This window comes from Gambusia affinis, linkage group LG14 (assembly GCF_019740435.1).
Source record: "Gambusia affinis linkage group LG14, SWU_Gaff_1.0, whole genome shotgun sequence".
Classification (NCBI taxonomy): domain Eukaryota; kingdom Metazoa; phylum Chordata; class Actinopteri; order Cyprinodontiformes; family Poeciliidae; genus Gambusia; species Gambusia affinis.
The window spans coordinates 27,279,542-27,423,720 of NC_057881.1; the positions used below are offsets into that span (position 1 = coordinate 27,279,542).

Genomic DNA, 144,179 nt, shown 5'->3' on the forward strand with positions numbered 1-144,179 from the left:
CAGCAAGTCTGTGTTCTCTTCCTCACTACATATCTGCCATCGGTGCTACTCATTATCAACAACCTACTGATCTTAGGCAGGTGTGTTCACCCAACAAAAGAAAATGGACCGTGTTACCACTTAGTCACGACATGCTGTCTATCTAGAGAAAAAGTATATATTTATAAACCTATCCATCATAGACTAGATAAGACAGACAGTTGGATGACTGGATGGATGCAGCAAGCAAGCAGGTTTCTACTACAGTAGCCACACATAAACATAAATTCATATCTAAGGCCCCACAGGCACCCAGTATAACACTTTCATTCTATTGGCCGAGAGGTTGCCAGGCGACGTACTTTTTTGTTTCCAGCGCGAGCTGAGAGGTTAGACCCTAGCAGAGAAAATTTCCCCCAAAGTCAAACAGACTATGCAGAAGAATAACTCACTCACTTAGCTCGCTAGCGTGTGTTGACAGGTTCATAATTAAACGGATTAGCAATAATAATCATAACAAGGGGATAAAGTAGCTAAATATGTTAAGATAGATATTTTACTTACCGCTCCTCTGTCGCTGCCAAAAGCCAGGCTGAGGGCTAAATAGGCTGTACTTCAACATCGGTACGGCGCTGTTGTAGCCCTATGATTGGCTTATCAGGTTTAACCCCCACGTGGGGTCCGTTCATACGATTGGCTGCAACAAGGAAGATATCTGATTGGTTGCTGATCATTCTGTAAAAAAAAAAGATATTATTTTGACGAGTCTCAAAATTCACACACAAAAGCTCTAGGTTTATATTTGACCTATAGGTCCGTAATAGGTTTCTCACTGTTCTTTAGGCTGATGAGAAAGCTTTGAGGACTGAGAATCTTTATGAATAAGTGCCCAGATTTACAGAGTATAATATATAAACAAATTTTATGTAAACTTACAAATAGACACAAATTGAATTAAGGATTTTATTTCAGAAAATTTTACATATAAAATAAAACCGCAGTGATATCAGAACATCATGTTTCTCTTCAAAAACAAACCAGCAACTCAAGAATAAAATAAATCCCACCTAATAAAGTACAGAATGTAAATCCACTGTAGGAAAATGAGTGTGAAACATGAAAAAAGTCAAACATCATTAAAATCTAAACTTGCCAGCTGTAAAAATATGAAAAACTGGAATATGGTTTAGACTGAAATTTTGCATCTGAGCAATAGGATGACTGCAGCTTTCTTATCTCACATATTTAATCATAAGTTACTGATCTGCTTATTGGTGTATTGTGTTTACATTGTAAGTGTGAATGTGGTTCTACTGTAAAGTGCTTTGAGTTCTCAGTATAACTGGATGCTAATGTTTCATTTTGGTTTTCTTATGCTAAGTAGGATGTAGAAACTATGGTCATTTCTAATCACTATGGAAAAGATGTCTTTTCAAGTTCAAAAACGTGCAGCTAACTGGAGTCATGCTAATAATATTTATGGAAGGTTGAATTACAGGTTAGTTACTTAGAATGTCAACTATAATTGTTCTATATTTTTTGATTTGAAGATTTTATCAAAAATAATTTTTATTGTTGGCTACCAAATCCAAATAATCTACAAATACTTATGTTTTGTACTGAACTTTTTTAGGTATTCTTCAACCTAAATTATATGAATTTGTATCTTGTCAACCATTTTTATATTCCAACATACAATTAGAATTTATGATGAAATTTTTTCTTGGTTTCACTTTGCATCCATTCACCAGAGAACAAAAATCTATGATTATAAAAGGAACTCTATAAGAAAGTAATTTAGCGAAAAGTAAATTTTTGTAAAATTAAGAGATATAACATTTGTAATGACATTATTTATTTGCCCATATAAATTTGTTTTCATGTGATTTAACCAGGAGTTTCTCAAGAGAAGCTTTGTCAGTTCATATTTGTCAGTAAATTCCAAATATGAAGATTTCTGAAAACATTTATATCTATATCAAATCAAACAAAATCAAATCAAACTTTATTTGTATAGCACATTTCAGCAGCAAGGCATTTCAAAGTGCTTTACATCAACTCAAACACAAAAACACAATGCAACATAGAATCAACAATAAAAACACAACATCAAGTCAGAAATTTGCAATTTATTACGTTTCAAATACAACTCTAAACAAGTTGGTTTTTAGTTGAGATTTAAAGGAAGTCAGTGTTTCAGCTGTTTTACAGTTTTCTGGATGTTTGTTCCAGATTTTTGGTGCATAGATGCTGAATGCCGCTTCTCCTCGTTTGGTTCTGGTTCTGGGGATGCAGAGCAGACCAGAACCAGAAGACCTGAGAGGTTCTGGAAGGTTGATACAACAGCAGCAGATCTTTAATGTATTGTGGTGCTAAACCATTCAGTGATTTATAAACTAACAACAGTATTTTAAAGTCTATTCTTTGAGCTACAGGGAGCCAGTGGAGAGACTTTAAAACTGGTGTTATGTGCTCTATCTTCCTGGTTTTAGTGAGAACACGAGCAGCAGCATTCTGGATCAGCTGTAGCTGTTTGATTGATTTGTTGGACAGACCCGTGAAGACGCCGTTACAATAATCAATACGACTGAAGATAAACGCATGGATGAGTTTCTCTAGATCTGGCTGAGAAATTAGTCCTTTAATCCTGGAGATGTTCTTCAGGTGATAAAAGGCCGACTTTGTAACTGTCTTTATGTGGCTCTGAATGTTCAGGTCAGAGTCCATCACTACTCCCAGGTTTCGGGCCTGATCGCTGATTTTTAGTTGTAATAACTGAAGCTGTGCACTGACTCTAGATCGTTCCTCTTTAGGTCCAAAAATAATAACTTCAGTTTTGCTTTTGTTCAGCTGGAGGAAGTTTTGGCACATCCACACATTTATCTGTTCTAAGCATCTGTTCAGTGATTGGATGGGTTCTGAGTCTCCTGGTGACGTCGTAATGTAGAGCTGTGTGTCATCTGCATAGTTATGGTAGCTGATATTATTTCCTGTTATAACCTGAGCTAGTGGGAGCATATAGATATTGAATAAGAGGGGTCCTAGGATTGAACCTTGGGGTACCCCACATGTAACCTTTGACCTCTTTGATGAGAAGTTTCCAATATATGATCTATTATCATACATATGACTAGTTTCTCCTTAATAATGAAAAATAAAATCCAAAATGCTTAGATTAAATAAACAAACACTTTTGGGTAATTTAGCTATAAAGTCACTTAGTTAACATTTGAAACTGCCTTCATGTTCTTCAGGATAAAGGAAACATCTGTTGAACATCAGGGTTGAGGTTAAGGTTAGGGTTAGGGTTACAGCTGATCAAGCAAACACACACTGCTGTTACAATTCTGCTTTTGAGGGAATGAGAGTAGCAAATATATAATTCCTTTGTGAGCTAGTTCAGATTAAATAATATAGAATAGAAACAAATTTTACTTACGAGATGGAGGTCGTTTAGCTGGAATTAAAATAATATACAATATTACTTTATACAGCTAAAATTTTCTTGGATTTTATTTGTATGTGTTACAGTTTGTGGAAAATTATTGAAAAAAATTTTGCAAAGCATCAAAGCACTGCATCAGCGTTAGGTTATAAAAGAAAATAATAATGTTTAGGTCTCACCATTTTTTTTGTAAAGAATGAATCCAATCACAGCAATGGAAGCAACAACAACAACAACAACATCAACGATGTTTGGGATGATCATGAAATTGGAAATTGCTGAGGTGATAAAAAGAAAAAAGAAATGTAAATATGATTAGTAAAAAAAAAAAGGTCACTGCCTCAGTAAATGTATGAGACAGTTTCAGTGTGTTTTACTGCAAAATATTAGAAAAACATGTATGAGATAACATTGGTAAAAGTGTAATTATTAAACAATTATTAAGTCTTACTTTCTTTTTGCTTTGGGTTAAAAGCAAACAGACCCCAGATAGTGAGATCTCTGTCCAGTTATTAAAAAGAACATTATTTTTACATCTCAACAAGAAAATTTTGCATTCCTGTGTTTTTTTCTCTTAATTTATCTTAACATATTTACTAGTTTCCAACCATTTAGCTGGAGCCTGAAATCTGATGTAATAATGCTACAGCTCTGAATAAATATGAAGAAAATCAAACTGACAAACATGTGAGTTTCATTCTTTGTTTTACATATGAGAAATAAAACTCTGTTTCTGTGAAATCCTGTTGTTAATTACAACTTTGAATTTAGTCCAACTCCTTGATTATTTTGGTTTTTATCTTATAGACCCTGGTGAAAAAATATATATTAGAATATTTCAAATATATTTACATTTGTGTAAGCAGATTTTAAATATATTAAGTATTAAGTGTACTACCTTTAGATAAATACATAGTATACTAAAAGTATGCTTGGACCAATTTTGACATTATAACTTTAAACACACTTAAATATAATTGCACCAAAATACACTTTTAAAAAATATATTAAATAAAAATACATTTTAAGTGAACAAAATATGTATTTGTATTTGTAAATATACATTTGCTCAAGTGTATATTTAAAATATATTTTAAATATCTTTAAAATATCTATCAAAGATATTTTGTGTTCATTTTAAAATATATGTTCAAAATATAAGTTTTTTAAATTCACTTATCGCTTACTTTGAATTATTAAAATCAGTATGTTTGAAATTACATCTGTGTGTATATTTTAGGCTAATAAAGTTTGTCTTTTTAGATGCCTTTATAATCTTTTACTATTTTTGTTGAAATGGCAAAGAATAAAAAAATATCTGTCCTTATAGTGGATTTGAATATAATGTTGTTTAACAAAGTGAATAATGTGTTCATACCTGAAAATATCAAATGTTAACAGTTTAGTGACAGCGGTGCTACAACAAAAACATTAGTTGTCCTTAACACTAAATGTTGCAGATATCTTCAGTTTTTCATCTCTCTGAATAAGATCTGTTGTTTTCAGTTTTTAACTAAAACAAGGAAATAAACTTTATTTACATATAAAGAATATACAATTGCAGACAGTAGTATTATGCTTGAGGTGCTGGTTGTAACAAATCCACAAGATTCCATGAGAAAAAATTTAAAATAACAGTTTACAAATCAAATTTATCACTTAAGGTTATAAGTTTCATAGCTTTAGAGTTGGTGCACATTTTTAAAGAGTCTATAAAACATCTTACATGCTCTAAAAACAGTGAGGTTAAGTTTGTTTTTAGCAAATTTACAGGCATGTATGTGGAACTCAGCCAATAGAATAAGAAAGTTTATAATATATTCTTTCCCAGACACATTATTATTGGAAATACCAAAGAAAACATGTTTAACATTCAAAGGAATAAGTATATCACATTTCAGACTAAAGAAAATATTGAAGTCATGGGAGGGGAGAGCGGCTGGTGGGAGGGGAGGGGCGCCTAATCAGTGCTGATCCTCTTTTATTGATCATTTCATGCACAAAATGAAATGCTCATTTCATCATTTAATTTTTTATGTACTTAGAAATGCTGTTAAGTACATACAATGCTAACTAGAAAACAAATTCCCCACATCGTTTTTGCGCCCCCTCTAGTGCAGCGCCCCTATGCGTTGCATGCATTGCATGCCCACTTTCTGCTGTTCCAGACTGCCCACTACTCCCAGCTCAGTGTCCCAGTCACAACGAATATTTACAAGCCATCATCTTTTTATGTCAGGATCGCTTGGAATTCCATGAAAACTTAAACGACCGTTACATTTGGAAGATGCTGTGGACCGTGGAACACAACAGTGTTCATGGTGTTGCTTTTGAAATACGATCTTGTCTTTCCTTGCGGTCATGGTCACTTAAAGCAAAAAATCAGTGCTTTTTCTACTACTAAGTGTTGTAGTAGAAGTGCTACTACAACACTTAATAGCATTTCTTTTTTTTTTAAGATATATAACTCAATGCTCGAGGGTTAAAAACAACACTAAAAGAAAGGCAACTTTTTTATATATTAAAAATTTTAAAGCAGATTTCTGTTGTATCCAAGAAACTCATTCAACTGCAAATGATACCAAATTCCAGAATTTGGTATCATTTCCAGTATGATACCAAATTCTGGTATTATTTCCAGATTACAAATCCAAACACAGTTCTAGAAAACTTTATATCAACCTTTGGCCTGATTGATGTATGGAGACAAAAAAAAAAAATAGCTCCAAATTTGAATTTACATGGCAAAACAAAACAGGCTCCTTTAAATCAAGAATTGATTTCTGGTATCTGATTTAATAGCTGATGAAATTAAGTCGGAGATTCTTCCAGCTCCTATATCAGACCACAAGCTTATTTTAATTGAAAAAACTAAATTAAACCGGTACAGAAAAAATAGCGTAGTGCAGAGTTGAGTTTCCACCTTACTGGAAACTCAACTCTGCACTGTTAGAAAATAAAACAGTAGAAGAAAACATTAAACAAATAATTATAAAGTATTGGATTACAGCTTGCAGTCAAAGAATTTAGTAAAAATTGGGAAATCCTAAAATATGAACTTTGAAAAATGTTTATAAAAACTGGAGCTGAGATTGCTAAAATAAAAAGGAAAATAGAATCAGAAGTAATAAAATAAATTATCTTATTGAACAATGTTCTGCCAGAAAATATATCTGAAGAACAAAAGATTAGATTAAACCATTTACAACTGAACCTGGACAATATTTACATTTCTAAAGCTAAAGGAGCGTACATCAGATCGAGACAGAAATGGTTAGAAGGAGAAAAAAACTCTTATTTTTTTAAGATTAGAAAAAACCCACCAAAAATCTAACAGTATTATGAAACTTCAAATCAATGATAATATCTGTGAAGATCCTGTTCAAATCTCTTCTTATTGTGAAACGTTTTTCCAAGAACTTTATCAATCAAGATGTTCTGATGAGACTGTCACACAATTTTTCAACTCTCTGAATAAAATGCAACAAATTTGTGAAAATAGTAAAGAAGAATGTGATTCTGTGATTCCACTTGAAAACACCCAAAAGTCCATCAATAAATTAAAACTAAATAAATCACCAGGGACTGATGGCCTCAATGCAGAATTTTATCAAAAGTTTTCAGATCAACTTTCGACATTTTTACATCAAGTTTATTTTGAAAGTTTGAATTCTGGATCACTTCCACCAACAACGACCCAAAGTCTGATTACACTAATCCCTAAACCACAAAAAGAAAAACTTCTTCTGGATAACTGGCGACCAATTACATTACTACAAAATGACTATAACATTATTGCAGGTTGTATTGCTACAAAAATTAAGAATACTCTTGAAGAAGTGGTTGATGAAACTCAGTCTGGATTCATACCAGGTTGACTTATAACTAATAATATCTGGCTTATCTTGGATCTGCTAGATTACTCAGATTTAATAGAGGGGGATGGTCTCATATTATTTCTAGATTTATTTTTAAGCCTTTTACACAGTTGAACATACATTTTTGTTTAAAGCATTAGAAGTATTTGGACAAATCTTAATTAAAAGTTGTCAAATGTTATATCAGATTTGTAATGCATCTGTAAAATTGTCACATGGCTGCTCTATAAGATTTTATTTGAAAAAAGGTCTCGGACAAGGCTGTCCAGTCTCCCCATATCTATTCATTCTGGCACCAGCTTGTTCTAATCAGACGGCTGCTCAGCAGAAGGACATCCTGTTCTTCATGTTTATAATATGATAGTGTATAGAGTAATGGTGCTGATACAGTCATACTGTTCGTAGAAACTGTATGTTTATCATATGAAACTGTGAATCACGTTGCAACTGCATATGTTTTGATAAGAGCTGAAACGTGTTTTGTAACTAGGGATGATTTTCAATAAAAAGAGAGGTGTGGTAAAATGTGTTTTCAGAGGAGATTGTAACTGGAAGCACATCTCTGTTCGTTCTCCTCGCGAGTGAAAAGAATCTAACTCTTTTGTCTTTCCTGTTTCTTGCATTTTCAATGTTCTAGGTGCGTAAACCTGACAAAAACCTAACTGAAAAAGTACACATCATTTTATTTACAAATGTATATATAGTTATTTAACTTTTGTCTTTCTAGACCTTAACATCAACAATGTATGTAATTAATCTTTATTTGTTTTTATTATAATATTTTAATATTTGTGTTTGAGTTCCCATCTGTATGTATTTTCATGTTATTTGTTTGAAATAAAGTAAAATAAAAAAAAGATATCCCAGCGCTTTCTCCCTCCCCACCTCTGTTCCCCCACCCGTTCAATCATTAGTCAGAATTTGAAGTAGCAAGGGTCGCCATCGTGAGTGTTGATCAAAAGTGTTACTCAGCTTGACATAATGTGTGAATTATTTGTAAAGTGGACAAAGTGAAATGAGTTTGCTCTGCTCTCACTATTTGGTAACGGGATGGTGTTGTACAGATGACGTGTCACACTGGCTGCAGTTGCCACCTTTCAGACGTTAAGGGACGCCCACCAGGCCTGTTGTCCTAATCTCATGGGGTTGGATGGCTGCTGCAATGATGGACAATATTTTATAGGAGTGTTTGTTAGAAAAAAGTGATTCATAGAACAATCGTTCATACGTAAAGGTTGGCTAGAGTACCCCAAAATTGTATTCAAATCAGAGTAGCATACCTTCAACACATTTTTACTAAAGTAGATAACTGATCATAACACCTGATTTTATATTTAAATCACCTGTCACCAGACAGCCAAAAATATAAGTTATGTGAACATTCTGGTATTTTAAAGAGTTTATATTTCATCATTTGTTGGTTATCAACTATGCCTGATGGGTGTAGTTGATACCCATCAGGCATCAACTATAGGCCTGTGAGAACATGATGATCTCACATCACGAAGCTCCTGGAGAGACTCCTGTTTACCAACCCGAATAAGCAGACAAGCACATCAAGACCCCCTGCAGTTTGCTTATCGCCCTGGAGACGGAGACTCCATCCTGCATAGGGATGCTCTGTCCGTTAGCAGAGCTCTGTCAGGCACCCCAGTTAAACACAGAGCTCCACCAGACTCCCTGCAGCAGCAATTAGAAACACCTGGAGGAACTGTGTGTTTGCTGAATTATCATGCAAACTACCTCTCAGTCCAAGGCTCATAGAAATGGTTGTAAATGGCATATTGAGAAGCATTGTTGTGAAGATGTGCTGAAGGCAGAATATCTGAAAGAGTAGGAACTTTTTAAAGACACAGGCCCAAATTCAGCACTATGCCAATTTTCTTTTAAATGAAGTGATATATATAAAATATTTAGATTTTTTCTTAACTGTGCAAAACAATGGCGCTATATGTCCGAAAAAAACAATACCTGTCACTAAAGTGAACAAAAAACACAGAAAAATGTAAAATAAGAACATATTATACTGTGCTAATTGTGAAGTTTACTGTTTAAAAAAATCACAAAGGTATCTTTAGGCCTGGTTCACTGGGTCATAAATACAACTGATAAACAGTTTTTGAAACTCTTGCCTCTGATGTACACACTGAAACTCAATTATATCTAATAATATAAAAGACAAAGAAAGGTTGGGCTATATGGAAGTTTATTTAAAATCAAACCAAATTTACAAGAATAGATTCAACTGAACACCAACTTATTAAACTCAACATAAGAAGTTAAACCCCAGATCAGATCTATAAAAAAATTCCTTACTCAGTATTTTATTGTCTACATTATATAGAAATGACCGAAAAGCAGTTTTTAAAGTTATTTCAATTAAAAGAAAAACTTAAACAGTCAAATAAACAATAGAAACTTAACTAAAAGTAATGAAAGAAAAAAAAATGATTAACCCCAAATATTTATGAGAATCAGGTGATTATTGTCACATTTAGAAATCAAATCTACATGTTTATCATCACTGTGATGCAAAACTTAACCCTGTTACTATATTACAGCTAGAAGTCTTAATGTTCTGGTAATTGATTGGATCAGAAAAGTTTAAACACGCATAAACAAAACATAATATATTAAATTATCTGGCACAGAACCCAAATCTCCAGAGATAAAATGTTTGATTTTTACAGATATGAGCTTTAGTTGTTAGAGTTACTGTTTGGATGAAAAGCTCAGATTTATTGCTAATAAAACAATGTCAACATTTTTCCAGACCATAAAAAATAAAATGATAATCCCATTTGATTTAACAGCATTTAAACCAGTTAATGTGTGGCTGTCCAACATGACAAGAAATACAATTTAACAATAATAGAGAAAGTGGAGCCATTTCTTGGTCACTGCAAATTTCATTGATGAACCTAAAAAGACAAAAAGACAAAAGATTTAGTCAAAGAGAAAGAACTGAAATTTTACCTGTTTAATTAATCAAATTATATCTTTTGAAACCAAAAAACCCAAAACTGTGATAAAGTCTAAGTTTCTCTGTTTAACAGTAAATTACTAATGAGACAAAAATAAATTCAAAGACAGAATTAAATAATAATGATAGTATTAATCTTTATGGTCAACAAATGCATGAGGAATTTTGCATTTAGCTTTGCATAGTGGATAAAAACAACACATAATAAAAACGACAGCAACAGAATCACAAACTTTCAAACCAGCAACAGGCTCAATTTCAAACCTGAATAACGGTAAACAATTAAGTAACATTATTACATTTGGGATAAATAAACATATTTATGTTCTTACTGCGATCAGCTGCCTTATTTTCCCAACAGTGATGAGTTTTAGAATCTGTTCAATTGTTTTAACTGATTATAAATAGGATAATTTAACCAGATCTAACAGTTTGCTAAGAAATGCAATCTCTCTCTTTTAACTTCAGAATAATTTCCATAATAACAGAATAATTACACTACTCAATAGTTTACTTTGGCAATAGAAATTACAAATCAATCCAATATTTTTTTTAAATATTGAATTATTCCATAAAATGTTCTACCAATAACAACAAGAAGTGTCTTTTTGGTAACACTTTATTTGACAAGGTGTGCAAAAGACTGACATGATGCCGTCATAAACATGAAGTAACACATGTGATGAACATGAACGAGTCTTCATGAATGTTTATGACTGAAGTTTCCGTCGGTAATTAAAGACACTTTTAACACAAAGTTGCATTAAAAGTCCATTAAAAATGGTCAACTTTGCATTAAAAATGTCGTTATTTACCGAATGACACGTCATGACAACAGTCCTAAATATTAATGAAAACTCCTTTATGACAGATGTTACGTCATGTTTATAGCAGTGTCATGTGAGTCTTATGCACACCCCGTCAAATAAAGTGTTACCGTCTTTTTCATGTACTGTTTACAAAGTCAAAATGTTCAGTTAGTAAGTAGAATAGCCGGGTTATATCCAGAATATTTTCCAAAGAGTAAAACTGATTAACCATCTTCCAAAAGTAGTGATTTTAGAGAAGAGTTTATGAAATTATCACATTTTTTAAAAATGTTGCATGATAATAAAACTATCAAACAATTTCCTTTTTGAAACATGCCTCCAAAATTTACAGGTACCAAAACATTTTTCCATACATGTTCTATATTCCATAAAATTTATTTAATAAAATTCAGCAACTCACTTGTTTGTGTTGGTCTGTTTCTGCATTTTCATGCTTGTGGAAGAAACTTGGTTTCCTCTGGAGCCTGACCGTTTACCACAGCTGTAACAACAAGAAATGTGTGAATAAATATTCTTTTATAAACTGATGTAAAAGTACAAAAACATCCTGAGGAAACCTCCAGCAATATAAAATAGATAAACTAAAATTGAAGAGCTAAAGATAAAAACAGATTAAATAGTGAGAGGCTTTACTTACGAGATGGTGGACGCTTGGCTGAAACAAATAGAAAAAACAACTTTAGATTTTGCCTGAAAAAAAAGTTCTTTCATTTCTGCTGTTCTCTACAGAGACAACAACCCAGTTAATAATATGCATCCAAATAATTCATATTTCTTCCAAACATAAGCTAGATTTCATAAATATTTAGTTGAAATTTATACTTTTTGAGATCCATAATTGGTTTTAGCTGAAATCATCAGATTTTATCATAACTAAAGACAAAAAATCAACTCACTATTCCTCATCTACACTGTAAAACATTTGGGCCACATGTAATTGTGCCAACTATCTTCTACTCTTTAAATAAAATAAATCTCGTGAGTTTGAGATTGAACCAAAATGTGAGTTTGTGAAAAATAAACTTAAAGTAGTAAGTTGTGTCAACTTTTTATTAATTTCGTCATACTTTCACTAGTTAAATAAACTGGACTTTCAATTTTAAAAGAAAAAGAAGGAGTGGGAACTATTTCCCAGTGTGCTTAGCAGCATGTTTTTGTATCCTGTGTGGCACCATGAGTGAGATGTAAATGTACCGACTGTTGTGTTATTAGGACAAATGTTCATTTTAATGCAATTCTCAGTTTCCAAACCTTAAATGTTTTTGATCAGAAATCTAAACTACTAAACTGTATAATAAGTAATTATTTTAGCTTGATCATGTGAGTGAAATAATAGAAAAATTTGTGTTCCTTCAACTTGGTGAGGGAAGTTTCTTCTTGCATATTGTAAAATAATTACTTGGTTTAAATTCAGTATAAAGTTAAAACTCACAATTCAAGATTAATGTGTTATCAGAACAGGAGACAACTTGTTAAATCAACTTCATAAACTTTAATTTTTGAGTCAAACCCAAAACAGTTTTCTTGTTGACTTTAATTGCATTTTCAAGGCAGCAGGTAGACTTTAATTTTCAAGTTAAACCATCTTCAAATGTTTTACAGTGTTCTGTCTCCTACCAGTAATGCCAAAGAATATCATTAATTGGATTAGTAATCTATTAGCTCAGCAGATTTAACGGCTCTGATTTTATTGTGGGTGAATTGAGGATATTTTTTTAGAATTAGAAATAATCTGTTTTGTTAAGGAAATAAATTAATTAATCTTATTTTGATATGAGATACTGTTTCAATTAACAACCGAATTAAGAAATAGACAGAATGCATTCTGTCATTATTTATATTCAATGGCTAGAGAGAAAGAAAATGACCAATTGTGACTCTTGCTAATCAAGAGTTATGATTAGTGGGAAAATCTAAATCTAAAATTAGATTTAGGCTGTAGGCTAGAAAGTCTTGCTTGGTTTAAACCTGTGCTAATTACCTGGATCTAAATAATGACACATCACCATATTAGCATGTCAGTGTCTCAGGTTGACGCATAGCTTTAATGTCTGTTTCTCACTTGGTAAAGCTCAACAATTAAAGTATCCATTTCTCACCGTTTCTCTTCTTGTAAATAATGAATCCAATCACAGCAATGAGACCAAGAACAGCCGCAGCAACAACAACAGGGATGATCAAATTGATGGTATTTGCTGTTGAGAAAACAAAACAGTCACAATCATGTAAAAGTTTCTTTATGCTATTTCATCTAAACACCATGACCAGGTTTTTGTTTTGGTCATTTTTTGTTTGTTCTGGTTTCTGGACTTCAATGTATTTCCCTTTAATAACTATAATTGTAAAATATCATTTCATTAATAATTTATAGAAATTTTCAAATGTCAAAAAGTTGTTATGAAATTTAATGTAACCTAAAACCAGAATATTAACTAACTAAAGGTTTAGTTGAATTTGATATTGTTTAATAAAACAAAGATGCATAAACAACTGGAGAATATTGTATTAGTAGGAAATTACTTGTTTTATATTCATCTTATGATACATTTATATAGAACAATCCTAAAAAAAAAAAAAATGTTTCTGATTCTACGCCCTAAAACTGAAAGTAAATCTAAAAACACAAACAAGGAAAATGTAATTTTGTAATTAGCAAGAATCTGTCTATAAATAAAATGTGTCATTTTATTTACTTACATTCATTGATCAAGATTCTTGTTTTCTCCAGTCTTGTGGTGATGTCTTCATCGACTCCAGAGAGCTGAAACACACATTCATACTTGTTCCAGTCTCCAGTTGGGACAGATGACAGATCGATGTTAACATTCGTCTGGAAGGTCCCATCATTGTTGGGCTTGATCTCTCCTTTCTCCACACCATCATGAATCTCCTCTCCATCTTTCCTCCAGAACATTTCAGCTCTGTTAGGATAGAAACCTGAAGCGAAGCAGCTGACTGGAGAGGAGGACGACTTCTGGAGGAGAGAAACTGATGGACGATCTAGAGAAAGAGAAACATGATCAAATATTATCTGTTAATTATGACTCACGTTTAATTAAAAGTATATTTTTTTAAATCTGTTGAGCTGAAGAAAACCCTCAGAATATCGTCCTACAGACAAAATGTTGTCAATAAATTGATATATATATATATATATATATATATATATATATATATATATATATATATATATATATATATATATATATATATATATATATATATATATATATATATATGAGGATTATAAAATTTCTGTTGGTTATAAAACTAGGTTTTTAAATGATCAGATCATACAATAAAAAAGTTGGGACGTGTGACCTCACCTGTTCTCATCAGAGAGTTTCTCCCATAGTTGACATATTTCTTCAGCGACTCAGGACATTCCTGGTTGAAGTAATTATTTTTGTACTCCAGCAGAGCTTTGTCACGGTTCCATTTGTTTTGAGTAATTACAGCCTGTTGTTTTGGAGCAATAAATGTGTTTGTCTCCATGTCCAATGATAGGAAGTCTTCCCCATCGTAGCCATATTGTTCATAGCCAGTGACCTTTTGAGTCTCATCATCAAACTCACAGCTGTACATCCACTGGACAATGTGAACACCTGAAATACAGAGATTCAGAAATCCTGATTAAAATTTTACATTTTATTCTTTAACAGGTGATTTTATGACCACAAAGCAACAATCACAGAAATACTGCAGACATTTCAGAGAAAAGCAGAAACTGGTGAGGAAAAAAGTTTCTAATTTGTAAATATTTATTTAGGTTGAAGATGTTTGAACATTTAAATTTCATCATTTATTTTGTTTTAAATGCAGTGAGTTGATATTTCTGAAGAAATGTTTCTATGTGAAAGTTTACAGAAAAACTGTGAGGTTTCTGTTTAAATCTAATTAGTGAAGAAACCCAGAACCAAACTGGGAACAAACACTAATACCAGTAACTCAAACTGGGCCGACTGGTGTGTGGAGAGGAGAACCAGCTGGTCCAGTTCCTCTCCCAGTCTGGATCAGGGTGAGTCCAGCAGCAGAACCTCAGTCTGTGGAGTGAGGAGAACCTGAGAGGAACCAGAGAGGCTGACAGGACAGAACCACTGAACTGATCGGTTCTGGTGGGACCCATATCTTCCTTTTTCAGAGTTTCTTCCCTGTAAATCATTCATATCTCTGTGGATTGAGACGCTGCGAACCTTCAGCAAAAAGTCCATGTTTTTAGTCAGTAAAGATTTAAACAAACCAAAACTGTCTAAAATCTTAGAAAACTTAGAATATTTATTTCTATTTACAGTATTTCATCAGTTTAAATTAAATGAACGAAACATCAAGCTTCCTCTGATGTTTCTCTTCTTTCTCTCTGCAGCTCCAGTCTCTCTCTCCGTCTCTCTCTACTGTGCATGTCTGAGCGTTTGCTGCATGTGGGGAGTGGACGGAGAACGAGGTTTTCTAAAGGTTTAAACTTCACTTTTCACGGTGGTGTTTCTTTTGTTTTGCACTTTAATATATTCTGTTTTCACTGGTGTTTAATAAGTTTGTTTATTTTTTCCCGGCAGCACCAAGTTTTTTAGCTTGGTGTGATGGCCGGGAAAAGTTACTGTGCTGCAGGTTTTAAGAGCCTTTCACGTCGACATGGTATTAAAATACCAGTTGGCGTGGACTTTTCGGTAGAGGAGTGTTTGGCTGTTGGGGAACTTGTTGTGTGTGAAAGTGTGAAGGCAGCAGATGAACAATGCAGTGGTTCTGTTTTCGGACTCGATTGACAAGGTGAACAGTTGAGAGGGGAATTGTTTTGAGAAGTACGCAAACTACTGTTTTTCCTTTAATGAACCCTGCTAAGAAGATCATTTTGTCTAATTTGCCACCTTTCATCAGCGATGATGTGTTGCTGATGGTCGTGTCGACGATGAAAATGCTCCCGTCGGGTTGCAAATCATCAAAGTTGAAACACGTTGTTTCTTTTAGAAGACAAATGTTTATGATTCTTAAAAATGATATTGAAGAACTGAGCATAGTGATGAAATTTAAAGTTGACGGCTTTGATTAAACTATTTGTTGCGACAACGGAAACTATGAGATGTTTTGGATGCAACCAGGAGGGCCATTCAGTTGGTAATTGTCCTGAAAATATTCAAAAAGAGACTCTTCAGGTTAACGAGGATCCAGAACCAGAGACGTCAGCGGATACTGTGAATGGATCTACATACTGAGGAGGGAGACTGGGTGGCTGCTGCTAAGGAAGGAGCTCCAGAAATTAATGTTGAGGAAGGAGTTTCAACAGGAGAGTAAAAACAGTTCGATGTTTCAGAATGTGACATTGACGATGTTAATACTTCTGGTGAAGGGAGTAAAGGGAGTCAAACGACGACACAAGAAGGATTACAAGAAGAAATGGATGTTGATGACTTGGTTCATAGTGGAGGAAATTTGATCAGGGATGATGAAAGTGTTTTTAAAATACCAAACACTAAAAGAAAATGTAAAGAATCTAAAGGGGTAAAACCTAAAAAGAAAGTGATTCAGAGGTTTTATCTGATTCTGACAGCGATAGAGAAACTTCTGATTCCTCCGTTCCTGATGGTCGGAGTATTAATGGTTACAGTCTGGAACAAATCAGAAGGTTTTTGGAAGTGACAAAAGGAAAACGGGATGTGGTCACAGACGACTTTTTCCCAAATAGAAAATTGTTTGTAGACTCAGTTAAATGGTTAATGAGACAAAGAACATCTGATGGGTTAAAGGACACTGAAGTATACAGACTTTGAAAACTGGTGCAAAAAGTCAGAGCTTGAATTAAGTGAGTCACATGAAAGTTAAAAACAGCTGATGAAACGCTGTACTTTCTTTTTTCTTTGGATCTTTTTTTGTGTCATTATGAGCTGTTTTAAAATCTCATCTTTAAACTTAAACGGTACAAGAGATGGTAAAAAAAAGGGCTGGTTTTTTTTTTAACTATTAAAATCTAAAGGTATTGACAGCCTTTGCTCAAGAAACTCACAGTGATGTTGACAATGAGGTTGATTGGAAGAAAGAATGGGATGGAAATCATAAAACTTCACCAAGTGCAGGAGTTGCTTTTCTTTTCTCAAGAAATTTTCTTCCAGTTTCTATAGAAATTGAAAATGTTATATCTGGAAGATTGTTAAAGGTTACTGTTAAGTATGAAAATATAACATTTATTTTACTGAATGTATATGCTCCTGTGAATTCAGGTGAACGTTGTGTTTTCTTAGAAAAGTTAGCAAATACACTATTAAATTGCGTGTCAACAGATTATTTATTTTTAGGAGGGATTTTAATTGTACAATAGATGATTTTGATAGAAATCATTTGGAGCCACATATATATTCAAGGAAAATTTTGAAATGTTTTATTGAAACTTATGATTTAGCTGATGTGTGGCGTCTTAAAAATGGAAATATAAGGCAATATTCCTGGGCTCATTGTAAAGAGAATTATGTTACTTTGGCAAGATTAGATTTATTGTTTTGGGCATCATTTACAAATATTTAGATCAGGCACTTTGTGTCCAGTGGGCTTTTCTGATCATGGTATGGTCATAGGAAATGTGTTTATAAATAATTTAAGACCTAAAAGTGCATATTGGCATTTCAATACTGTCTTGTTAAATGATGGTTGTTTTAAAAAAGGATTTTCTTTTTTTTTGGAAACAGTGGAGACTTTTAAAATGTCAGTTTACATCTGTACAGCAGTGGTGGGATATTGGTAAAATTAAAATTCAGCAATTTTGTAATCAATACACATACAATGTTACAAGAGAAATGGTAAAATCTATTGAAGAACTAGAGACTGAAATTGTGGATCTCCAGAGTTTTTGCGAGTCGACAGGAAATCGAGGCCAAATTCAGGCGATCAAACGGAAAAAAGCTGCTCTGACTGACCTGCTGGGGCTCAGAGTGCAGGGAGCTCTGGTACGTTCACGTTCTCAAAATGTTTCTGAAATGGATGCTCCCTCAAAATTCTTCTTCAGTTTGGAAAAGAAAAATGGACAGAATCGTCTCATTCACTGCCTTCGTTCTGAAGAGGGAAAAGAGTTGACAGATCCCACTGAACTGCGGAAAAGAGCTGTGGACTTTTTTTCAACGTTATATGCCAGTGAGTTTAGAGAAAACTCTGTGATGACGGAAGAGTTTCTTAATGAATTACCAAAAGTGTCGGATCAAGACAATGTCATTTTGGAGCATGCTCTAACGTTGGAAGAACTGCAGGAGGCGCTGCTGAGCATGGAAAATGGCAAAGCTCCAGGAATGGATGGCCTGCCTGTGGAGTTTTATAAATGGTGTTGGCTGAAGATCTGTTGGAAATCCTTAATAACAGAGTGGCAAGAGGAATGTTACCTTTTAGTGTCGAAGAGCCGTTCTCACTCTTATCCCTAAGCAGGGTGAACTTTACGAAATAAGGAACTGGAGACCTGTTAGTCTGTTGTGCACTGACTACAAGATTTTCTCAAAGGTTCTGGCATGCAGATTGAGAAGAGTGATTGATCAAGTTATAAATGTTGATCAGTCTTATTGCATCCCTGGCAGATCAATAAGAGATAACATAACATTAATTCGAGATTATTTGGACGTCTCTAATTTATTGGGTTTAAACTTTGGTCTGATTTCTATTGACCAAGAAAAGGCTTTTGATGGAGTGGAGCACCAATATTTATGGAATAGTTTGAAAGCTTTTGGTTTCTCCTCTGGGTTCGTTGCCATGATTAAAACCCTTTATTGTGACATTGAAGGTGTCTTGAAAGTCAATGGTGGTTTAAGTCACTTTTTAATGTAAAGAGAGGAATTCGCCAAGGTTGTGCGATGTCAGGAATGTTGTTGTCAGGAATGTTGTTGTCAGGAATATTGTTGTCAGGAATGTTGTTGTCAGGAATATTGTTGTCAGGAATGTTGTTTTCTTTGAGTATTGAATCTTTATTATGTCAAATCAGGAAAAGATTGCAGGGTGTAAAGTTAAGTGAAGTTTCTTTACCTTTTCAACTTTCTGCATATGCAGATGATATTATTGTGACAATCACAAAAGAGTCAGATGTTTTTACTTTAATTAAAATTATTGAGTGTTTTGGTAAAATTTCTTCATCCAAAGTTAATTGGAGCAAAAGTAAAGCTTTGTCAGTGGGTAAGTGGACAAAGCAAAAACCAAAATTACCTGATGAATTAAAGTGGTCGAAAAACGGATTTAAATATTTGGGTGTTTATTTGGGGGATCAAGTAGAGGTCATAAAAAATTGGGAAGGTTTAATTGAACTGATGGAGGGTAGATTAAAGAAATGGCTTTTGCCACGCTGTTCTTACAGAGGCCGAACACTAATTATTAATAATCTGGTTGCTTCAACTTTGTGGCATCGCTTATCTGTTCTGGAACCTCCACAAGGTCTTTTGGTAAAATTAAAACAGTTTTTACAGAGTTTTTTGTATGGTGATCAAAATGTTTTGTGGAGACAAATTACAGAATGTTTTTTTTTTTTTTCAAAAGTTGGCAATTTAGGTTTTGGTAAAACTTTGTTTATTGTTGACCTTTCAAAATATAATGTAAAGTGTTTGTCATCTTTTTATGTTATTGTGTTAAAATCTTGGAACCTCATGGAAACGAAGAGAGTTGGAACATCTACATCTTTAAACTGGTTATTACTGGAACCGGTTCTTATGGGATCTGGTTTGGGTTCAGCTTGGGACAACATGGCTATGATTTCTGAACTGTTGGTGCAAAGGGGGGTTTTTACGCTGAAACATCTGCTGTAACTCGTTGGATCTGAAATGGATGATGTTGTTCCTTTGGCTCGATGATTGGAGATTCACTCTTTAAGAACTGTAGGCGTTATGATGACAGCGTTTAAACGAATGTTGTCAGAAGATGAAAAAAGACTCATAAAGGGACGGTTTGATTTAACACCTGATAAAACAAATCCCTTCTTTAAGCTGTTTTAAGATACAAATGAAAAACCTTGAATGCCCTGGAATTTTTTTAGAGGAAGGAAAAAGTGAATGGACACTTTTGGATTCTGTGAATGGAAAGATAATTTATATGAAATGAAATGAAATGAAATGAAATGAAATGAAATGAAATGAAATGAAATTTATTCGAACATGATGCAAATATAAAAATAAAATAGTGCACAGTAACAAGAAGTGCATAAGAAAGAAGAGAAAATACAGATTTTTAGTTTCAGTTAACATATCATGCTCAAAATGGGGTAGGAAGAAGTGAGAACTTATAAACTCCTACCCCTAAACACTTGAGACTTTAGAGTCCTACTGTCATTAAAAAAAAATCAAAGTGGCAGTCAGAAGTAACAGTTACTAATATTTACCTATACATTTTCCCATTTTATGCTGGTTTATCTTTCTAAACCCTTACACCAAGTTGTTATCTTCAATACACACCTTATTGCTTTCTGTCCCCATGTGTGTATCTATTGAAAATTACCTCTTTGTACTTTCTTTTGAATTGTGTTAAACTATTGCTTTGTTTTAAATCTTCATGTAACTTATTCCATAACTTTACACCTTTAATTGAAATACAGAAGCTTTTTCTTGTTGTTCTAAAGTTGCGGATCTTGAAGTTTGAGTGACCCCTTAAGTTATACCCCCCTTCTCTTTCAGAAAACGTGCTCTGTATGTGCTCAGGTAACAACTTTTTAGATACCTTGAACATAAATTGAGCCATTTTAAATTCTACAAGCTCGTCAAATTTGAGAATTCTGGATATTATGAAGAGCGGGTTTGTATGCTCATAATAACCGACATTGTGGATGATTCTAATGGCTCGTTTCTGTAGGACGGTTATCGGATGTAAAGAGCTCTTGTAATTAACTCCCCACACTTCACAGCAATATGATAGATATGGTAAAATCAGAGAGTTATATAGAATATGAAGTGATTTAGCATTCAATACATGTCTAGCTCTAGCCAATATGGATATACTTCTACTGAGTTTACTCTGTAAATGTTGAATATGAGGTTTCCAACTGATTTTGTCATCTATTATTAAACCGAGGAACTTATTAGCAAAAACCCTTTCTAGAGATACATCCTCTATTTGAACTTGGATTTCAGTATTTTTATAACAGTTCCCAAAGACCATGAATTTCGTCTTGTCCAAATTTAGGGATAATTTGTTATGGTCAAACCATATCTTTAACTTACTAATCTCTGAAGTGACTGTTGAGAGAAGATGCTCTAAATTGTCTCCTGAGGCTAGAATATTTGTGTCATCAGCGAATAAGATAAATTTTAATACATTGGACACTTTACTGATATCATTTATATAAAGATTAAATAAAACTGGTCCCAATACTGATCCTTGTGGTACTCCACAGACAGTCTCCTGCCAATCAGATTCCACATCTCCCAATTTCACAAATTGTTTCCGGCTCTTTAAATAACTCCTCATCCAGTCAGAAACTACTCCCTTAATTCCGTAGCGTTCTAATTTTTTAAGTAGGATTTCATGATTTATTGTATCAAAGGCTTTCTTTAAATAAATAAATATCGCTACTGCCAGTTTCTTACTATCTGTTGCGGTTATTTCTTCTATTAAGTCAGTTACTGACCAGCGATGTTCACCGGTTTGCTCTGAATCCATATTGACTGCTGATAAGTAGCGAATGTTTTTCTATGAATTGTTCCAGTCTTTTCTTAAAGAGTTTTTCCAGGATTTTAGAAAATTGTGGGAGAAGAGAAACAGGCCTGTAGTTAGTGAAGAGGTGTTTGTTGCCAGTTTTATACATTGGTTTGACCTTCGCTATTTTCATTTTGTTGGGAAATGATCCTGTTTGAAATGATAAATTGCAAATATAAGTTAGTGGTTTAGAGATTCCTTTAATTACTATTTTAATAGTTTTCATGTCCAGATCATCACAGTCAGTGGAAGTCTTATTTTTACAGTTATTCACAATGTTTATGATTTCTTCTTCTAGTACAGGGTTGAGATATAAGGAGCTGGGATTATTCTCAATTAGATATTGCTGAGTTGCAGTTTTTGTAGTCGGTATTTTTTCTGCTAATTGAGGTCCTATATTAACAAAAAATCTATTGAATTTATTGACGACGCTTTTCAAATCAGTAATATTCTGTTCATTATCTATAAAATAGTCTGGATATTTGTTATTGTTAGCTTTTCTAATAACTCTATTTAAAATATTCCATGTTTCCTTAATGTTGTTTTTATTCCTATCCAGTAATTTATGATAATAGTCCTTTTTACATGTTTTTATAATATTAGTTAACTTATTTTTATATTTCTTATATTTGTTTTCTGATTCAGACGTTCTATGTTTTAGAAATTCTCTATAAAGTTTGTTTTTCTTTTTAACAAACTTTATGTGTTAAAGCTTTGAACAAAGTAAAGTTAAAAGATAAAAAAGAAACTCTTTGGAGAGATTATTTTAAAGTTGGTTTAGAGGTGAAGCCTGTATGGGATTAATTTATGAGCCTCCATTGATTAAAAATGTTGGCGATTTACAATGGAGAATTTTGCATGGGATTATTGCGGTTAATGCTTTTATTTCTATTATTAATCCTGTTTCAGATAAATGTCCCTTTTGTTTATTAAGAGAAACTATCTTTCATTGTTTTGTACAATGTTTTAGAATAATGGATTTATTTTCATTACTAGGAGATATTTGGAAATTATTTGGTGAAAGTTTTACAGAACAGTTTTATATTTTTAGGTTTTTATGGCAAAAGAAAGAAGAAAATTGGACGGTTGTTACATTTTTTTCTCGGTCAAGCAAAGCTTGCAACATATTTGAGTAGAAAATTTAAAATTAACAATGAACAGAATATTGATTGTGTAAAACTTTTTAAGAGTTTGGTTGGAGCAAGAGTGATGTTAGAATATAAATATTATTTAAAGATGGACGAACTGAATATTTTTCAGAATATTTGGGATTATGAAGGTGTTTTATTTACTCTAAAGGATTCTGAACTTTCATTTATGAATGTTTTAATTTGACGTTGTGTTGAATGTTCCTATATATCACCACTGAGTGAATAAATGAGTTTTTAAAAAATCAAAATCTCTCTCTCTCTCTATCTCTCTCTCTGTTTCTCCTCCTTCAGTTTGGTTCTGTCTCCTCTGACGTTCTGGAGAGACTCCACCCATGGAAACAAACACACCTGCCCACAGAACTCCTCACTCCGACCAGAACCACTGACCCAGCAGCTCCTTCTCTAGAAAGCAGCTCAATCAGAACCAGCTGATGAACATGAAGGTTTTCCTGCTGATCAGAGGAAACCTGATCAGATAAAACCTGTTAGTGATCAATCTGACAGTCTGAGCTGCTTCAAGCTGCTGTCAGTCTGAATAATCCGACCCGGTCCAGCTGATCTCGGGTCAGTATTTCTGATTCCTGCAGACAAACTGTTTCTGCTCTGAGCTGCTGTTTGTTAAATGAGTCTGGAGGAGATGAAGGTCGTGGTTCCTAGAAAAGCAGCTTCATCCCAGCAGCTGCTGACAGATAAAGAGTCAGAGAGAAGCTGCAGTAAAACCCTCAGCGCCGTCTGACCCGGTTCACTGGATTCTGCCAGAGTTTCATCCGACCCACCGGACCCGGAGGAGAAGCTGCTTCCAGCGGCTCAAAGTTCTGCTTCCCTCTGAAAGCAAAGATTGTTTCAGACACACTGGATGGAGGAGGACGTCTTCTGTCTGCTGGACCCGGTTCCTCCCGTCTTCTGCCTGCTGGACCCGGTTCCTCCCGTCTTCTGCCTGCTGGACCCGGTTCCTCCCGTCTTCTGCCTGCTGGACCCGGTTCCTCCCGTCTTCTGCCTGCTGGACCCGGTTCCTCCCGTCTTCTGCCTGCTGGACCCGGTTCCTCCCGTCTTCCTGGGTTTCACAGCGACTGAGAGGAGAACCGGGCCTGGGTTTGACCTTCCTCTCTGGTTCCTGTCATGTGTCTTCTGTCTGCTGGACCCGGTTCCTCCCGTCTTCTGGACCCGGTTCCTCCCGTCTTCTGGCTGCTGGACCCGGTTCCTCCCGTCTTCTGGACCCGGTTCCTCCCGTCTTCTGGCTGCTGGACCCGGTTCCTCCCGTCTTCTGGCTGCTGGACCTGGTTCCTCCCATCTTCTGCCTGCTGGACCCGGTTCCTCCCGTCTTCCTGGGTTTCACAGCGACTGAGAGGAGAACCGGGCCTGGGTTTGACCTTCCTCTCTGGGTCCTGTCATGTGACCTGCTGGTTCTGCTGCGGCACCAGAAGGTCCGACTCTTCTCTCCCAGCGTGGAGGAGACGGGCCGTCCTGAACCCGTCTCGTTTCTGTCCGTCTCTGGACAGACGGAGGAAAAACGCTGCGTCTTTAACGGATGTTCTGGTTCTGCTGCTTCACCGGTCGGTTCTGATCCACAATAAACCAGCAGCAGGAATGAGAGACTGAACCGGGCTTTAACCGGGTCATGTTGCCTCTCAGCTGCAGTTTCTACATCTCTGAACTGAACCAGAACCAGAACAGATTTGGACCTTTCTTTCCACCAATGAGGTTTTTTTCCCCCCCAGTTTGGTTAAAGGTTGCCATGGAAACCCATGAGGGTCGGCAGCGTTTCCAGGTTGGAGCGGCCGCAGCAGGAAGCGGGCCAGCAGGTCCGTTTCGCTGCTCACATTAAGAACAGCAGAACTTTTTCCTGAAACTTTCTGATGTCTGAAAGTTTTCAGGAAATCAAATAAAAATCAGATTTTAGGTTTTATTTGGATCTTTAATGGATTTATCTGATCATTGTTTTAATCTTCTAAACAAATATTTAAACAATTCAGGAAGTTTTATTGATTAGAGTAAAGATTATATTTCTATTGATGTTAACTATAAATATTTAATGATCAATAATTCACCACTAATCAGATAATTGATATTCCTGACAGCCATCAACTATTTTAATCTGATTTAATCTAATCTGTAGTTTTACTTTTTATTTATGGTCCAAACAAACTGGGTTCTGTTCAGTACGGTTCTGCTCGGTCCGATTGGGACGGTTTTACTGGTGTTCTGTCTGTTAATTGGTTTAAACTGGTTTTCTCTGAGAACACACAGCTGATGGTGCAGAGTCTCCATCCTGCTGGGCTCGGCTCGGTCCAGAACCCGGTTCTGATGAAGCGGGTTCCTGCGGACGGGGCGGTTCTGTTAAAGTTCTGGTGGAAAAGTGTTCCTACTCTCTGCCTCAGCGGTTCTGATCCCAGGGCGTCTTCAGCTGGGGGAGGTTCTGTTCTCCAACAATAGGACCGGGTTCTGTCTGGTACCTGGTCAGACTGAAGGTCACATGTTCCCCTCACAGCCAATCAGAGGCTCTGAATGTGTTTCCATGCCAACATGTGGAGACCTCAGAGACAGCTGTCCTAACAGCGTCCGTCTCCTCTCTGATGAAGATGAAGGAGCAGAAACACTGAGGAAGACTCCGGACCTGCTGACCCGGAACAGACCCGGTTCTTCCTCCAGCATCACGACAACTGGAGCTCCTCAGAACCTTCATCGGGTCAGAACCGTCCTCTTCCTCTGAGGCTTTTCTAGAAGTTTCCTCTGAAGCCGAGTTCAGCTGCAGGTTTGGATCTCTGCAGGAACGTCGACTCAGAAACAGGTGGGGGTCACTCTGACGCTCCGGCTGAGATGATTCTCCTCTCTGGTTGGTTCTGGAGGATCATCACTGCTGCTGCTCTGATCTGATCGTCTCTCTGCTGCTTTACGGACAAAACAGCCCAGAATAACCTTCACTGTTAAACATCCTGCAGCTCTGGTACCAGCAGAACCAGAACCAAACTGGGAACAAACACTAATACCAGTAACTCAATCTGGGCCGACTGGTGTGTGGAGAGGAGAACCAGCTGGTCCAGTTCCTCTCCCAGTCTGGATCAGGGTGAGTCCAGCAGCAGAACCTCAGTCTGTGGAGTGAGAAGAACCTGAGAGGAACCAGAACATCTACTGGAGGAACCAGAGAGGCTTACAGGACAGAACCACTGATCTGATCGGTTCTGGTTCTGTTGGGACCCAGAACTTCCTTTTTCAGAGTTCCTTCCCTGTTTCTCATTCATATTACTGTTAATGGAGATGTTGAGAGATCTTCAACAAAAACTACTTCAATGTTTCTTTTCTGTTAAGATTTAAAATATCTGAAAGTGTCTAAGAGTTGTGAAAACTTGGAATATTTTCGCAAATTTATATCAGTTTAATTTAAATGAAGAAAAGATTAAACTTCCTCTGATGTTTCTCTGCTCCCTGCAGCTTCAGTCTTCCTGCTTCTTTAGCTCCTCTCAATCAGTAAAATTGCAGATGATCTTCATTCACTCACACACACAAAAATAATGTTTCCTCTTAGTGTATATACTTATAATTTCAATAACATGACTTTTCCTGTACATGGTTTTGGAGCTACCTCACAAGGAAATAGATGCTAAGCAGCTGAAAAATGGCTGGGGAAAAAAGTTTAGAAATTGCAGTTGAAAAAAAATGAACATGTTTGTTTTTGTTTTGTTGCCTGTTTATGCAAAAGGTTATTATAAATATTTTGTACAAGCTCCTATCATGTTCTTTGAAGTTCTTTATAAATTGAACATAAAACAGACCCCAGGTTGGAACAGGGTATTAAACACACAACTAGAATAACCCCCTCACTGGAAAATCACTTCACTGACTGATTCCACCCTTCAAGTAGCAGAGTCACAGCAAGGTTAAGCTACCTGGGTAAAAGTTTTGGTGGAGAATTGTTAATTATTATACAGTATAATTTAATGTTTCTATCCATAGTCTGGGAGAAAAATTTTGGACAGAGCCATTAATGTGCTTCAAACTCTGACATTTAGAAGGTATTTTGAACCCCAATAAATCTGTGGAAATATTAAAAATATTATATAACAGTAAATTTACAACTGATACCAAACAGTAACTTCTTCATCTAAATCACACATCAACAGTAATTATTCAGTTACAAAAATAGAAAGTGGTAATACATTAAAAATAATGTTTCAGTGGGTTTTCCAGAAGAAATTGTGATGGTCCCCTGTATGTTGCTTTACTATAATTACAATAATCTAATATCAGAATTGTGCAATGAAAACATTTCACAAAGTAAGCAAATAAATACAATAGCACTTCACAGCACTTTAGCTGCTCTGACCTAACAAAATGCTAATTGTCAGCATTTCTCTAAACATAATGGAGAGGCTGTACAATCATGAAGGTTCATCCATCCATCCATCCATCCATTTTCTACACACCGTTTTCCCTAATGGGGTCAGGAGGGTTGCTGGTTCCTCCCCAGCTACGTTCCAGGCGAGAGGCGGGGTCACCCTGGACAGGTCGCCAGTCTGTCGCAGGGCAACACAGAGACATACAGGACACACAACCATTCACACACACACTCACGCCTAGGGAGAATTTAGAGAGACCAATTAACCTGACAGTCATGTTTTTGGACTGTGGGAGGAAGCCAGAGAACCCAGAGAGAACCCACCATGCACAGGGAGAACATGCAAACTCCATGCAGAAAGACCCCGGGCCGGGAATCGAACCCAGGACCTTCTTGCTGCAAGGCAACAGCTCTACCAACTGCGCCACTGTGCAGCCCCATAAAAGTTCATGTGTAACATAATAAAATTAAAGTGGATACACAACCACAGTACCAGTGCATGTAATCATAATTTCAAAATGATACATTTCTTAAATTCTAATACCCATCTGAGATATCTTACCTGCTGTTTGATTGAACCGCTGCATTACCACTCCAACATTGGCCTTAAAGGATTGCTGAAGTCCTTTTCTAATATCTGTGATTGTCTTCTCATCTCGAACTCCTTCCATCCATGTCTGCTTCAACACGTTCTTCTCAGACACACTGTCGTAATAATCAATCTGCTGACCATCCACTATACCCACTGCAACAAATTGTGGGAATTGTTCCATGCCAGTAGATGCCGTGTAAAAATACTGCAGCGAGTGGGTCACTAAGAGATAAAACATAGAGAAACAAGTAGTCTTGTGTTAAGTGACTAAGGCTATAACTCAGATTTTTAATTTGTGCAGAAAAGGCTGTATGACAGATTCAGCAACACCATGAGGTTTTAACAAACTACCTTTGAATTCCAACACTTTTTTAAATTTGTTTTTTCTAGAGTAAAAACAAATAAAGTCTTATGTTCTTTAGAACAAGATAAATTCAGTTCTGAATAAACATGCAGAAGAAATATAGATTGTAGCTACCATTGTGGTAGCTACATTTTATCTTCAGTTTGAAGATAAATATCTTATTTTTTCCATTCAATTATGCTTTTAAGTTTATCTAGTCTTCATTTTGAAAGATGCTTATTCCTACTTTACTAAGATTTTTCTAAATAACTTTAAAATAAGTAGGAGAATCAAATTGATTCACATTTGCAAAATTTCACACCATGGAGGGTGCTATTAAAACATGTTGCTGGTTATAACTTCCAAAATTGTGTAATAGATTAGCTATATGATCATATGAGTAGTTTGACACTTCAGCAGGCCCATGCAGAAACCTATATAGGGGCAGGGGCTCAAAGTTAAAAAAGGGGCACGTAGAGCACAATCTTAAAACACTATACAGCAACATAGAAACAACCCACATTAATCAAGAATCTAATATTTAATTGGATTATACTATATATACATATATATATATATATATATATATATATATATATATATATAAATCGACTTTCAATCAGTTTTTTGCACCAAAGACTTAAGAATAATAATAAACACGTTTTATTATTAAAAACACAGCAAACTAATGGTGGTTGTAAGAGCCATATGATTGAAATAAGCAATTACTGATGTGGCAAGACCATATGGCTTTGACACTTGGGTGGTGGGTGTGTCGAGGTGGGCGTGACTGTCACTAAGGTATCAATGGGAGCCAAATTGGCACGCTGGTTTTGTATGTATGAGGAAGCGGGTGCGTCGGTGGTGGTAGTAATTTCTGTTGACAGTGCTGTAATGTCGCTTATTGTTGGCGCCATTGTATGGTTTAGCCTGGTCAGTATGTGTCAGTACTTGTAAAGTCTGAAGTATGGCTGTCAAAGTGGAATAAATTGATGATTGCAACAACCTGAAGCGATCTGGAGTGTATTGAAGCACGCATCGGACAGTTACGAATTCACAGTGTTAACTCTGTGCAGCCCTCTACAACACCATTAGTTTGCCGCACATTTAGTGGTGGAGCACCGCACTAGGTTAACTTGTGGAATCTCATCTGTCTGTGTATCAATCAAGTCCAAACCACTTATTTTTTCTGTCACAATTATCAATTTATTCCATTTTGATTATCATGCTCTATACTTTGCAATAACTGACCGCCCCGCTCACCACTTCCTCATACACACAAAGCCAGCAGGCCAGTAACCTTTCCATTCATACCTGATGACAGCCATGCCCACATCGACACACCCACCACCCAAGCGTCAGAGTCACGTGCTCCTGTAATATCAATAATTACTTATTTCATTCATATGGCTCTTACAGAGCCTCAGTGAAAACTTATTTATTATTATTATTAACTGTTTGGTGCAAAAAAATAATTTTTTTTACTGCATGTTTATGTCTGTTAAGGCTAAGATGGAATGGCACTGAAAGCAGCCCTTTAAACCATTCAGACTACAAAGACAACAGAGGCACAATCAAAACTGTCAGATGACTAATTATCCCGCAATAATAACTCAGAAATAGTCCAAATAGTTAGGATGTATTTTTATTTCTTTCCTATATCATAGGTTTGTGGTGCCTATCTATACTAAAGAAAAATATATAAAATGTCACATATTTCACAAGGAGACATTAACATACATGGAAAAACTTTACATAACCTTGTATTAAGGCAGAAAGTGCGGCGGTCACCGTAAGAAGGGCTATTCAATTATGCCGCATGAACTGATCAGTAGATTATTGGGAGGGAACACAAAAGAAAAAAAGAAATTCCCATGTCCCCGGGAGAGCTCCATATCAGATTGAGGTGAGAGGACTTTTTGTGTTTTTTGGGTTTTTTTAAACTAAAAGTACTTTTCAGATTTTCTGTGTTTTTGTACTGAGTCATACCAAAGCATGAAGGAAGCGCTCAATGTAGGGCAGTTTTTTTTTTTTTTTTTTACTTTTCTAGACTGCAGCATGTATTTGCCATCTTAATTATTAGCGAAATATTACAGAATGATTGTGACATTCTCTTTATTTGTGACACAGCTGGATATATTAAAAGAATAATAGGATGAGTTTTCCATTAGTTACAGAGCACTGGCAGGATGCTGCAATAAAATGAGTCCACCAGAGGATGAAGAAATATGAAATACATTTGTATTCAATTGGAAATTGGTAAACCAATCCCATGTAGCCCACATCTTTAAAATGGTTTTAACTTGAGCTGAATAAGGTTTCTATTCCAGGATGATACTTGGCTTCCATTACATAATAAATGGAATTTAATAAAATGCTTGAGAATTGAAGTCTAAATTAAAAGTGTGATAATCAACCCTATTGCCCTACGCCTTATCCCATGTTGAACTCAGTAAATTATTGTTGAAATAATTTACTAACATCAGACACTCATTTGGTGTTGTTTGCTTGAGGAATCCTTTCTCAGTTTCTCTTTTGTTTTTTTCTGTTATTTTGAGTTAACCATTCTTTCAATTTGTAATTATTAAAGGAAAACGTCTAAATAAATACAAACAATTTAAATATTTGTTAATTAACTTTTCAAGTTCAAGTTCATAACCAATAAAAATGTACCTTATTCAAGAAAATGTAAAACAACGTTTTCAATATAGGCTTCTACAAATGTTTTGCGCACACATATTTGTGCAAAATGTTAAAGAGTTTGAACATGCTATATCGTAAAATAAAATTCGATCGGTAAAAAAATTTAATTTTAAAAACAGGGATTTAAAAAAAAAATTTCTCAAACGTAAATAATTACAATCAACTCACCAGCATCAGTGCTGTGTATCACTGCTCCCAGCAGCAGCAGCAGAAGAAGAAAAATCTTCATTTTCATCTGTCTTGTCGCTGGAACTGATAGTTTAAGTTTAGGAACTTATGTTATCAAGAGAGACGTGCTTTCGGTAGCGATTGCAGCCGAGGAATGAAATAAATGATCAACATCATCGGGTAAAAGCGTTGGCCTAACCAATGAAAACTGAGCTTTAGCCATACGTCACCGAAGCTCGTCCCATATCTAGGCAGAATGGATTTTCTTAGGTTAGTGACAAAAGCGAAAGTATGAGTTTACGGGCTTAAATGGACCAAACGTCAGTGGCAACGGGTCATCGAAGTACTTATTTTTCTTATAAAATATTCTTTTATATAGTCTCAATTATCTTCTTAAAATTCAAACATTAAAACGTTTTATTATCTAACCAACTAAGCTATAAAAGACTGAGTTATACTTTGAATTCTCAGTAAATTTTGTAATATACTTAATGCTTATATTAATTTGTTGCCTGTTATTACATATAGAAAGTGAAATTTAACTTAATATACTTTCTACACGTTGTTCAATGGAGCCTCATGACAGAGTAACACTTTTAACTTGATCAATTACACAAAAAAGTTATTTATTTTGTGTTATTTGTGTGTGTTGCAACTTGCTGGGTTTCCATAGCCACTTTTTAAACGACATCGTATAGAGAACGCTCAGTTAATTACTCAGTTTGATGTGATCAATTGGAATGTAAATGTGATTGAATTGAAACAATTTTTTTGTTTGTAAAGTGCCTCGAGACATTTGTTGTGATTTTGCTTAAATTGAATTGAAAACAACAAATAAATGGTGAACAATAACTTCTGCTGTTAATTATTTTACAATTAATGTTTGAATTGAGCTATTAACCGGTGTTCAAAGTTTGTTTAAATAAGACTTACTTAGAAGTATTTTGTTTCCTCTTGTGTGTCTTCATGATTATTTACTGTGTTAGAGCGCCACCACAAGGCAGAACTCGAACTCTACTGAAGTCCTGTCAGTTTTTTACAATGAAGCACAAAACTGAAATCATTTACAATTTAGCCTGAGCAAAACATTGTTGATTTACCTTTACCATAGCATTTATTTTTACTTTTCTTTTTACACTTATTCCACTGCGTAATTCTGGGAACACAATCAGGGAAAAGTACCAATGAAAGTATAACTATTCTTTCTTTTTGCTAGAGAAATTTAAAAATCGAAATACTTTTTATTTTCTAACTCATCTCGTTTGATCAGACCTTCCTGTGATTTTGTCTGAAAAAACAAGTGTCTAAAATCATTGGCTAAGAAATAAAGTAATATAAAACAATCAATATAATTCAGATAAAAGATTTCAAGCTTTGAATTCAATGAAAAAGGAGGACTCGTGAATCACAATAATTTATGAGAACATAATCGGACGTTTACCGCCATCTAGTGATGAATGTTTCTGAACTTTGCGCAATTATCTCAATATAGTTGAATATTATTAGTTGACTACACAGACACAATATGAACAATTTTTTTTCCCCTCCAGGGGGTCTTTTTTATAGAGGCTGCGTTAAAGTCTCCTCCAACTATCACTATGCCTTTAGACATTTTTGTAATTTGTCGAGTTGTTATAAATTTTATGTTGTATCGTCAAATAAGCTAGTTTTTAGGAGATTTTCCTCGGAGTAGGGTAATCAGGCTGCTTCTCCTTTCATGGCGTCACCGGAAGTCCTCCCATTGTCTTAATATTTTCGTTGGGAACCATATAAATCTGACATCAATCCAAATCAAGCACAGCAGAAAAATGTTTTCCTCTTCCCATTAACAACAGCTGAACAGAATCACACTAGACCTTAAATAACCTGTCTCCCTTCAGACATAGTCAAACTCAAAATGAAATATGCCCTCTGGTGGTGATAAACACGGGAAAAGATAAATGGCTCCCACAGTTATTCTTTATTGAAAATGCAAGATAACCAACAGTGTGACCACATCGTTAAACACATGCACAACATGGATGCTCTTATGAAAGCAAATTTTCTCTGAGTCCACTTTCACCAGGATTGGTCTTGATTTTTTATTATTTTCCAGTTTGATGAGGTTTTCACTTTCACCAGAGACCTGAAACACACATTCATACTTTGTCCAGCCTTCAGGTGGCAGATCAATGTCAACACTCATCTGGAAGGACCTGTCATTGTTAGGGAGAATCTCTCCTTTATCCACACCTTCATAAATCTCCTCTCTTTCTTTCCTCCAGAATTTCTCAGCTCTGTTGGGATAGAAACCTGTACATGAGGCAGCTGACTGGAGAGGGTGGAGTCTTATGGAAGAAAGACACTGGCACGGGTAGAAAAAAAGAATTAGTTTAGTTTCAGGTTTCAGTAATATTAATACAAAAACAACATTTTTGTCTTTGATTAAAAATCCCATAGTTCATATACTTTTTTAGCCACCAGGAACAAATCTGGGTACAATAACTTAATTTGTCCAATGCAGATGGGTCATGGTCCCACTTGTGTTTGGTGATGAAGCCTTGATGTTTTGCAGTTTTCCATGAACATGTGTTCAAGTGGAACACTAGAAAATGTTCTCCATCATAACCATACTGTTTATATCCATTTATCTGTTCAGTTTCATACACTGACTGGTAAATATGAACACTTGAAAAACATAAACAGAATATTTTGACATAACAAGACAACAGTGTTTTGATTAAAATTAATGGTCATAGAGTTGTAGCTCAATGGTGGAAAACACTTAGCAGATCAAACTGAACATTTAGTTGGATTTTTTTTTTAACTCAAGTTACTGAGGAATTGTTGAACTTAATGACTGAAATGTTTTTGTATGAATACTTCTGACATCTAAGTTCTAATTAGATACATCCAATAATAGATGAATATGAACTAATCTTGCTGAACCGCTACTTTGCTATTTTAATGTTAGCCCTAAAGAGCTGCTGGTTCACCAAACAGACCTGAGTCTGACTCTACCAGTACTGTGGATCCTCCACTTTGAATTTCATCCATTCCTGTTTGGGATTATTTCTGATTGTTCCGTTTTCACAATGACTTATTTGAATATTGTCGACATAGTCTACAGACACAAATACTGGAAAGTCTGGGACTCCAGAAGATCCAATATAGAAACATAGCAGATGGTGAGTTACTGTAAAAAAAAAAAAAAAAAAAAAAAAAAAAATAAAATATTTAAAGAAAAAATAAATGTTTACATCAGTTTTGTTTTGTTGTAATTTTATAACAGCTTGCAGCTGTGAAAATTTGATGACTCATTTGTAACATCATTACTCTCTTACTTATGGAGAAGACATTGTTTTTCCCAGTTTGGTTTAATATTTTAATTATATTAGCCATAGAATTTGACAGATAATTTTTTTGTCTGAAAAGTCACTTGATATATGGACAAAGTCTCAAAGTTGGCAAAAGTGGACTGACTACTGACTATCCCTGGCCGAGCCAAAAGAGACTAAATGTTTTTTTTTTCTGTTATTTGCAGCCACAAACTGCTCCTTAAAATGTCAACTGTTACATTATTACTGTCTCTTACCTGTTGGTCTGCTGTTATCTGTGCCTCACTTTGACTCACAACATCAAGCCTCTGATGTCCCTGCAAAACATTACTATATTTACAATAAATATGTACAGGATCAGCATGTGACTTACTGTAGCTAAAAACATATGTTAAAGTTTTTATCATGTGGTTACTTGTAGTTATGGCTATTGACAGTGGTTGTCAACCTGTGCAGTTTTAAATATCCATGTCCTGTCTTGGTGTGTGTGCCCATGCTTGTGTGGACGCTTGTTTACAGGTTGTCTACATTTTTAAGTTCTGTCTTGGTCTCTTGGTTTTTCATACTTGTATTGCTTTTGTTTGTTTTTTTCCCCCCTTCAGCTGTATAATAATTACTGCTGTTGTTTTTAGTGTGTGTGTGTGTGTGTGTGTGTTTTGTTAGGTTTTTTTTATTTACCCCTTTATATTTTGCTTAATTTTGTTGTTTCTATTGTTTGCAGCCAGGTATGGATGGATGGGGAGAGGTAGGGGATGGAACAAAAAAAAAGAAAAACTGCCATGTTTGCTTTGTTCCTGTGGTTAATGACCTGTTGTTGATGGATGATTAGTTTTTATCATACAGAATGACATTTTTTAACAACTGATTTGCAGATATATTCACAATACATGAATATATCTTCAAAAAACATATATATATTACTAAATGTCTACATTGAGTGCAAAGTGGGACCAAAATCAAAAAACTGATTCTGATTTACATTGTTTTTTGAAAAAGAAATTCTGCAAGTAATTTTTACCAATCTTTAATCAAAACTGTAGATTCATATTATTTAATTTTTATTTATTTTACAGAATTTTTTTTTTTTACTGCTTTAGGGTTGAGGAAATAATAATTTTCTGTTATATTTTCAGCATGTTCTACATGTTTAAGATTTTATTAAAAAAAGACAGAAGTGTGTACTTATTTGGACTTTATTCAAATACAAAATAACAAACCACATCCATCTAGATATCCCACAAATGAAGTGATTTAATTCAATCTGTTTATCAGAACAAGTAACAAGGTACTAAAAAGAAAAATCACACAGTAATAAAAGTGTCAAAATATGTTAAATCATCCAAAATTATACATAGAAAAGAACAAGGGAAGATAAAAGTCACTTTGAAAGAAAAAAAATATCTACAGTGATGGAGAGAAATTTAAACTTTTCCTTATGAAGCAGACTTAAAGTGATGGAAAAATAAACATTTTATTTTTTCTGCTTTTTCCACTAAGAGCTGCAAAGGGTCAGATTCAACTCATCAGGTTTTATTTACCTTCAGTCAGTCAGTCAGTTATCGACAGTTACATTGCTATACCACAACACTAGAGAAGTTTGGATTACTGATCATTTGGGTTATTAACATCTGATTTAGGATTAATTTAAAGATATATTACACCAAACAAAAACAGAAAACCTTAAAGGCAAAAATAAAAATCTGTAAATTAATGTGTTATTTAGGACAACAGTTCATTAAGTCAAACCACAATGATTCTGGAATAATTTACTGTGGCGGCAGATTCAGGTTAAACTTTGTCTCACCAAAAATCCAAAATCAAATCTGAAGTTACCTTGATAAGCCACTGATCCTACTTCATTGTAAATGACTTCAGAAGGTAAGAAGATTTTATTTACCAACAAATAACACAATGCTTGCAAAAGATTCCCTCTCCCACATACTATAAATCAAAATATTATATTATTCTCATGTTTGTAAAACTTTTTTTTTTTTAATTTATCATTTGAACCGAAATTATTTAGAATATAAGTCAAGGTTTAAGACTCAGCTATTGTCAATTGATGATTTGAATGTGGAACCTTATTATATGTAGAAGGTTGTGATCTCACTCCAGTTCAAACTTCATCCAAAACCTGAAGAGACAAACAAATTTTTTTAAATAAATATAAAAATATTTCAGAAATACTTCAAATTTTTTACGCATTATGATTAAGATCTGATATAATTATATTCTGTTATGTTCTTTAAAGCAGACATATTTTTATTGGTTATCATCTTATATTTATATTTACCATATTTCTAATGTTGATAATTACAGATTGAAGGTTCTTAAAACTATCTGTATTTATAATATTAATATTTATAATTATTATATATTATTATTATTACATAATTATAAATATTATTATAATTACTATAATTGATTAATTGATATTTATAATAATTAATCATAATAAACTTTTAATATACACTTTTAATGTAGAAAAGCGTCATATCTTTCTAACAAAGCTGTCAGAAATGACACGGAGCACTCTGTGGTGCAAAATGTGTTTTGATAAAAATATACAAAACTTACTGCGGTTTATTTTGGCATCATTTGCTCCTGGACCTCAGCGTTTTCAACAGCTGTGAAGTTAAAAAGCACAATGTCAGTCCACACAGTCAGAATGTAATCCTACAATAGTTCACACTGTAAGAACACTTAATTGTATTCCACTGAAAAAATACTTTACATATTTACATTCTTTTTTTAGCTAAATAATTTAAAGGACATTGGAGGATATTTAAAACGGTTTTTAAAAGTTTACTTACGGGATGGAGGGCGTTTTGCTGAAATAAAACAATAGGAAAATTATTTTAGGTTTTACAGGTAAAAATTATGAAAATAGGGTATGAATTAATGAAATAAACACTTGTAAATTATAATAAAGAGATTAATGAAATACCATCATCTTAATAAAATGAATGAGGTTTCTTTGATTTTACAGTGCCAGGAATTACAATTCATTCTTGCTGTCTTGTAAACAAGTTGACTAACAGTTTAAAGTTAAAATAAAAAAATGAAAACTCTTACCATTCTTCCTCTTGAACAAAACAATTCCAACAATCACAGCAGAGGTATTGAGGACAACTGCTGCAACAATGGTAAGAATCAGGAAAAGGAAATTTCCTGTAAAAGGAAAAATAAATAAATTGTGACTTAAAAGGAATTAAACACACTTTAATGTGCTAACCAGGCAAATACAGTAAACATTTAGACAGATTGTAATTAGTAATGTTAAGTAGGAAATGATTCACAACCCTGGTCTAAACTAATCTTTTGAATTTACCAAAATCTATTTACCAAAAATTTTTTTCTTTTGACAAGAATCATTGCTAACGCTTTGATGTGGCTCAGTCAGAATCTCAACTTGAGCCTGACAGAGAATCTGTGGAGGAAGCTAAAGATTAGGGTGATGCAAAAAGGCCTTTCAACCTCAAAATATTTGGGTTGATTACTGAAAAAACAATCAAAGTTCCAGTGAAAACAGAAAAATCTGCTCAGAAAAATCAAAGAGGTTTGATTGATGCAATGCCAATAAAGAGTTTTCTACTGATCATTAAAGAGGATATAAATAATCTTCATGTCCCTTTTGGTTAAAATGTAAATCACAGGGTAAAATAATACTTATTGTCGCAGCCAGAAACAGAAAACATAAATGACCATACATTATTCTATAACTAAATGTGCTAAAAGACAATAAGTGAAAAAGTAATCCATACATGAGCAAGTAAATCTAAGATTAAGTGGATGTAATTTAAGATCTACCATGAACAAACTATAAGTTTTAAGACTTTTCATGGCCTTGAATTTAGATTAGTAAGTTTAAGACTTTTTAAAGCCTAACAAAGGCTCTGCTTTCAACAAATAAGAATGTAAACCAGAACATTTGGAGATCCCTGTATCTTGTTTTTCTAATATGAAAAAAGAAATTAAAAGAACAGATAAAATATCAATGAACGGTGACAAACAGTGCAATTTCAACAAATGTATACAAATTAATGTACTTGTAAATGACAGTGTTCTTGAAGTCCATTCCTTCATGCTAAAGTTTTACCTGCATTAGTCTTGATGTTTGCTTTGTCCAGTGGGATGACAAGATCTTTGTCGACACCTGAGAGCTGAAACACACAGTCGTATTTTGTCCAGTCTTCAGATGCGGAAAGTTTCAGCTCAGCACTCATCTGGAAGGTCCCATCGTTGTTGGGAAGAATCTCTCTTTTCTCCACCCTGTTTTCAATCTCTACTCCATCTTTCCTCCAAAGTATTTCTGCTTTGTTGGGGTAGAAACCTGTAGCGTAGCAGGTGACTGGAGAGGATGACGACTTCTGGAGGAGAGACACTGATGGAGGAACTGGGGATGAGAAGAGGGATAACATTCACACTGTTAATAACTTTTGTGACAGAAAAGTTAGGCAGCTGTCCACATAAATAAAAGTTAGAATAAGGTCAAAGAAAATTAGGAAAAAACATAGATAAACTAAACAAATTCAGACAAACATGAGTGGCCAATATAAAATACAAATAAAAAAGAAAGAACATAAAGAACAGACAAAATATAGAGAAATTGAAAGAAGAAAAATCAGGCAATGTAACTGTACCTGTTCTCATCAGAGAGCTCCTCCCATAGCTCAAATACTTCTTCAGCCACTCAGGACAAATCTGGGTTAGGTAGTTCATAAGACCTGCATTAAGACCTTTATTAATGTCCAACTTGTTTTTGGTTTTAACAGCTTCTGGTGTTGGTGCGATCCAGGATTTTGATTTCAGATCAAATGCCACAAAATCTTCTCCATCATAACCATACTGGTCGTAGCCTTTAATTTCTCCAGTCTCATCATCCCACTCACAGCCAAGCATTCTCTGGTTTATGTGAATTCCTGAGACAAACAGAAAAAGACCTAAGTTAATAATATTGATATCAAAGAAAGTCAGTTACTCTGATTAAAATGGAGACATAATGCTTTGACAAGGAAAGAACATTTTATTCCAATGGTTTGAAGCTAATTTAACATGACATGAGCTGCATAAACAAACAACTAAAGAAAGTCAGTATTATATTGTATATGTTTCCATTTTACTGTAGCAAACATTAAATTTGCTTTAATATGCAATTTGAAATCTTTTAAGAGCAGGATGGTTCTGCTTATTTTCACCTATGGATTATAACTTCAATAGTCACTACAATATTCAGAAATATAACAAAATTAAATTGTTATGTATTTCATATATTTTTTAACAACATGGTTCTGAAGGTCTGGGAGCTTTTTGGTGTTATCCATCATGACAAATATCTTGAATAAGACCTACCTAATGAGAAACTTTTTTAGAGACCTTCAATGAAGATTAAGTCACCTGACAATAACTTGCACACATAAAGTTCAGGGTTGTTTTCAAATGACTAAAAATCTTTGTTTTTTGAGCCTTCTGTAGCTTATTTCTTGAGGTGTTCAGCAATTGTTCCCTGTGTACCACTTAATTTATGCAGTCAAAGTTTGGTGAATAAAACTTAATATTTTTCAAAGTAATCATAATAAATTTGTTCTCTGTTTCCTACTTTTTGACATAATGTAAGATTATTTAATTCACTAAACGTCAAACTTCCTCTGCTGTTTCTCTTCTTTCTCTCTGCAGCTCCAGTCTCTCTCTCTCTCTCTCTCTCGCCCATGTCTGAGCGTCTGCTGCATGTGTGGAGTGGAAGGAGAACGAGTGTGAGGTTTTCTAAAGGTTTAACTTCACTTTTTACGGTGGTGTTTCTTTTGTTTTGCACTTTAATAAATTCTGTTTTCACTGGTGTTTCAGTAAGTTTTTCTGGCAGCAGCAAGTTTTTTAGCTCGGTGTGATGGCCGGGAAAAGTTACTGTGCTGCAGGCTTTAGGAGCCTTTCATGTCCACATGGTATTAAAATACCAGTTGGCGTTGATTTTTTGGTAGAGGAGTGTTTGGCTGTTGGGGAACTTGTTGGGTGTGAAAGTGTGAAGGCAGCAGATGAACAATGCAGTGGTTCTGTTTTTAGACTCGATTGACAAGATGAACAGTTGAGAGGGGAATTGTTTTGAGAAGTATGAAAACTACTGTTTTTCCTTTAATGAACCCTGATAAAAAGATCATCCTGTCTAATTTTCCACCTTTCATCAGCGATGATGTGTTGCTGATGGTCGTATCGACGATGAAAATGCTCCCGTCGGGTTGCAAATCATCAAAGTTGAAACACGTTGTTTCTTTTAGAAGACAAATGTTTATGATTCTTAAAAATGATATTGAAGAACTGAGCATAGTGATGAAATTTAAAGTTGACGGCTTTGATTACACTATTTTTGCGACAACGGAAACTATGAGGTGTTTTGGATGCAACCAGGAGGGCCATTCAGTTGGTAATTGTCCTGAAAATATTCAAAAAGAGACTGTTCAGGTTAACGAGGATCCAGAGCCAAGGACGTCAGCGGATACTGTGAATGGATCTACATACTGAGGAGGGAGACTGGGTGGCTGCTGCTGGGGAAGGAGCTCAAGAAATTAATGTTGAGGAAGGAGTTTCAACAGGAGAGCAAAAACAGTTCGATGTTTCAGAACGTAACAATGACGATGTTAATACTTCTGTTGAAGGGAGTAAAGAGAGTCAAACGACGACACAAGAAGGATTACAAGAAGAAATGGATGTTGATGACTTGGTTCATAGTGGAGGAAATTTGATCAGGGATGATGAAAGTGTTTTTAAAATACCAAACACTAAAAGAAAATGTAAAGAATCTAAAGGGGTAAAACCTAAAAAGAAAGTGACTCAGAGGTTTTATCTGATTCTGACAGCGATAGAAAATCTTCTGATTCCTCCGTTCCTGATGGTCGGAGTATTAATGGTTACAGTCTGGAACAGATCAGAAGGTTTTTGGAAGTGACAAAATGAAAACAGGATGTGGTCACAGACAACTTTTTCCCAAATAGAAAATTGTTTGTAGACTCAGTTAAATGGTTAATGAGACAAAGAACATCTGATGGGTTAAAGGACACTGAAGTTTATAGACTTCAAAAACTGGTGCAAAAAGTCAGAGCTTGAATTAAGTGAGTCACATGAAAGTTAAAAAACAGCTGATGAAACGCTGTACTTTCTTTCTTCTTTGGATCTTTGTTTGTGTCATTATGAGTAGTTTTAAAATCTCATCTTTGAACATAAATGGTGCAAGAGATGTAAAAAAAAGGGCTGTGTATTTTGAACTTTTAAAATCTAAAGGTGTTGACAGGCTTTGCTCCAGAAACTCACAGTGACGTTGATAATGAGGTTGATTGGAAGAAAGAACGGGATGGAAATCATAAAACTTCACCAAGTGCAGGAGTTGCTTTTCTTTTCTCAAGAAATTTTCTTCCAGTTTCTATTGAAATTGAAAATGTTACATCTGGAAGATTGTTAAAGGTTACTGTTAAGTATGAAAATATAAAGTTTATTTTACTGAATGTATTTGCTCCTGTGAATTCAGGTGAACGTTGTGTTTTCTTAGAAAAGTTAGCAAATACACTATGAAATTGTCTCAACAGATTATTTAATTTTAGGAGGGATTTTAATTGTACAATAGATGATTTAGATAGAAATCATTTGGAGCCACATTTACATTCAAGGAAAATTTTGAAATGTATTATTGAAACTTATGATTTAGCTGATGTGTGGCGTCTTAAAAATGGAAATATAAGGCAATATTCCTGGGCTCATTGTAAAGAGAATTATGTTACTTTGGCAAGATTAGATAGGTTTTATTGTTTTGGGCATCATTTACAAATATTTAGATCATGCACTTTGTGTCCAGTGGGTTTTTCTGATCGTTGTTTGGTCATAGGAAATGTGTTTATAAATAATTTAAGACCTAAAAGTGCATATTGGCATTTCAATACTGTCTTGTTAAATGATGGTTGTTTTAAAAAAGGATTTTCTTTTTTTTTGGAAACAATGGATACTTTTAAAATGTCAGTTTGCATCTGTACAGCAGTGGTGGGATATTGGTAAAATTAAAATTCAGCAGTTTTGTAATCAATACACATACAATGTTACAAGAGAAATGGTAAAATCTATTGAAGAATTAGAGACTGAAATTGTGGATCTTCAGAGTTTTTGCAAGTCCACAGAAAATCGAGGCCAAATTCAGGCGATCAAACGGAAAAAAGCTGCTCTGACTGACCTGCTGGGGCTCAGAGTGCAGGGAGCTCTGGTACGTTCACGTTCTCAAAATGTTTCTGACATGGATGCTCCCTCAAAATTCTTCTTCAGTTTGGAAAAGAAAAATGGACAGAATCGTCTCATTCATTGCCTTCGTTCTGAAGATGGAAAAGAGTTGACAGATCCCACTGAACTGCGGAAAAGAGCTGTGGACTTTTTTCCAACGTTATATGCCAGTGAGTTTAGAGAAGACTCTGTGATGACGGAAGAGTTTCTTAATGAATTACCAAAAGTGTCGGATCAAGACAATGTCAATTTGGAGCATGCTATAATGTTGGAAGAACTGCAGGAGGCGCTGCTGAGCATGGAAAATGGCAAAGCTCCAGGAATGGATGGCCTGCATGTGGAGTTTTATAAATGGTGTTGGCTGAAGATCTGTTGGAAATCCTTAATAACAGAGTGGCAAGAGGAATGTTACCTCTTAGTGTCGAAGAGCCGTTCTCACTCTTATCCCTAAGCAGGGTGAACTTTACGAAATAAGGAACTGGAGACCTGTTAGTCTGTTGTGCACTGACTACAAGATTTTCTCAAAGGTTCTGGCATCCAGACTGAGAAGAGTGATTGATCAAGTCATAAATGTTGATCAGTCTTATTGCATCCCTGGCAGATCAATAAGAGATAACATAACATTAATTCGAGATTATTTGGACGTCTCTAATTTATTGGGTTTAAACTTTGGTCTGATTTCTATTGACCAAGAAAAGGCTTTTGATGGAGTGGAGCACCGATATTTATGGAATAGTTTGAAAGCTTTTGGTTTCTCCTCTGGGTTCGTTGCCATGATTAAAACCCTTTATTGTGACATTGAAGGTGTATTGAAAGTCAATGGTGGTTTAAGTCACTTTTTAATGTAAAGAGAGGAATTCGCCAAGGTTGTGCAATGTCAGGAATGTTGTTGTCAGGAATGTTGTTGTCAGGAATGTTGTTGTCAGGAATGTTGTTGTCAGGAATGTTGTATTCTTTGAGTATTGAACCTTTATTATGTCAAATTAGGAAAAGGTTACAGGGTGTAAAATTAAGTGAAGTTTCTTTACCTTTTCAACTTTCTGCATATGCAGATGATATTATTGTGGCAATCACAAAAGAGTCAGATGTTTTTACTTTAATTAAAATTATTGAGTGTTTTGGTAAAATTTCTTCATCCAAAGTTAATTGGAGCAAAAGTAAAGCTTTGTCAGTGGGTAAGTGGACAAAGCAAAAACCAAAATTACCTGATGAATTAATGTGGTCAAAAAATGGATTTAAATATTTGGGTGTTTATTTGGGGGATCAAGTAGAGGTCATGAAAAATTGGGAAGGTTTAATTGAACTGATGGAGGGTAGATTAAAGAAATGGCTTTTGCCACGCTGTTCTTACAGAGGCCGAACACTAATTATTAATAATCTGGTTGCTTCAACTTTGTGGCATCGCTTGTCTGTTCTGGAACCTCCACAAGGTCTTTTGGTAAAATTACAGACTGTTATTTTAAATTTCTTTTGGGACAGATTGCATTGGGTCCCTCAGAGTGTTTTGTTTTTACCAAAGGAAGAAGGAGGGCGAGGTTTGATTCATTTAGAAAGTAGGAAAGCAGTTTTCAGATTACAGTTTTTACAGAGTTTTTTGTATGGTGATCAAAATGTTTTGTGGAGACAAATTACAGAATGTTTTTTTTTTTTTTTTCAAAAGTTGGCAATTTAGGTTTTGGTAAAACTTTGTTTATTGTCGACCTTTCAAAATTTAATGTAAAGTGTTTGTCATCTTTTTATGTCAGTGTGTTAAAATCTTGGAACCTCATGGAAACGAAGAGAGTTGAAATATCCACGTCTTTAAACTGGTTCTTACTGGAACCTGTTCTTATGGGATCACGTTTGGGTTCAGTTTGGGACAACATGGTTCTGATTTCTGAACTGTTGGTGTAAAAGGGGTTTTTTACGCTGAAACATCTGCTGTAACTTGTTGGATCTGAAATGGATGATGTTGTTCCTTTGGCTCGAAGATTGGAGATTCACTCTTTAAGAACTGTAGGCGTTATGATGACAGCGCTTAAGCGAATGTTGTCAGAAAAAGAAAAAAGACTTATAAGAGGATGGTTTGATGGACTTTTAACACCTGATAAAACAAATCCCTTCTTTAAGCTGTTTTAAGCCACAAATGAAAAACCTTGAATGCCCTGGGATTTTTTAGAGGAAGGAAAAAGTGAATGGACACTTTTGGATTCTGTGAATGGAAAGATAATTTATATGAAATGTGTTAAAGCTTTGAACAAAGTAAAGTTAAAAGATAAAACAGAAACTCCTTGGAGAGATTATTTTAAAGTTGGTTTTGAGATGAAACCTGTATGGAGATTAATTTATGAGCCTCCATTGACTAAAAATGTTGGTGATTTACAACGGAGAATTTAGCATGGGATTATTGCGGTTAATGCTTTTGTTTCTATTATTAATCCTGTTTCAGATAAATGTCCCTTTTGTTTATTAAGAGAAACTATCTTTCATTGTTTTGTACAATGTTTTAGAATAATGGATTTATTTTCATTACTAGGAGATATTTGGAAGTTATTTGGTGAAAGTTTTACAGAACAGTTTTATATTTTTGGTTTTTTATATGGCAAAAGAAAAAAGAAAATTGGACGGTTGTTAAAGTTTTTTCTCGGTCAAACAAAGCTTGCAACATATTTGAGTAGAAAATCTAAAATTAACAATGAACAGAATATTGATTGTGTAAAAAATTTTAAGAGTTTGGTTGGAGCAAGAGTGATGTTAGAATATAAATATTATTTAAAGATGGACGAACTGAATATTTTTCAGAATATTTGGGATTATGAAGGTGTTTTATTTACTCTAAAGGATTCTGAACTTTCATTTATGAATGTTTTAATTTGACGTTGTGTTGAATGTTCCTATATATCACCACTGAGTGAATAAATGAGTTTTTAAAAAATCAAAATCTCTCTCTCTCTCTATCTCTCTCTCTGTTTCTCCTCCTTCAGTTTGGTTCTGTCTCCTCTGACGTTCTGGAGAGACTCCACCCATGGAAACAAACACACCTGCCCACAGAACTCCTCGCTCCGACCAGAACCACTGACCCAGCAGCTCCTTCTCTAGAAAGCAGCTCAATCAGAACCAGCTGATGAACATGAAGGTTTTCCTGCTGATCAGAGGAAACCTGATCAGATAAAACCTGTTAGTGATCAATCTGACAGTCTGAGCTGCTTCAAGCTGCTGTCAGTCTGAATAATCCGACCCGGTCCAGCTGATCTCGGGTCAGTATTTCTGATTCCTGCAGACAAACTGTTTCTGCTCTGAGCTGCTGTTTGTTAAATGAGTCTGGAGGAGATGAAGGTTCTGGTTCCTGGAAAAGCAGCTTCATCCCAGCAGCTGATGACGGATAAAGAGTCAGAGAGAAGCTGCAGTAAAACCTCAGGCCCGTCTGACCCGGTTCACTGGATTCTGCCAGAGTTTCATCCGACCTGCTGGACTTGGAGGAGAAGCTGCTTCCAGCGGCTCAAAGTTCTGCTTCCCTCTGAAAGCAGAGATTGTTTCAGACACATTGGATGGAGGAGGACGTCTTCTGTCTGCTGGACCCGGTTCCTCCCGTCTTCTGCCTGCTGGACCCGGTTCCTCCCGTCTTCTGTCTGCTGGACCCGGTTCCTCCCGTCTTCTGTCTGCTGGACCCGGTTCCTCCCGTCTTCTGGCTGCTGGAAACGGTTCCTCCCGTCTTCTGGACCCGGTTCCTCCCGTCTTCTGGCTGCTGGACCCGGTTCCTCCCGTCTTCTGGCTGCTGGACCTGGTTCCTCCCGTCTTCCTGGGTTTCACAGCGACTGAGAGGAGAACCGGACCTGGGTTTGACCTTCCTCTCTGGTTCCTGTCATGTGACCTGCTGGTTCTGCTGCGGCACCAGAAAGTCCGACTCTTCTCTCCCAGCGTGGAGGAGACGGGCCGTTCTGAACCCGTCTCGTTTCTGTCCATCTCTGGACAGACGGAGGAGAAAAGCTGCGTCTTTAACGGATGTTCTGGTTCTGCTGCTTCACCGGTCGGTTCTGATCCACAATAAACCAGCAGCTGGAATGAGAGACTGAACCGGGCTTCAACCGGGTCATGTTGCCTCTCAGCTGCAGTTTCTACATCTCTGAACTGAACCAGAACCAGAACAGATTTGGACTTTTCTTTCCACCAATGAGGTTTTTTTCCCCCCACAGTTTGGTTAAAGGTTGCCATGGAAACCCATGAGGGTCGGCAGCGTTTCCAGGTCGGAGCGGCCGCAGCAGGAATCGGGCCAGCAGGAATCGGGCCAGCAGGTCCGTTACGCTGCTCACATTAAGAACAGCAGAACTTTTTCCTGAAACTTTCTGATGTCTGAAGGTTTTCAGGAAATCAAATAAAAATCAGATTTTAGGTTTTATTTGGATCTTTAATGGATTTATATGATCATTGTTTTATTCTTCTAAACAAATATTTAAACAATTCAGGAAGTTTTATTGATTAGAGTAAAGATTATATTTCTATTGATGTTAACTATAAATATTTAATGATCAATAATTCACCATTAATCAGATAATTGATATTCCTGACAGCCATCAACTATTTTAATCTGATTTAATCTAATCTGTAGTTTTACTTTTTATTTATGGACCAAACAAACTGGGTTCTGTTCAGTACGGTTCTGCTCGGTCCGATTGGGACGGTTTTACTGGTGTTCTGTCTGTTAATTGGTTTAAACTGGTTTCCTCTGAGAACACACAGCTGACGGCGCAGCGTCTCCATCCTGCTGGGCCCGGTTCGGCTCGGTCCAGAACCCGGTTCTGATGGAGCGGGCTCCTGCGGGCGGGGCGGTTCTGTTGAAGTTCTGTTGCGAAAGTGTTCCTGATCTCTGCTGGTTGATGTGAGGCGAACAGAACCGCTGAGGCAGAACTCTGCAGCAGTTCTGATCCCAGGGCGTCTTCAGCTGGGAAAGGTTCTGTTCTCCAATCTCCTCTCTGGTTGGTTCTGGAGGATCATCACTGCTGCTTTACGGACAAAACATCCCAGAATAACCTTCACTGTTAAACATCCTGCAGCTCTGGTACCAGCAGAACCAGAACCAAACTGGGAACTAACACTAATACCAGTAACTCAAACTGGGCCGACTGGTGTGTGGAGAGGAGAACCAGCTGGTCCAGTTCCTCTCCCAGTCTGGATCAGGATGAGTCCAGCAGCAGAACCTCAGTCTGTGGAGTGAAGAGAACCTGAGAGGAACCAGAACCTGATATGATCGGTTCTGGTTCTGTTTAGACCCAGATTCTCGTTCCTGTGGGTTTCTTTTTTGTTTCTATTCATATTTTGTGGATGAAGACGCTTCAGCAAAAACTACCTCATATTTTTTATGCTGTCAATATTTAAATAATCTAAAACTGTTTAAAACCTGGAAAAAGATTTTTACTGTTTTCTGTTTTAATCAGAGTTTAAATTAAATTAAAGAAACATCAAATTTTCTCTGAAGTTTCTCTTTTTTTCTTTATTTTATTTTTCTAACAGCTGATCTGTTCTGTTCTGGTCGGATCCAAATCTCCTTTCTCAGGTTCCTTCTCTGTTTCTCAGGTTCTTTCTCTGTTTCTCATTCATGTCTTTCTGTATGGAGACTCAGCAAAGTTTTCAGAAAAAAGTAACAACATAATTTTTTAAAAAACATTTTTAAAAGATTTCAGTGTCTAAATGCTGATAACATTGTTAATGTTTCCTGTTTTTTATCAGTTAAAACTGAAGGAAACTTCAAACTTTCTCAGATGTTTCTCTGCTGCTCATAATCAAACTGCAGCACCAGATTCTCAACATTTATTATTTCATGTTAGAATGAAACGATTTGTTTTCCTAGAACTAAAATCTATAGAACAAAATAAACTTACATTCTTTTATATCATGAATGGATTTTTTTGTAAGGCTTTTTGTAAACGAATATTTTAGTAATCGAGTAATTTATCAATTAATCAGATTTAAAAAAAGATCAAATAAAACATTGGTAAATCTAACAAAACAGCAGTATTACTATCACATGTCAACATCAGTCCAATTTTTCACATTTGAGCTTCTCTAACAATAACTTTTCTGCAGTTTATTAAATTAACTCATAACATTAACAGATCACTTTCCCAGTTAACATGAAGAAAAGTTAAACAAGAATCTGAAATTATATTCAATTCAATAATAAAGGCTCACAAATCAGCTTATAAAAAATGTCTATTCTTCAGCTTTTCATTCATGTTTTCATCTTCAGTCAGTTTAATAGATGAACTCTGACCTTTCCCTGACATTTATAGCTTTGTGTTCATATTAGCGACGGGATTTGATTCCTTTGTTCGTCACACAGAAACATCTACCAGCTATTTAACACCACAATGATCTCCGCCTCACATTTGTTGAGACCAGGATGATATGAAATTAATTTTCTGGTTCGTCTGTAAAGCTACATTTATGTTAATTATCTAATGAGCAGCCGCCCAAAGTGTTCAGTCAATCTGCTCACCTGTATAAAAACACCTGCAGCGTTCTGAACCGCCACCAGGCAGCAGCTCTGGGAGGAGAAAAGCTGCCGAACTCCAGGCATCGCCAGTCATTTTAAGGATCTTATTGGTTCCCCAGAAAGACCCAGATATTATCATCATTCAATAAAATCCTCCCAGGCCGAACATGAAAGCTGGACGTTATGCTGCTAACACTTAGCTTTCATCAACAACTCAGGCAGAAATGAGAGCGCAATGCAGCGTTAAGTAATGACCAGGCCAGAACACGATGCACTAAATAATAAAATATAAAGTAACAATCCGGCTGGAACACGGTAGATAAATAATGAAATATAACTTAACGAACATCGAGGCAGATTAATTTTTCTCGAGGAATTTTAATAATTGAGATATTCGAATCACTCCAGGAATCATTTCAGCCCTATTTTCTAGTTACTTCCTTTATGTATAAAACTCATGAAGTTGTTTTGACCATAAACATTTTAAAAACAACTTTTCTAGAGAAAGAGGGAGAATTTAAACTGGATTCAGGTTCTTAGAAATGTTTTACAAATGACTTTAAATTGCAGCTTCACACACAGATTCCCTCAGCATTGGGGCATAAGCCCCCAGTACCCATCAATCCTAGAATCGCCCCTGAGAAAAGAGCCTGTTTAGTTTTTTCAGGGTGTTTCCACTATTTTAAACCTGGTTAACACAGAAGAAGTTTATCCATGATATTTACAATTAAACAGCTTTAGTGAAAATCTAGAACATAATGTTGAGAACTGTGGCAGCAACTTTTAAATAATAACTTCTGTAACAATAATATTAACTATTGTTGTTGTTTTAAACTTTCTCAGTTTGGATCTTCTAAATTATTTATTGTACTTTTTTTGTTAATTTATGTAAGTTAATATCTTGGTAAAATGACATAAGTGATTTTATTAGTTAGCAAAAGAAATGTTACATCAATCAAAGTTAATTTAATTTTAATTCATATCCTCAAAAAGTCTCTAAATATCAGTTTTGTGTGTGTGTGTATGTGTGTGTGTGTGTGTGCGTGCGTGCGTGCGTGCGTGTGTGTGTGTGTGTGTGTGTGTGTGTGTCCTACTTCCCATAAGCAACAACAAAAATTATCAATAAACGGTGAAATCAACACGAACCTCCAGTTTGGTTGAAGCGCTGCTTCGCAACTTCAATGTTGGCTTTGAAGCTCCGCTGTTGACCCACAGCCATTTGAGTGTTCCTCTCCCAGAACTGTGGATCTACTGCATCATTCACCCAGTCCTGTTTTGGCACCATTTTCTGTGTGTTGCTGTCATAGTAATCAATCTGAACATCATCAACCAACCCAACAATCACAAACTCTGGGAAGTTTGGGACTTGAGAAGATCCAGTGTAGAAAAACTTCAGAGAATGGGTCACTGAAAAAAGACAATGTGATTTAAGAATTTACAAATCAATAAAATAATTAAATATTATCCACAACTTAAACAAATCAAACAGCAACTTTATCAATTATAATAATAACATTCAATCTTAACATTAAAAAAGATTCAAAAAGTTTTTCATTAGTTTGATGATTTTTGAGGCTGTATTTACTAAACACGAAACATTTTATTTGTTTATTACATTCAGTTTTATGTAATAAAACTATTTCTATTCTATTTTAAACAGCTAGCTTATTTATTATAATTATAGACCTACATAAAATGATGAAAAGATACTTAATTTAGGATATATCAATATGTTGCATATAAATGTGGCACTAAATTGCTCTACTGTTTAATTATAGTTTGAATTTAAAAAACATATCAATTTCAGAGGTTTTAATTTTCTGTTTCTTTTATTATTATTTTTGAAGCTGGTGTTTCATCTAATATTTATACTGTTACAAATTAACCTCACATTCAACTTCGATTTTATTAAGGATGTTTTATGGTGAAAAGTGATCTGATGTTGAAACAGAAAGAAAATCTTTGTCACTGTTGACATAAATAAGTAAATAAATAAAAATAGTCTGACATCGCATGAGGTGCAAGTTAAACGAAAATAATGTACCTGTGATCAAATCTCATATCTCATTGAACCAGTGTTTTATGTTTTTTGCTAAACCCCCCCAGAAAAACAACAACCATAAATAAGAAATAAGTCGGAAACATATTTCCGACTTTCCTGCATCGTTTTTCAAAAAATATTCGGTCAACTAAATAGTAAGAGACAAAACGAGAAAACAAATAGTTTCTTAAATCAACATTTTTTTTCTTTTTTCTAAATCAACTGCCTAAATGTTAAATATGTGTTTATGACATTTTTTTAAGCTTAGCTAATTGTTTGGTTATTAGGCTATACATAAAATCGGAAGTTTACTAAATTTGTAAATAGTCAGATACATAATAATTTATAAATATTCTTCTAACTTACAAGCTTCAGTGCTGTGGATTCCCAGGAAAAGCAAAAACACAAAACTGAGCATTTTGTCCTTCGCACAGCGATCCAACTCCTCTGTTCACCATTACAGACTGAACTTCCGTAAATGCATCTAGGATCTAAAAGGGGCGTCAACATGAATCTGAACCAATGAACAATTCTCTGTTTGGTGACGTCACCTAAATCCAGGTTAAATTTCACTGTTGGGGTTGTCATCGAAAATGAAACTGTTTATGCGTTTAATATCAGGTGATGACGTCAGACACTGATGGTTTTTATGGTGTTCAGCACCATAGAGAGATTTTCATGTCTCTCTCCTGATATTTGAGGATTTTACTACCATTTATTTCTAACACTGAAAGGACTTTCACTTGTACTTTAGCCTCAATTTCCTGGTAAAACAAGAAAGATTGAATTTCTAGTTTAGTCAGAATAATTTAATTGCCATAGGTCTAGCTTTAATATTTGGTCCAATTAAATACTGAATTATTATCACCGCGTTCATTTCTGAGCACAGAGTTTCTGTGGTGAAGTGCGCCCTCTAGTGGTTTGAGCTTCACACATCTGACAAGGAGATTCTTCTAACAAGTTCTAAGGTTTTTTTTCTTCATTGTTAGAGACGCTAATCTTCAATTTGTAAACCTAAGCAGTTCTCTCATCTACCCTGGAAGAAACCTAAATATACTTCACCTCTGTCCTGATCAGGTTGTGCTCCTGCATCATTTAGATACTTTTCATTTCTTAACAGTTTTTAATGTTTTTATCTGTGTTTACAAGATGCATTTACATACCCATGGAGAAACAAAAATGAAATTTAAAGATATTTAGAAGACAGACATGTAAACTTGACATAGAGTTCCCTTCTTCTAAATATATTAAATTTTAAGAATAATACTATAAAAAAGTGACCCAATGGTTCTATTATTAGACCAGATTCCTTAAATAAGGAATCCTTAAATAAATTATCTTCCAGGTTATAACACCTATAAATGCCATCAAATAAACATCAGAGTCAAAATAATAAAATAGTTTTTACAGGACTATGAATTAGTAACTCACCTGATTCTGTCTCTTTTATTTCCAGTAAAATCAGAAAGATTAATGTCTTCACTGCAGCCATTTTGACTCTACATTTGGAATAATTTGCTTCCTTCTCCTTTAAAGAAACTTTAACAAAATGAGGAAGAAGGACAAGTGGTCAAATTGGTTAAATTGGTCATCAGTTTCTTCAAGTTGGTTTAAAACTGTCCACACAAAAATGAAAATGAAACGTCCCATTTACTCAGGGCATCAGCTAGAAGTGCAGTCATATTAAATACATTTCAATATGCGTTCTGTTAAATAATATTTTTCAGATTAAAAGTATCTTTTTAAAATAAGCAGATATGCATACTTCTCATTTAGCCCATGTTTCTGTTTCATTGGTCAATTGTAATATTTTAATTTTAAATGTGGTGTTTTCATAAGTTTAAGCTAATAATTATCATCTTCCCTTAAATCAACTTGATAAATGGAGCCAAAGGCACCAAACACGTCAGATCAGAATCTAAACCCAGTCTGGACCCGTTTCCTGGTTCCCACTTTCCTCCCTGCTTTGTCTCATAAGAATCTTTGGACTCCATCACGGATTGTGTTGCTTAATCTCAATTCATTTATAAAACTGCTCAGGAGATTTCTTTAAATCAGTCAATTCAGTTTAATTCAATTCAGTTTATTTATACAGGGTATAACCACAACAAATGTAATCTCAAGACACTTTACCAAAGAATCATTCCTATTAAATCATACAAACATTCCAACTGATCCAAGTTATCGAACAGTTCAGTACTCAGTCATTCAAAGTTGTTTATTAATAAAATTCTATTTCTCTTCCTCCATCAGCATCTTTAGCTATTTGGTGTCTCTTTTCCATTCAGGCCTTTATTGATGCTTAACAACTATTACAGCTAAACGTCCTGATTCAGATTAAAAGTATCTTTTAATTTGAATCAATTAACCAGGTTAACTGATTCAGTTAAACATCCATCAAAAGAGATAAAACAGCAAATATTTTCTGCATTTAGATGCACTAAAACATCAGTTAAATCTGGTGTTTTGTAGTGATCACACTGATTTTAATAATGATCTATACCAAACTCAAATAAAACATAAAAATAGAACGACTTCAAAAGTGGTAAGCTGATGTTTTTGAACATAATAAAGTTCATATTTAGAAATATTCTTGTAAAAAATCTATGAATTCCAGTTAAGGAAAATCCTCAAGATGACTCATTTCAAACTGCTGAAGGTGGCGACGCCGATCCTGATCCCGGTGCCTAAAAGACAACCTGAAAAATTTAAGAAATAAACAATTATAGTCAGAAAGTAATGTTATAAATGATCTCATTGTTGTAGCACTTTCCAAATAATTAAAAGATTTAAGTATTTTATCAGTCATTCAAATGTTTTTTAATATTACTCTTTTGATCACAAATATTTTGTCATGAAGTGGGAGGTTGATGGTGAGGAGAGAAGCTGTAGACCCAGATTGAAGTGAAAGAAATTATGATTTATTGATGAAAAGCACAAAATACAAGGAGCAATCAAGGGAACACAGGTGGGATTAAATACACAGGAGGTAATCAGGGAAACGAGACAAAGAGACTCAACTGAACACAGAAACCTAAATTAATACACAGAAAAACAAAAACCTTACATATTTAGTGTCATTTGCCAGTTATATTAAAATACGTGCATTTCTGCAGAATTTCATAAAATTCCCTATCCAGTAATTTCTCAGAATCTGAGAGTGATCACTTGGGAATCATTGCTTACACTGATGCATCCAAAACATTATCTTATTTTCTATCTAAAAAACATGCAGTTCTTCCCTATTCAGTTTGAAAGTGATTTTGTTTTATTTATGAAATAACTCACTTCATTTCATTTTTGGAAAGCATTTCTTCCTGAGCCACACAAAACTCCACAGCTGGAAGTCAAACAAACTGTTAGGAAGTTTCTGCTTTATGCTGAATGTTACAACAAAAACTTGCTGAAAAAAGTTCTTATAAAATACAGAAACTATTTAGCAAATAAGTATTTAATACATGTTTTACTCACCATTCATAATACGCCTGTCTTTACCTGAAAAATGATACACAATTTGAGCTGTTATATTAAAAAACTCTATATAAAGTTTTCAGGTTTTACTTTTATTATGTAAAATTGTGAATTTTTATTTATATTTAGGTAGCGTCACTGTTAGAGAATTTTCGGTATTATCATTTTGTTATTACTTTAGTTTTAGTTCGAATTCAGTCTGTTTAAAGTGTTCCGTTTATCTTCTGACCTGGAGGTCAGGCTTGCCTGTTAATTCTGTGTTCTCAGACCCTAAATTCTTATCAACCAGAATGCCCTCTAAACTGCCTGTGAGCAGTCGTATTTTGTTTTGTTAACAGCTTGACCGAGATTTGAACCGGGCTCAGATTGCAGATTAGTTATCACACCTCGAAATGGGTTGCTGGTTGTTTAGGTTACATTTTTTACGACCTCTGTTGTTTTTACTAACTGCCCCTTGGCTGTTTTTCTTTGACAATAAAACAGGGGTTTGCGTGAAAGGAGATCAGAACTCTCTGTGAACAGCTTGGAGAAGCTGATATCGGAGACTTCTCCTTTTGCAAAAGCTTTGTCATAAAATTCATATATACGTTGTCTGTGGTTCTTTATTTAGGTTCAAGGAAAAGTACCTATCATTTTGGTGCCGAAACCCGGGATCTCTCCCTCCTCCGCTGTCAGGCAGAGGGAGACGTGCTGAATCCGTGCACGGCCAGAGTCAACTGGACCTGGAAAGAAAGACCCAGGAAGCAAATTCTTCGCTGGGCCAGCGACGCATGTCCGACTTTGTCTGTCAACGGCGGAGAGACGAGATCCGACTGGACAACCAGACAACTACAGAAACGTAGGTGAATTTTAAAACAAAAGAAGTTATAAAGGTTTGAGTCCTTGTCAAATATCAGTTTGACTAAAGAAAGGTTTGAGTCCTTGTCAAATACCAGCTTGACTAAAGAAAGGTTTGAGTCCTTGTCAAATACCAGCTTGACTAAAGAAAGGTTTGAATCCTTGTCAAATACCAGCTTGACTAAAGAAAGGTTTGAGTCCTTGTCAAATATTATTTTGACTAAAGAAGGGTTGGAGTCCCAGTTGACAGAGTTTCAACTAAAGGCAAAAGGTACGGCTCTTAGAGCCTCCTTACTTAGAGGACGCTTCTTAAGGGTAAGTCCTCACGTAAGATAGGAAGTTTGTAATACTGTTTTGTTATTGCTGTGTTGATATTGGTGTTTTTGTCTGCTGCTTTGTTGATGTGTGTGTATGAAAGAGTGAATGGTGCTTCTCTCTCTGGGAGTAAACCTCTCTGCCTTCGGAATTAGGATCCAAAGTGAAAAACCGCTTGGAAGCTAGGCTCCAAGTAGAAGCCTGTTTTTCAGAAGGCACTGAGCGCTGATTTACAGCACTTTCTCTGAGGAAGCACAAAATACCAAAAATTTTCAAGCTAAAATTGCAAGAGATTTAAATAATGGGAAGCGAGAATTACAGCAACAAGAACATGCCACCACTCCACTCTTCCTATCCCTCGTTCTGTAGAGTTCACTCTAGGTTTAATGATCGTGATGAAAACACTGTAAAAAATGAGGTTCTTCACAAGGCTAGGAGAAAAGTCTTAAAGGGGATGGAAAGTTTATGTGTCAGATGGAGCCAGGAAACGTAATGTACCTGACTAAGTGGAGGAGGAAGTACGGTGTAGATGGCGTGTTGAAAGTTAAATACATGGTGTGTAGGTCTGAAATAAGCGCTAGGTTAAAAACTGGTACCAGACAACAGGAAATTATTGGTTATTGCTAGATCCTAATATAAGTTTGAGATATTTCTTTTTAAATGTGCACAAGTTATTTAAAACAGGTTCCTGAAGACTAGAGTTTAAAAATTAATTAAATTATAACATGACAAATATAAAAAAAAAAAAACATTGGAAAATTCCTGAAGCTTCAGTAAAATTTTATAAACAATTGGAGTAAAGAAAATGATGAGGACTGACTGAAAATTGGTGACTGATGAAATTTTGACTGACTACAAATCTGACTAATTGTTTTGTGTTTTGTGTCTCTGTTTGTGTTACAATTCATGTTGCTGTGAAAGATTGTGTGAGAGAGTTAGAACAAATTTTCGTAAAAGGGCAAATTATAGTCATCTGTCAGGAATTAAACAAAAAGTTGGCGAAGATGTGGACAACTTTCGTCTACGATTTGAAAAGGAGTTATGACTTTCCTAAAGAGAGAAATTTAAGTAAATGAATTTTGACAGGTGCAAAAACAACTTGATGAGAAATTAAATGAAACAATAAAAAAAAAAAGGAAAACATTTCTTCTCAGAGAACAATGTTTTATACTGCATAGATTACTGGGTAGCATAATTACAAAAGGTTAAAACACCAAGGAGACATCAAAAGATAAGTGTATCACACATACTGTTGTTATACACTGTTATTGCAATGAAGACTTGCTTTCTTACTAACCCTTTTCACATAGTATCTAGCCAGAAAAGAAAGTTTTAGAGGCTTTTATGTTCAATATTAGACAAATTATTTCAGTTTGTCCCAGTAAACTCTGAGTCCTGTACAGCAGGACCACTGCTAAGGATCCTCTTAGGGTCCACGAGCCATAGGTTGGGAAACCTAAAGGGAAAACTGCAATTACTAAAAGGTCAGCAAAGACCTAACAAAAAACTTATGCCACTAAATTACACCAACTAAGAATCATCAAAGACTCTAAGCCAAAAGTGATTTGGAAAAGTTTTTTTTTTCTCTCTTCTTTACTTTTTGAAGAAGTATTCTGGTAATACATGCTAGTTTGGAATTGAATTAAATATCTTTGAGCATTGAAAAGAACTGATACTGAAGTGTTAATATACCATAAAGTATTTGTTGGATTTAAATTGAACAGTTAATCTAGAATTTAATTCTATAAATGAATTTGCATGGGTGAAGTGTTCCAGCAACAGGAAGTTGCTGGATTCTACCACATGTCTGAGATAGCTCTTTTAAAATGTGCACGATACCTAAAACAGGATAACATAGAACTTGAAACTTTCTAAAATAATATGAAAAAGAACAAATAATAGATACATTGTTCTAGCTGACATGCAAGATAATGCTTCGAAAGCAGAAAAACAAATTTGGATAACTAAGGGTGCGAAAATTAATGATGATAAAATTTTTCAAGTCAATAACAAACCAGTCCTTCCTAAATCTTTATTTAAAGCAGCAGCAATTGTGACACATGGGCGCTGCCATGTGTCAACAGGGGGGAATGGAAACTATAATACAACAGCATTTCACAACATATGGTTTAAATTCTTACTAAAAAAACAAAAATTTTTGTTGTACTGCATGTCCAGTTTGTGTGAAATATAATTCTCAGGGAAACATAAGGCCAAAACGAGGCAGGTTCCCAACACCATCTTATCCATTTCAAACTATGCATATGGATTTTATTGAACTTTCACAAAGTGGGCCTTATAAATTGTTTGGTAATGATTGATGCATTTTGTAAATGGGTTGAAACAGTCTCAGAAAAGCATGTAGATGCTTTGACAGTAGCTACAGCTATATGTAAAACCATTATTTCAATAAATGGCATACCAAACTATTTATAGTGAGAATGGACCACATTTTTTAAACAAGGTTATACAAAATATGGCCACTCATTAGGAATAGGATTAAAAAACCATTAGTGCTGACCTAATGAAAGAATCAATGGAACTGTAAAAAGTAGATTAAGAAAATGTATGGAAACAACTAACAGGCCATGGCCAGAATGTTTAGATTTGGTAAAGTTGTACATGAAAATTACAACCACACAGGAAGGACTAACACCATTTGAAATAATTCATGGAAGACCATATAGATTACTGATGTTTTCTTCAGATTTACAGAAAGCAGATGAGGAGCAAACATTGGCAGATTATGATCAGGACTCTAAGACAGAAAGAGGTGTCAAATGCAAATTTACTGCCCTCTGACTCTGCTCTCCCACAGGAAACCCCTCCCATCAAGCCAGGAGACTGGGTTTATGTCAAAGTCATAAAAAGAAAGAACTGGGCCAGTCCACGGTGGGAGGGACCATTCCAAGTGCTGATCACTGATCACCACACCAATAGCTGTAAAGATTACTGAAGACCCAGATGGATACATCTCAATCACTGCAAGCTGCATAGAGTGTTTGATCCCTAAAGTCGGAGTAGAGAGGAAGGAGAGCTTTTTAAAAGCTCCCGGGGTAAGCAGGGGGGCTACATTATAGTTGTAGTTCGTCTGGAACCCGGTGAAGAAACGCTAAGATTCTCACTCCTTTAGTTTGGGGGTTTTGACATCCCTGCACGCCGAGCAGTAATGGAAACGCCATATGCCAGATGGATTTTCTACTGTACTGTGACTGCTGTATGTTTGATGTTTGGAGAAGGAAACGAGCCTGAGCTTCATCCGCATGACTACAGTACGAATCTGTGGTGGAAGCTGATGAATAGAACCGCTTATGAGGGACATGCTGTGAACTGCTACGTGTGTGCGCAGCTGCCGGTTCCATACATAACTCAGGTCTACGACCAGGTAACATTACTGACGACAAACAGATGTGTCTCTATGTTCTAAGCACCAGACCACGGCGTATCCCACCCCTAAGAGGAGACAGACCACGTGAGGAGGATTATTCAGTTGACCTCCGGATGGGAGAGGCTGTGCAAAGCCTATTTCAATCTTTAAATTGTTCACTCGCAGATGATGTACTTCCTTTTTCATCATCTCAACAAACTGTATGGAAAATACCAGAGATCATTTCATTAGCAGGAGCTAAACCAGGATCTCTAGGGAACTGTGTTTATAATAATGGACATGTTGTTCTAGGGACGTGCCCTGGAACTTGTGTAACACAATTTACACCTACTGCGAACCGACACAGGATTTCATCACCTGCACAGTCTGCAGAGGTCAAGAGACGACTCCACGCTGCAAAGTCTGGAAGGACAACCCAGACTGTGACAACCTGCTTCAGGAGAGGAGTTTCAACATCACGCATAAGACAAAGAGGAGACAGGAGACAACACTGTGTAGCGCCATAGTGCCAGGAGATTATGGCTCCCGGATGTTGGCAGACTGGTACTTCATATGCGGAAATGAAGCGTACATGTTCCTGCGAAAAAAATTGGGGAGGACTGTGTGCTGTGGTTCCTTTGATCAACCCGATTGCGTTCATCAGGAAAGCCCAGAATGATCTACACACCCGCTCTAAACGAACAGTTACGTCAGAGGTCAAAAGATGGGGAGGCCTCACAACACATACTGGAGTTCCATGGGAATTCCGGATTTGGAACGGGGGAGAAAAATTCATGCAAAGCCTTTTTCCGTGGGTTGGTCTAGGAGAGATTCGGGACCACGTTGAGATAAACAGGCACGGATTACTGCGACTAATCAACATCACATACCAACTGGCCAATGGCACTATGAAAGAAATGGCTGAACTGAGAAACATGGTTATGCAAAATCGTGTTGTCTTGGACTTCCTCACTGCCCCTCAGGGAGGGGTCTGTAAAATCGTTGGCCCTACTTGCTATATTTATGTGCCTGATGAAACAGGAACTGGAGGAACTATTTCTGACGCTCTATACGAGCTGGAAGATTTAGAAAAGTCTTATGAGACGACTGAAGATGACTTGTTCCAAGTTTCTGACGATTTTCTGAACAATGATGAATTTCTGTAATCAATAAACAGATAACTTCATTTGCTGAATGACTCATACACCGAAAATGTGAAATCAAGTGGTGTTTTGGATGAAAGAAAAAACTGCATTTGATTTTTGCTGTTTCTTTTATTTTTCATTTATTACATTATATTTCATTTATTCATTGTATTTTCTGTTTAGGTTAGAAAAAAAAAATCTTGCATTTATTGTTTTTTTTTCTTCTTTTCCTTTTTTCTTTTCTATACTTGGCTTTTGCATAAGGTTTACACACATGTCGTAAAATGATAAAAAGGGGGGAATGTTAGAGAATTTTCGGTATTATCATTTTGTTATTACTTTAGTTCAAATTCAGTCTGTTTAAAGTGTTCTGTTTATCTTCTGACCTGGAGGTCAGGCTTGCCTGTTAATTCTGTGTTCTCAGACCCTAAATTCTTATCAACCAGAATGCCCTCTAAACTGCCTGTGAGCAGTCGTATTTTGTTTTGTTAACAGCTTGACCGAGATTTGAACCGGGCTCAGATCGCAGATTAGTTATCACACCTGGAAATGGGTTGCTGGTTGTTTAGGTTACATGTTTTACGACCTCTGTTGTTTTTACTAACTGCCCCTTGGCTGTTTTTCTTTGACAATAAAACAGGGGTTTGCGTGAAAGGAGATCAGAACTCTCTGTGAACAGCTTGGAGAAGCTGATATCGGAGACTTCTCCTTTTGCAAAAGCTTTGTCATAAAATTCATATATACGTTGTCTGTGGTTCTTTTATTTTAGGTTCAAGGAAAAGTACCTATCAGTCACCTTCCAAAAATAAAAGTCTAAGTCTTTTTTTTTCTTTTTTCTTGCCAACATCATAAAAAAAAAATCACTTTTTTTTTCTTCCAAAAATCACTTTTGGATAATAATAATAACTTAAGCCATTATTTTAGGAAGGTGATGTTATTATTAATTAAAGATTATTTAAGTTTGGGATTTTTTTCAACTCAGCTCAAAATCTAAAATAACCAAAACAAAATTTGCTGATTTCTCACCATTATTCTTTTTCAACTTGTAAAGGTATCCAGACAGAGCAAAGGTTGCAAGACATAGAATTACAACAACTATGCTCAAAGAAGCAGTGGATATAATTGAATAGTCTGTGGATAAAAAATAAAAATATGCACGTTAATCCCTCATGTGCTAAAATCAACATTTACAATAAGTAAGATTGTTTATAGTCTACTTACCGTATGTTGCTTTGCTGTTATTTATACTGTTACTCTACGTAGCTGGTTAGTTTTCAAGTTAACATTTAGTAAAGAAACATGTGATGCTGCTGTATAAAAACACAGACAAATCAACATTAAAAAATGCATAAGTCTGTAAAAATACAAAAATTACAACACCTCTAATCTACAGTTTATTTCCCAAAATTATCCTTCACTTCTCATTTTATTCTCACCATAGTTGCTCAGTATTTGTGTTTTCTCCAGTTGGATAACAAGGTCATCTTTGAGACCAGAGAGCTGAAACACACATTTATATTTTGTCCAGTCCTCAGTTGGAACAGATGACAGGTCAATATAAATACTCATCTGGAACGTCCCATCATTGTTAGGAAGAATCTCCTGTTTCTCAACACCATCATGAATCTCCTCTCCATCTTTCCTCCAGAACATTTCAGCTCTGCGGGGATAGAAACCTGTAGCATTGCAGCAGACTGGAGAGGATGGAGACGTCTGGAGGAAAGACACTGAAGGAACAACTGAGGAGAAAAATAAAATAGTAATGTTGGTTAAAAGGTGGCAGCACAAAAAGCCGAAAATAAGAAAAAGGAGAGTAAAACGTATGTTTTACACTCTCCCCATCAAAAAACAGTCAAGCTTGGTGAAAGAGAAAGTCCTCAAAACCTCCGACTTGAAAACTGATTTTATAATTTCACAGGTATAATACTAAACACAAAAGTGCACAAAGAAAATTTACAAAAGCAGTCAGTAATGTAAGACATATAAATGTGACAAATAGGTAATTGTAAAAAAAAAAAAAATGTGCTGAACATTAAACTGTATTGTTCTACCTGTTCTCAGCAGAGAGTTCTTCCCATAATCCAAATACTTTCTCAGCCAATCAGGACAAATTTGGGTGATGTAGTTCTTTGTCAGTGCCATCTTCATTTTTTCATTGTCCCATTTTTTCTTGGTGACTAAAGCCTGAGCTACTGGAGCAAACCATCTCTCTGTTTTCAGGTCTAATGCGATGAAATCCTCTCCATCATAACCAAAGCTTTCCCAACCTTCAACTTCTTCATATTCATCATCAAACTCACAACCGTACATATTCTGGAAGACGTGAACACCTGAGAAACAGAAACCATCATAAGGTTTTCAGTAACTCTCTGAATGTTGCTTTTCAACAGAAAGAGCAGAACAGAGGGTACAAACCAGATTATTTCTGCCATTGCTTTGAAATTTAAAAACTACATTTACAAACGTAAAAAAAAATTATTTAATTTGAACTGTGTAAATACGTCTTGCAAGTAAATGATTTTGTGCAATTTCTTAATGAGCCTTTACGTAAGTTTTAGAAGAGAACACAAATTAAATAACTAATAATCTCACTCATCTCGAAACAGTTCTAATAATATTGAATAAAATGCCATAATCTTATTAATAAGATTCTAACAGTAGTAAATTAACAAACCTCCAGTTTGGTTGAATCGTTGCTTTGCAACTTCAATACCATCTATAAAAGATTTCTGGGTTCTAGATAACTGATGTGTTTGAAAGTCCCAGTAACGTGGATCATCCTCTGTGACGTTCTTCATCCAGTCCTGTTTGGGTTTTGCTTTCCTGATGTTGCTGTCATAGTACATGACCTCGTTTCCATCAACCAGACCAACAGCCACAAACTCTGGGCAGTTTTTGATTCCAGATGATGCAGTGTAAATATACTGCAGAGAATGATTCACTGCAAGGAGAAACAATATTATGATTTCAATTTGTGGAATTTGAAACTGGTTGCGATAAAATTTTTGTGACGAGATAAGAAAAAAACTAATAAATATAGGACTCTAAGGGATATCACCAACCTGTCCTGAACAAAGATCAGCTTTGATGATGAGTGAAAGACGGCTACCTGACTATCTGCTGCATTTGTTTTGTTTGTTGTTTGCAAATTTTTATGACATATTGCCATTTTTTGTTGCCTACATTTTCAAACCTTCTGTAGGATTTGAACCTAATGCTTCGAAACATTTCTTCTTTTTTCTAATTCTGTATCTAGTTGAGTACACTTACCAACATTTTCCATCAAATATATATTTTTTGAGTTTTCATGTTCCTTTACCAACAATAAAGACATTCATGGCACTGATATGGTATTTCAGATGTTCTTTAAACACCTCTTGGGCTAGTGCAGACTTGAAAGTAACCTTTGAGCAGCAAATCAAGTTTGCTCACATACTCAGCAGTTCCAACACAATCAACACATTTTTGCATAAAGGGTCGTGGCCATAGGGGTCGCTGTCAGGGGCTTCTGCTACCCTCGAAACCTGACTGGCCTCCCTGGTCACCTTCACCAGAACTGCCAGTCAGTTTGTTTATATTGTAGGTTAGCATTTCAGAACTTTTAGCCTGCACCAATTTATTCTGAAGAAAATAGTTTTTCCCTTTTTTAATTACATGTTCCAGTCCACAGCCCATGTCAGTAAGGCAGAAATACTCTTTTAATTGTTCTATGATTGCCATTAATAATAATAACAATAAAAACCAGTCTCTGACTACTGCACAAGAAAACCTATTATTTTGATCATAAATAAGAAAAAGGTTGTAATGATTCAAAACTGTTGACTTGAAGTTGATAAGCTGAACAGAGTTTGCATAACAGTGGTAAGTTATACAGAGTTATACAGAGTTAAGTTTCACTAAGCTAAGCAAGCTAATCGAGGGACAGAAACATTTTCTTGTGCAATAAGCCTCTTTAACAAGGGATTCTACTGCAGTTCTCAAATGTTAAACAGAACCATGTGGCGTTTTTGGTAAAGTAAATGGTTTTGTTTTTTAAACTTTGGCCCTCTGTCAATTTTTATCTGATGACTATGTATTCTGATAAAACTGCACCTTTACTGGGATATCCTCCTATAATCTGTAACCTGCCTGGTCCTCCAAAATAAAAAATCTCTAGACATGTTCCTGTTGCCATCTGAGGAATTTACCTTTCTCTGGAGGGACGTGATAAAAATACTGATGGATTGGCTGCACATGTCTGACATCAATGTCCTGCTCAACTAAATGAGCGTGTGTTGGAATATCACTGTATAATGCATGAAAATCCAAAACTGACAGCATCATCTGCAGACAAATGGCTCAACAGAAGCTCCAAATGAAACATCTCAGAGTTGTTAGGTCTTGACTAGAACGCAGCATCATCTAGAATCTGCACAACTTTGTCTAATGCTGCTGTACAACTCCAAACTATTTTCACGGAAGAGTCAGCTGCCTTCATCTCTTTTCCAAACTTTGACTGAAAAAAAGGCTTCAGTAAATTTAAAGTGCTGAGTAGGTCATTTCCAGTCTGGTGGTGAATATTTTCTGCTATAACTACTGGTCTAATGCAGCTACATAGATGTTTAAAAACACAGTTGACACCACAGGAAGAGCTGGTGGCAGATCTCTGCAGCAGTTGAGCTGCATTATAATTAACAGCAATGCTTGAATATAGTCAAAGTAAAGCCCAAACAACCAGAGTCTACCTTACCATCCACCATGATAGAAATACGACTGCATAAAAATATTTCTAAACAACTTATTGTCATGTTTTGTGTGGTGGAGGTGAGGCAGAAACGCAGCTGGACTGGATTGAATGTAAAATAATGAATTTAATGGAATAAACCAGATCACAGGGAACAGGACGACGGAGGGACGAGACATAGACGAGGATCCGACAAACACACGGAGACACAGGTGACATTAAATACACATGAGGTAATCAGGGAACGAGACACACCTGGGAACTAATCACGGGGAGACAGGACAACACAGAGACTCAGACACACAAGAAAACTAGAAATAAATACACAGAGAAACATGGATCCTGACAGTACCCCCCCCTTAACGGGCGGCTCCCAGACGCCCAAAACAGAAAATACAACGAGGGTGGGCGGAGGGGAGCTGGACGGGGGGCCCAGAGTCTATAAACAACGAAAAACAACCCAAAAATAATTGGGCGGAGACACAAGGGTCCAGAGTCCAAAAAACCAAAACAAAACAAACCCAACTGGGTGGGCGGAGCACAGAAAGGCTGGAACCACGGAGGCAGTCCGGGGGCCGACCTCGGCGACGAGGAGGAGTCTCTGGGGCCCCACGGGGACTCGTGACAGGCACTAACAGGGGGCTCGTGACAGGCACTAACAGGGGGCTCGTGACAGGCACTAACAGGGGGCTCGTGACAGGCACTAACAGGGGGCTCTGGACTGGCACTGGGAAACTCTGGACTGGCACTGGGAAACTCTGGACTGGCACTGGGAAACTCTGGACTGGCACTGGGAAACTCTGCACTGGCACTGGGAAACTCTGCACTGGGCAAGGCGCTGCCGGGGCAGCGGAGTGCAAGGCGCCGGAGCGGGCAGCGGAGGAAGTCCGCAAGGCGCCGGGCGGGCAGCGGAGGAAGTCCCGGCAAGGCGCCGAGGCGGGCAGCGGAGGAAGTCGCGGCCTCCGAGGGCAGCGGAAGCGAGGAGTGCTGCGGCAGCGGAGGAAGGCCGGGCGCGCAGGGCGGCGCTGCAGCGGACAGGGGAGAGCGGCGCGCCGGAGCGGCAGCGGAGGAGTGCCGCGCGCCTCGGAGCGGCAGCGGAGAAGCAGGCGCCGGAGCGGGCAGCGGAGGAAGTCCGCGAGGCGCGGAGCGGCAGCGGAAGTTCGGCAGGCGCCGGAGCGGGCAGCGGAGGAAGTCCGGCGGGCTGGCGCTGAGCGGAGAAGTTCGCAGGCGCCTGGAGGCGCTGCAGAAGCGGAGGGAAGTCCGGCGGCGCTGGCCGGAGGCAGCGGAGGAAGTTCGGCGGCGCTGGCCGTAGCGGAGGGAAGTCCGGGCGGCGCTGGCCGCAGCGGAGGAAGTCCGGCGAGCGCTGGGCCGGTAGCGGAGGAAGTCTGCGGCGAAGCGCTGCCGGCAGCGGAGGGAAGTCGCGAGCGCCGCCGGGGCAGCGCGGAGGAAGTTCGGCGGCGCCGGGCGGCAGCGGAGGAAGCCGGCAAGGCGCCGGAGCCGCAGCGGAGGAAGTCGCAAGGCGCTGGAGCGGCAGCGGAGGAAGTCCGGCAAGGCGCCTCGGAGCGGGCAGCGGAGGAAGTCCGGCAAGGCGCCTCGGAGCGGGCAGCGGAGGAAGTTCGGCAAGGCGCCTCGGAGTGGGCAGCGGAGGAAGTCCGGCGCGGATCCGCGGGGCCGGCAGCGGAGGAGTGCCGGCGCGGAACCGCGGGGCCGGCAGCGGAGGAGTGCCGGCGCGGAACCGCGGCACCGGCAGCGGAGGAGTGCCGGCGCGGAACCGCGGGGCCGGCAGCGGAGGAGTGCCGGCGCGGAACCGCGGGGCCGGCAGCGGAGGAGTGCCGGCGCGGAACCGCGGGGCCGGCAGCGGAGGAGTGCCGGCGAAGCGCCTCGGGGCCGGCAGCGGAGGACGTGTTCCCGGAAGGCGACGAGGGGCCGGGTCCACCGGCGGCTCACGTCGCTCTTTCCGGGCAGGCAGAGGATGTAGTGTTCCCGGAAGACGACGAGGGGCCGGGTCCCCCGGCGGCTCACGTCGCTGTTGCCGGGCTAACAGCGGAGGTGGTGTTCCCAGAAGGCGACGAGGGGCCGGATCCACCGGCGGCTCACGCCGCTTCTTCCGGGCAGACTTCGGGGGTGGCGTTTTCGGGAAGCGACCAGGGGCCGGGTCCACCGTCGGCTCAGGTCGCCTGCTTTCCTGGCGGAGGTAACGGAGGGGACCGTATCCGGGGGGTGCCAAGACCAGTCTAGTCCCCCGAAAAACCTCCCGGTCCAGCTGGGCCAAAAATTTAGCGACCTCACCTCGTTTGTGGTCGGATCCTTCTGTCATGTTTTGTGTGGTGGAGGTGAGGCAGAAACGCAGCTGGACTGGATTGAATGTAAAATAATGAATTTAATGGAATAAACCAGATCACATGGAACAGGACGACGGAGGGACGAGACATAGACGAGGATCCGACAAACACACGGAGACACAGGTGACATTAAATACACATGAGGTAATCAGGGAACGAGACACACATGGGAACTAATCACGGGGAGACAGGACAACACAGAGACTCAGACACACAAGAAAACTAGAAATAAATACACAGAGAAACATGGATCCTGACACTTATGAATTGAACTTTGAACTGAAGTCATTCATAACAAAACAGTCCTTACAATTTCCAAACAGAACAAGCTAGAAACTTAGATTAAACCCTGATTATTTCATTTAATGATTGCAGGCTTAATAACTTACCTGTTACGGCATTGAGCTGCATAAGCAGTAGGATCAAAAAGACAAACATATGTTTAGCCAGATCCACTTTTGCTTGTCTATTTTACATCCAAAATAATCCACTTGGTTTCTTTACACTACAGGAAGAACCTCGAAACTAGAGAGAAAGAATAACAGCTGCAACGTCACCAAACATTATTTATTAAAGGGGCGGCATTCTGTACTTTCCAAATACAAAGTGCCAGCTGAGTCAAGTAGCTGTTACCTTTAGTTCTTACAAAAAGGATGTACATATCAAACATAGGTCCAAGTGTAACCCCAAATAATTTTTTCAGATAAACTGTCTAAATAGGTTATTAAAGGTTCTATCTTTATTGATTGATAGGGTTTTTCTACGTATAGTGATAAAGTAGATAAGTTGGAAACAGTGGGAACAGAGCCATGCTTACACAAACTAATCATGGCACATTTGGTAAAACTATTATTGCTTTGCAACAAGAAGTTGCTCATCTGGAGTAAGAAAAATGCTACTGCTCCTGACATGGAGCTGCAAAGGAATACCAAAGAAAAGAGTTAAATTATTAAGGCATTTTTACTTGTAATGAGTGAGGAGTTTGCACCAAAATGCAGCTTTCTCCCACTGAGGAATACAGGATATTTATACACATCAATCGTTCTCCAACCCCGTCTTTGCAAGATCTTCTTGTTTCAGTAACAAAAATATCTCATCATGTGGCGTTGCTCGTCTTCTGCAACTCCGAGTTTTTAACGGTAAAGAATTTCTTCCTCTTCTGGACAGCCAGGAGGTTCTGGGTTTTTCCACACTTATGAAATGAGTTCAGCTTAAGCAAAAATAAATGCAATGAATAGAAAACATTTTTCACATCACATATACGGATTAAATGATAAAAACAAGTCTTCCATCAGGTCGAATCCAAGCCTGCAGTCTTTCTCGCAGGTTCCTTCCTCCCACAGTTCAAAAACATGACTGTGAGCTTAACGAGTCTCTAATATGTCATGACCACAAGTTTTTCCCCAGGCCTCGACCTAAAACAACAGATTGAAGGATGGCTGTTTGAGTCATATAGAAGAGGAAATGAAACAGAAACAAGTTGCATCAACTGGACTTTACCTTTGTCTGTCTGAAGAAACACTGTCCTGAGAAGTTGAAGATGAAGTCTCAGTCGTGCTATATTGAGTGACTAGAAAAAAACATATCTTAAATAGTTTTATCCTTTTTCCAGAGACAAAATAAATTTTTGTCAAGTTCTTCAGCTTTAACTTATATGTTCAAATTGCTTATACAGGCACTCTTAGAAAAATAATATTTACTTTACTATGACGTCCTCTAGCGCCCCTAGCTCATTTTCAACATTTACTAATGTTGAAAACAATTAGCTGTCATGAGTTATTCTAACTTGACGTTTCCTATTTTATACACATTTAACAAATGTTCTGCTAAAATCACGTTTGATTATTTCACATAAACTATAAAAAGTTTATTTTCTCCTGGGATGCCCTGGTCATTTTCTCTTCACTCTTTTTTATTTTTGGTCATGTTTACCTAATGAAGCAGAGTAATATATAGGCTATTGATAAGGTGCACATATCTAAAATAAAAAATAAAAATAAAAAAGATAATGTATTGATTTCTTACCATTTTTCTTTCTCTGACAAAGAAATATAATCGCAGCAGTGACCAGAACCAGAATCATCACAGCCAAAATAACAGCAATGTGTGAGGTGGTAAAATTTACTGAGGAGAGAAACAAGAAAAAAATGAAAACCTGTTTTCAACACCCATGTGCTAAAGTGAACAGTTACAACGAGTAAGACTGTCAATACTCCATGCTATTTGGGATTTCATTTTTCTGAATATATTTACTGTAGTTGTAACTTTTAGTTTGTATTCCAAATAGGTACGTGATTATGAACTAATAGTTTTAAAGTCCCTCCACTGGCTCCCTGACGCTCAAAGAATAGACTTTAAAATACTGTTGTTAGTTTATAAATCACTGAATGGTTTAGCACCACAATACATTAAAGATCTGCTGCTGTTGTATCAACCTTCCAGAACTCTCAGGTTCTGGTTCTGGTCTGTTCTGCATCCCCAGAACCAGAACCAAATGAGGAGAAGCGGCATTCAGCATCTATGCACCAAAAATCTGGAACAAACTTCCAGAAAACTGTAAAACAGCTGAAACACTGACTTCCTTTAAATCTCAAATAAAAACCCACTTGTTTAGGATTGTATTTGAAACGTAATCAATTACAAATTTATTGACGGAATCTGACTTGATGTTGTGTTTTTATTGTTGATTCTATGTTGCATCATTTTGTGTTTTTGTGTTTGATTTGATGTAAAGCACTTTGAAATGCCTTGCTGCTGAAATGTGCTACACAAATAAAGTTTGATTTGATTTAGTAAAAGTGAATTTTACAGTAAAGACAAACTACATTTTCTCTTTTGTATGTGGGAATAAAACCTACACTACTAAATTGTATTTGCTGAATTTTTTACTTTGTCCTCACCTTCATTTGTCCTTATTTTGCTTTTCTCCAGTCTGGTGACAATATTCTCTTTAAAACCAGAGAACTGAAACACGCATTCATACTTTGCCCAGTCGTCAGATGGAACAAATGAAAGATTCACATAAACACTCATCTGGAAGGTCCCATCATTGTTGGGGAGGATTTCTTCTTTAACCCCACCATCATGAATCTCCTCTCCATCTTTCCTCCAGAACATCTCAGCTCTGTTAGGATAAAATCCTGTAGCGTGGCAGCTGACTGGAGAGGAGCTATTCTTCTGGAGGAGAGACACTGAGGGAAGACCTGAAGATAAATTAAACATTTGTAGTTATTATTAGCTTTAAAGACCATTTGTGATTAATATTCATTTCCAGTTTTACCATCTTGACACTTTTCATGTTACCTCCCCTGACTCATAGTTGGGCCTACCAATATTTCAATATACACTGAAAGTTTAGATAAGTAGATTTTTTTGATAAATGCAATTGAAAGTTGCAGTATGTTGCTTATACATATTGGTTAAAACTGTAACTATGTTGTGACAGTATAGTATAAGACATATTCTGTGAAAAAAGAGCTCCTCTGCCTTATTCCTGTCATATATTCAAGAAAAAAAAAGTGCATTACTTTAGCTAGCAACAGTAGTTCAGGGACCCGGTGAAGGAGATAGATTTTTTTTCACAGATTATCTGTCTCATAACAAAGTGGCGCAACATGGTGACAACTTTAACAAGTATAGAGAGAACATTTTTTTTATTAAAGTTATATAATGCAGCTTGAGTAATATGCATCTACATAGCATTTTTTGAGAAGTCTGCATTGTTTTATGTATATTTTGCAAGTTGTCTGTGACTGTTGCAAGTGGGAAGAGACATTTCAATGAACTAAAACTAATAAAAAATTAAGCAACCTATTTGCTGTATTGTTGGTGGACTGTTGCATGTAAAATTCACTAGTAGCAAATATTGTGCTAGTATCAAAAGCAAGGCAGTTGCAAGCCTTTAAAATTGTGATGCTTTTGATGGGTCAGATAGACTCAAGAAACTGTAACAGTAGTTGTGCAGGGAGGGGCCCAATCTAATTTTTTGTCATGGGGCCCAAGATTCCTGGTGGAATCCCTGGGTCCATACCCAGGGACAGATAATCTGTGAAAAAAAACAACAACCTACTCCACCAAAAACAACCAAGCATCCATGACATGAGCTCTGTTGTGGTGAAGCAGCTGTAGCATAACAGAGAGAAAAGAGAAAGGTGTGAGCAGCACATACACAGGGGTGATTGATTGTGCCAAGACCCTCCCCCTGGTTCTGACTGATTGTTTTTTACTGCATTGTGTATTTGTTCAGACGACAGCAAGACCACAGGGAGTGTTGAAAATTTGCTTTGGGTTTAACCAGGACTTGCTTATGACTTATGACTGATCATAACCTTTGACCTCTCCAGTCCCAAATAATAATGACTTAATTTCATATAAGCAACTATTTGAGTCGCAATTGTTATTCCATAGATTTAGTTACCATTTGATAGTATCTGGTTCAAAAAGGACTAATTGTGGACCTTTTTGAATGGATAGAACATCCTGCAAAATTAGAGAGCCGCTGCTGAGTTAACAAGTCAAATTGGGCCAGAGGAGCAGCAGGTGGCTGCGCTGTAATCAAAGGTGATCCGTTTATAATTAGTTTAGTTTATGATGTTCCATCAGCACAACTGCAGTTAACATTTGACTCCAACATGTGCAGCTGTCCCAGATGAGCATAATGATCATCAGTTCCAGCCAGAGTTTGGGGGAGAAAAAGAAAGTCACACATGATTTTGTCCAACTTTTTGATCCACAGTAAGAGAAGATTACTGTTCAGCTCCTGCTTTTTAATAAATAAGTAAAAAAACATACTTTTGTAAAAGTTATTTTCTGCAGATTTATCATAGAAAACATCAGTGGCATGACAATGTAGTAAATACACAGGCCAGTATGTCCATGGTTAAAAACATAAACATAGTTGCGTAGTTTACGCTACTTAATGTCAGTGTGCTCTGCTGTAATACCTGTTTTCATCAGTGAGCTCCTCCCATAGCTCACATACGTCATCAGCCACTCAACACATGTTTGAGTTAAGTAGATCTTCTCAAGTTCCTGTACAGCTCTATTATTTTCCCAATTCTGTTTGGTGTTGAAAGCTTGTGGTTTTGGAGTGATCCATGATTGTCCTTTCAGATCCAGTGCAATAAAATCTTCTCCATCATAACCAAACTGATCATAACCTTTGACCTCTCCTGTCTCATCATCCCACTCACAGCCATACATCTGCTGAAAGATGGGCACTCCTGTGACAGAGACAGACTTTATTCAACTTGAGTGTTTAAAATACAATTTATTAAATACCCTAAATGTGTATTTTATTGTGACAAACTGATTCATTAAACAGAGAAACATTCAAACATATATTTTGAGCAAATATTCAAACTTTTTATTTATGTCACTACATAAATAAATGAAGTTAGTTTACATTTGACTGTATCAAGCAAAAAGGCAAATACTTTTAAATAAACAAGAACTAACAATCATGTTTAAAATAAACAATTACATGATAATTTGCAAAGATCTATGAGGGGATCTTTGCAAATTCAGTACTTGAAAAATATGTTTGATTTAAGAAGTGACACATAAACAAACCTCCGCTCTGGTTGTAGCGTTGTTTTGCAATTTCTAGGTTTTTTTTGAAGGTTCGCTGTTTAGCCAGACATGTTTCTGTTTCCTCCTTCCAGTAGTTTGGATATAATGATCTCAGGTCATTCATCCAATCCTGTTTAGGAATATTTTCATTTGTTCTGCTGTCACAGTAACTTATCTGAACTTCATCCACCAACCCAACAGAGACGTATGATGGGAAGTTTTCTATTCCTGAAGATGCCGTGTAGAAATACTTCAGAGAGTGGGTCACTGTAAGAAAAAGCACATTTCTAAATGTTTTACAATTTCAATTCCAGTAAAACTCATAACTAATTTAAACTCAAGGTATCATATTTTGACCTTAGAAAAGTGACATCTACTTTTATAAGTTCATGATTATTTTTCTGTCCAAAAGGTAATTTTAAGCCAACTACATTTTTACATCCTGCTGTTTTGATGTAAAAATTTCATGAACCAACATCCTTCACAAGTCACTTCCTGAGATCAAAAAGCTATCCTTTGATCCTAAAAGCTTTTTAATATATTTTTAAAAATTACATAAATTAAATTAAACGATTAAATTAAGGTTATTGCAACATTGCTTTGACCCTTTTTAAACATATTACAATTTGTTGGAAATAAATTTTTGCTTGTTTATTTTTATCTCAACTAAAGTCAGAGTAACAACGCACTCTTTAACAACAATCCACAGAACCAGCCTTCTTTATCGAGTTCTTGAGCCTTTTTAGGTCCCTGGCTCTGATGCTGCTGCCCCGACAGTTTACAGCAGAAGAGACGACAGACAACATACAACGACAGACTACGAACTAATTTGTCAAGGAGTCCTTTCTTTGGAGATGTATGCATCCCTGACTCTCTCTACAGACACCCAAACATGACATACCCTGAAAATGCTTGTAAAATACAGTTCACAATGACATGGGACTGACATTAATGACTTATTAAACACATTTTGTCAGCCCTGAAACTACAAGAAACTATACATCCATGACATATACTTAACAACAAATGCCTTTTCAAATAGTGATTGTATGTTCATTAGCTAAGAACTTTTAACTAGAGTTACAAATTATTGATAACAATTGATGTTATTGACATTAATTTGAAATTTCCTCATCAGATATGTATGGTAATGCTGCAGTAACATCTATAAATGCTGTGATTTTAATCAGGGTATAAAGCAACCTGAGATAATAGACAGTTTGCTTTTACTATGAATATTGATATGGTGATTATTCATAGGCAGATGGACAGTGCTTACAGAGTTTTAATAATTAAATTCTGCATCAAAAACATGAAAGTTTACAGTAATATATCTATAGATGGGGTAGTCTACACATAGGTAGTCTGGATTTAAATAAAATTGAGAAAGATTGTTACTTTTTTAAATGCTTTTCAATATCTGTGATTATATAAAGGCAATAGGACCACTCATTTACATTGAAATTACACATCAGAGGTTAGAGTGACACCTACAGATAATCAGACAAAGAAAGCCAAGAGCTTTCTTGCAAAATGATTTACATAAGCAACTGCTCCGTGTTTGTGAGGCTTTCATTCTGAAATCCTACAAGAAAATCTTACCTACCTATTTACTTTTCGTATAAGGTTTCTCCAGAAGTCTCCAGAAGTACCTGACAGGTTCCCTTGTATGAAAAGACGTGGCCAGCTGCATTCTAAGGCGTGTTAATTTTCTGGGGCTGGATGCTGCTCGGGCTGCACAGTGGCGCAGTTGGTAGAGCTGTTGCCTTGCAGCAAGAAGGTCCTGGGTTCGATTCCCGGCCCGGGGTCTTTCTGCATGGAGTTTGCATGTTCTCCCTGTGCATGGTGGGTTCTCTCCGGGTTCTCCGGCTTCCTCCCACAGTCCAAAAACATGACTGTCAGGTTAATTGGTCTCTCTAAATTCTCCCTAGGTGTGTGTGTGAATGTTTGTTTGTCTTGTATGTCTCTGTGTTGCCCTGCGACAGACTGGCAACCTGTCCAGGGTGAACCCCGCCTCTCGCCCGGAACGTAGCTGGAGAGAAACCAGCAACCCTCCCAACCCCATTAGGGACAAGGGTGAACAGAAAATGGATGGATGGATGATGCTCTGTTTTAACTGATTTTAGTCTTTTAAAGGGGTTGCCTCAATTTTATCAGGGTGTTTTTAAATCCTGTGGCCTTTTTAAACTATGTCGTCCGCAGGCGCAGACTTCTCTGCATTGGCCTTTAGATGAGCCTTTAGTCTGTGGGTCCAGACTGGATGTATGTCGCGGCACAATACCTGGACTGTCGGAGGCACTGTGCAAGTCCAAGATGACACCATTGAAACACCTGGTGGAGACGGCTGTACCGGACTTTGCCAATGCCCAGGCCATTGCTTCTCTGCTTGGGGAGAGGTGTTTCCTGCAGCTGCTTCAAGAGAGAAAAGCTTCACCGGACCCGACAGACCTGATCCCTGATTTGACCCTGAATACCAGCTTCACAACAGACAGTGGTCCTCTGCTACCCAGCAAAGACTCACAGATGAGCCTTCAGAGTACAGATGTTCCAAACAAGACGTTGACCATTTCTGCTCCCCTGTTAGTTCCCGTTTTCCCCCTAACCTGCACCTACCATCCACCTCCAACATATCAGTGATGTTTAATTGCAGTTACACCTTTTACACCATTTCAAGCTCAATGTCAAAATCGCATTTATAATTTCTTTAGCTTCTCTGATTTATCATTCATTTATAATTGTATGATAACCATAACTTATCAGTTGCTCTTATTATATTAATGTGAGTTATTACAGATGTTCTCTAAAAAAAAAAAAAAACAAGAATAATCCATGATTCTAATTATTTGATACCAAAGTTACAGTTACTTGTTTTACTTGCAAGCACAGCCACTAATGTAAGTGTAAATATTATTATAAGTAAACCAATATTAATATAAGTATTTTACTTTGAATCTTATTCAATTACTCAAAATGTTTAGATTTCATTCTTTAAAACTTTCATACTTTGAAATAAGGAATAGTCTCAACTATTTTTATAAATCTGCAGGCTGGAAACTTATTTCCTCTTTTTCCAGGAAACCTGCTTTTCCTGTTTCATGACTCTCTCTGTCTGACTAGGATTTCTTATGATTAAATAGAAAAAAGTAGAATTAAAGCAAAGTTTTCAGGAGACAAAAACAACACACACAACCAAATTGATTTTATTGAAGTTAAAGTCTACTGTTGGGCCTAGATATCACTTGTGTGATTAATTTTAAAGAAAACTTTATTTATTGTTACTGTTAAACTAAAATCTCCAGCATGGGGAAGTGGGATGATCTCGGGTTTTCTTGACAATATGTTGACATGTCAGACTGGAGGTTAAGAAGAACTACACTTTGTTAGAGACCAGGTCCTTTGATCTGAGAAAAATCACTTGTTTATACACAACCAAGAAAGTGTTTATTTTTAAAAAAAGGAAGGAATAATATGCAGTTCTGCTCCGAGCTAAATCAAATATTCCAAACTTAAGCAGACTCCATGCCAGATCGGTCAAAGCCTGGGTTGATAATGGTCTTCACTGATACTGTCATTCTACTCAGTCGGTATCCTGCATGTTTTATTTCTCTCTCTGGTGGTAGTTACTACTTCCTAATGTTCTGCAGAGACCTGCTAATCATCTATCACTAATCCATGTGAGTTGAACCAGAGAGAAAACTAAATCATGCAGGATGGACCGTGAGGACTGACTCTGGACACCCCGGACCTACTGGATACCTGTGGACTATTATTGGAAGGAAAATAACCTGGTAGCAACCATTTGATTCAGGTTTTCTGCAACAGGGATGCATCTAAAAGATGCTATTCCTTATTGATTCCTGTTGTGGAAAAAAATTCTATTTCCAAGCACTGTTCAGGTGAAATCACTCAATCAAGTTTATTCATGTATTGCACATAATACAGAGAACTCATAGACAATCAGCAATGAAGCAGGTCTGGATTAAAAGCTCGCCAAGCTCTGCCAGGCAGAGACAACACATGAGTTTTATACCAAAGATAAAGGATTAACAACAAGGGGAGAGACAGTCTGGTTCTGACGCAGCTGTGGAAAACAACTTCCAACCTTCTACATGAAACCCAAATAGTTCTTTTGGTGAGAGTTCATAAGCAGTTCATATGACATGACTAGCAGATGTGACCTTATTGTAATTTTTCCATGACATTCCTGAGATAGATAAGGAATATACATGCAGTACAGACCAAACATTTGGACACGCCTTCTAATTGGATTCAATTAGAAGGTGTGTCCACTGATTACTCCTTTCAAAGTAAACTGAAATCCAGACTAACTTAGTAACCAGATAATATTGTATATTTGTGTTTCTTCGTGAACAGAATGTCTAAGAGGTTTACTTTCTATTGAGGGCCAAGAAGGGACTAAATAAATTATTAATTAAATGTAGCATAAATAAAAAAATGCTTTACAATTTTAATTTTATCCGTTAAACCTGCCCATCAAAGTCGAGGAGAGGGGCTAACATTGATCTGTTGATCTTCATTAGTTTAGTCTGATTCTTTTAGGAAGGATTTCAACATTAGGAGATTGTTATCCAAACTACATGGTGGATGAAGTCAAAGAACTGCAAATATATGTTTAAAAACTATAAATTAAACATTTAAAAAGAAATAGCAAAAAAAAAAAAAAGCTTTACAAAAATTAATTCAAATTTAAAAACTTGATGAATTTAGGAACTAAAATGTTTATCCAAAGGAGAACCTGTTGCCAACAACAACTCATGCTCCAGACAGCATCTTTTATCTTTTTTATGCCTCAACATTTTCAAACTAGAAATCAACTAACAGCAGAAAAGAATCAAGTCTTTCCTGTCATTATTGTGGAAAAAATCCTTAAGATTAAGCTTCAATTACCTTCTAAAATTATAAAGCAATAAAGATTGTGTCCTTTTCAAAGCATCTTTTCAATAATATTTGATAGAAAGGCCAAATAATATGGAGCTCACTGAAGATGTACATTTTATTTTTATATGGATGCAGAAATCTAGGAAAACTCAGATTTTCCTGTCCAAGGTCCTCATTTGTTAGGGCTTTTCTTTTTTCTTTTTTTTCTTTGCTGTTGAAACAATCAGTAAGCAGAAATTTATATAATGTTTCTATAAACTTGTGTTTATTCATTGTCTACATTCAAAGCACTGAAAAAGAAACAAGTTTTAACAATGGGATCTCACTGTTGTAGCAACAGTTTGTCTGATGAGGAGCTGTCTTTGTTGTCGTTTGAACTTCCACTAAGATGAAGATGAAGTCTGTGGGATGGAGGTTGAAGGCTTCATTTCATCAGGAACTAGAAAATAAAAATATGTCATTTTTTATTTGGCCTGTTTTAAGTTTCTTTTGATTTAACTGGGTTTCTTACTGGTCCTATCAGACAAAACTCTAGCAGTGAAACTAAATCTCTGACCCTGAGTTTAGTGGTTTGTGATTGTTGACAGGTGTAAAAAAACACAATGTAGATTTTTGTCCTGTTCTGCATAATTACAACACTGTCTCCTTTCATTTGTCCTTCTTTCCATATTTTTATCGTTCAGCTCTAGTAACAGGATCATAAACTCTTAATTCACTGTTGATTCACAAACATCTGAAGTCATTTTTTCTGATGTGGTTCAGCTGCAGAAACAATTCAGTCTTTCAGTTCTACACAAAAGTTATTGAGATTAAATTTTATCCAGTCTCACATTAGTTTTAAAAATGTATTGTGGGCCTCAGAAAACATTGTAAAATGACACAAAGAAGACAAAAATCTGACAAAACATTTTAAATACTTACTGGCAGCAGGTTTACGCTCTGAAAAAAACAAAAAAAAGATTTAATCAGTTGAGAACTCAAATATTTTCACAAATTTAAAAAATAAATATTAAGAGATTAAATACACTTGAGCCTATAATATAAACTTACTGTTATATTATAGGCTTTTTTAGATTTAGATTTTAGATTACCTGAGTCTGTGAGAGAACATTTAGCAGCTTTACTGTAGTTTCTCCTCTCTATATAAAGTTAAATAAAATTATTTATTAATGTTAAAAACAATTGAGTTATTTTTTCCCCCCTATTTTACATACATTCAACAAATATCCTGCTAAAACTTCTTTCACTATCAGGTTTGTTTATTTCTGAGATGCTGGTTATGTTGCTTTGTTGCAGTTTCTTTATCCCCCTGCAAATTCACCTTTTAATAAATTTGTACAGAGTCATGGGCTATTGTTACGTTGCCATTATTTAAATATCACATATAGCATTTTGTTACTCCTGTAAGTAATAGAAGCTTTACTTGTCCTTTAAAATCCTTTAACATCATTTTTAAACTTCAAAATGTCTCGCCAGATTTGTAGAGCATTTTGCATACAAACTTCCTGACATCCTTCAAATTGTTCCTGATCTTAATTAAATGATAGTCTTTGACAGTCTGTCTTGTCAAAGTTACATTTTCTGGCATTTAGGGAATCTTTAAACTATTCAAAATTTGCAATGCATTTTTTAACAAAATATTAGAATTTTATGCAACTTTTTCTTCAATCTGTCCTGTGAACATTATTTTTAGAGAAAGTTCACTTTAATGTCTGTGACATCAATACTGTGACGAGTTAAATGTGTTGATCTGAGGAGGAACTATTTGTGGTTTTAATTAAAAATTATTTGTGTTTATTGTTGTCGTTCCTGCAGACACAAAACCTCTGAGGAATCTGTAACTTAAACATCTTTAAGACACAAAAGCAATTACTATATTTTAACTTTGTTTGGTTTTTGCTTCCACAACTGTGAAGAGTTAAAAAAAATGTTTTGTCATTATATCAGTTTTACATATTCACCAAAATGACTAAGAACTTTGAGTTCATTTAGCAGTGATATTTTATCAGCTCAACTCAAAACCTACAATTTAAAAAAACAAAAAGATAATTGATTTCTCACCAGTTTTCTTTTTGTAAAGAATGACTCCAGTCACAATGAGTCCCGTCACAACAATGAATCCAATGTTTATCACTAACACAATAGTAATGTTGACCATGGAGGTTGAATTTACTGTGAACAAAATAAGAAACAATTGAAACATATTAAACAAACATTTATGTGCTACAATGAGCCAGTGTCCATATTCAGATTATAAATCATTTATAACAGTAAATTCCTGTTGCTAATTTATTTTAAACTCTTTTTATGGAATACCATCATATTCAATAGACTAGAATAAATATTACACTGCAGAATCATAATTAACCAATTTGCAATGGAAACTGCAATGGACAATTTAAGGTTTTTTACTATAAAAAATTTACAGTTCTGAACTAATAAATTCAAGAACTAAAGCATTTCTACATTAAAGTTAATAAAATGCTCTAATTTTTTTTTTTTTTTTATTCTCACCTTCATTGGTCTTGATTTTGATTTTTTCCAGTTTGGTGACAAGATCTTCTCTGACTCCAGAGAGCTGAAACACATTCATACTTGTTCCAGTCTTCAGGTGGAACAGATGACAGATCGATGTTAATATTCATCTGAAAGGTCCCATTATTGTTAGAGAGAATCTCTCCTTTAATCACTCCATCATGAATCTCCTCTCCATTTTTCCTCCAGAACATTTTTGTTCTGTTAGGATAGAAACCTGTAGCGAAGCAGCTGACTGGAGAGGATTGATTCTTCTGGAGGAGAGAAACTGAGGGAAGAACTGCTGAATATATAAAGAAAATATTTTTAGTTTATTCATAAAGATAAACATTTACAAAACAAGATGTAAGCAGGTTAGTACTAGAGTCCAACCATTCAGATCTTTTATGTACCTGACAGCTGGACACAGTGATTTAAATTTTTTTCCTAATATCTTTAATTTGTTCAGATTTCGTTACATTAGACCTGAAGTGAGTAGTAATGTGCTACTTTGCTCTTGTTTAATTTAATACAGCAATCCATAAAGTATTTAAATTTTAAAAAAGGAAATATTATTATAGTATTTATAATTATCCTCTGCCCTAAAATTGTCAACAAAATGACTACAGTTAGTGAACTAGGCCTGATAATCTGTCTTGTCATAGTTACATTTTCTGGTATTCAGGGAATCTTTAAACTATTCAAAATTTGCAATACTTTTTTTAAACAAAATATTAGAATTTTATGCAATTTTTTCCTCAATCTGTCCTGTGAACATTATTTTTAGAGAAAGTTCACTTTAATGTCTGTGACATCAACACTGTGATGAGTTGAATGTGTTGATGTGAGCAGGAACTATTTGTGGTTTTAATTTAAATTTATTTGTGTTTATTGTTGTCGTTCCTGCAGACACAAAACCTCTGAGGAATCTGTAACTTAAACATCTTTAAGACACAAAAGCAATTACTTTATTTTAACTTTGTTTGGTTTTTGCTTCCACAACTGTGAAGAGTTTAAAATTTTTCTTTTCTCATTATACCAGTTTTACATATTCACCAAAATGACTAAGAACTTTGAGTTCATTTAACATCTCTATATTTTATCAGCTCAACTCAAAACCTACAATCTAAGACAGTAAAAAAAGATAATTGATTCCTGACCAGTTTTTATCATGTAACAATAAATCCAGTCATAATGAATCCAATGTTTATCACTAACACAATAATAATGATGAACATGGAGGTTGAATTTACTGTGAACAAAATAAGGAACAATTGAAACATATTAAACAAACATTTATGTGCAAAATTGAACATCTTCAATGAGTCAGTGTCCATATTCAGTTTATAAATCATTTATAACAGTAAATTGTTGCTAATTTCTTTTATACTCTTTTTATGGAATACCATCATATTCAACTGACTAGAATAAATATTACACTGCAGTATCATAATTAACCAATTTGCAATGGAAACTACAATGGAAGTACAATTTAAAGTTTTTTACTCTAAATATTTACAGTTCTGAACTAATAAATTCAAGAACTAAAGCATTTCTACATTAAAGTGTATGCTTTAATTTTTTTATTTTATTCTCACCTTCATTGGTCAGGATTTTTGTTTTCTCCAGTTTGGTGACAAGATCTTCTCTGACTACATAGAGCAGAAACACACATTCATACTTGTTCCAGTCTTCAGGTGGGACAGATGACAGATCGATGTCAACATTCATCTGGAAGGTCCCATCATTGTTGGGTTTGATCTCTCCTTTGTCCACACCATCATGAATCTCCTCTCCATCTTTTCTCCAGAACATTTCAGCTCCTTTAGGATAGAAACCTGTAGCAAAGCAACTGATTGGAGAGGATGGATTCTTCTGGAGGAGAAACACTGATGGACGATCTGCAGAGTAAATAAAGCAAACATTTTTAAATCCTTTATAAATAAAAACATAATTTGTTTGTAACTAATTTATTTACACCAAATACATTTCAAAATACAGTGAAAGGTTGGTAAGTTGATTTCTGAACAAGGTTGTCTGATGTGGAAGGAAAATGATGATACAACTACATAAAAAAAATTTGTTGCAAAGTTCAATAACTGCTTGAAAAAAAGTTATTGAGGAATGTTCATACAAAACAGGTTCACACATTAATGTAGTTGTGTATTTTAAATAGCTGTGTATTTTAAACTTCATAACATTTTGTAATACCTGTTCTCATCAGAGAGTTTCTCCCATAGTTCACATATTTCTTCAGCCACTCAGGACAAATCAGAGTAAAGTAGTTCTTCTCATTCTCTACAAAAGCTTTATTATTATTCCATTTGTGTTTGGTGATGACAGCTTGTCGGGTTGGAGCGATCCAGAATTGTGTCTGTGGGTCCAGTGTGATGAAATCTTCTCCATCATAACCGAACTGATCATAACCGTTGACCTGTTGAGTCTCATCATTCCACTCACAGCCATACATGTGCTGAACAACGTGAACTCCTGAGACAAAGAGACAGACTGTCAGAAACACCAGTGACTTTACAACACGACCATTTGCTTCTAATAGAGTTCTAATGCAATAAAACTGTTCAAGCAACAAAAAGCACTTTAAATTTAAACCATGAGTTTGTGTTTATATCTCCAGAAAACTGAGTTTTTTTAAGTGGGGTATGTTCAGGTACATCTAGCTTTAGTTGTAATTAGGACAGCACTATCTGTCACAAATATATTGTTTTTGCATTTACAGTGTGCAATATTAATAATAACTTATTTCATAAGATTGTCTTTCAAGTCATTTCCTCTTATTTATATCCCCAGAACCAAACCTGAAGAAATATGGGGAAATATTGGAGCACATATTTTCAGTTTGAAAGCAGGATTTCATGCCTTTCTTCTCAAAACTTGTGATGCTTGTACTCAAAACTTCTGCTCTCTTCCAAAAAAATGCTGAGCTTTCTCAAACTTTCTCCTTGGGCTCAAAACTTGTTTACGCTTGGATCAAATCTTCACTTGCAAATCTCTCTGCTTGCTTGCAAATTCTTTTCTGCTCACAGTGGAACAAAAAAAAAAAAAAAAACGTACCGTTGCCTGGCAACCTCTCAGCCAATAGACTGAAAGTGTTGTACTAGGTGCACTTGTTTCCGTTAATGCATGTGTGGTACTAACCACACATGCACTAAACGGAAATTGTAGCAACCTGTGCCATCCATCTATCTATCTATGAGACAGAGTGTCTTTCTTCTCATTAGCAACAACAAAAATTATTAATAAATGGTGAAATCAACACAAACCTCCAGTTTGGTTGAAGCGCTGCTTTAAGATTTCAATGTTGGCTCTGAAGGTCTGCTGCCAACCCTGAAGGCCTCCAGTCTCCCTCTCCCAGTACTGCTGATCCACGTTGTGCCTCATCCAGTCCTGTTTTGGTTCGGCTTTCTGTATGTTGCTGTCATAGTAGAACATCTGAACATCATCAACCAACCCAACAGCCACAAACTCTGGGAAGTTTGGGACTTGAGAAGATCCAGTGTAGAAATACTTCAGAGAATGAGTCACTGAAAAAAGATAGTAATATGAGAATTTACAAAACAACAAAAATATTTAAACATTTTCTATAAGTTAAACCAAGCAACATATGGAATAATTATAACAGTCAAACGTTACATTAAAAGATCATTCAGAAGGCCCACAGAAACATCTGCATCTTCCAGATGCCGCCACCAGTTAATCTATAACACCAGTCCATTTTGTTTAATTTTAGACAATTATATTTTAAATAAATGAGTAAAATGTTTAACATTCGGCATCCAGTAACAGGACCTATCATTAGACGAACGTCGAAGAAAAAACACAAAGTTCTTATAACAACACTGATCTTTAAATATTTAAAATGTCTAACTCACCTGCGGTAGAACCTTGAATTCCCACTAGAATCAGAAACATTAAGGGCGTCATTTCGCCGATGTAAATGCTGAGCTCCAGTTTCAAGCAGCTTATTTCCTCTTTCTGTGAGAACAGACTGAAAAGTTAAACAAGGAAGAGGAAGCAGGTAGAGTCTGCGTCTGAAGATCAGCTTTCAGCCGATGAGAGGATCCTGGGTGCAAGCGTCACTTTAATCTGGGTTAAACAGCGTAATAAAGGCTTGTTCACGAAAGTGAAAGTTAACTCTGTTAACTGTTGTTAGATCAACTTAAGTGGAAGATGGAATCTGATATTTTTTCTATTCAGTTCAGTTTGGAAAGGAAATTTAAATATCAGACACATTGCACTAAATGTAGTGTTCAATATAAAAAAAAGTTTGAATGATGTTTTTCTTTATTTTGTCAAAATAAGAAAGACTGAGAGGACTTTCTTAGATTAAAATTTATTTCAGAAATTTCCTTTTTCCCTGTTTCCTTTACTATTATTTTTGTTTCTCTTTAGTTCTTGCTTATATATTTATAGTGTCATTTATTTGGGGAAAATAAAGCCCAAAAGTGTGATAATAATTTTAGGTTGTTTTAAAAAAATTTGCTTGTTACATGTGTTATGGCCCCTGGCCTCTTGAGGTTGTGCAGGCTCCTTTTTGTTATACAGGTTCAGCTGTGAGAGCACACCATCCTGATTGGCTGCCTGGAGGCTGCAGGAGAGCTGCTACTCCATTGGATCAGCAAAGCCAATCAAACGCTGATGAGGTCCACCTGCACCATATAAAAGGCCTGGAAATCATTCCTCCATGGGACAGCTAGCAGGAAGAGGTTTTGTAAAGCTGACCACCACATTTGGTATTTGACAACTGCTTTGGGCTGTTTGACCAATTTGGTTCTTGCTATTGCTAAGTAGTTTGAATCTGCATTAAACTTTGTACAAGCTAGAGGCTTGTGTCGGGAGGTTTGGTGCTCCCTTTTGTCCTTTCTTTTGGGTTGTTTTTAAGTTTACTTAAGACTGATTTGTTTGAACCTCTAGCAATATAATTTGCATTTAACCAATCTTGAATTTGTTAACCCTTTTCTTTTGTTTTAATTTGGTTATGTTGTACTGTGTTTTGGTTCTGTGAAACCACCTTTTTTGTAATAAATGAATAAATTTATTTAATCCCTTTTCTCTGGACATTTTTATGTTATCGCCCCTGGACCCCTAGACCGTGGGGGCTCATCCGGGATACTCGTTAAGAGGATCCCTTTGTCCAGAGTTAAAAGAGGAACATTTTGGGTTGTCTGTATCCAGCAACAATGTCAGTTTCATTTAGTTTGTCTGTTTAGTTAGTCAGTGCCTGGTCACAGACTAACCAACCTAAACTCAAACCATTGGAAAGTTTCTATTCAATTTAAATTTATAAATACTTTATTGATCTCAAAGGAACATTAAATGTAGCTGTAAATCATTAATTCAGATTGTATTCCTTATACTTTTACTGACTCTTTGTCAGGGCATGAAGTTCATCCATCTTGTTCGCTGTAATCCAGGTTCAACACCTGGTTACCAAATTACATTGTTGTTGTTCTCCTGAGGTCCATACAAAAGGCGATAAAGTTATGTCACTTCCTGTTTCCTCACTTCCTCAGTCAGACTGAGAAGTCTGTTTGAAAGGGTTTCAAACCTTCAATCAGCAGGGAGTTCCTCATGTTCAGTAATTAGTAAAGCCTCTTATTGATCTAACCGATCTTACAAAGTCATCTCACAAACTCTCCTTTTGCTGCCAGTTAAAGCTAAATATGTTAGCTCTGCTCTAACCAACCACAGCAGCTGCTCACCAGAACACAAGCTTTGGACCCATTTACACTTTGAAACTATTTAATGATTTTGTCTCATGTAATAGGATGAAAACAAGTAATTGCAATAATATATCTATTGTTTTCTATGAGAACAGGATAAAAGCTAAAGGTAACCAAATTTATTTTATTTTATTTTTTTTTTCAGATTTTTTATTTTTATTTTTTGGACTGACTTCATTTCCCTGTGGGATCTCTGCTTGTTTGTTTTGCTCCTGATTTGACTGTAATTAATTTCTCCCTCTAAACGTCGTCTTTGGGGTCAATAGGATCATGTTCTTGTGATGTGAAACTCCTGAACCTAGACTATAAAATTAAACTATTCAGTTTGATTAAGAAACCCAGTAAACTGGTTACACAGGTAACGATCTCATGTTACCTGTTATGATAAATGAAAGAGACGGTTTGAATTTTCTCCTTCTGTCTCTTCTTTGCTCCTGCACACAGGAAAACGTTCAGCTTCAGATAAATGTTTCCAGCAACATCTGAACTTCATTGAAGACAATATTGAAGAACAAGCAATGAGTGTAACCATGGTAACACATCAACTGCACTGGGATATTGAGTTCCAGTGCTGTTGATGTTTATAATCCGGGTTAAACTGAGTTCATCTGGTTCCATAGTGTAAAAACTGACTTGATGTTTGGATCTGAACTATTTCTCTCAAACTGACTTTTCTACAATATTCTAACTTCGCCTGATATCAATATGATACTAAAATAATTGTTGTTTGAAGTTATGAAAATCTGATAATTTAGAAATACATTATATTATAAATACATTATATTATACGGCCCACCTCTATTTGTCATTAGTTTGTACTCAGTGGTTTTGGCTCTTGATGTAAAACTTAAATTTTTTCCACTATAATAATCGAAGGTTTTCTAGAAAATTTTTTACTGGTTCACAATATTGCAGAGAATTTTTCTTCACTACTGGAACATCAAGGCCTACAAAAGTTCACCTTGGAGATCCAAAATGGCCAATGAGGCCTTCACTGCTGAGGGCTCATCATCTCCAAGTGAAGGAATTTGTCTTTAATATTTTCTTAATTGTAATTAATTTTCTAAGGCGCAGATGGAGCACCAGCTCACAGGATCTGTTTCGGCCCAACATCTTGTTTCTGTGTGTGCATCCACAGCACTGCTTTCCTTTCTTTTAGAAATGGTTATTGTAACATTGTTTTGCTTAAAAAAAGAGCTTAACTGCTTTTCAATCTGTACTGTTATTAGTACAGGGAGAGTGCACTAATACAGTATTAATATTTTCCATTTAAATCTTTACTAATACAGTCTCTGTTTCAACTTTATTAGTTATTTATTTATTATTATGCAAATATTGACATGTCTATAAATTAAATTAGGACGTTTCATCATCATCACTGTAATGAAATCAAAGCCCAGTTTTTAATATTCAACAGTTAGATATTAATATCTTGGTAACTAACTGGATCAGATAAATAAATAAATACCATTTGTTATGTTACAGTCACCACAAAAGTATCAACTATCTCCATTTAAATCTGATTCATGTGTTACATCTGATTTACTCTTATGTTTTCTAATTATACATTTATATAACTACAGTTGGCATATTAATCACTGATTGTTTTACATAACTAAACCTAGAAACCAGACAAAGTGCAGATAAACTCCACTGGTCAAAATTATTGTTTAAATAAAAAGTTTAGTTTATTATTATTTACAGAACCCAAAATAATGGCAACACTTTTCAAGACAAATATGTCCAGAAAATGTCAAAACTATTTTATTTAACAGTATTTGAACCATCCATCCAAGTCCAGTTTATTTGTACAGTAACAGGTCGGGAAGGTGCTGGTACCACCAACAGGTGAGAGGCGGAGCCACCATGAACTGGTCACCAGTCCATCACAGGCATTTGAACCAGTTAGTGTTAATGTTCCTCAGTTTTAAAACTGTATTCATAAGAAATCTGTTGAACATCAGTAAAATGTCAGCAACACATTTCTTGTGTCAGTGGAGAATCTACTGATGAATCTACAGAGAGAAAAAAACTAAGATTTAGTTACAAATAAAATGCTGGAATTAAACTCATTTAACCAAACAGAATAAATTTACAGAACCCAAAAGCTGAGATAAAATCAAAACTTTTCTGTTTAAGATTAAAATCCAAGTGACTCAAAAATAAAACCAAACACAGAAATGGCTCAATATTTAAATGATTTTGGTCTCCTTTTCATTTTTTTTGCTTGTTTTGAACTTTCAGCTTTAAGACACTTGCTTTGAGTTTTTGTTTTCCTTTCTGTTTGTTTTTCTTTTAAACATTTTTAAATAGGACTCTGTTTCTTCAATATAATCAATTAAAACAAACCATCAGATCAAAAATAGAAATCAATAACTTTCACCTAGAACAACCATCCCTATTTGACAAAATAACAAAGTCTATAAAAACACTCTCAAAACTAAATAAACTAAAATCTTCAACCAATAATGCACCTCAAATTCTGATCACTAAATGGGAAAAAGATCATATCATCCACACAGATAATCAATCTTGGAATAATGTCTGCCATAATATTTCAGTATCTCCAACAACTCCAAGATATTGTTGATACAATATAAAATAATCCATAAAACCCATTTCACTCACCACAGGATGCACGTTAAGAACCACAACATCCCACAATCCCCCTCTGTCTGCTCACTTGGTAATCTGGATGAACTGAAGATGAACTCCATCAGACCCAAACTCCACTGCTTGTGGCTCTGACTATCACCAAGGAAACAAGAAAACAACACTGAGAAACTGGAAAAATAGGATAAAAATCAGTAACTCACAATGTCTAGATCTACTTACATAACAGATATTAATGGAGCAACAGTTGGCAATACATAAACACTAACTCAAATAGTTAAATAAAATATATTCTGTGTTTTTAGAAAACATTTCATGGTGAGTTAATGCTGTGGCAAAGGAAGGACCAAGGGAGAAGAGGGAAATAAATAAGATCCAGTGTTTTTCCTTATTCTTTATTTATTCTTTGTTCTTGCACATAATTATTTATTTGCAAGAACAATTATTATTTTCTATATGTTTGCTTTGTTCAACATTCAACTCACTTCTTGGTGTTTACCTGTTTTGGTTTTTTCATACTTATGGAAGAAATATGATTTCTTCTGGATGCTGACCGTTCTCCACAGCTATAAAGTCAAAAATGTGAATAAATGTTTTTTTACAAGCCAATGTAAAATATACAGAAAGATCTCCAGAAACATAAGATAGAAATACTTTCAGAAAATACAGATAGTGAGTGGCTTTACTTGTTTACTTACGAGAAGGTGGACGCTTGGCTGAAACAAAAGAGAAAAAAAGAGTTATGTTACCTTACCTTTAATAAAAACTTTATTTTCTGCTTTATTTTTACAGAAATCACAAAGCGGCCATTTTTAGGTGAAAATACATCTAAGCAAATAATTCACTACTAATTTAACTGAGCTAAATTTAGTACCTATGTGATCTAAATGTGAGACATTTTTGAACATCTTGAATCAGTTTTAGTTAACATTAAAATTTAAATAACATTAAAAAATAAATTAATGTTTCAGACTCAGGGCTCCTAAGTTACTGTCCAACTCCTCCTACCAGATAAACCACAGAATATTATAATATATTAGTTCAATGAATGTGTTGTGTGATTATTATGTTCTTAATGTTATGGATAAATTGAAAAGTTTTTTGCAATTAGAAAGAATCCATTTCTCAGAGATTTTTTTGAACGCTGAATAATTTCTGTTTGTAACAAACTTGGTCACAGAAGAGATGCTGCTGGATGAAAATAATTTCTGTTTATAAATTACTATTCATGCCAATTAACTAACATTTACATTTTTATGAAAACAAACTAAACTTCATCCAACAGCAGCTTGTAAAGCTACACTTTTAATTCCAGTTCAGTATAAATAACATTTCTTCATCATCATTCCAAATATTTTTGGTTCAAATATAATAATAATAATTTCTTGTACACTGACATTATTGCCACAGCAGCATAAAACTGGTTCAAACTGAATCAAATGAGTTCAAATTTTCTTGCTGAGCTCAAATTTTCTGGTATTTTTCAATGATTTACAGATTTTTTTCATGGACTTCAGTCTAATTTACAACCACTGAAAGCAGGATGTCTTCCTTGGTCTATACAGATAAAATGGCTCTAAACTACAGATACACATGGAGCATCATTGACTCATGTCTAAATTAGGTCTATATTTAGATTTACCATTTAAATCAGGTCTATTTGAAAACCAACAATCAAAATATAAATTTCTCACCGTTTCTCTTCTTGAAAATAATGAATCCAATCACAGCAATGAGATAAAGAACAGCCGCAGCAACAAAAACAGGGCCGATCACATTGATATTTGCTGTTGAGAAAACAAACCAGGTCACATTCAGAGAGTAACTGGTTTCTTTATGTTTCTTATCACACTTTGTCTAAACATCATGATGTTTTAGCTTTTCTCATCTTTTGCTTGTTCTGATTTCTGTTCTCTACGTTTTTCTTGCACTAAACACAAACAACTCAAATATTCAATGTATCATTTTTCAGTCATTTTTAAAAATTGTTCACTTAATTAGAATAGAAATTAATTTTCAACTTTTATAAGAGAATGTTGAGAAAGTTACACAAAGTCAAACTTAACCTGAAAACAATAAGATAAACAGTTTTAGATGAAACTGGTGCTGATTTTAAACTTGTAAAACCAAAAAGAAACAAAAACATTTAGAGCAGATTGTATTAGCAGCAAATCATTTGTTAAACTTTTATTTTATGATAAATGCTTAGATAATAATCCTGAGATAAAAGATTGTGTCTATGACCTAAAACTGAATGTAAATCTAAAAACACAATCAATCAGTCAAAATATTGTAATAATCAGATATTTAACAAACCAATGTGGTATTTTATATAATTACTTACATTCATTAGTCAAGATTCTTGTTTTCTCCAGTTTTTTGATGATGTTTTTGACTCCAGAGAGCTGAAACACACATTCATACTTGTTCCAGTCTTCAGTTGGGACAGATGACAGATTGATGTTAATATTCATCTGGAAGGTCCCATCATTGTTGGGCTTGATCTCTCCTTTCTCCACACCATCATGAATCTCCTCTCCATCTTTCCTCCAGAATATTTCAGCTCTGTTAGGATAGAAACCTGAAGCGAAGCAGCTGACTGGAGAGGATGGAGACTTCTGGAGGAGAGAAACTGAGGGACGATCTGCAGAGCATATGGAGCAAACATTTTTAGTTATTTTATAAATATACACCAAATTTTTACTAACTAATTTATATTAACAATATAGATTTCAGCTTACAGAAAAAACTGGATTTATGAACAATTAATTAAAAACAGGTTGAAAAGTCATTTAGCGCCATGGAAACTGATGAAGTTTATATAAAACAAGGAAAACACATAAATGTAACTGTGTGCATTAAACTATTTTATGTTTTGCAATACCTGTTCTCATGAGGGAGTTTCTCCCATAGTTCACATATTTCGTCAGCCACTCAACACATGTTTTATTTAAGTAGAACTTCTCATGTTTTAAATCATATATATCATGATTCCATTTGCGTTCGGTGCTGACAGCTTGTGGTTTTGGAGCGATCCATTGATGTGTCTGTGGATCCAGTGTGATTAAATCTTCTCCATCATAACCAAACTGATCATAACCTTTGACCTCTCCGGTCTCATCATCCCACTCACAGCCATACATCTGTTGATATATGTGAATTCCTGAGACAAAGAGACATCAGTGAATTTAAAATACAATCCATTAATTTGTTCCAACTGCATCTCAGTGTAAAACTGTTCTATCAAAAATAAACTCCAAAATCTTTTGCACAAATTAACTAAATAAACGCTTTTGAGGGGTGGCATAAAGGCATTTATGCCACCCCTCAAAAATAGTTCATTTTGTTTATCATGTGTTCATAGCTCTAAATGGGACAATAGCCACAAATAATTAAACAGTTATACTGCTTTATGTTCCAAAAATTTAATGTTATGGGTTTTAAGGCAGAATTTGTTATAGAAACAATTTCCAATGATCAAGTTTCAGAACATAGAGGAACGTAGAAAAAAATTTACTGGATTAGAAACAGAAGTAAAAACATTTAGATGCACAATAACTAAAATCATGTGTAAAATAATCACTGACAAGATAATTTACACAAACAATGTGGGAAACATAAAAAATATGTGAAATGTACAAAGTGAATCATGAACAAACCTCCAGTCTGGTTGAAACGTTTTTTGGCAATTTCTAGGTTTTTTTTGAAGGTTTTCTGTTTATCCAGACATGTTGCTGTTTCCTCCTTCCAGTATTTTGGATGTTCTGAACTCACTTCATTCATCCAATCCTGTTTAGGAATGTTTTTATTTGTTCTGTTGTCACAGTAACTTATCTGAACTTCATCCACCAACCCAACAGAGACGTATGATGGGAAGTTTTCTATTCCTGAAGATGCCGTGTAGAAATACTTCAGAGAGTGGATCACTGTAAGAAAAAACACATTTTTGAATATTTTAACTTTATTACTCATATCTAACATAAACCCACTTCATCAGGTTCTGTTCTGATAGATGAAAAAATATAAAACACATCTAGTTTTTTATATTTTGCTTACTTATCTGTCCAAAACTTCATATTAAAACAGACTAGCAGCAACTCAAGCTCACTTTGAAATAATGGATCTAACCTTTCAAAATGTTTAATTCAGTATACATTAATAATTAAGATTCCTTATATCAATCATAATATTGTCTGACCAGAACCCCAAATCAACCAAACTAAGCGTCACAATATTTAATATTATTCTAAAACTTCTCTTATATCAATAGCAAAACGTTTCTCCATGTGGAAATCTGAATTAATTTTACCCTTTAAAACAGTCTTTGTTTCCCATGAACTTTTATTGGACTTCTTTTCTTGATTTACATGGAAATATAAGCTGGATGTAGGACCATTGGTCACAGTTTATTCTTTAAAGTGTTTAAATTGTTAGCAGATAAACACGGACTGTGGAAGAACCACAGTGCTGGTTCTGTTGGACTTCAGTGCAGATTTTGACCATCTTGATTATGACATATTACAGAAACGACAGGAGAGTTGGGTCGTACCCTACGCCAATCAACTAGAGTAGATAATGTAAAATCATAATGGTTACAATTGCAACATGGTTAGATAAAAAGAAAACAACTTAATGCCCGGCTCACTTTGTTTAATTTTAGACAATTCTCTATTAAATGCACAAGTAAAATGTTTAAAACTCAGGACATATTATCTATCATCGATTAAACCTCAAAATAACACAAAGTTGTTAAAATAATACAGATTTTTAGACCTTCAAGTACGGTGGCCGACAGGTGCAAATGCGCAGCAAAAGAGAAAACATGCAAACAAAAAAAGACACGCGCACATATTAAATGCGGCAAACAAAAAGCAAATAAAATGCAGCAAACAAAAAAGAAGACACCCCAGAATGAAATGCAGCAAACAAAGTGTTGAAAACGGAAGTGCTCCAGACCACTAGGGGGACTCAAAGAAAATAGTATTCATTTCTTCATTTCTATGGGACCAGATGCAAGATTCAGAGAAAGAAATTTGAAAGAAAGTAAAGGTGCGTATTACTATATTTCTTTTCAGATACGCCGTCTTTTATAATATTATAGAATAACAGAATAATTTATGGGTAGCGTGATATCTGAAAAGCGTATCTGAAAAGAAATATAGTAATACGCACCTTTACTTTCTTTCAAATTTCTTCTTTGGTCTAGTGGTCTGGTTGCTGCACTTCATTCGGGGGTGTTTTCTTTTTTGTTTGTTGCATTTCATTCGGGGGTGTCTTCTTTTTTGTTTGCATCTCTCTTTTTGTTTGCTGCATTTCATTCGGGGGTGTCTTCTTTTTTGTTTGCTGCATTTTATTTGCTTTTTGTTTGCCGCATTTAATTTGTGCGCGTCTTTTTTTTGTTTGCATGTTTTCTCTTTTGCTGCGCATTTGCACCTGTCGGCCACCGTATTCAAGTATTTAAATTCACCTGCTATAGACTCTTGTATTCCCACTAGAATCAGAAAAATTAAGCTCGTTTTTTCGGCCATGTCAATTCTTGTGCATCCACTTGAAAGCTGCGTGATTTTTCTTCCGAGCGAAGAGACTCTGAAAATAAGGAAGTAGCGCAGGTGTGTACCTGAACTTTGGCATTCACCTGAGCCAATGGTTCGTCAGGGGCGTAAACGTCACTTGTAACTGGGTTAAACGGTGTTGGGGAGGTTTGTTACGAAAGTGAAAGTAAATTGAGTTGACGTATCAGATCAGTTGGTGGAACCTGACTTTCTTCTGTTCAGGTGATTCAGAATTAAGAAAAAAAGTGTCAAACGCAAATTACTTGTGTGGTTTCAACATACCCCTCCTCCCACCCTAGTTCAATAAGAATGTTGAAAATTTTATCCTTTAAACCTGCCCATCAAAGTCAAGGTGAGGGACTAACATTGATCTGTTGAACTTCACTAGATTCTTTGATAATCAAAGGCTTTTGTGAAGAAGGATTTTCATCAGGTTTTCTGTGAGTTCATTAAAGAGACTTTACAATTAGCAGACATTAGGAGATTGTCATGCAAACTATGTGGTGGATAAAGTCAAAGATCTGACTGGATGCCAAAGAACTGCAAACATATGTTTAAAAAGAAACAAATCATTGCAATTAAGACAAGCAGATTTGGTTGTTTACTCTGTAAAAGTTATAAACATTTTGTTATTTAAAGGTGGAAACTCTGCAACAGGTTTTTGTTTGGGTTTATTTTTTTTTTTTGTCTACCCAACACGCCCCTCCATTACCTTCTATCTGTTAATGTCAATAAATCAATATCAGATAAATCACCTGTCTGTAGATGTTTTAACTGAGGAATCTTTTAATTAATTTATCATTGTGTCTTTTTCTGTTTTTGATGTCAATATTCTGTAACCTCTGTGTTCTGATCCCAGACTTAACCAGGATTCTCTTGAAAAATAGATTTTTAATCTCAATGAGATTTTCCTGGTGAAATAAATTTTAAATAATAATAATAAAAAAAGATTAGAACATTTTAATATAACAACATATAAAAGCATTTTATTGATTTCAAATACAGACATTCAGTATTTTGTATTATTCGAACAAAAAGAACCAAAAACAAATAAAAGCAGCTCATATTGTAACAAACATTTCTATAAAAGTTTCATGGGTCAATGTGGAATCTGAGATGTTTGTACAACTTGTTTTTGATTTCACATGCTAAAAAAATTTATTAATTAACAACTTTTCAAAAAGCACCACCTCACCAACTATATATTATTAAACATTTAACGTCTAAAATACTGCTAGAAAAATTAACTTTTTCAAAAATAAAAAATTAAGCCTCAATGTTTTCATACTAAAACTCATCTGGCACAGCAGAACAGAATCAAGTCATTATTGTGGAAAAAAAAATTATTGTGTTGTTTTCAAAACCTCTTGTAGACAATATTTGAAAAGAAAGTCCATATAATATGGAGATCACTGAAAATTACATCTGATGTTTTATTTAGATGCAGAAATCCAGGAAAACTCAGATTTTGGTGTCCAAGGTTCTCATTTGTTAGGGTTTTGTTTGCTGTTGAAACAATTCAATAAGCAGAAATGTTAAATAAAGTGTTTCCATGTCATGTAAATAGATATTGTATAATAAAACAATGTCACATACAATACACTGAAAAAGAAACAAGTTTTAACAATGGGATCTTACCATTGTAGCAACAGTTTGTCTGATGAGGAACTACTGTCTGAACTTGAACTTGAACCAATTCCGAACTTGATAAAATAGAAAATAAAAACAGTTTGTGTGTATAGTAAATTTTAATTTGACTGTTTTTCAGTTTCTTCTATTGTCAGATGAAACCTTTATTAGTGAAACTAAATCTCTGGCTCTGAGTTTGGTGATCTGTGGTTGTTTAATGAACACAGTATGGATTTATCATTCTCCCATAAAGCAAATCACATTAAAATATCATGCAGAGATTTTCTCTGTACAATCATGCAGAGTGGTTGCTGGTTCTACATGATCCTGGTTCTATTGCTTACTTACAACACTGTCTCCTTTCATTTCCCCTCCTTCCTCCATTTTTATTATCTAGTAATAAGATCATAAACTCTTAACTCACTGTTAAATCACAAAGATCTGAAATCAGTCTCTCTGATGTAGTTCAGCTACAGAAAAATCCATCTTGCAATTCTTACAATTTGACAAGAGGTATTATTGAGATTTCATTTCATCTATTTTCATGAGTTTTAAAAATGTACTGTGGATCACAGAAAATATTACTAATTGAGACAAAGACGACAAAAATCTGACCAAACATTTTAAATACTTACTGGCATCAAGTATACGCACTGAAATAAAAAAGAAGAGATTGATCAATTATTTGTTTATAATATTTTACATCTACAACAAACAGAATCAAATATTTTTGTTAGAAATGTTTTATTACCCTGATAAAATATTTTATTCTTAAATGTCTAGTTTACATTAGATATAAGCAGAAAATCTACATAATTTGGAGAAATAAAGGTTTAAAAACAGAATTAAATGTGTAAATTACTTATAAAATGTTTCACCTCGTAAACCGAGTAACTGAAATAAATGAAACTTTCAATAAAATTCTAGTGTATTAAATATGACTGAATATTCATTGTAATGTCAAGTTTCCATTGCAAATTAGTTAATTGTGATTCAGCAATGGACAATTTAAAGTTTTTTACTACAACAAATGTACAAAAAATGAATTTATTAAGCTTTAGTTCTTAATAAATTCAAGAACTAAAGCATTTCTACATTAAAGTGCATGCTCTAAATTTTTAATTTTTAATTTTATTCTCACCTTCATTGGTCTTGATTTTGATTTTTTCCAGTTTGGTGACAAGATCTTCTCTGACTCCAGAGAGCTGAAACACACATTCATACTTGTTCCAGTCTTCAGGTGGAACAGATGACAGATCGATGTCAACATTCATCTGGAAGGTCCCGTCATTGTTAGAGAGAATCTCTCCTTTAATCACTCCATCATGAATCTCCTCTCCATCTTTCCTCCAGAACATTTCTGCTATGTTAGGATAGAAACCTGAAGCGAAGCAGCTGACTGGAGAGGATTGATTCTTCTGGAGGAGAAACACTGATGGAAGAACTGCAGAATATATAAAGAAAACATTTTAAGTTTCTTTATAAAGATAAACATTATTTTTTTGTAACTCAGTTTAATTTAAACAATATGCATTTCAATATACTGTGAAAGGTTGGTAAGTTTATTCTGAACAAGGTTGTCTGATGTGGAAGGAAACAAATGTTGACTGATATGACAATGCAGGAAAAACTTGTTGCAAAGGCCAATAATTGCATGGAAAATGTGACAGAGATGTTTATACAAAACAAGGTTCACACATAAATACTTTGCATTTTGCAATACCTGTTTTCATCAGGGAGTTTCTCCCATAGTTCACATATTTCTTCAGCCACTCAACACAAGTCTGAGTTAAGTAGAACATCTCATGTTCTATAGCAGCTCTATTGTTATTCCACTTTAGTATGGTGATGACAGCTTGGTGCTTTGGAGCGATCCATTAATGTGTCTGTGGATCCAGTATGATGAAATCTTCTCCATCATAACCAAACTGATCATAACCTTTGACCTCTCCAGTCTCATCATCCCACTCACAGCCATACATCTGCTGAAAGACGTGAACTCCTGAGACAAAGAGACATCAGTGAGTTTAAAACACATTCAATTAATTTGTTCCTAATGTATTTCAGTTTAATACTGTTCTATCAAAAATAAACTCCTAAACATTTGAGTAAATAAATTAAAAAATATTAACTTTCCATTTATGACCCCCTCAAAAATGATGTGTTTTAATTTATTATGTGTTCATAACATTTTATGGGACAACAGCAACAAATAATAAAAGATTTACTGCTTTATGTTCCAATAGTTTAATGTTATGGAATTTAAGACAAGAATTTCAATAGAAACAATTTTTAGGATCAATTTTCAAAATACAGAGAAACACAGAAAAATACTAATTTGACTGAAATTTACTGAATTAAAAAAAGATGTAAATACCTTCGAATACACAATAACTAAAATCATGTGTAAAATAATCACTGACATAATAATTTACACAAACAATGTGGGAAACATAAAAAATATGTGAAATGTACAAAGTGAATCATGAACAAACCTTCAGTCTGGTTGAAACGTAGTTTGGCAATTTGGAGGCTGATTTTGAAGGTTTGCTGTTTACTCAGACATGTTGCTGTTTCCTCCTGCCAGTAATCTGGATATTCTAAATTCACTTCATTCATCCAATCCTGTTTAGGGATGTTTTCATTTGTTCTGCTGTCACAGTAACTTATCTGATCTTCATCCACCAACCCAACAGAGACGTATGATGGGAAGTTTTCTATTCCTGAAGATGCCGTGTAGAAATACTTCAGAGAGTGGATCACTGTAAGAAAAACATATTTCTGAATATTTTAACTTTATTACTCATATCTAACATAAACCCACTTCATCAGGTTCTGTTCTGATAGATGAAAAAATATAAAACACATCTAGTTTTTTATACTATTAGTTAAAGAATAAACACAGAAAAAGGTTTAATGTGCTTTATAGTCACAGTGACAACAAGACTATTTCTGTAAACTGAACACTCAGATCATGTGGTTCTGCACAAAAAACAGAACAGAAACACAAGAGAGGAAAATGTCAGGAGGGAGATCGCTGCACTGATAATTATTGCATGTAAAGTAAGTGATTATCATTAGCAAAATAAAAACTGTTAACTTTTTATTAAATTCAGTGCTTTGTTTCATTTTGGCTGGTAGGTGTGGATGTGCCAAAACTTTCTTCAGTGAACAGAAACAAAACTAAAGTTATTATCTTTGGACCTAAAGAGGAACAATCTAAAGTCAAAAAACAGCTTCAGTTATTACAACTACATTCAGCAATCAGCCAGAAACCTGGGAGTAGTGATGAACTCTGACCTGAACCTCCAGAGTCACATAAAGACAGTTACAAAGTCGGCCTTCTATCACCTGAATAACATCTCCAGGATTAAAGGACTAATGTCTCAGTGAGATCTAGAGATCCTAGAGTTCCTCTAAATCTAGACTAAAAACTCAGATGTTTAGAGTTGCTTTTGAAAATAATCATGAAACAATAATCAATAATCTGATGTGTAATGAGAACAAAATGTAATGTTGTTGACTGTGTGCTCTATGACTGTATTTTTGTCTTTTTGTCTTTTTATGATGTAACGCATTTTGAAATCCCTTGCTGCTGAAAGGTGCTATACAAATAAAATTTGATTTGACGCTAAACTCTAACTGAAGAATTAAAATCTGAAAAAATATTGGGGCTTAAAATGTGAATGGAAAATCCTCAATAAGTCTTAAACTTTATCCAAAATGTTTATTAGACTGTGGAATAAGCGTCATAAACTCACTAACGGCCATTTCACATGTCGCCTAACCCAACATTGCTCTGACTTAACATGCTGCCATTTTGGATGTAGCCCAAGTCGATCATCTAGTAAATGTAAAAAAATAATAACATAGGGTTTTTTAAAAAGTAAGAAAAAAAACTTAACAGCCGGTCCATTTTGTTTAATTTTGGACAATTATATTTTAAATAAGTGAGTAAAATGTTTAACATTCAGTATCCAGTACCAGAACCTATTGTCAAACGAACATAAAAAACAAACAAAACACAAAGTTCTTATAACAACACCGATCTTTAAATATTTAAAATGTCTAACTCACCTGCGGTAGAACCTTGAATTCCCACTAGAATCAGAAACATTAAAAGCGACATTTCGCCGATGTCGGTTTAAATGCTGAGCTCCAGTTTCAAGCAGCTTATTTCCTCTTTCTTGTGAAGAGACTGAAAAGTTAAACAAGGAAGAAGAAGCAAGTCAGGCGTGTATCTGAAGATCAACAGGATTAAGAGTCACTTAAATCTGGGTAAAACAGCGTTAAGGAAGTGAAAGTTTAGTGTAGAAGGGAAATTAAAATGCCAGACACATTGCACTAAATGTAGAGTCCAATGTAAAAAAAAAAAAAAGTTTGAATGATGTTTTTTTTATTTTTTTGTTATAATAAGAACGACTGAATATAAGATGTAGGTTAAAATTTATTTCACAAATTCCCTTTTTCCCTGTTTCCTTTACTATTATTTTTATTTCTCTTTAGTTCTTGCTTATATATTTATAGTGTCATTTCTTTGTGCAAAAATATGACCAATAATTTAATAGTAATTTTAGGTTGTTTTAAAAATAAATTTACTTGTTACATGTCTAAAATAGGGCTGCACAGTGGCGCAGTTGGTAGAGCTGTTGCCTTGCAGCAAGAAGGTCCTGGGTTCGATTCCCGGCCCGGGGTCTTTCTGCATGGAGTTTGCATGTTCTCCCTGTGCATGGTGGGTTCTCTCCGGGTTCTCCAGCTTCCTCCCACAGTCCAAAAACATGACTGTCAGGTTAATTGGTCTCTCTAAATTCTCCCTGGGTGTGAGTGTGAGTGTGAATGGTTGTGTGTCCTGTTTGTCTCTGTGTTGCCTGGCGACAGACTGGCGACCTGTCCAGGGTGACCCCACCTCTCGCCCAGAAGGTAGCTGGAGAGGAACCAGCAACCCTCCCAACCCCACTAGTGACAAGGGTGAACAGAAAATGGATGGATGGATGGATAGATGGATAAAATATTACGCAACAACAAAAACTGTCACAAAATATTTTGGTTAGTCAGTGCCTGGTCACAGACCAACCAAACTAAACTCAAACCATTGGAAAGTCTCTATTCAATTTAAATTCAGAAATACTTCATTGATCTCAAAGGAACATTAAATGTAGCTGTAAATCATTAATTCAGATTGTATTCTTTATACTTTTACTGACTCTTTGTCAGGGCATGAAGTTCATCCATCTTGTTCGCTGTAATCCAGGTTCAACACCGGGTTACCAAATTACATTGTTGTTGTTCTCCTGAGGTCCATACAAAAGGCGATGAAGTTATGTCACTTCCTATTTTCTCACTTCCTCTATCAGACTGAGAAGCCTGTTTGAAAGGGTTTCAAACTTTTCTACAATCAGCAGTGAGTTCCTCATGTTCAGTAATTAGTAAAACCTCTTATTGATCTAACCGATCTTACAAAGTCATCTCACAAACTCTCCTTTTGCTGCCAGTTAAAGCTAAATATGTTAGCTCTACTCTATACCAACCATAGCAGCTGCTCACCAGAACACAAGCTTTGGACCCATTTACACTTTGAGAAACAAGGTTTGTACTATTTAATGAGTTTGTCTTATGTAATAGGATGAAATCAAGTAATTGCAATAATATTTTTACTGCCATAATTTTAGTTGACATGTTTTATTTTGTATTATTTATATTTTTGTTATTATGACTCTTATTTTGAAAGGTTAAAGTAGGAGTGGAATCCAGCATGTTGCTAGGGAACCAGAGAAAGAAGACGCAATATGAAAGCATAGCTTTAACAAGTGGCTGTAAAGGGTAATTTAAGTTTAAGAATTTATTTATTAACCTCATTTCTACCTCGAAAGGAAGGGTCAGCCAGCGAGGTATGTTTATATGTATTTATATAATTTTTTATGTCGTTACTGACACCGTTTCACTTAAGTTTATGTTGTATTTTAGTTAGATGGGTGTTGGTGTCAGTGGAACAAAGTGAAATTGTACCAAAGCAACTTTAGAGATTGACATTAAAGCTGACTTCACACCAGCAGTTCAACAAACTCTTTATTGCCGTTAAGAAGAACAGGTGGAAGTGACAAATATATTTATTGTTTTCTATGAAAACAAGATGAAAGCTAAAGGTAACCAATCATTTGTTTTGGTCATTTTAAGTTGAGGTGTTGTTCATACTACAGCTCAGATTTTTTTTTTGTTTTTTTGGACTGACTTCATTTCCCTGTGGGATCTCTGCTTGTTTGTTTTGCTCCTGATTTGACTATAATTAATTTTCCCCTCTAAACGTCGTCTTTGGGGTCAATAGGATAATTTTCTTGTGATGTGAAACTCCTGAACCTAGACTATAAAATTAAACTATTCAGTTTGATTAAGAAACCCAGTAAACTGGTTACACAGGTAACGATCTCATGTTACCTGTTATGATAAATGAAAGAGACGGTTTGAACTTTCTCCTTCTGTCTCTCCTCTTTGCTCCTGCACACAGGAAAACGTTCAGATTCAGATAAATGTTTCCAGCAACATCTGAACTTCATTGAAGACAATATTGAAGAACAAGCAATGAGTGTAACCATGGTAACACATCAACTGCACTGGGATATTGAGTTCCAGTGCTGTTGATGTTTATAATCGGGGTTAAACTGAGTTCATCTGGTTCCAAAGTGTAAAAACTGACTTGATGTTTGGATCTGAACTATTTCTCTCAAACTGACTTTTCTACAATACTCTAACTTTGCCTGATATCAATATGATACTAAAATAATTGTTGTATGAACTTATGAAAATCAGATAATTTATATATACATTATATTATAAATACATTATATTATAAATACATTATATTATACTGCCCACCTCTATTTGTCATTAGTTTGTACTCAGTGGTTTTGGCTGTTGATGTAAAACTTTATCATTTTTCCCACTATAATAATCAAAGATTTTCCAGAAAATATTTTAGTGATTCACAATATTGCAGAGAATTTTTCTTCACTGCTGGAACATCAAGGCCTACAAAAGTTCACCTTGGAGATCCAAATTGGCCAATGAGTCCTTCACTGCTGAGGGCTCATCATCTTCAAGTGAAGGAATTTGTCTTTAATATTTTCTTAATTGTAATTAATTTTCCAAGGCGCAGATGGAGCACCAGCTCACAAGATCTGTTACGGCCCAACACCTTGTTTCTGTGTGTGCATCCACAGCACTGCTTTCCTTTCTTTTAGAAATGGTTATTGTAACATTGTTTTGCTTTAAAAAAGAGCTTAATTGCTTTTCAATCTGTACTTTTATTAGTAGATAAGATAGATAGATAAATCTTTATTGTCATTGTCACAAGAACAACCAAATATAAAAAGTGCCATCAGTCAGTGCATATGCTTAAAATTAACTATCTCACAATTTACACACAATGTAAGAAATACATAACAAATAACTGATAAAAAACTAATAAATAAGAATAGCCACATTCTCGCACACACATCATACATGATGATTAATGGTTGTTTTTGATTGCATTTAGTTTTGTTATTGCTGTAGGGTAAAAACTGTCTCTGAGACGGTTGGTTCTTGTTCTGATTGCTCTGTATCGTCTGCCTGAAGGCAGCAGTGAGAACAGAGAACGTCTGGGGTGTGATGTGTTGTGCTTTCTTTAGACAGCGGTCGCTCTGCAAGTCCTCCAGTGAGGGTAGAGGGCAGCCAATGATTTTTTTGGGCTGTATTCACAACCCTTTGGAGAGCTTTCCTTTGAGCCGCAGTGCTGCTGTTATACCATACACAGATACAGTAAGTCAGTATGCTCTCTATGGAGTACTTGTAGAAGGACACCAACAGTTTCTCCTTGATGTTGTACTTCCTGAGAACCCTCAGGAAGTACAGTTTTTGCTGGGCCTTTTTTGTTCATGTTCCATGTGAGGCTTTGCTCAATGTGGACCCCCAGGAAACAGAAGTCAGCCACCCTCTCCACACATTTTCCCCCAATGGTTAGTGGTGCAATGTTTGTTTTTTTTCTCCTGTAGTCTATTATGAGTTCTTTTGTCTTTGAGTTGTTGAGGAGCAGATTGTTCTCCCTGCAGCACACTGCCAGCGGCTCCACCTCACCCCTGTAGGTGGACTCGTCGCCTCCTGAGATGAGCCCCACCACTGTGGTGTCATCAGCAAACTTGATGATGGTGTTGCTGTGGTGGGCAGAGATGCAGTCGTATGTGTACAGACAATAGAGCAGGAGGCTCAGCACACAGCCCTGTGGAGAGCCAGTACTAAGGCTGAGGGCAGTGGATGTTTGTTTGTCCACCCTAACTCTCTGCTGTCGGTTGGTCAGGAAGCTCATAATCCACATGCAGGTGGAGTGAGGGAGACCCAGGTACCCCAATTTGTCCACCAGTCTGTGAGGGAGGATGGTATGAAGAGCAGAGCCGTAGTCTACAAAGAGCATCCGCACATAGCTCCCCTGCTGCCCCAGATGTGACAGAGCAGCATGGAGGGCTGTGGTCACAGCGTCCTCTGTGGATCTGTTGGTTCTGTAGGCGAACTGGTGGGGGTCAGAGCCAGGAGGGAGAAGTGCTGTGATGTGACCCCGGACCAGTTTTTCAAAAAACTTCGTCACCACAGGGGTTAGTGCCACTGGCCAGTAGTTGTTGAGGCAAGAGATGTGAGGTTTCTTGAGTATGGGGACTATGGTGGAAGATTTCAGGCAGGATGGGACTGTAGACTACTTCTCAGTCCAAGGCTCATAGGAATGGTTGAAAATGGCATAATGAGAAGCATTGTTGTGAAGATGTGCTGAAGACAGAGTGTCTGAAAGAGTAGGAACTTCTTAAAAAACAGGTCCAAACTCAGCACTATGCCAATTTTCTTAAATGAAGTGATGTATATAAAACATTTAGATTTTTTCTTAACTGTGCCAAACAATGGCGCTATATGTCTGGAAAAAAAGCTATACCTGTCATTAAAGTGAACAAGAAACTCTTGCCTCTGATCTACACACTGAAACTCAATTATGTCTAATAATATAAAAGACAAAGAACAGTTGGGTTATATGGAAGTTTATTTAAAAGCAAACCAAATTTACAAGAATAGATTCAACAGAACACCAACTTATTAAACTCAAGATAAGAAATTAAAGCCCAGATCAGGTCTATAAAAAAAGGAAAAAAATATTCCTTACTCAGTATTTTATTGTCTACATTATATAGAAATAACTGAAAAAATAAACAATAGAAACTTAACTAAAAGTGATGAAAGAAAAAAAATACAATTTACCCAAAATATTTATGAGAATCCGGTGATGATTGTCACATCTAGAAATCAAATCTACATGTTTAATCATCACTGTGATGCAAAACTTAACCCTGTTACTATATTACAGCTAGAAGTCTTAATGTTCTGGTAATTGATTGGATCAGAAAAGTTTCAACACGCATAAAGAAAACATAATATATTCCAGGTCAGATTTATATTTTTTTCTGCACACTTTACAAAGCGCTTCTCTGTCACCTGGTGAAAACTCGTGAAAACTTGTATTTTCTCATGGTGAGGCGCAAAATGACTCCCTAGTTCCCAACACGTTAGGCGCTTCCAACACTACGCATGCGCACAGCAGATCGGACGGCGGAATCGATCGAGTCCATCAACGTCAGCTCAGGTCCTGGGAGTAGATATAATTCTTAATACAGATTTTATAGTTGAACAAACTTAAAACAAAAAGTCAAAATCAATGTAAAATTCTAAATATATGAAAGGGGTCATGAAATGTTTTTGGTTTTTTTTGGAAAAATTTACTACCAAGTCATAATCTATTTGTTACCTATTACTACCTTTCACTATACAGCGTGGAAACCATGGTCATTTCCATGATCCTTTCCAAAGAGTAAAACTGAATAAACATCCTCCAAAAGTGGAGATTTAAGAGAATTTACAGTGCTTTACATTTAAGTGTCCAATGTAAAACTGTCAAACCATGTTTTTCTTTTTTTAAAAACATTCCTTCAACATTTACAGGTAAAAAATGTTTTTTACATACAGGTCTTATGTTTAATAAAAGAAGCTTCATTCAACCTTCAGCAACTCACTTGCATGTGTTGGTCTGTTTCTGCATTTTCATGCTTGTGGAAGAAATTTGGTTTCCTCAGGAGGCAGAGCGTTTACCACAGCTGTAACGTGAATAAATGTTTTGCTATAAACCAATGTAAAATGTACAGAAAATATTCTGAGGATGAAATATAAAATAGAAAAACTTTAGGAAATTACAGAGCTACAGATAAAAACAGATTAAATAGTAAGAGGCTTTACTTACGAGATGGTGGACGCTTGGCTGAAACAAATAGAAAAAAAACAACTTTAGATTTTCTCTGAAAAAAAAAGTCCTTTCACTTCTGCCGTTCTCTACAGAGACAACAACCCAGTGAGCATTTTAGATGAACATACCTCCAAATAATTCATAGACCTCCAGGCTAGATTTGGTAGATTTTTGGTTAAATGTGATACTTTTTGACATCCATAATTAGTTTTAGCTGACATCATCAGATTTTATTATAATTAAAGACAAAAAAAATCAACTTGTGAAACTCACTATCCCTCAGCTACTTTCTCCTACCACTAATATTAAGAAATATCTTTAATTGGATTAGTAATCTATTAGTTCACCAGATTTAGTGGGTCCAATTTGAATTGAGATCAGTTTTTACAATTAGAAATGATCAGTTTCTCATCTGCCTCAGAGATATTCTATGAGCTCTGAATAATCTGTGTTACAAACAAACTCAGTCACAGAGGAGCTCTGTTTGGAAATTACGATGCTGATTAACTGACATTTCTATTTTTAAATAAAGCAACAGCATTTCATATCTGGTCATATTCAGCAAACAGCAGCCTGTAAAGTTGAAATGTTTAAAGACGATTTAGATTAAGATCCAGTTCCAATTTTCAAGTACACTACAAATATTATATAATCATGTTTATCACACTTTTTTAAATTTTTGGTTCTCAAATAAAGAAAAGCTGAGCCTTTTTAAACAAACTTTACCTAATTACAATAATATCACATCTGAAATAAGGATTGAATTGTTTCACACTAACTCAAACGAAGCCGTCTTTGACTTTTTGATTAAGTTTTCTGTCACTTTTCCATATTTGTTTTACATGGCTGTAAATCTAAATTTAGATTACTTCTAGAAAGTATTGCTTGGTTTAAACCTAGGATAAATACGTAAGTATAAATCATGGCTAAACATCAGAATGACACTGTTTAAGTTGATATATAGCTTCAAAGTTTCTCACTTGGTAAAGCTCAACAATCAAAATACAGAAAAACAAAGACAAAAATGTCCAACTCACCGTTCCTCTTCTTGTAAATAATGAATCCAATCACAGCAATGAGACCAAGAACAGCCGCAGCAACAACAACAGGGATGATCAGATTGATGGTATTTGCTGTTGAGCAAAACAAACCAGGTCACAATCATGTCAAGGTTTCTTTATGCCATTTCATCTAAACACCATGACCAGGCTTTTGCTTTGTTCATATTTTGCTCGTTCTGGTTTCTGTTCTTCAATGTATTTTCTTTCAGAAACTATAATCGTATGTTATTTCATTAATAATTTGCAGCAATTTCCAAGTGTTATAAAGTTGTTATAGGGCTGCACACATGATATTGTCATTTTATATAATTACTTACATTCATTGGTCAAGATTCTTGTTTTCTCCAGTTTTTTGGTGATGTCTTCCTTGACTCCAGAGAGCTGAAACACACATTCATACTTGTTCCAGTCTCCAGTTGGGACAGATGACAGATCGATGTTAACATTCATCTGGAAGGTCCCGTCATTGTTGGGCTTGATCTCTCCTTTCTCCACACCATCATGAATCTCTTCTCCATCTTTCCTCCAGAACATTTCAGCTCTGTTAGGATAGAAACCTGAAGCGAAGCAACTGACTGGAGAGGATGGAGATTTCTGGAGGAGAGAAACTGAGGGACGATCTGCAGAATATGTAAAGACATTTATATATACAAAAACATTTTTAGATTCTTTATAAATATAAACATCCTTTGTTTGTAACTAATTTATTTAAGCAATTTACATCTCAATATCCAGTGAAGGTTGGTAAGTTAATTTCTGAAAAGGTGAACAAGATCATCTAATGTGAAAGGAAAAAGATGATGACTGAAATAACAATGCAGTAAGAACTTGTTGCAAAGGCTAATAATTCATGAAAACTGTGATGGAGACCTGTTCATAGAAAACATGTATTTTAAACTACATTACGTTTTGCAATACCTGTTTTCATCAGGGAGTTTCTCCCATAGTTCACATATTTCTTCAGCCAGTCAACACAAATCTGAGTTAAGTAGTTCTTCTCATATTGTACAGCATCTCTATTATGATCCCACTTTTGTATGGTGCTGACAGCTTGTGGTTTTGGAGCGATCCATTCTTGTGTCTTCAGGTCCAGTGCGATGAAATCTTCTCCATCATAACCAAACTGATCATAACCGTTGAGCTGTTGAGTTTCATCATCCCACTCACAGCCATACATCTGCTGATATATGTGAACTCCTAAGACAAAGAGACATCAGTGAGTTTAAAACACAATCAATTAATTTGTCCCAAGTGTATTTCAGAGTAAGACTGTTCTATCAAAAATAAACTCCTCAATTTTTGCACAAATTAACTAAATAAATGCTTTGAACAAAATGCCAACTTTGCATTTATGCCCCCCTCAAAAATAGTTTGTTTTGTTTATCATGTGTTCATAACTCTAAATGGGATAATACCCACAAATAATTAAACAGTTATACTGCTTTATGTTCCAAAATGTAATGTTATGGGTTTTAAGGCAGGAATTGTTATAAAACAGTTTCTAATGATCAAGTTTCAGAACACAGAGGAACGCAGAAAAAAATGTACTGGATTAGAAACAGAAGTAAAAACCTTTAGATGTACAAAAACTAAAATCATGTGTAAAATAATCACTGACATAATAATTTACACAAACAATGTGGGAAACCTAAAAAAATATGTGAAATGTACAAAGTGAATCATGAACAAACCTCCAGTCTGGTTGAAACGTTGTTTGGCAATTTGGAGGCTGATTTTGAAGGTTTGCTGTTTACTCAGACATGTTTCTGTTTCCTCCTTCCAGTAATTTGGATATTCTGATCTCACTTGATTCATCCAAACCTGTTTAGGGATGTTTTCATTTGTTCTGCTGTCACAGTGACTTATCTGAACTTCATCCACCAACCCAACAGAGACGTATGATGGGAAGTTTTCTATTCCTGAAGATGCCGTGTAGAAATACTTCAGAGAGTGGGTCACTGTAAGAAAAACATATTTCTGAATATTTTAACTTTATTACTCATATCTAATATAAACCCACTTCATCAGGTTCTGTTCTGATAGATGAAAATATATAAAACACATCTAGTTTTTTATATTTTGTTTACTTATCTGTCCAAAACATTTATGAGGTTTAAACAGGGTATTTTAGCAGCAACACAAGCTCACTTTGAAATAATGGATCTAACCTTTTGAAATGTTGAATATCTTTGTTAAATTGTCATAATTTTGTTATTAGTATACATTACATTTTCATCACACATTAATATTTAAGATATCAATCAGAATATTCTCATCAGAACCCCAGATTGACAATATTAAATGTTATTATTCTAAAACGTCTCTTATATCAACAGCAAAACCTTTCTCCATGTGGAAATCAGAAATTATTTCAACCATTAAAACTGTTAAAAGTCTCTCTCTTAAGCTTTTAATGGATTTCATTTTTTTATTTATAAGGAAATAAAAGGTCCACTGGAACCGTTTTATTCTTTAAACTGTTAGCAGATAAAGACACAACAGTTTTCTGGAGTTGATAACAGTTGCTAACCGTTTTCAAAAATACTCCATCCATTTTCTAACACCCTGGTCCCCTAGTGGGTTCGAGTGCCTGCTGGTTCCTCTCCAGCTAACGTTCCGGGCAAGAGGCGGGGTCACCCTGGACAGGTCAAAGTCTGTCACAGGGCGACACAGAGAATTTAGACAGAGGCCAATTAACCTCATGTCAACAGTCGTGTTTTTGGACTGTGGGAAGAAGCCAGAGAACCCAGAGAGAACCCAGCATGCACAAGGAGAACATGCAAACTCCATGCAGAAAAACCCCGGGCCGGGAATTGAACCCAGGACCTTCTTCCTGCAAGGCAACAGTGCTACCAACTGCTCCACTGTGCAGCCCACAAAAATACTCTATTAATCCCAAATTAAATGTTGGTGCAACTCATATTAATTCAAATTCTTCAGAGGTGTTGTAGAGGGTAATGGCTGTATTTCCTGTAGCAGTCTGTATCACAGCAAATCTGAGGAAGTCTCTAACTGACGACACCAAGACAGTCTAATGAAGAGGATGGTCTGGGCTGTCCATAATTTTCTTGGTTTTATGAAGAATCCGTCTTTGAATCATCATCTCCAGATAATATAGTTGTTATCAACACGGACAGAACAGATGGGACTTCCTGAGGAAACTACAATCCTTCAAGGTTTTCAATCAGTATAAAAAATGAAATCCATTAAAAGCTTAATAGACTGCAGATCTTCTATCAGTCTATTGTTGAGAACGTCATCTCTTCAGCCATCATCTATTGGCGCAGCAGCATCAGAACCAGGAACCTAAAAAGGCTCAACAGCCTGATAAAAAAAGCTGATTCTGTTCTGTTCTGGGATGACTGTGGAACCTCTGGAGACGATAACGCAAAGAGGGATTTTACATAAAATCAAGAAAATTACGGAAAACCCAGAATGTCTTCTATATAAAACTGTCTTGGGAAAACAGAGTGTCTTCAGTCAGAGGCTTCTTCAAATTCACTACAACACAGACTGCTACAAGAGATCTTTCCTGCCAACAACCATCAGCATCTACAGAAACTCTGAAGAATATTAATCAATGAGTTACAACAAAACTTAATGTCTCTTTGGGATCAACAAAGTATTTTTGAATTGGAAATTATTAACCAGCACAAAATACTTTAGCTCTGATTCAAACAGTTAAACAATTTCAATAATAGATCCTTAAATAATCAAGATGAAGTTTATCAAGTTTATGTTCTGACTCTCAGTTTTTCAAGTTTGCCTGTTTTTATTTGTATTTAATTAAAACTAAACTAATGTCAAAATCCTTCCAGGATAACAGCCTAGCAACATGTTTAACAATATTCTAATGAATATTTATAGAGAAAAAAACACATTAATGTGCCCTGATATACAGCATGTTTTGATGATGAACATTTACTGTAACTGCTACAGAGTCTGAGTGGAAAGTTTCAGACCACCTGCTTTCTGGAACAAACCAGAAATCTTTTCTAGTGTCTGAACTCCAACTTCTGACATGAAACTCAAAGGTGACAGCATTTAGTAAAAACTGGTGCAGATTCATAATGACAGGTTTAAAGAGGAATTTACAAAACCAGACGTAAACAGGTTACTAATAGAGTCCAACCATTCAGATCATTTATGCACCTGATAGCTGGACACAATGATTTAAAAATGATTCCTCATCTCTTTACTTCGTTCAGATTTTGATACATTAGAACTGAAGTGAATAGTAATGTGCTACTTTGCTCTTGTTTAACTTAATTATTACATAATACAGCAAGCTATAAAGTATTTCACTTTTAAAAAGGGAAATATTATTATATTAGAATTATCCTCTGCCCTAAAGCTGTCAACAAAATGGCTACAGTTAGTTAAAGAATAAACACAGAAAAAGGTTTAATGTGCTTTATAGTGACAGTGACAACAAGACTATTTCTGTAAACTGAACTGTCGGATCATGTGGTTCTGCACAAAGAACAGAACAGAAACACAAGAGAGGAAAATGTCAGGAGGGAGATCGCTGCACTGATAATTATTGCATGTAAAGTAAATGATTATCATTAGCAAAATAAAAACTGTTAACTTTTTATTAAATTCAGTGCTTTGTTTCATTTTGGCTGGTAGGTGTGGATGTGCCAAAACCTTCTTCAGTGAACAGAAACAAAACTAAAGTTATTATCTTTGGACCAAAAGAGGAACAATCTAAAGTCAAAAAACAGCTTCAGTTATTACAACTAAAACCAGCGATTAGCCAGAAACCTGGGAGTAGTGATGAACTCTGACCTGAACCTTCAAAAATACATAGACAGTTACAAAGACGGCCTTCTATCACCTGAATAACATTTCCAGGATTAAAGGACTAATGTCTCAGTGAGATCTAGAGATCCTAGAGTTACTTTAAATCTAGACTAAAAACCCAGATGTTTAGAGTTGCTTTTTAAAATAATCATGAAACAATAATCAATAATCTGATGTGTAATGAGAACAAAATGTAATGTTGACTGTGTGCTCTATGACTGTATTTTTGTCTTTTTATGATGTAACGCATTTTGAAATCCCTTGCTGCTGAAAGGTGCTATACAAATAAAATTTGATTTGACGCTAAACTCTAACTGAAGAAGCATTAAAATCTGAAAAAACATTGGGGCTTAAAATGTGAATGGAAAATCCTCAATAAGTCTTAAACTTTATCCAAAATGTTTATTAAACTTTGGAATAAGCGTTATAAACTCACTAACGGCCATTTCACATGTCGCCTAACCCAACATTGCTCTGACTTAACATGCTGCCATTTTGGATGTAGCCCAAGTCGATCATCTAGTAAATGTAAAAAAATAATAACATAGAGTTTTTAAAAAAGTAAGAAAAAAACTTAACAGCCGGTCCAATTTGTTTAATTTTAGACTATTATAATTTAAATAAATGAGTAAAATGTTTAACATTCGACATCCAGTACCAGAACCTATTGTCAAACGAACATAAAAAACAAACAAAACACAAAGTTCTTATAACAACACTGATCTTTAAATATTTAAAATGTCTAACTCACCTGCGGTAGAACCTTGAATTCCCACTAGAATCAGAAACATTAAAAGCGACATTTCGCCGATGTCGGTTTACATCGGCGAAATGGCGCTTTTAATGCTTAGCTCTAGTTTGAGGCAGCTGTTTTCCTCTTTCGTGAGAACAGACTGAAAAGTTAAACAAGGAAGAAGAAGAAGCAGGAAGCTGGGTGTGTGTCTGAAGAGCAGCTTTCAGCCAATGAGAGCGTCCTGTGTGCAAGCGTCACTTAAATCTGGGTTAAACAGCGTTATAAAGGTTTGTTCACGAAAGTGAAAATTAACTGTTTATCTGTTAGGTCAACTTATGGAATCTGATATTTTTTCTATTAAGTTCAGTTTGGAAGGGAAATTAAAATATAAGACAAAATGCACTAAATGTAGTGTTCATTGTAAAAAAAAAAAAAGTTTCAATGTTTTTTTTGTTGTTAAAATAAGAAAGACTGAATATAAGATGCAAATTAAAATTTATTTCACAAATTCCCCTTATCCCTTTTTTCTTTACTATTATTTTTATTTCTCTTTAGTTCTTGTTTATTTATTTATAGTGTCATTTATTTGGGCAAAAATATGACCAATAATTTAATAATAATTTTAGGTTGTTTTAAAAATAAATTTGCTTGTTACATGTCTAAAAATATTACACAACAATGAAAATTGTCACAAAATATTTTAGTTAGTCAGTGCCTGGTCACAGACTAACCAAACTAAACTCAAACCATTGGAAAGTTTCTATTTAATTTAAATTCAAAAATACTTTATTGATCTCAAAGGAACATTAAATATAGCTGTAAATCATTAATTCAGATTGTATTCCTTATACTTTTACTGATTCCTTGTCAGGGCATGAAGTTCATCCATCTTGTTCGCTGTAATCCAGGTTCAACACCTGGTTACCAAATTACATAATTGTTCTCCTGAGGTCCATACAAAAGGCGATGAAGTTATGTCACTTCCTGTTTCCTCACTTCCTCTGTCAGACTGAGAAGCCTTTTTGAAAGGGTTTCAAACCTTTCTACAATCAGCAGTGAGTTCCTCATGTTCAGTAATTAGTAAAACCTCTTATTGATCTAACCGATCTTACAAAGTCATCTCCCAAACTCTCCTGTTGCTGCCAGCTAAAGCTAAATATGTTAGCTCTGCTCTATACCAACCACAGCAGCTGCCCACCAGAACACCAGGGAAAACGTTCAGCTTCAGATAAATGTTTCCAGCAACATCTGAACTTCATTGAAGACAATATTGAAGAACAAGCAATGAGTGTAACCATGGTAACACATCAACTGCACTGGAATATTGAGCTCCAGTGCTGTTGATGTTTATAATCGGAGTTAAATTGAGTTCATCTGGTTCCATAGTGTAAAAACTGACTTGATGTTTGGATCTGAACCATCTCTCTCAAACGGACTTTTCTACAATACTCTTACTTTGCCTGATATCAATATGATACTAAAATAATTGTTGTATGAAGTTAGGAAAATCTGATAATTTATAAACACGTTATATTATAAATACATTATATTATAAATACATTATATTATAAATACATTATATTATACGGCCCACCTCTATTTGTCATTAGTTTGTACTCAGTGGTTTTGGCTCTTGATGTAAAACTTTATCATTTTCCCACTATAATAATCAAAGGTTTTCCAGGAAATATTTTACTGGTTCACAATATTGCAGAGAATCTTTCTTCACTGCTGGAACATCAAGGCCTACAAAAGTTCACCTTGGAGATCCAAAATGGCCAATGAGTCCTTCACTGCTGAGGGCTCATCATCTCCAAGTGAAGGAATTTGTCTTTAATATTTTCTTAATTGTAATTAATTTTCCAAGGCGCAGATGGAGCACCAGCTCACAGGATCTGTTTCGGCCCAACATCTTGTTTCTCTGTGTGCATCCACAGCACTGCTTTCCTTTCTTTTAGAAATGGTTATTGTAACATTGTTTTGCTTTAAAAAAGAGCTTAATTGCTTTTGAATCTGTACTGTTATTAGTACAGGGAGAATGCACTAATACAGTATTAATATTTTCAATTTAAATCTTTACAGTCTCTGTTACAACTTTATTAGAGAAAATTATGCAAATATTGACATGTCTAGAAATTAAATTAGGACGTTTCATCATCATCATCACTGTAATGCAAATCATAGTCAGGTTTTTAATATTCAACAGTTAGATTATTAATATCTTGGTAGCTAATTGGATCAGATAAATAAATAAATAAATACCATTTATTATGTTACACTAACCACAAAAGTATCGACTTTCTGATTCATGTGTTACATCTGATTTACTCTTATTTATATGTCTACAGCTGGCATGTTAATCACTGATTGTTTCATACAAGTAAACCTAGAGGCATTGGTATATGGTAACAATTATGGTCTATCGTTGGATATGGCTAAACAAGTTGAAAGTCAGGGCACTGGTGCTTGGAGGCAAGGGTACCCTCATTGGGCTCATAAGACAACGGGTAAAGAAGAACTATACAACGGAGGCTGTTCTACTGCTCGCCCATTTCAGCAGGGTCGCAGTCGGAAGGCGATGTTGATGACTGGAGATGGTTGGAAACGGGTTACTGATTCAGGGTAGAGCCCTCTGCGGCTTTGCTGGCGACGGGCTCAGGTAGGGTCAGTGTTTAGGGGCGGACTTTTTACGAGGCCGGTGTTTGGGGACAGAGAGGGATTCGGGGACATCCGTGCACATTGGGGTTGACGGGGCACTGACAGGACCGGTTAGGGCGCAGGAGGACAAGGCGGTCTCGCTTATGGAAATTGATGGGGAACACCCCAATCTTCTGGTTGGTGGCCTCCTGGATGGTACGCTCAAACTCTCTCACCTCATCCATTGTCAGGTCTGGAAAGAGATTTTGCAAGAGACAATACACAAGTTAGTGTTTTTGTGTGTTCATGTGTTGGCATTGTCTTGGCATGTGGATCTTACTACAAATGATCTAGTTTGCTCGTTTTGGATGGAGATACCGATTATATTAGTCTTTTGCATGTTTGTCCTTTTTGTACCCAGAAAAGACGCGGCCAGCCGTGAGATCCTGAGTCAAATCCATCTCGCTTTACAAACGATTCAAACCTACTTAAAATTATTTCTATTGTCCACTTGTGACCTGAATATATGGACATATGGCTGTAATAAATAATATACATCAGTAGAAAGCTACTCAGAGCCATTTTGGTTTGATAAGCCAAAAGAGGGATTCAAAAGAGTGATTTAATCAACACAATATTTTTTTATATATAATTTTTTAATTACTATTGGTCAGCTGGTGATGGCCTCACTAAACAGGATGTTGTTTTTAAAAGCAACATTGCAAATTCAAGCAGACATCACTGTGCAAACAGAATTGAAAACTACTGCAGTTACCAAGCCTTATTTTTACTGAGAAGCATTTTGTTATTTTATCATTAAACTTTAATTGAACGGTCCTTTGGAGACTCAGAAGCCTGCTTGCTACTTTAACATGACTTTTTAGGAGAGGAGTGCCATCTGGTGTTTGCAAATACAAATTGCAGGCTGCAAAGTGAGCGTTTAAAGCAGCTTATTAAGGTGAACAGTTCCAGTCTGGATGGACTTTATGTATAAGTAGGAATAAATTCCTGAATAGGTAAATGTGTTTAGACTTTCTTCCCCCTTTAGAGGAAATATTTGTCTAAAAATGAAATCAGGAACTGAAAATAATAATTGTCAACCAAACAAAACACTGATTAAAAACCAAAGGATAGGTTTGCTATTTATGTATTATTAATATATAACCATGATGTTTTTATTTTTTTAGCTAACTGTTAGATTTTTAAAAATGCCAGTCAAATGTTCCTTCTTTTTTTTAGCTCCAAATGTAATGCCTTATGAAGCTTTTACCACCTAAAAATATGAGACAGAGAAGGGGAAAATGGAGCAAAAAGAAAAAAAAGGCACATACACTTGTTTTGTCATAGATCTCTATGCCTTCCATGGAAGATGGGTTTGTTGGTGGTCTCTTGCTGCTCATTGCAAACTTTAATGTTGGTTTTCTTATGTGTTTTTCTCTCGTAATCCCGAACATCATCCAAAGTCACATCTTTGTCTCTGCCACTTTCATTTTGTCATTGTCCCATTTGTTTTTGGTGATTAAAGCCTGAGCTACTGGAGCAGACCATCTCTCTGATTTCAGGTCAAATGCTATGACGTCCTCTCCATCATAACCAAAGTTTTCCCAACCTTCAATGTTTTTATATTCATCACCATCAGGCTGCCTGGGAACATCCTCTAGGCCGGCGGTTTTCAAAGTGTGAGGCGCGCCTCCCCTGGGGGGCGCCAGAGCACTTTAGGGGAGGCGTGGTGCGAGGGAAAAAATAAACCGGAAAAGCTATCTGCTTGCTGTCTACTGATGTGAGAGAAACGTCTTTTACGCACACGATCAACTCTGTGGATTTAGGAAAAAGTTGGTACTGTGGGGTGCACGTGTGGAGCGGGGATCAGTGGAAATGTTTCTCCCCTTAGAGGATGTTTTGGCCAGTGATGTCAGTAACGTTACTGACGTCGGACCACTTTTTTCCGTAACGAGTAATCTAACGCGTTGCTATTTCAAATCCAGTAGTCAGACTTCATTTACTTATCAAAATCATTTTTGCGTTACTATCTTCTTTTGTAATTTAATCGTATTTCCTCTACTCGTCTTGTCGAGTGACCGACGTCTCTATGCAACAGAAATGTTAAAAATGGGGGGAGATGCGCATTTTGTTGGTGGAAAAACTGGAACTATTTTCAGTTTCTGTCGCCAAGTCCGATTATTATAAGCGGCTTTGGGCTTCATCTTTTAAAAGTCGCTTGCAAATTTAATGAGTGGCGGGTTGCGCCTTTTTGGGCTCGTTTTTGAACGTGAAGTTGCTCATTTGGGCTTGGAAATAAGCAGAGACTCATAATAAATCCCAGAATTTGTCCGTCATTAAGGTAGTTTTACTCAGTCTCTCCCTGTTCATCATTTCCCGGATGATCCGTCCCGCTGTGTCTTTGTTAATGTCAAGTTAATGTATTACCTCCGAGTTTCGACGTTGGCGCCCAGAAAACTGCAAACATCGAGACCAATATGAACAGCGCAATAAACGTGAAAACAGCCACGAATAAACGTGTCCGTAGTTGGCAATAGTTATAATGGAAACTTAACGCCATTATAATTATTAATATTACGGTAAGTGTCGCAGCCATCTGAGCTGTGGAGCTGCAGGAGGAGCTCTGTGCGCTGCGACATCAAACTCAGGGGCGTAACGCAGAATCTGGAGGCTGGGGGGAGGGGGGCTTTAAAATCCTTCTTAGAGTTTTCCAGACAACAGTGGACCACACAAATTACTCATGTTTTTTATTTTTTTACTGTTTTTTTCTACAATCTCCTCTTCAGTTCAACCTTATCAGTGGAGTCACATTGTTGATGTTACCATTATAAAATAGCTGACAATTAAGAATTGGCAAAGCTCAATGTGATTTTCACAGGAGGCGGAGCGTTGTTGTTAGCAGCTGCTGAAAGTAACTAAAAAGTTACTTTTAGTGTAACTTAGTTACTTTCCAAGTCAAGTAATCAGTAATCTAACTAAGTTACTTTTTCAAGGAGTAATCAGTAGTCCGATTAAAGTTACTTTTTCAAAGTAACTATGCCATCACTGGTTTTGGCCAGAGCGGGGTTGAAGGTGGAGTTTTTACAACTCCACCTTCGGGGGGGGGGGGGCGCAGCAGGCATTGTGCTCCTTGGAGGGGGGCTCACCCTTTCATACTTTGAAAACCCCTGCTCTAGGCTTCATTCTGGGAAACCAGATGATCTATGTTAGGTTTTGTTTTTCTATAAAGGCCAAAGGGTTTATGCAAATGTTGAGAGACAAAAGAGGAAGTATTGGTCACCTTGGTAACTATCTGATTAACCTTTGCCAGGACAGAGAAGTTTGTTGTCTGCCTTGTTAAGCCACATTTCCAAGTATACTTGCACTTAAAATGTACTTACGCAAATGTAAGTAGGTTTGAAATATACTAAAGTATTTTTCTTTCACCTGGGTTTTTGATATTCATTTTGTGCTTTGTTTCTGTCTTTATTGTGTGTTTAAAGTTATTATGTCAAAATTGGTATAAACATGCTTTTAGTATATTTTGTATAAATTTATAGGTACATAAATATAATTGTACCAAAATACACTTTTAAGAAATATATTAAATAAAAGTATACTTTAAGTGAGCAAAATATTTATTTGCTCAAGGGCACCAATGGAACAATAAGCTTTTAAAGATGTTTTGTGTATATTATAAAGCAGGGGTCTCAAACTCAATTTCCCCAGGGGCCGATGGAGGTAGAGTCTGGGTGAGGCTGGGCCGCATCGGGTTTTCCACAAGAAAAGCTCTTACAAAAACATTCCAATGTTATCAAATGTCTTTATTTTTATTTTTTAAACACAAAATAAGATGAAAAAATAAATAAATTAACAATTCATAAGAAAAAAAAATTAATCAGTAATAAATAAATAAAATATAATAATAACACAGCAGCTATAGAAGACTAGATAAATGTAATTATTATAATTCAGATTCAAATGGCTGTATTAACAGTTCTTTAACCTTTAACTTTCTGAACATGAATGGAACATTGAACATAAACTGTTATGAATATAACAGTTTATAAACTGTTTCTTCTGCCTACTTCTTACTGCTAGAGGTCTGGCAGCGCTTCCTCTCGCATAGCCGAGCCACATTTGGCTTAAGGGAGGAGGCAGTTGAGACCCTAAGTAGAGCTTGAAGATGCTCGTCAGTAAGTCTGGACCTGTACTTGGACTTATTGAAGTTCAAGGTAGAGAAGAGCTTTTCGCACAAGTATGTGCTCCCAAAAAGACACATGGTCCGCTTGAACATTTGGGAAAGCTCAGGGAAGCTGGGTGGCAATTCTCTCAAAAATTGCCCAAGCTTGTCTGCTTTTCCACTCACCTCCCTGAACTTGGCTTTGAGTTCAGAGTGGCACTGCGGGTCAATGAGCTCCATTTGAAGCACTGTGATTGGTAAGTTAGTTCAGCTCACACAACACTGAAAAGTGCCAATCATATCAAACGGGCAGTGTTGGTATAGTTACTTAAGTAACTTTAATCGGACTACTGATTACTCCTTGAAAAAGTAACTTAGTTAGATTACTGACTACTTGATTTGGAAAGTAACTAAGTTACATTAAAAGTAACTTTTTAGTTACTTTCAGCAGGTGCTAACAACAACACTGTGAAAATCACATTGATCTTTGCCAATACTTTTTTGTAAGCTATTTTATAATGGTAACATCAACAATGTGTCTCCACTGATAAGGTTGAACTGAAGAGGAGATTGTAGAAAAATAAAAAACGTGAGTAGTTTGTGTGGTCCACTGTTGTCTGGAAAACTCTAAGAAGGATTTTAAAGCCCCCCCTCCCCCCCGGCCTCCAGGTTCTGCGTTACGGCCCTGCGTTTGGTGTCACTGCGCACAGATCTCCTCCTGCAGCTCACAGCTCAGATGGCTGCACAGATTTGCGACACTTATCTTAGTATTAATAATTAGAATTAAGTTGCCATTATAATTATTGGAAACTACGGACACGTTCATTCGTGGCTGTTTTCACGTTTATTGCGCTGTTTAAATTAGTCTCGATGTTTGTAGTTTTCTGGAGCGCAACGCCAAGCTCGACGCGTCATTCAGAGGTAATACAGTAACTTGACATTAACAAAGACACAGCGGGACGGATCATCTGAGAAATGATGAACAGGGAGAGATGGAGTAAGACTACCTTAATGACGAACAAATTCTGGGATTTATTATGAGTCTCTGCTTATTTCCAAACCCAAATGAGCAACTTCACGTTCAAAAACGAGCCCAAAAAGGCGCAACCCGCCGCTCATTAAATCGGCAAGCAACTTTAAAAAATGAAGCCCAAAGCCGCTTATAATAATCGGACTTGGCGACAGAAACTCAAAATAGTTCCAGTTTTTCCACCAACAAAATGCGCATCTCCCTCCATTGTTTACATTTCTGTCGCATAGAGACGTCGGTCACTCGACAAGACGTAGTAGAGGAAATACTGATTAAATAACAAAAGAAGATAGTAACGAAAAAATGATTTTGATAAGTAACTGTAGTCTGACTACTGGATTTGAAATAGCATATTACTAGTTACTGAAAAAAGTGGTCCTACGTCAGTAACACGTTACAAATTAACGCGTTACTGACATCACTGCTCGCGGGCCACACTAACATTAAACTTTCATATTAAGGTGGGGGCCACAAACTATCGTCCCGAGGGCCGCAGTTGGCCCGCGGGCCGCGAGTCTGAGACCCCTGTTATAAAGTATATGCTCAAAGTAGAATTTTTTTTAAATTCACTTAGCACTTACTTTAAAAGTAAACTGCTAAATATCCTGAAATTTCAGTATATTTTAAATTATATCTCAATGTATATGTAACCCTATCAGTGTGAGATGAAACCTCGCTGTTCCTCAGATTCTGTGTTGTGTTTTCTTTAATGGTTGTTGTCAGAAGGAAATTTGAGGCAGGAATTGGACACAGAATGTTGAGATCGTGGTTCAGAACGTTTATTTGGACCACTCAACAGAGCAGCGGCTTCAAAATTTACAGCAAATACTGCGTGTCAACATGAGTCTCATTAACGCAGTTATTTGTTTTTTGTTTACAGCATATATTAAGAAAAAAGAAAAAGACAAAACGATACAAAACTAATTACTTGGACATATTTGACATGCCCCATGTCCAATATAAGAGTTTTATGAACATTTAGGTTACACAATATATATATAGAGAGAAACTCAAGACTATATTTTCAGTAATTACTGATCTTCATATTGGCATTGATAACATGGTGGTACGGCCATTTATAGCGGATTGACAGTACTTTGAACGTGATAGAGGTCAGGTTGAGGTATTTGATTTTGACCCAGCTGGCTTCTCATAGGCGGTCACGGACAGTCTGAGGTGTGAGGCGTCTGTTGTGCAGACCAATAGTCTCACCAGCTGTGTGTCACCGGTCTTAGCAGATGGACAAGCCGGATGTGGCGATCCTGTTCTGGAGTGATCACACGTGGCCAACAAGGGTGAGGTCAACTGGTAGTAGTGCCAGTCTGTTGGAAACCAACTGTTAGACGGCCTGTGGTCCGATAATGGACATGGAGACGTGCAGCTACTGTTCTGGTGGACATCTCTGCATCCAACATGCCAATGGCACGCTCCTGCATTAACTTGCAACATCTGAGGGATTCTGACTTGTGACAAAATTTGACATTTTGGGCTGGCCTTTTATTGTCCCCAGTTCAAGGATTGTTCACTTGTTGCTCATTTTGTCTGATCACCCAGTGGACAAGCCCCATCCATGCACTGAGTAAAAAACAACTCCCTGAGTAACGCTCACTGGCAGCAAGTTGGGTTAAAAATTATACTCAAATCAAGAGAAATATTATTTTTGAACAATAAAATGTCAGCAAATGCTCATTTACAGTTAACTCAACATGGCAACAATATTTGACATGGGGTGTTTATATTTTTGTTCAGTATAATTGGGGCCTGCCCATAGCATTGCATAAGGACTGCATAAGTGCATAAGGACTGCATAAGTGACTGACTTGCGAAGCAAGTCAGTCACTGCCTCCATGCATTGCATGGCAGGCACCTATTGTTCTACACCCAATAGAATGTCTCTTTAAGTATTATTTATTATTCTTCCGTCACCCGGAATGCGGCTCGTACCGCTGCGAGCCCACCCACAAAAGTGGTATCAAAACGTGCGGCTCGATCCCGGGTGGTGTGCTATTATTTTTGGTGGGATTTGGAGTTACCATGGCGATGTAAAAAGCAAAAAACGACCCCAAAATCACTAACGAGCTCACCAGGTGCAACTCTCGTCATCAAGGGGACGAGGCAACCAGTAAATCCTGAAAATACCCTATTTTTGAGGATTTTCTCTGTCGTCATAACTTTATGTAGAAACGCCATTCAAACTTCATTTTGTAGATACGTCCGTGATCTCTTTTAAAGTGAAGACAGCATGTCAATATGAATTATGGTTTGTCCACAACTTCTTTCTAAGCGACCTAAAGTTTTTGATATTTGGAAAAATCAGAGTGTGAAGGCCGCTCCGCTAGAGTGAGAGTCAGAGCGACATTTTGACCCCAAATCATTTTTTAACTCGCCCTCACGCTCACAAATATTGCATGATTGGTGTGAAACTCGGTCATGACATTGATACGCATGCCTGCTCCGGTCAAATGTTTTCAAAAATTATCTAGCGCTTACGGTTTTCTCTCCAGGTGCTTCAGAGCAAAGTCATGCGCCAGGGTAGCAAACAGATCTCACTGATTTACTTCCATGTATTTCTAAAAAATTTCTGACCTTGGCACACACTTTTTTTAATCTCATCGCTGTTAATACTGTGAGTGAGGTAGAGATATGAATGGCGGGACTATGTGAGACGACAAATAGCCCTCTCATATGCTTCAAACGGTTTTCGAATATGTATTACGGTTCTCGAACGGGAAACAGTTGTTTGCAATGCTTTTTTTAGTCAAACTGGCTGGCTCAAACAGAGAATTGTCTCCCCCTGGATGTCTCACTCACAGCTGGCAGAGAGGATTATTTACCATGGCAACGGAACCCAGAGCAGGGAGAGCTGCTTAGGACCCTTTCAAATGAAGCTTAACAAAAATTTCAAAATAAAAGTCTTAGCAATTTTTACATCATGTAATTGCTCTTTTTGGCTTTATGTGACTGGTTTATCCAAAGTACTCTTACACATTGGATTAGTGTGGGCATTTAATATGAAGCGTACTGCAAATTTCAAAATAAAAGCCTCAATATGCCCCTCTGGACAGTGCACCGCCGGAGGCGGTGCAATGATATCATCCTGCATTATCTGTTTATCCGAGGTTAGGGAACTGCCTTGCGCAGCAAGGCAGTTCATTAGCATTAGCCTTTTAGCTTAAATAAGCTATTTTCTATTTTTCAGACTTATTAGCCATGTTTAGTATACTTAATGGAGTAAGTAAATGACAGTAAACATTCTAATGATACCCCACATGCTACTGAAAGTATTTATGCTCACATTAGCATATTTGCTCATTTTAGCTAATACACTTACTTTATCATACTGAATGTTGCATGTCCAGCTTACTTAATATTCTTGTGATTCTCCACATGCTATTGATTACATTGCAGCTTTCTTTAGCATTGATGCTAATTCTTAGCATCAGAACGCTGGGTCCAAACCGACGGGCACACTTTGGCAGGCCCCAGTTAAATTTCTTCAGGAATTTTCTAGTTTGCTTAGTATTTTCTTTGCAGTTTGAGTGAAATTCTTTTTTTTTTTTTTTACCTGCTTCTGGACCAACTGTAAAAAAAATGTCCTGACAGATAAATTAATGGAGGCTAAATGAAGGAAACTGCTTGGTCCTTTGAGTAAATTCCAATTGATAAAAGTCTGTGTAGATGTATCCATCCTTTCCAAGTGGGGAAGCTGCACAAACTAAAGGAGAAATCAACAGTGTTGATTACACTGTTTGACATTTCTGCTCAAGCTATTTACGGATCTGTCAAGTTTCCAATATGTGACCCGTCTCCCCTCCCCCCAGCGATAAACTCGTTCCTACACCCTTAGTTGCATTCTTTGTGTCAAGCCACTCATGAACCAGTGACGGCATCAGAAGCATCTTACCGGGGTTTAAGACAGAAAGGACTGGACTGCTGCGGAGTGGTCCAAAGTTCTGTTCTCTGCTGCAAGTAAATTTTGCATTTCCTTTGGAAATCAAGGCCCCAGAGACTGGAAGCACAAAATCCATGTTGTTTGAGGTCCAGTCTAAAGTTTCCACAGTCAGTGATGGTTTGTGTTGCCATGTCGTCTACTGGTGTTGGTCCACTGTGTTTTCTGAGGTCCAAGCTCAACGCAGCCATCTACCAGGAAGTTTTAGGGCACTTCATGCTTCCTGCTGCTGACCAACTTTATGGATATACAGATTTAATGTTCAAACATGACTTGGCACCTGCACACAGTGTCAAAGCAACAGTACCTGGTTTAAGGACCATGATATCCTTGTTCTTAATCGGTCGGCAAACTCTCCTGACCTTAACTCCTTAGAAAATCTATTGGGTATTGTCAAGAGGAAGATGTGATTACTGATTTAAATTAACTTCTTCATATTATTCAAATTTTTTGACCAGCACCTGTAATGCTGCCATCGTGATAAAGCCACCATAGGTGGGTGTAGCATTCGGTTATGTGTTTACAGGTCCACTCCACTGCTGCACCCAGCAAATCTGTCTGGCTGGAGTGCAACAGAGATAGATAAAGGTATTGTGACTACAGAACGAGCGGGACAACTCCTGCACAAGCTAAACCCCTGACAACTAAAACACCAGGAAACCAGGGAAACTTCTGGTAGACACAGATAGACCCAGATGCCAGTCCAACATTCTATAATTGCACACAGACTTGGCAGATGCTTTTATGCTGGATGCCCTTCCTGATGCACCAGCTTGAATAAGACAAAAAACCAAAATAATAAAAGCTACCCTGAGATTCTAATATTTCTACAAAGGTTTACCAATCAACTCATGTCAGTTATAGTTTTGTTTACAGAAAACAAAACTAATTAACACCCAAAAAGAAAGAAAGAAACTCAACAAAAACTAAGCCTTGTCCCCATTCAATATCACAATTTAAAAAAAACAACAAAAAATAAAACATTAAGTCAAAAGGTAAACTAATGTAAAATAAATACAAATTAGCCAAGTTTAATATATGATGCAGATTATGTTTTATCCTGACTATGTTTTAAACAAATATTTTCAAACTAAAATAAAACCATCAAGTCCTTCCTGTGGCAAAGATTTTCCTTGTCACAGTTAAAAATCAAAAAGCAATAGCGATAGAGTCATTTTTCAAAGACATAAATAATATTTGAATACAAAGGCCAAAAGATCTAAAACATTTCAGAAATATGTACAACTGATGCTTTGACCAGATGAAGATACCCAAAAAAGACTGATTTTGGTGCATTTGGATATTAGTGTCCAAGTCCTCATTTGGTGGTTCTCCTTTTGCTGTTGAGACAGTTAAAAAGCTGTTAGAATAAATATGTTTTATTATCATTCTTACATAAGTAGTTACCAATTTGCTTTTCATTCACAGGTTTAGTATTCACACCCCCCAAAGCGGAGACATTTGTTAAAGTGTGAGACAGAGCTAACCTGACTTTAACCCTTTAAATGTGATCTATGAGATGGTCTTCTGAGAGTTTCCTTAGTCGTAAACCTGTATTTGATCTCTGTGTCCCTCTACGTAGTGTTTCCTTAGTCATAAAACCATTTGTTATGTTAGTTCCTGGGGGCTCCTAATCTTATAAACATCAGCCCCTTTTGTTCTTGTTTTTGTGTTAATAAAAGGCAAGTTCTACTGCAGAGTTTCAGAACACATGGTGAACTGTTCTGAGGAGCAGTTCTCTGTGTCTCCTTCTGCAGAAGCTTGGTTGAAAACTCATAAACGTTGTCTGTGGTTCTTTCTTTGTATTTAGATAAACAAAAATACCTAACAAAAGCACAAATATTATTTAGAGAATGTTCCCATGTGCTGGTGTTCATACACAGTTTGCATCATGCATATAAGGCACTGATACAAAAATAAATCATAAGACTGGAAATGTACCATTAAACGAGTGACTCATCTGATGAGGGACTGTCCTTGCTACTGTTTGATTTGCCACTAGATAAAGATGATGTTGAAGACTTGGTATCTTGAGCATCTGGAAAATTAAGAAAAAAACATGTAAAATGCACATTGTTATTTTCAGTGACAAAATACTTTGTGTCAAAGTTTCTTTTGATTCAACTAATGATGTGCTGGGTTCACACTATTATTTCTGGTCCTATTAGATAAAACTTTTGTAGTGAAAGAAAATCTCTAGTCCTGAGTTTGAATTGGTGGTCTGTGGTTCAGGTGGACAAAATGAACAGAACTCAACCAAAGACAGAAATTTTCTGATAATCACACAGCATGGTTGCCATTTTATGGAGTGAAAATAGTCTCAAAGTATCTGTGCGTGTGTAAAAGTATCTGTGCGTGTGTAAAAAATATCTGTGTAGGCCTGTCATCATAAACGATAAATCAATTAATCGTACGATAAATTAAAACTACCGACGTCATTTTGATTATTGTCTCTTCTGCCTTTTTCTCTTTCTGTTGATGACAGAATGAAAAAAGGATCAACTCCGCTGCTCTCCACTGACCCTCCCTTCCTCATTTCCTTAGTGTGATGTCCAGTGCACACTACACCATCTGCTGACTAACTGACATTTATATTTTTATAAAAACATTCTTTATCTCTGGTAATATCCAGCAAACAGCAGCCTGTGGAGCTTAAATGTTTAAGGATGCGCATTTCCTTCTCCAAGTTCAGTATGAATAATATATTTACCATAATTTTGTCATGTTTTTGTTTTTAAATGATCAAAACACTGATTATTTTTTTACACACCTACTCACAAAAATACTACAACTGAAAAAAGGATCCAATACATTCATACTAAATAAAATAAGGTTGTCTTTTTAGTATTTGTTTTAAACTCCTAGCATAGTCTTGCTTGGTTTGAGGCTGCATTTATACCACCCCTGTTTAGTCCACTTTAATCTAACTCTAGTCTAGAAAGCCCGGTTTGTTTTGGTAAGTGTGAATGTACAATTTAACTCTAATGCGGACTAAGAAAGCGACCTCTGGTCTGCCTAAACACTTAGGTCTTGATGTAGTTGACATGAACTGATGCTGTTTGAATATAATGTGAATGCAGATGGATTGGAGACCCCTCCAAAAGCAGGAAGCTAACTATAGAGCAGGGCATTCTGGTCAATATATAACTTTCTGCTCTGCAGGTCAACTGAGGGGTAATGTCTGTTGCCATGGTAATTGGTCTGCGTGTAGAGTAAAACTGACACCGAGAAACTGCAGAGTATAAGAGATTTAAAGTTGTTTTACACCTTTATGTCAGAGGTATTTTCCCTTTGCTGCAGTGCAACACTATAATTTTTAAACTTTCAATATACAAAAAAAACTGGACTAATTGCCTCGTTTGTTTCTAAAACGTGGCAATATTCATAAGAATTATTAACTATGATTAAGAATTTCATACTGTATAGGAGTCATGATTTGCTATATTTCAAAAAACTAATTTTAACAGTGGCATAAATGTAAAATTTAATTATTCATCAATATAAAAGAGAAATTTGGTTAAGCTCTTGTATCTTCACAGAACGGACATAAACCAAAGTGTTTATGAATTTATTTATATCCCGGGAATATAAATAAATCTGAGAACATATTTCACACATTATCATATCAGCAATTCTCTCTGCTTTAGTTTCAGCCACATTTTAAAGAAATTGGTTAAGAAATAAGGGTGCTACAATCATTTTTGTAACATCGCGCATTGGAACAGTCTGGTTTGGTGGACATGACTCAATGCCTACTAATGATGTATGCAGAAGCATCACCAGCTGCAGAGGCTGATAGACAATGTAACCAGTAATTTATATCACCATGAAAGAGAACTGCAGCAGCCAAAAATGTAACAAATATTACCATTTTGGTTTCCAATTGAACCAAATCTAAAGGACTCTCAGTCTAAATATATAAGTTCAAATCAAGGCTACACTTTGATATGTCCTTGAGAAAATGAGGTCGATGTAAAGCTTCTGTAGTTTCTGACCACACAGAAGAATTATCTGGAAGATTTGGGAAAACAGTCAGGTCAAGAATCAAAAGACATTAAGCTTGAAAAATAAGTGTAATGTATGGTTTCCAGATGTGTAATTGGACAGAGTCCTATAAAAGGGAGACTGCCTAGAGATCAAGAAGATTGGGCCAAGATTTTCTCACAATTCGGTCATGCTGACTTTTAGGCTGCAAAATTGTAATAAAACTTTGCTGTTGAACCGAAGTCTGTATCATCTAGAGTCTTTTTCTTACAACCTCACCACACAGCATCAAGACAAGACGGACAGAAAACACTGAACTTCATTGTTTAAATCAAGTCTATTTGTCACTGGTTGAAAGTCAACAACCCCAATACATGAAAAACAAGACAAAATATGAGTCTCACCTTTATACTTCTTGTAAAGAATGAATCCACATCCACCAATGAGACCAATGAGAACAATGAGAACAAGCAAAGCCAAAACAACAAAAGCGATGGGCAGATCTTTGGTGTTTGCTGAAAAGAAAACACCAAATACCAGATTATATTGAATCTGGTATTAACAATAAGAAGCACAAACAACTGGAGTATACTATATTTGCAATAAATCATTTGTTTGAACTTTGATTTTAAAGTACAATTGTCTAAAATTATTTAAAGAAGAAAAAAACCTTCCGATTCCAAATCCTAAAACTGAATGTATGTTTAAAATCACAACCAAGGCAGATAGAACATTGTAATCATCAGATATTTACTTGTAAATTCATCTGGACCTTCATATAAATACCTACATTCATTGGTCAAGATTCTTGTTTCCTCCAGTCTATTGATGATGTCTTCCTTGACTCCAGAGAGCTGAAACACACATTCATACTTGTTCCAGTCTCCAGTTGGGACAGATGACAGATCGATGTTAACGCTCATCTGGAAGGTCCCGTCATTGTTGGGCTTGATCTCTCCTTTCTCCACACCATCATGAATCTCCTCTCCATCTTTCCTCCAGAACATTTCAGCTCTGTTAGGATAGAAACCTGAAGCGAAGCAGCTGACTGGAGAGGAGGACGACTTCTGGAGGAGAAACATTGATGGACGATCTGCAGAGCATGTAAAGACATTTATATATACAAAAACATTTTTAGATTCTTTATAAAGATAAATATCCTCTGTTTGTAACTAATTTATTTAAGCAATTTACATCTCAATATCCAGTGAAGGTTGGTAAGTTAATTTCTGAAAAGGTGAACAAGATCATCTAATGTGAAAGGAAAAAGATGATGACTGAAATAACAATGCAGTAAGAACTTTTTGCAAAGGCTAATAATTCATGAAAACTGTGATGGAGACCTGTTCATAGAAAACAAATGTATTTTAAACTACATAACGTTTTGTAATACCTGTTTTCATCAGGGAGTTTCTCCCATAGTTCACATATTTCTTCAGCCACTCAACACATGTCTGAGTTAAGTAGAACTTCTCATATTCTAAATCATATCTATCATGATTCCACTTCTCTTTGGTGATGTTAGCTTGTGGTTTTGGAGCGATCCATTCCTGTTTCTTCCAGTCCAGTGTGATTAAATCTTCTCCATCATAACCAAACTGATCATAACCGTTGATCTGTTGAGTCTCATCATCCCACTCACAGCCATACATCTGCTGATATATGTGAACTCCTAAAACAAAGAGACATCAGTGAGTTTAAAACACAATCCATTAATTTGTCCCAAGTGTATTTCAGAGTAAGACTGTTCTATCAAAAATAAACTCCTAAATTTTTGCACAAATTAACTAAATAAACCCTTTGAACAAAATGCCAACTTTGCATTTATGCTCCCTCAAAAATAGTGTTTTGTTTATCATGTGTTCATAACTCTAAATGGGATAATACCCACAAATAATTAAACAGTTATACTGCTTTATGTTCCAAAATGTACTGTTATGGGTTTTAAGGCAGGAATTGTTATAAAAACAGTTTCTAATGATCAAGTTTCTGTCATGAAGTGGGGTGTGGTGGTGGTGAGGCAAACGCAGTAGACCCAGATGTGGTGTAAATGCAGGAGTTTTAATGGAACAGAAAAAACAGAAAACGGTCCACAGACCTGGCAGCACTGCTGAGCGGAAGGCTAATGCTCAACACAGGTAGCAACAGGCAATTACGAGGACTCGACATACACAGACGTACACTGACGTAACAAGACGTAGGACCCGACGAAGACAGACACACACAGGTGACACTAAATACACAAGAGGAAATCAGGGAACGAGATACACCTGGGGACTAATCACGGGGAGACAGGACAACACAGAGACTCAGACACACAGGAAACTAGAAATAAATATACAGAAAAACACAGAACACAACAGTTTCAGAACATAGAGGAACGCAGAAATAGATTACTTGTTGGAAATTTATTGGATTAGAAACAGAAGTAAAAACCTTTAGATGCACAATATCTAAAATCATGTGTAAAATAATCACTGACATAATAATTTACACAAACAATGTGGGAAACTTAAAAAAATATGTGAAATGTACAAAGTGATTCATGAACAAACCTTCAGTCTGGTTGAAACGTTGTTTGGCAATTTCTAGGTTGTCTTTGAGGACTTGCTGTTTATCCCGACATGTTTCTGTTTCCTCCTCCCAGTAATTTGGATGTTCTGAATTCACTTGATTCATCCAATCCTGTTTAGGGATATTTTTATTTGTTCTGCTGTCACAGTAACTTATCTGAACTTCATCCACAAACCCAACAGAGACGTATGATGGGAAGTTTTCTATTCCTGAAGATGCCGTGTAGAAATACTTCAGAGAGTGGGTCACTGTAAGAAAAACACATTTCTGAATATTTTAACTTTATTATTACTCACATCTAACATAAACCCATTTCATCATGTTCTGTTCTGATAGATGAAAATATATAAAACACATCTAGTTTTTTATATTTTGTTTACTTATCTGTCCATAACTTTTAAAAGTTTTAAACAGGGTAATTTAGCAGCAACACAAGCTCACATTGAAATAATGGATCTAACCTTTAGAAATATTAAATATCTTTGCTAAATTGTCATAATTTTGTTATCAGTATACATTACATTTTCATCACACATTAATATTTGAGATATCAATCAGAATATTCTCACCAGAACCCCAGATTGACAATATTAAATGTTATTATTCTAAAACGTCTCTTATATCAACAGCAAAACCTTTCTCCATGTGGAAATCAGAAATTATTTCAACCATTAAAACTGTTAAAAGTCTCTCTCTTAAGCTTTTAATGGATTTCATTTTTTTATTTATAAGGAAATAAAAGGTCCACTGGAACCGTTTTATTCTTTAAACTGTTAGCAGATAAAGACACAACAGTTTTCTGGAGTTGATAACAGTTGATAACCGTTTTCAAAAATACTCTATCCATCCATTTTCTAACACCCTGGTCCCCTAGTGGGTTCGAGTGCCTGCTGGTTCCTCTCCAGCTAACGTTCCGGGCGAGAGGCGGGGTCACCCTGGACAGGTCAAAGTCTGTCACAGGGCGACACAGAGAATTTAGACAGAGGCCAATTAACCTCATGTCAACAGTCGTGTTTTTGGACTGTGGGAAGAAGCCAGAGAACCCAGAGAGAACCCAGCATGCACAGGGAGAACATGCAAACTCCATGCAGAAAAACCCCGGGCCGGGAATTGAACCCAGGACCTTCTTCCTGCAAGGCAACAGTGCTACCAACTGCTCCACTGTCCAGCCCACAAAAATACTCTATTAATCCCAAATTAAATGTTGGTGCAACTCATATTAATTCAAATTCTTCAGAGGTGTTGTAGAAGGTAATGGCTGTATTTCCTGTAGCAGTCTGTATCACAGCAAATCTGAGGAAGTCTCTAACTGACAACACCAAGACAGTCTAATGAAGAGGATGGTCTGGGTTGTACATAATTTTCTTGGTTTTATGAAGAATCCGTCTTTGAATCATCATCTCCAGATAATATATCTGTTATCAACAATGACAGAGCAGACTGGACTTCCTGAGGAAACTACAATCCTTCAAGGTTTGCAATCAGTATAAAAAATGAAATCCATTAAAAGCTTAATAGACTGCAGATCTTCTATCAGTCTATTGTTGAGAACGTCATCTCTTCAGCCATCATCTATTGGCGCAGCAGCATGAGAACCAGGAACCTAAAAAGGCTCGACAGCCTGATAAAGAAGCTGATTCTGTTCTGTTCTGGGATGACTGTGGAACCTCTGGAGATGATAACGCAAAGAGGGATTTTACATAAAATCAAGAAAATTACAAAAAACCTAGAATGTCTTCTACATAAAACTGTCTTGGGAAAACAGAGTGTCTTCAGTCAGAGGCTTCTTCAAATTCACTACAACACAGACTGCTACAAGAGATCTTTCCTGCCAACAACCATCAGCATCTACAGAAACTCTGAAGAATATTAATCAATGAGTTACAACAAAACTTAATGTCCCTTTGAGATCAACAAAGTATTTTTGAATTTGAAATTATTAACCAGCACAAAATACTTTAGCTCTGATTCAAATAGTGAAACAATTTCAATAATAGATCCTTAAATAATCAAGATGAAGTTTATCAAGTTTATGTTCTGACTCTCAGTTTTTCAAGTTTGCCTGTTTTTATTGGTATTTAATTAAAACTAAACTAATGTCAAAATCCTTCCAGGATAACAGCCTAGCAACATGTTTAACAATATTCTAATGAATATTTATAGAGAAAAAAACACATTAATGTGCCCTGATATACAGCATGTTTTGATGATGAACATTTACTGTAACTGCTACAGAGTCTGAGTGGAAAGTTTCAGACCACCTGCTTTCTGGAACAGACCAGAAATTTTTTCTAGTGTCTGAACTCCAACTTCTGACTTGAAACTCAAAGGAGACAGCATTTAATACAAACTGGTGCAGATTCATAATGACAGGTTTAAAGAGGAATTTACAAAACCAGATGTAAACAGGTTACTAATAGAGTCCAACCATTCAGATCATTTATGCACCTGATAGCTGGACACAATGATTTAAAAATTATTCCTCATCTCTTTACTTAGTTCAGATTTTGATACATTAGAACTGAAGTGAATAGTAATGTGCTACTTTGCTCTTGTTTAACTTAATTATTACATAATACAGCAAGCCATAAAGTATTTCACTTTTAAAAAGGGAAATATTATTATATTAGAATTATCCTCTGCCCTAAAGCTGTCAACAAAATGGCTACAGTTAGTTAAAGAATAAACACAGAAAAAGGTTTAATGTGCTTTATAGTGACAGTGACAACAAGACTATTTCTGTAAACTGAACTGTCGGATCATGTGGTTCTGCACAAAGAGCAGAACAGAAACACAAGAGAGGAAAATGTCAGGAGGGAGATCGCTGCACTGATAATTATTGCATGTAAAGTAAATGATTATCATTAGCAAAATAAAAACTGTTAACTTTTTATTAAATTCAGTGCTTTGTTTCATTTTGGCTGGTAGGTGTGGATGTGCCAAAACTTTCTTCAGTTGAATAAAAACAAGACTAAAGTTATCATCTTTGGACCTAAAGAAGAACAATCTAAAGTCAAAAAACAGCTTCAGTTATTACAACTAAAACCAGCAATTAGCCAGAAACCTGGGAGTAGTGATGAACTCTGACCTGAACCTCCAGAGTCACATAAAGACAGTTAAAAAGACAGCCTTCTATCACCTGAATAACATTTCCAGGATTAAAGGACTAATGTCTCAGTGAGATCTAGAGATCCTAGAGTTCCTTTAAATCTAGACTTAAAACCCAGATGTTTAGAGTTGCTTTTTAAAATAATCATGAAACAATAATCAATAATCTGATGTGTAATGAGAACAAAATGTAATGTTGTTGACTGTGTGCTCTATGACTGTATTTTTGTCTTTTTGTCTTTTTATGATGTAACGCATTTTGAAATCCCTTGCTGCTGAAAGGTGCTATACAAATAAAATTTGATTTGACACTAAACTCTAACTGAATAAGAATTAAAATCTGAAAAAATATTGGGACTTAAAATGTGAATGGAAAAATCCTCAATAAGTCTTACACTTTATCCAAAATGTTTATTAAACTTTGGAATAAGCGTTATAAACTCACTAACGGCCATTTCACATGTCGCCTAACCCAACATTGCTCTGACTTAACATGCTGCCATTTTGGATATAGCCCAAGTCGATCATCTAGTAAATGTAAAAAAATAATAACATAGAGTTTAAAAAAGTAAGAAAAAAAACTTAACAGCCGGTCCAATTTGTTTAATTTTAGACAATTATAATTTAAATAAATGAGTAAAATGTTTAACATTCGACATCCAGTACCAGAACCTATTGTCAAACGAACATAAAAAACAAACAAAACACAAAGTTCTTATAACAACACTGATCTTTAAATATTTAAAATGTCTAACTCACCTGCGGTAGAACCTTGAATTCCCACTAGAATCAGAAACATTAAAAGCGACATTTCGCCGATGTCGGTTTACATCGGCGAAATGACGCTTTTAATGCTTACCTCTAGTTTGAGGCAGCTGTTTTCCTCTTTCCTGAGAACAGACTGAAAAGTTAAACAAGGAAGAAGAAGAAGCAGGAATCTGGGTGTGTGTCTGAAGAGCAGCTTTCAGCCAATGAGAGCGTCCTGTGTGCAAGCGTCACTTAAATCTGGGTTAAACAGCGTAATAATGGTTTGTTTACGAAAGTGAAAATTAACTCTGTTATCTGTTGTTGGGTCAACTTATGGAATATTATATTTTTTCCATTCAGTTCAGTTTGGAAGGGAAATTAAAATATCAGACACGTTGCACTAAATGTAGTGTTCAATGTAAAAGATAAAAAATCTGAACAATGTTTTTAATTTTTTTTGTTAAAATAAGAAAGACTAAATATAAGATGTAGATTAAAATTTATTTCACAAATTCCCTTTTTCCCTGTTTCCTTCATGTTATTTTATTTTATTTTATTTTTTAATTTCTCTTTAGCTGTTGCTTATATATTTATAGTGTCATTTATTTGGGCAGAAAAATGCCCAAAAATGTAATAATAATTTAAGGTTGTTTTAAAAATACATTTGCTTGTTACATGTCTAAAAATATTACGCAACAATGAAAATTGTCACAAAATATTTTGGTTACTCAGTGCCTGGTCACAGACTAACCAAACTAAACTCAAACCATTGGAAAGTCTCAGTTTAATTTAAATTCAAAAATACTTTATTCCACCGGGAGGAGACCCCGGGGAAGACCCAGGACACGCTGGAGGGACTATGTCTCTCGGCTGGCCTGGGAACGCCTTGGGATTCCTCCAGAGGAGTTGGTGGAAGTGGCTGGGGAGAGGGAAGTCTGGGCCTCCCTTCTGAAGCTGCTACCCCTGCGACCCGACCCCGGATAAGTGGAAGAAGATGGATGGATAGATTTTATTGATCTCAAAGGAACATTAAATGTAGCTGTAAATCATTAATTCAGATTGTATTCCCTATACTTTTACTGATTCCTTGTCAGGGCATGAAGTTCATCCATCTTGTTCGCTGTAATCCAGGTTCAACAGCTGGTTACCAAATTACATTGTTGTTGCTCTCCTGAGGTCCATACAAAAGGCAACAAAGTTATGTCACTTCCTGTTTCCTCCTTTCCTCTGTCAGACAGAAGCCTGTTTGAAAGGGTTTCAAACCTGTAAAGCCTCTTATTGATCTAACCGGTCTTACAAAGTCATCTCCCAAACTCTCCTTTTGCTGCCAGTTAAAGCTAAATATGTTAACCACAGCAGCTGCCCACCAGAACACCAGGGAAAACGTTCAGCTTCAGATAAATGTTTCCCGGAGGATAGAAGTCCTGCTCGAGATCAAAAGCCTCAAATATGGCTCAGTTGCTCTCTATGTTCCATTGCTTGTAAGTCAAGAGAGCATAAGCAGCCCTTTGCTAGGCTTTAATGTGATACAAGAAACCATAATGGGAAACACTGACCAGACAAACAACATCAACTTGGTGGACTTACTGTAAGAGGCTTTGAGAATCCATAAAAATAGTGTTGAAACTCTAGTCTCTGTGATTTGCACTATGCCATCTCAGAAAGAATCAAAGAGTTCAACAGTGAGAGTGGGAAAGAAGGGTCTTAATGTTCAAAGTGGCCAAATCTGTGAAGTGAAATGTTGCATCAGAACTTTTCCAGGAGGAGTAATGTTGTTTGAACCAGACATACAGAGTGTCGTGCCGGACGGGTTGGAATTATTCCCTGCTCTGGTTGACGTACCTGTTGGCGCTTCAAAAATGGTGAGAATTCCAGTTCAGAATTCAACCAACCATGACATTTTCTTACCTCCGAGGGTAGCTTTAGGAGTCATTGAGGAAATTGATGGAACCAAACCTGTAAACATCTCTCCATCATCTCGTAAACGTGCCAGTGGACAAGATGATCCACTCTTGTGCACCACCCATGTGAACTCATTAAATGATGGGGACTCCACTCAAAAGAGAAACCATACACCTGCTCATTCACAAGAGAAATGGCATCCAAATGTCAACCTGAACCATCTCTCTGAGCATGAACAGGACAGGGTACGCCAAATGTTGTATGAAGAATCAGATGTGTTTGCATCTGAAGAAGGCGACATTGGATGCATCCCTGGTTTACAACTCCAGATTACAATGACAGATAACACCCCTGTCCAAAAAAATTATAACTCCATTCCTCGACCATTTTATAAAGAGGTCAAAGATTATATTTCCAATCTTTTGGATAGAGGGTTGGTCAGAAAGTCAGTTTCAGCCTACTCCTCACCTGTTCTCTGCATGCGAAAGAAAGACCACAGTCTGCGTCTTTGTGTTGACTTCCGTGAGCTCAACCGTAAAACCATTCCTGATCGCCATCCACTACCACGCATTCAAGATCTATTGGACAGTCTTGGAGGAAATTCATGGTTCTCCATTTTAGGCCAAGGAAGTGCATATCACCAAGGGTTTGTGAGTGAGGAGTCAAGGCATCTGACAGCATTTAGCATACCTTGGGGTCTCTACGAATGCATAAGGATTCCATTCGGACTGACAAATGCTCCAGCTGCATTCCAGAGATGTATGGAAGGTGTATTAGAAGGCATCAGGGATGAGTGCTGCGTACCTTATTTAGATGATGTCCTCTGTTACTCAAAAACATTTGAGGAACACGTGGACCATCTGAGACAAGTTTTCTGCAAAATGCGACAACATGGCATCAAACTTCGAGAAGCCAAATGCGAGCTTTTCAAGAGACAAATTCGTTATCTTGGACGAATGGTTTCAGGAGAAGGCGTCCAGATTTACCCAAAACATTTGGAAGCTGTAATAGCTCTGAAGGAGAAGAAGCCTCACACAGTTGGAGAGGTTCGGACATTGCTAGGCTTCCTTAGTTATTATCGATCTTTCATCCAAGATTTCTCACGACTGGCGAGACCTGTTTGAACTCCTTCAAAGCTCAGCCGACAGAAGTAAGACCAACAAGCTCCAGACTTCTAAGGGTCGAGGTTGTAAAATTAAAGAAAACACAGGTCAGCTTCCCTCTCGCACACCTGTGACATGGACAACTGAACATCAAACTGTGCTGTCCAAGCTTGTTGAGATGCTGATTAATCCACCCATCTTAGCCTACCCTGACTTTGATTGTCCATTTGTTTTGCATACAGATGCATAAAATGAAGGACTCGGAGCAGTCTTGTATCAGTCACAAAACAAGAAGCTGCGCGTTATTGGCTATGGATCTAGAACTTTAACACCTTCTGAAAGAAACTATCACCTCCATTCTGGTAAACCTGAGTTCCTAGCACTCAAGTGGGCCATTTGTGATAAGTTTTGAGACTATCTGTATTACGCACCAACATTCACTGTCTATACAGACAACAATCCCCTGACCTATGTTTTGGGTTCTGCCAGGTTAAATGCTGTAGGTCATAGGTGGGTTGGGGAATTAGCCGAGTTCCACTTTGATATTGTAAAACGGGGTCCACGGATGGATTGTAAAGGTGCAGGATAATAACCACTCCAGGAGGGAATAATGTTAATCCTTCTTTAATGAAGATAACCGAACAGGAGTACAGCTGGGCGGTTTATGTGCTCTAACTCCGATGCAGACGAACTTTATGTGTCCACACCAGAGTAAGCGAGTATCCAACAACAACAAAAAAACGTCCCACCCCAAACACCTTCCCCTGGAACACACACCCACTGCATGCAGAGTTCCGTTAACAAGATAAATGCACAGTAACGCACCTAAACTCAGATAGACCTAGCAACCATGGGAAATAGTGCTGGCATAAGCCGAAACATACAAGTACTACAATATCAAGTATAGACTGGGGAAGAGAAATGCTGATGCTGATATGTTGTCTAGATACCCAGTAGGCCTTGAACAGTACATGAAGGATCAAACTGAGACAGTGTCTCCTGAAGTTGTGTGCAGTGTGGCAAGGCAACAAAGCAACATAAAGCAATGATGTTCCCTGGGTTGCTGCATTACAACTCACGGATGAAAATGATGAGACTAACCTACCTGACAGTGTCATGACCATTATCCCTGAAAACATCAGAGCAGCACAACAAGAATATACAGCTATTAAAGAGACTGTATCATTGAAACAAAGAAATTGGAGTCCAAATGAAAAGGATAAAAGAAACATGTGTAAAGAAACAAGGAGACTGTTGTACGAGTGGAACAAGTTAGTCGTGGAGAACGGACTACTTTTCCGGAAAACAGAACTAAACAGACAGCTAGTTCTCCCTGAAAAACTCAAACCACTAGTGTTAAAGAGCTTGCATGACGATATGGGCCATGTCGGTCCTGACAAGGTGATTCATCTTGCTCGAGAACACTTTTACTGGCCGAACATGCAACAAGACATTGAGGATTATGTGACCAAGAAATGTCAATGTATTAAACAAAAACATCCCAATGTCTCACAGAGAGCTCCAATGGGATCCATCACAACTAGTGCGCCATTTGAGTTGGTCTCTATTGATTATTTGCATTTAGAGCCAAGCAAAGGAGGATACGAGTATATCCTGGTTGTCTCTGACCATTTCACTCGATTTGCATAAGCGTACCCAACGAGAAACAAATCCGGAAAGACAGCAGCTGAAAAGCTATTTCAAGATTTCATTCCTCGTTTTGGGTACTGTTGAGACGCTTATCCAGGGTCGCACGTGTACTCATGCACATACAGCTGTATTTCACACATAGTATGTTTCATTTATGCACAGAGAGCTTTTGGAGGAATGAAACTTGACCTTGCATGTTTCACTTTCAAACAAAACTTACACTGACGCCATAATATCAGGTGACTTCTAGGCAGACATTCCTTAGGTGACGTAGTTCATCAGACGACCAGTAAGGCGTGTCTTAGATATAAAGAATGGATCGTCCGTTTTTGATCAGATGCTGTTTAATCCCGGTGTATTCACGTCACAACAAATTAGCCTGTGAGGGTAAGCGTCTCTTTCTTTTTAGCGCTAAAAAGAATAAAATAAGTAAAGTCTGATTATTTGTGTCGGCTGATTTTCTGCACGTGTGATCGCATGGTTCCGATTCATCGATAATACATATAGATCAACAACTTGGTAGCGTAGAGGATGGTTACATGTTGACACACGTGCAGAGTTGTGCAGATTTGGCCAGCCGTTTGGGCTGCTGCGGCCCGGCCGGACAGTGTAACAGGGCCCAAAAAATCTAGTAAGGAAACTTTTTCCTTGAACGCATTTGCATTGTCTGTTGTGGGGCTGCCTAAATTTAAATATCAGACGTAGTAGTTGCTGTGGGGTTCTCGGAGTAAGCTGATTTGTCGGTGTGTGTGTGTGTGTGTGCGTTCATACTGGCGTTTGTTGTGCTTCCGTTTGTTAGTCAAAGTCTCTCATATTCATAGGAAGTTAATTAAAAACAAAATCAAATAAAAATATAAAAATAATAAAATTTAAAAAAAAAGTTTGGTGATTGGCTTATTAGTGAGAGGTGGCCGTCTCCCCCTTGTGACACTCACACACACTTGGCAGGTGTGTGAGTGCGTCGACGCGACCAAGGGTTTGGCTGGGTTTTTGTCGGTTTTTAAATCCCTGAGAAGTGACTAAGCTCCAAAAAAGAACGCGTAGCCAATCTGTGCCCGTTAAAGAAACACAAAAAGTGGTGATAACTGGCCATCATAGGAAAAGAAAAAGAGTAAGAAAATAAAGGTTTAAAGTTGATCGCGATCTGTTCCTGGGACGAAGTATAAGTGAAAAGAGAATAAGAGATTTCTTCTGTGTGGGAAGACGATAAAAGAGTTCTTTTGTGTGGAAAGAACCTACAAGAGTTAGAATAAAAGAGAACGTCCAGGGCTAAAATAGGAGCTGAAAAGCGGGGATCCTTTTATGTGTACTTCTCTGTTTGTTTGTTAGCTCTGCTGCCGAGCGGAGTGCGTGTGTGTCAGCTGTGTGTGTGAGAGCTGCAGACGTTTTTGCTCTCATGTGTTGCTTCTTTGCTTGTTTAATGTTGTGATGTGTTCTGGTGTTTGTGAACTGTAATTTAAACACGAAACAACAAATCGTGTTTAGGTTATCAATTGCGTGCCGTCCCGCCGCCGTGCGGACAGTAAAAGGGGTTTGACTTTGTCTGTGGTGTGTCGTCTCGTCGCCGTACGAGCAGGTGCCGCCGTGCCCACTAAACAAAACATAAGGTGATTTCTGAATTTGCAAAATGGAGAGTGACTCCAGGGATGAGGGTTACGACTCAAAGTGGGGCACAGGCCCTTGGGTGACTCTCGGGGAACAAATAGACGGACTAATGACTTATCTGGCGGAACATGATGAATTCAAAAATAAAAGGGGAAGAACAAAAATAAAACAGAGATACAGAGGCTCTCCGCCGTGTGTGTGAGTAATTAAAAAAAAAAAAAAAAAAAAAGGCAGGGAGGAGAGAAGAGGTGATTCTGGCTCCAGGCATGGCAGACGAGGTCGACAGGGAGAAATTTGATCTAAAATGAGGTATAGGACCTTTGTTTATGCTTGGTGAGCAAATAGACGGAATAACTAGTATAACTAGAAGAAAATCTGCAATCACTACAAGTTTAGCAAAAGATCTAACAAAATTGTATGCTACTAAATTACACCAACTTCAAATTATCAGAGTCTACGCTAATAACAATTTGTAAAACTTTTTTTTTCTTCTCTTTTAAAAAAAAAGAAGAAATATCCTGGTAATACATGCTAGTTTGGAATTAAATTAAACAGCTTTAAGGGCTGAAAATACTTGATACTGAAGTGTTCATATACCATAAAGTATTTGCTGCATTTAAATTGAACAGTTAATTTAGAATTTAATTCTATAAATGAATTTACATTTTATTACAATGGGTGAAGTACTCCAGCAGCAGGTAGTTCAGTTACTGCTGGATTCTAACATATGTCTGAGATAGTTTTAATAAAAATAAACAAATACATAAATAAATAATAAATAAATGAATGTGCGCATTACTAAAAATAGGAACTTGACAACTAAAAGATAAATATTAACATATTAAAAATGTTAACTAATATTGGAAATTTCATGAAGCTTCAATAAAATTGATAATTTGAGCACAGAAAAACAAGAAAAGCAGACTGAAAATTTGTGACTAACTGAAAATCAGATAAATATTTATGTTTCTGTTTGTGCTGCTTTGGTTGATGAAAATTAGTGTGATTATGAGAACAAACAAACCGTACTCAAGCACTGAGTAACTGATGAAGTTATTAATTATTTAATAAATAATAATTATAAAAAGATGTCTACTGCTATAAAATAAAAGATTAAAGGGAAACTTTGATTTAAATAACTGGTTACTTCAAACTGATGATTGTGAATATAAATAACATTTTCTAGACTAAAGTTTAAACTAGGTTTGATTGATTGATTGATTGATTGATTGATTGATGATTATTAAATTCATAAAGACATATTGAATTAGAGGATTTTAGATTTGGTTTAATTTTAGGACGGTAATTTTTGTTTAAAAAGTGTAAAAACCCAAGAAAAAACAATGTTCTGGAGAGGAGCGAACTTTGGGTTGTGTCATCTGTCAGGAATCAGACAGAAGCGTTCCACCTTGATGAATTTGACAACATCTACATGTAAGATTTCTAATTAATTGCCTCTTTGCTAACAGCTCTCCTACAAACAATGTAACTACCAGGTAAAACTAATAATTTGTAAGCATGCCGTGCACACCACAGGACAGGATGAAGCTCTATAAGGGACATAGGTCAGCTGATCAAATGTTAAATAACAAAAGCAGCAACAGGATAACATGGAACTGGGATTCTCTTAAATTAAGATAAAAAAGAGCAAACAATAGATAAAATTGTTCTAGCTGACATGCAGACAAATGCTCCAATAGCAAGATCACAAATGAGAATAATTAAAAGGGGCAACACTGAATGATAATAAAATTTTTCAATTAAAATAAAAACAGAAAGAGGCAGGAGTTTTTACTAAAAGAGACTGAAGACAAAACAGGCAGACTGCAGAGACAGAACTCAGGCAAAGTGAAAAACTATTGTGTTCCTCAGAGGGACAAATAACATAAAATAAAAATAAAAAATTACCAAAAGGGTCATTGCCACCAGCTCTGAACACACTAGCATAAAAATACAGACTTGAATAAATACAGACTTCACTTCCTCCACTATATACTAGAGACGAAACTCGACCTTCTAAGGCAGGGATGTCAAACTCATTTTCGTTTTAGGCCAAATCAAGAACATGAATGCTCTTAAAGGAGCAGTTGTACTAGAATGTATAGATAAAAGCCGTTCAGAAACTGTTAAAATATCAAGCATTTCTTAAATATCATTGAAATTTTTTGATTTTTTGCAATAAAAAGTGTTTGTGGTAGTAATTTGGAAATATTTGCACTTATTTATGACGGTAAATTTGACTTTTTATTACTCGCTGTACAGGTCATGTAATGGGACATCAATTAGGTTTGAGGCAGCTGTTTAGTTCAAGTAAGGAAGTTTCACACTTTTTTATTAAAACTGCAAAAACTCCCAATTATTTGCTCAGAAAAGTGCAGGGATTTGTTGATTTTGGTGAATTTCCCTGATAATTCTAAGAGAAACTGGAGCGACGTATTGATATAATTTGGCAGTAAACGTATAGAACTGCATTAATTTGATTGATAACATAATATTTAAGCACACTTAGTGTTTAGTTTAGAATCTGGAGGGCCGCACAAACCCACAGTGGCCCGGATTTGGCCCATGGGCCTTCAGTTTGACACGTGCTCTAAGGGGATATATCCCGTAATTAATATCACAGAAGGAACTTTGACAGTCCAGGGGGAACTGCTACCCCACAAAACTTCAGGAGTCCACACTGGGAATAGAACCCCATCCTCCCCAAATCCCATGGTTTGGTCCCAGCTAAATGACATTATATCTAGAAACCTGGCTCAGACAAACTACAGTTAATCTTAAAGGTCCATACACAAACTTAATTGAAATGTTTAAAGAAGCAGTTTTAAAAGGCGTCCCTGAATATGTTATGCAGTCTATAAAACACAATCAAGATCTTGCAGGGTGTGAACATGTGAGATGGGAAAGACACCTGCTTCCTCACCTCTTAAAGGCGCAGGACGAATTAAATAAAAAAAAAGTAAACAAGAACATGAGATGGTTGCAG

General features: G+C 36.1%; 8 protein-coding genes, 1 long non-coding RNA gene and 1 pseudogene across 9 annotated transcripts; all 10 read right to left on the minus strand.

Moving 5' to 3' along the window:
* Positions 1-11,522: 11,522 nt before the first annotated feature.
* Positions 11,523-31,201, minus strand: LOC122844010 (class I histocompatibility antigen, F10 alpha chain-like). The gene is made up of 7 exons (XM_044139214.1): positions 31,041-31,201; positions 27,797-28,048; positions 14,442-14,720; positions 13,813-14,115; positions 13,215-13,310; positions 11,753-11,770; positions 11,523-11,596 (listed from the first exon to the last, which is right to left on the minus strand). The coding sequence occupies exons 1-7, from the start codon at positions 31,105-31,107 to the stop codon at positions 11,544-11,546; spliced, it is 1,068 nt and encodes a 355-aa protein (XP_043995149.1). The 5' UTR covers positions 31,108-31,201; the 3' UTR covers positions 11,523-11,543.
* A 1,793-nt stretch (positions 31,202-32,994) lies between these two features.
* On the minus strand, positions 32,995-33,754 carry LOC122844102 (major histocompatibility complex class I-related gene protein-like; the record flags this gene model as incomplete). The annotated part of the gene is made up of 2 exons (XM_044139294.1): positions 32,995-33,393; positions 33,473-33,754. Coding segments are annotated over 2 exons (675 nt in total), but the record flags the coding sequence as incomplete, so codon positions are not given.
* Positions 33,755-35,590: 1,836 nt separating this feature from the next.
* On the minus strand, positions 35,591-51,593 carry LOC122844011 (major histocompatibility complex class I-related gene protein-like). The gene is made up of 8 exons (XM_044139215.1): positions 51,484-51,593; positions 50,223-50,483; positions 39,001-39,279; positions 38,457-38,753; positions 37,433-37,528; positions 37,171-37,188; positions 36,935-36,984; positions 35,591-36,491 (listed from the first exon to the last, which is right to left on the minus strand). The coding sequence occupies exons 1-7, from the start codon at positions 51,533-51,535 to the stop codon at positions 36,941-36,943; spliced, it is 1,047 nt and encodes a 348-aa protein (XP_043995150.1). The 5' UTR covers positions 51,536-51,593; the 3' UTR covers positions 35,591-36,491; positions 36,935-36,940.
* A 9,685-nt stretch (positions 51,594-61,278) lies between these two features.
* Positions 61,279-67,824, minus strand: LOC122844013 (H-2 class I histocompatibility antigen, Q9 alpha chain-like). Its single transcript, XM_044139217.1, has 4 exons — positions 67,707-67,824; positions 62,927-63,193; positions 62,304-62,582; positions 61,279-61,991 (listed from the first exon to the last, which is right to left on the minus strand). Exons 1-4 carry the CDS (start codon positions 67,753-67,755, stop codon positions 61,660-61,662), a joined length of 927 nt encoding a protein of 308 aa, XP_043995152.1. The 5' UTR covers positions 67,756-67,824; the 3' UTR covers positions 61,279-61,659.
* A 2,355-nt stretch (positions 67,825-70,179) lies between these two features.
* Positions 70,180-94,497, minus strand: LOC122844103 (major histocompatibility complex class I-related gene protein-like). The gene is made up of 4 exons (XM_044139295.1): positions 94,123-94,497; positions 72,889-73,155; positions 72,261-72,539; positions 70,180-70,520 (listed from the first exon to the last, which is right to left on the minus strand). Exons 1-4 carry the CDS (start codon positions 94,181-94,183, stop codon positions 70,180-70,182), a joined length of 948 nt encoding a protein of 315 aa, XP_043995230.1. The 5' UTR covers positions 94,184-94,497.
* On the minus strand, positions 77,906-84,332 carry LOC122844008 (major histocompatibility complex class I-related gene protein-like). Its single transcript, XM_044139212.1, is given in 9 exon segments — positions 77,906-78,226; positions 78,709-78,726; positions 79,849-79,959; positions 80,302-80,372; positions 80,374-80,605; positions 81,900-82,202; positions 82,513-82,791; positions 83,583-83,843; positions 84,192-84,332. Coding segments are annotated over 9 exon segments (1,383 nt in total). The 5' UTR covers positions 84,244-84,332; the 3' UTR covers positions 77,906-78,170.
* LOC122844014 lies at positions 87,706-89,345 on the minus strand. Its single transcript, XR_006372809.1, has 2 exons — positions 88,671-89,345; positions 87,706-88,057 (listed from the first exon to the last, which is right to left on the minus strand). It is a non-coding gene; the product is annotated as an uncharacterized LOC122844014 (long non-coding RNA).
* A 668-nt stretch (positions 94,498-95,165) lies between the features above and the next one.
* Positions 95,166-102,620, minus strand: LOC122844012 (annotated as a pseudogene).
* Positions 102,621-104,873: 2,253 nt separating this feature from the next.
* Positions 104,874-112,913, minus strand: LOC122844009 (H-2 class I histocompatibility antigen, Q9 alpha chain-like). The gene is made up of 8 exons (XM_044139213.1): positions 112,761-112,913; positions 108,895-109,161; positions 108,122-108,400; positions 107,521-107,823; positions 107,180-107,275; positions 106,140-106,157; positions 105,916-105,996; positions 104,874-105,491 (listed from the first exon to the last, which is right to left on the minus strand). The coding sequence occupies exons 1-7, from the start codon at positions 112,810-112,812 to the stop codon at positions 105,944-105,946; spliced, it is 1,068 nt and encodes a 355-aa protein (XP_043995148.1). The 5' UTR covers positions 112,813-112,913; the 3' UTR covers positions 104,874-105,491; positions 105,916-105,943.
* A 12,637-nt stretch (positions 112,914-125,550) lies between these two features.
* Positions 125,551-135,118, minus strand: LOC122844015 (H-2 class I histocompatibility antigen, Q9 alpha chain-like). The gene is made up of 7 exons (XM_044139218.1): positions 134,946-135,118; positions 131,060-131,326; positions 129,898-130,176; positions 129,295-129,597; positions 128,909-129,019; positions 126,462-126,558; positions 125,551-125,860 (listed from the first exon to the last, which is right to left on the minus strand). Exons 1-6 carry the CDS (start codon positions 134,995-134,997, stop codon positions 126,464-126,466), a joined length of 1,107 nt encoding a protein of 368 aa, XP_043995153.1. The 5' UTR covers positions 134,998-135,118; the 3' UTR covers positions 125,551-125,860; positions 126,462-126,463.
* Between the last annotated feature and the right edge of the window lie 9,061 nt (positions 135,119-144,179).

Excerpts from the sequence above, each read along its gene's own strand:
- LOC122844015 (XM_044139218.1), bottom strand. The coding sequence starts at position 134,997 with ATGTCGCTTTTAATGTTTCTGATTCTAGTGGGAATTCAAGGTTCTACC. Across the intron at positions 129,598-129,897 it reads AAACTCCCTGATGAAAACAG|ATCGTCCATCAATGTTTCTC; the intron begins GTATTACAAAAC and ends CATGCTCTGCAG. Across the intron at positions 129,020-129,294 it reads AAGAATCTTGACCAATGAAT|CAAACACCAAAGATCTGCCC; the intron begins GTAGGTATTTAT and ends TTTTCTTTTCAG.
- LOC122844103 (XM_044139295.1), bottom strand. The coding sequence starts at position 94,183 with ATGGCCGAAAAAACGAGCTTAATTTTTCTGATTCTAGTGGGAATACAA. Across the intron at positions 72,540-72,888 it reads ACGCTACAACCAGAGCGGAG|GAGTGCCCATCTTTCAGCAG; the intron begins GTTTGTTTATGT and ends TCTCTGTCACAG. Across the intron at positions 70,521-72,260 it reads GAGCTCACTGATGAAAACAG|GTCTTCCCTCAGTGTCTCTC; the intron begins GTATTACAGCAG and ends ATTTATCTTCAG.
- LOC122844011 (XM_044139215.1), bottom strand. The coding sequence starts at position 51,535 with ATGCTCAGTTTTGTGTTTTTGCTTTTCCTGGGAATCCACAGCACTGAA. Across the intron at positions 50,484-51,483 it reads AATCCACAGCACTGAAGCTT|TGACCCATTCTCTGAAGTTT; the intron begins GTAAGTTAGAAG and ends GTCTTTTTTCAG. Across the intron at positions 38,754-39,000 it reads GAGCTCTCTGATGAGAACAG|TTCCTCCATCAGTGTCTCTC; the intron begins GTACAGTTACAT and ends TCTCATCCCCAG.
- LOC122844013 (XM_044139217.1), bottom strand. The coding sequence starts at position 67,755 with ATGTTTGTCTTTTTGATCCTACTGCTTATGCAGCTCAATGCCGTAACA. Across the intron at positions 63,194-67,706 it reads GCAGCTCAATGCCGTAACAG|TGAATCATTCTCTGCAGTAT; the intron begins GTAAGTTATTAA and ends TTCTCCTTGCAG. Across the intron at positions 62,583-62,926 it reads ACGATTCAACCAAACTGGAG|GTGTTCACGTCTTCCAGAAT; the intron begins GTTTGTTAATTT and ends TCTGTTTCTCAG.
- LOC122844010 (XM_044139214.1), bottom strand. The coding sequence starts at position 31,107 with ATGAAAATGAAGATTTTTCTTCTTCTGCTGCTGCTGCTGGGAGCAGTG. Across the intron at positions 14,721-27,796 it reads GCGGTTCAATCAAACAGCAG|GTGTTCACATTGTCCAGTGG; the intron begins GTAAGATATCTC and ends TCTGTATTTCAG. Across the intron at positions 14,116-14,441 it reads AAACTCTCTGATGAGAACAG|ATCGTCCATCAGTTTCTCTC; the intron begins GTGAGGTCACAC and ends CTCTTTCTCTAG.
- LOC122844009 (XM_044139213.1), bottom strand. The coding sequence starts at position 112,812 with ATGTCGCTTTTAATGTTTCTGATTCTAGTGGGAATTCAAGGTTCTACC. Across the intron at positions 109,162-112,760 it reads AATTCAAGGTTCTACCGCAG|TGACCCACTCTCTGAAGTAT; the intron begins GTGAGTTAGACA and ends TTTTTCTTACAG. Across the intron at positions 107,276-107,520 it reads AAGAATCTTGACCAATGAAT|CAAATACCATCAATCTGATC; the intron begins GTAAGTAATTAT and ends TTTGCTCAACAG.